The sequence below is a fragment of the Synchiropus splendidus genome, chromosome 6 (assembly GCF_027744825.2).
Source record: "Synchiropus splendidus isolate RoL2022-P1 chromosome 6, RoL_Sspl_1.0, whole genome shotgun sequence".
In the NCBI taxonomy this organism is placed as follows: Eukaryota; Metazoa; Chordata; class Actinopteri; order Syngnathiformes; family Callionymidae; genus Synchiropus; species Synchiropus splendidus.
Window position 1 is genome coordinate 15,770,224 of NC_071339.1, and position 121,896 is coordinate 15,892,119.

Sequence of the window (121,896 nt, forward strand, 5' to 3'; positions counted from 1 at the left end):
AGCACTGAAAGCTGGATGAAGAAGAATCAGGGTTGGAGTGACAACGGAAATGAGGAGGACAGCAGGAGAGAGGGACGGAGGGAGGGAAGGTGAGAGGGAGAGGGAGGCATGCGATTTCCTGTGCGACAGAGCCCCACAGCAGGAGCAGAGGGAATCGCAGGAAGCTCATAGGGAGATCGGCTGTCGTATCACAGCAAAGCACAACTGCGGAGAGGATTCAAACTCATGCCTCAACAGGTAAGAGTGAGATTAAGAGATTTGGATGAGCCTGAGCTCAGGTAGGAAAAATCATCCGCATCAAGGATCTAAACAAACAAAAGAAAAAGGATGGAAATAGTTTCAGTAAATATCCACCAATATTCAGCTCAAATGACAAAATGAAATTTTGTATTTTATCATTTCTGAAAGAAGAGTTGAGTGTGACTGTAAGAAATAAATCCAAACAAACAGGACCTGCCACCACATCACCCTCAGGCAGGAAAACTCTAGTTCTGTGTGTCCCTACACAGCTGGTGACCAGAGGAAATTCAGTGGTCAGTGGAGAGTTTTGTCTTCTGGCTCAGCTCTGTCTTCACCATTGAGTTCTCAGGACTTCAGATGCAGGGATGAAACATGAATATGACTTGAAATTAAATCAAAATATTACTGGAAAATGAAGTCTAGTCAGTGAACAAAAAAATGTGCTTTACAATGTCAAAAAATAGACAAAAAAATAAAAGCATTCACTCATGTCATAAAAATCAGGGCATTAAATAAAATAGAGAAGAAATATTTTTGCACATGAACAAACTAGCTGTTTAAAAAAGCTCGTTCAACGTTAAAAAGAAAATATGTATGTAAACTGCATTGTAAGTAAGAAGTAAAATCGTAGAAATAAATGAATATTAACTATTTATTATTATTATTTATCATTGCATATGTATATTTTTTTTAAAAGCAATTCACTTAACTCGATCAACAGTCAAAAAGATTTCACACTATGTGTCTATGAGCAGCTCCACATGAGCATATTATAACAAATCTCTTCAAAAGAGCTGCTACTTCATCATAAAATAGCTTCACATTGCATCGATTGAAGTTCCAAAACAATTATGTGACAAACCATTTCCATGTGCATGTGAAGAAACTTTGCTGTCACAGTCTTGCTTTTTTCATTCGCAGGGCGCCGGAGTGTTTCTGCATGTGTGATGAATAAAGGAGGGGGAGGGGGTCGAGCTGGAGTGTCTCATTTAATGTCTTTATGAATATTGCATCATGCCAGCGTTTATAATCCCTACAGGTGAATAAAATATTCATCCCTGCATTATGAGAGTGTAAAAGAGCTGTTGGTGGCCGTGAATCTGCATCTGTGACGTCCGCTTTATGAGTTTCAGATGAAAAGCAGTGCAGTGTGTGTGGATGAGGCCTTTTTCCGCTTTCATTGGTGAATAAATTACATTAAAAGGCTCTTAATTGCATTTTAAAGTGTGTAACGATAACCTCAGCCCCCACAGATACACTTTCCTCTGCAGTCATTTTACATAAAGAATTTACACGATTTTTTTCGGGTCAATATTTTGACTTAAAGACGTCATGATCGAATCTAGCAGTTTGCAGTGAGGATCACATTCAGCCTGAGATGTCCTAAGACTTCCTCATGGAACCCTATAGGTGAATCCTGCCCGTCACCAAAGTCCAGGACCACCATGGTTCTCAGTTGCAACGGTGGGTCACAGATGAGCTGGGTGAAGGATGGAGCGTGAGATGGAGTTATGATCATTTTGAAGAAAGAGCTGAGCCATAAGACAAGCTGTCCTTTGGTCATCGGCTCTGCTGTGACTGAGAAACAAAATGTTAGTTTTCCCTGACCTTCTAGGAGATGGATTTATTATTTTATAAAGCTCTTCATGGTCTCAGTCCTGGCTATTTATCTTGGACCCTCCGGTCTCTTGAGTGTTTCATGCATGAGGAGTTGCTGGAGTCAAGGTGGCAAAGCAGAGAGGCAAAACTGCAGCCCATTATCTACTGTAGAAGTAAAGCAACAAAAAGTCTGGACCTGTCATTTGAGGAACTAACTGTTGGGTGAGTGGTGAATGTTACCACAATCAGCTTCACGTCCATTTCAAGTCTTCCATTTCACCAAAATCTGGTTTAGTTAATGTACCGCAATTTGCCACCACCTTCCTGCCAAGACTCTTCTTCTTCTTTAAGTAAAGCACTTTGTACTTGACCATCTTGATGCCTAGGGAGTCGAGGAGGCTCTTGTCAGGATGCCCCTTGGACTGGTGTGGGAAGACCGTGTCCAGAAGAGTTGGAGGACTGGTCACTTCAGCTGTTTGGAACCAACTTTAGATAAGCAGAAGATCTCCGCTTCTCATGTCGCTGAATCCAAAACTAGAGGGTTGTGGTGGGCACTCGGTAGGTGTGGCCTCTCACCCAGAGGTATGATGGGTAGGGTCCTGACCGAGGGTATATATAGAGGCTGTGCGGGGAAACGTGTTTGAGTGTTGTGGCCCGAGAGACAATAAAAAACATCACGTTCTCAACCAGCGACTCCGGACCATTTTGTCCTGCCACATTGGTGACCCCGACGTGATATGAACACGCAACCTTCTGATCTGGAGTCAGAGCCGGCAGCCGAAGACGTTTCTCCAACAGTTGCGCTCCAGGAGAAACGGAGTATTTTCGGCAGATTGTTAAAACCCAATAGTCGTTATGCCGACTTCAAGTAAAAGTTCAAGTTTTTGTTTTGCTGTTTGTACTGGTTAAAAAAAAAAAAAAAAAAAAAAAAACTGTTTAAGGCCCTGAGGCCTTTGTGTTTCCCTCTGGGTGTCCGGGGGGGAGCTGTGTGGTGGGCACTCGGTAGGTGTGGCCTCTCACCCAGAGGTATGATGGGTAGGGTCCTGACCGAGGGTATATATAGAGGCTGTGCGGGGAAACGTGTTTGAGTGTTGTGGCCCGAGAGACAATAAAAAAACATCACGTTCTCAACCATCGACTCCGGACCGTTTTGTCCTGCCACAGGGTTCGCTATTTGGCAGCAGAAGTCAACCGTTTTTCTGCACTGTAGGCGTCGAAAAGGTCAGGATGGTCAGCGACTCACACCGACACGTGGACACGCTCCGTATCTGGGAGGCGAACAACCTTTAAATATGACACATCCGAGGGAAAAGCCGAGGAGACAAGTGTGACCGTCCAGGATTCAGCGCCTCGTCTAAATGTGATGACTACACGCAACGACGCGGCGCGGTCCTAAGTGGCGTAGCCGAATCCAAATAATCAGCCGGGTGAAAGCATTTTTCAGAAACCATTATGCGGATGCTCGTACAATAAACGTAGCCCACAACAAACGCGGCATCTGGAGAAGAGGAGGGGAAGGAGGAAAAAAAAAAAGTTTCTTTCACTGAGCTGGCACGATAAGAGCGTCTGTATTTCCACTCTCTTTATCACTCCCCGTCGCAGACAATGGATTGAATTTCAAAAGCCAATAAACAAGGGAGATGTCCATTCTGCATGGCAGTTATCACAAGCCATGCGTCCCGCTCTCATTTGCACTCCCTCCCTCATTCGCCGTCTTCTAAAAATGAGCTGGGAAAGAGATGGAAAATTAAAAGCAGGGAGGAAGAGAAGAAAAGGAGCAGGAGAGATGAGACGCCTTCATGCTCCGGCTCTCCTTTCATTGGACTGATAAAGGAAAGCATCAAGGCCAGGGGTGGATGTGTTTTTTCTGTTAACTGAATGAGGCTTTTGAGGCTGATAGTGAGGAGCTGCTCCCCTGAGAGATGTTTGCTGGAATAGGGAGTGGTGAGGCAACATAATAAATATTCTTATCTGTTATTGTCATTGTAATGGGACGGGGCAGAGGGAGGGAGGATGCGACAGAGGATAGCTCTGTCTGTGCCAAGGGACCGGCGGTGTTGACATGCAGAGGAGAGGAAAGTGAGAGCCGGTTAAAGCCAAAGGGAGTTTGTGTGTAGTTTATTGATGGCCGGTCCTGGCGGGGAAGAGAGCATCAACAAGGAGAGGTGACAATGAGGCTTTTCTCTCGCTGCCTGAAGCGTCACTGTATCACTCAGAGCCAGGAGTTCTCCGTTCCGACGTGTTGACCCGTCTTCTCACGTCCGGTTGATGGAGGGAAACACCAGCTCTCCGAATACGGCTGTAGCTAGTCACATGTCAGCGGGGTGGTGGGGGTTGAAGGCAGGTTCGGGGCTCAGTCGCACCAGGGATTCCCAAACCCTCATTTTCAAGCCGAGAACTCAGCACCGCCATTGAAGATGGATTGGCGCAGGGTTCTCCGGGGCTCCTCAGGCCAGCTAGTTTGTGTGAGTGTGAGCAGATGAAAGTGTGAAGCCAACATCAAAATGGCGAGATGCTCACCAGAACATGGAGACTGCAATTGAGTTGCAGATAAATGTTGTTCACTTCCTCGTCCCTGTGAAGCCCCAGCTGGTCGCCCCCTAATGGACAGTCAATTTGCAGATCTCCTCCCCGTCATATATTATCAGCCTAGATATTGATCCATCATCAGTAGACCTCCCGCTCAGAGACTGCCTTCCACCTTGTCCTGTTAAGCGGTCAGCTGTGGACAGTTAGTTTGAGTTATCTCCGCAGGGTTGCACCTTCCGGCTCCACAGTCCGCGCTCTGCAAAGCCCAGCGGACAATTACCGGGTCCACCGTGCAACATTGTGTTTCCAGCTAAATGGACTGGCTGTAACGGATCACCTCAGCCCTGGGACTTGTATGTACATTCTCCTAACAAGTTCTTGATGTATTTGATGTATATACCATTTAATGCACGCCCTAACTCTTCTCTGTATAGACGAGGCGTCGCATGGAGGTTTTAAAACATGAAATAGTCGTGTTGAGCTGCTTTCGCAGTCGCAGGAGGATCGTCCTCTTTTTACTGTCGGGCGCGGTGAAGGGGAATAGTTCATCTGACTGGTCAGCAACAGCAGTCAACAGGAAGCAGCTTTAGTAGAAGCCATAACTCAATCACTGCATAAACTGGGTAGAAATATAACCTACATATGTTTCATTTTTATCAGGGAAAGTTACTGAAACTGTATTCACCTTTTTGCGACTAAACAATTTTACATTGTGATGTATTTTTTTTGGATTGTATTTACATATTTAAACTCATGCTCTTTCTTAATAGATATTCAATATTGTATGAATTATATTTGGGGATGCTTCATTTTTTTTTCTGAAGTTGGTAAATGTATAAAGTATAATCTTCACCATGTCAATCAAGTATAATAGAAATATTTTCTGGTTTAATTTGACTGCCTTTAGTGCCTTTTCATATTTTAGTATTTTAGCTCAAGTAGTTTGATATTTTTCTTCCTGTTTGTTCAGTTGCACTGCATTAATATTTTGCGATGAAACACTATATTCTTGAGAGTCATTAGTTAATATAGATGCATAAAGCTTTTAATGTCATACGCGATGAATTCATTAATTTAATTGATCTGGATGTATTTTCATAGTCCAGTGTAGATATTTAATAGTTGCTACAATATATGTTTCAAAATATATAAATATAAAATATATAAATACTTATATTTCGTAAAAAAACCATTATTCAATAGAAAATAATATTTCTTTCTTTCATAAGTTGGTTTTGCGATGTTGGCAAACTGAACAAGGACCACTTTCTGTTTCCTTCACTGTTTTCCCTGTGTGATCTCCCTTCCTCAGGATCTTTGACTCTGAATACTTGTAAGATGGTCAGTGGTGTGACTAGTGGAAGAGTTTTGGTAATCTGTCTCAACCGTGAGTGAAGGAGTAAGACTAGTTTTCGCTGCTCCAATTCTGAGCTTTTCACTTTTCACTTTTCACAAAATCCCTGACTGACATCAGAAAGCGCCTTTTTTTAGGGCTGAAGACTCACCAGAGGGAAGTATCCTGGACCACCAGTAATTTGTTTTGCAGACCACAAGCCAAACCTCATAAAAGATTCATATCTGTGGAGAGAAAAGCTGGTGTGCCCTCGCATGTTCGTGCTAATTGTCTCGCTGTTCACGCGTGCTGCTTAGTGAGTGTTGATGCATGTGTGCAGTGTTTACTTCGGCAGCCTGCAGCGGTAATGAACGGGGCCTGGGGACAGCCGCGAAGACGGCAGGCGGCGGATCATAAATAATCATTTATCCCAACGTTTCACTGTCTTCTCGCCCGATGGACCACCGGGGTGCAGAGGCACAGCTGCTCTGTCCACGTCACGCACGCCATGCTCCGAGGCCATGGCGTCTCTGCAGCGGGAGCATGGAGCTGGAATATCTCGAAGGCGACAGAGTGGTTCCTATCTCTGAGCCCAAGTAGCCGGGATAGGCCCGAAGAACCGGAAGGGACGGTGATGAAGGAAGTATCCATATACCATGGGGCAATCCAAAGCTGGAAACTGGAATCACCATTACGAAAACGCATCAGCGTAAAGCGGAAGTTGGGCATGTTACGGTGACAAAACACATCCTGCGATCCAGACATTAGATTCCCATGTATATCAAGAGTGCACAAATGAACTCAACCCATTTGGTTCTAGAATTCTGATGTCAGTTTTGTGATTGTATTTCTGGTTTTGTGGTCTAGTTTTACAGTTTCCCCCTTTCTTTTATGATTATGGTTAAAGAGAATCAAACGTTCTCAACGGATGATGCATTCGAGTGCGGCTCAGACACCTAGTCGCAGATTTCCGATGACTTCTCCACAGCCATTCACTCAAAAGCTCATAGTGAAATAACTTGTGACAAAATGTCATTTTTATGCTCATATTTTTTATTTAACATAAGAAATGTTTGAGTGACATAATGCTGTTCATCTCAGATTGGTCTAGAGCTGACACTCGTGGAGACCAGAGCACTAGTCTCATGTTCTTTGAGACTTGGGTTGGGTCAGGCATGACCGCCAAAAAGGGATCTGGAAGCTCTTCATCTTCGACCATCGATCATAAGTCCTCCACTGTCACCATCTTCCACCATTCACCTCATCACCTCACTGGTTCTCCTCCTCTCCTTCATCTTGGTCCCCATCTGTCCAAACTCCAGACGTCTCCACATGATGCGTCCCAAGAGGAGCAGATCGTCTCTTGATCTTCACACCACTTTTAAAGTCATCGTTTTCAGTTTCTCTAGAAACACCAGAGTGCCAGCAGAAAATAAACCAGATTTAAGGGGTTGAAATGAAGAGCAGGACCCACAGCCATGATGCGTACCTAATTATCGTGCTCCCTAACTAAAGTGCTATTCATGTGCTTCACCTTTTTCACCTTTAAATTGAGCTGCCAAGACTAGTTTGGTGAGATCATCATCAATTGTTGTGCTGGTTATTCATCTTTAAATCAATAGTCATCCTACCAATGAACTTTTAATGGGCACTTCCAATTGGAGCCTGAAATTTAACAGTGCTAGAGGGAACCGGGGGCCCATAATGGCCGGACCCCTGGGGAAGCTGGAGAACAGGGTCGCGTCTCCGTGAAGTATGACACTGTGAAGAGCCGCGTCGGCCGCTGTGCAGCATGAGAAAGACATGTCAAGACGAAGGAAAGAAGTGTCTAAATAAAAAGTGATTCAACTGATCTGTAATAGTGTCTGAAATAAGGATGTGAAGAAGCTAGTGCAGTAATGTCTCCTGTCTGGATCACAGTAGGGGGGGGATGAGAAGGGAGTTTGGGTTGTTGCTTCATAATATGAGCTGATGCTGTTTCAAATATACTTTGGGAACTTTTTGGAATGTTTAAGAGAAGCGTCATCATGTGACCAGGCCCCACATGAACCAGTGACGTGGACCTGGGATCTAAACGCGACTGGGTTTGTGTGTGAAACCATCCAAGCACGTCTGACTTCATATGAACCGTCATGAAGCGGCGACAACAGCGGCTTAAGCAGAACCAAGTTGGACAGCGAGAAAAGAGGGAAAGGCTTTGACTGAATTTATCGTCTTGGCTTTCATGTCGCCTCACGCCTGACTAAGAGTCAAAGTGGCATTTATGATGTATGAAATTAAATTAGAGAGGAACAGAGCCACACACAACACAACACACCTGCAGTGGGTTTTTCACCTCAGTGCTTTCGCTGAACAGTTGGCTCATATTCCTTCTAGGTGCTCCTCATTCCCTTCTCTCATCCCTCTATATTGATCAGCTGGAGTTTGAACTACATATAAATAAATAAAACATATGACTTTTTTTCCATTCTCCTTGGATTGTTAGGTTCCTGGTTGTCTTCAGGTACATTCACACCAAACGCACCTTGGCGACTAGTCCCCCGACTCACCTCTGTAATCCCTGGCTTCAAGGCACCAAAGTGACTCCCACCCCTCTTTTCTCAAGTCGCCTTGAAATAGGCGGTCAGTCTGCTGCGGGTCGTTTACAGCTAGTGGACAGACAACATGGCAACTCAGTGACGCAGAATTGTAGCCCTTTATCGTCAGTAGAAATCTATTAAAGGAGCTAAAGACTTGGACCAGCCGTCTCGGTTTCCCTCTGATCCTTCAGCAGAGCTTTCAGCAGGGTGAGTTGTGAGGACTCTTTCCTCAGATTTTCCAGCTTCAGCCTTTTGACGCAACAAGCTTTTCCCCAAATGTGTCAAACCCAGGGTATGTCACATGCAGGAATTTCTTTACGTTTACGTTTATGTATTTTCCTTCTGTGTTGCCAGTTGGGCAGACGTGAGGACCCTGTACAACTCAAGAGCAACTCTGAGACTTGATGACTGCACAGCAATTTTTGACAAATAACCTGCTTCAAATGGCAAATGCCACCATAAAGGGCCACTCTCTCACCTTCTGAATGGAGGTGGGGCCGACACTCCGCTGTGGTTGTCGACACATCGTCGGCCATGCTCATGCTTCTGCTCCTCTGTGAGACGCTTTAAGGTGCCACACTTTCTTCTCTGTTTTTCAAGAGCTTTACAGCGCGACCTACAAGCCTGGCATGTAAACTACATTCGTTCCATTACATTTATTAAAATTTTAATTTTTACAGTATGTGTTCTGAGAGACAACCCCCAGTTCTGTTGAACAGACAAACCACTTATCAAGACAAGAGTTTGAAATGTGCGCCAACTGAAACAGTTACTAACAGTTCCCAAGGGAAACATCGGAGCACAGGCGTTTTTGAAGATCCCCTGGACAGAAGGGCGACTGCGGCTGATTATATGGAGGTGTCCCTCTGTTTCACACGCTCCACTCAGTTTGGGATTGTCCACCTGAAAACATCTTACACTATTTGCTTGCATTGTTTTGACCGCTGACCACATGTGGCAGCAGACAAATAAACAACCTGTGGACAATTTTGCCGCGATATCAGTGGTAAACTGTAGCTGACCTCCAGGCGGCTGGAAGGAGAGAATGAAGAGTATTTTTCACTCAGGATCCATAAAGTGCCACTACAGTGTGTGAGAGAACTTGTTGTATAGCAGGGCTTTTTGTTCACGGCTGAGGTGAAACTGCTCTTTCTTCGCTGATGATCTTTGTGTGGTAAGTTGCACCTAGATTATTAACTCATGTGCCTCAAGAGTCGCTGTTGTGTCGCCCTAAAACGCACAAGCTACAACTCACCTCAGCCTTCACGGTAATTTACACGAATGCCGCACCATTATTGCACCTCTTTTATGAAATCTTTACGACAACACAACACATCTGCATCCATCTTCCGTGTTTACGCTGCCTTAAGCGCTTGAAAGCGCGGCCGCTCGTAATTATGACTTCTAAAACGTCAAGTTTACGACGAGCTCGCGGAGGTGCGACCCGCCTTCCGGTGGCGGCGCCGACATTGACGGAGTGCTCCTGCCGCCAGGAAACAACAACAAGTCCGATTAACATATTAAACTTTACACTCTGGGCTGTAAGCAATGTGGCTTTTATTGGACATCGGGTCAATTCGAAGGACTCGACAAGCCCGAAGTAAGTTGTGATTAAATCGTTATTCTGAATGTACTGGACTGTGCTACAGGACGGTAATTTACGGGTGCCGTATATTTTCTGATGTGATCAGCAAGTCTCAGTTTAGAACGATGGTGGGTTTAAAATTCACCTTGAAGCAACAAGGAGGTTTTTTTGTACATCAATAACAGCAAACCAAAGAGAAAATTCAACTTGTGAATCAGTCGCTCAAATCATGCGTAGCACATGCTGTTTGTCCTCCTCAAGATTCCACGCAGGTCCACGCAGGCCACATTGGAAATGGACTTGGCACATAGAAATTCAGAATTAACTTGAAAAACTTGCAAGTCTGAAAACATCTTGTGGAAGTAGAAAGTCTAAAATATAACTCAATGATACAGAAGAGTAAAATGTACTTGGTAACATTCGAAGTAGGGACTAAAATTGGTGAACTGGCAAGTCAAAACGAGACAAAGTGACAATGCAAGTCAGAAATAGACTTGGTATACCTGCAAGTGGATAATAGAATTGTTACCGGAAGGAAGACATGAACATCCAAAACAGACTTGGTGATGGAGAAAATTTGAGGTGTAAAATTGTGTCTGTAAACCTGGACGTCCATAATAAATACAAGGTCAACAAGGCAGCAGGAAAGGACTTGGTCAAATAGAAGGTCCAGAAAAGTACATTTGGATGTTGGAAATGGACTTAGCTAAGTTGAAGATCCAAAATAAATGGAAGTCAGACGTCCGTATTGTAAATCAGGAAGTATGAACGGCTTACATCAGTCAAAAATACAATTTTGTGTTGCTGGTGAAAAATGGAACTTGTAATCCGACACAGACTTCGCAGAAGTTGGTAAACTCAGATTGGTAAACCGGCTAGCTCGAAACAGACTTGGTAAATTAGTCCAGCATTAGTAGGAGTTGGACATTGACTTGGTGATGTGGCAAGTCAAATAGAGACTTGGTAAAATGCGGCGTCAAGCGGTGAAGGGGGCCTGGGGTTGTCAGAAGACAGAGCCAGACTTGGTGAACGACACAGTCCCACAGTAGACTTGGTTAACTAGAGCAGGAAGGAAAACGGAAAGTCTGAAATATCAATAGAGCTCAACTTCATAAAGCATAAGCAGATTTACACACATCTTCCAGTCTTCCTAACACAAGTGGTGGTCAAGTCCAAACCAAACTCCAGGCTCTGAAGTTTAGCCTTCCAGGCCCCGTAAGATTAATCATGAAGTTTGAAAAGCCCCTCAGGTCTCACCTCCCCCCCACCTGCCAAACCCTCTCCACCTCCCCACTTCCCCCTCAGCCACTGACCCAAATCTTTATTCATCTTATTCCCGCTCCAGAATCTGCTGAGTAACTTCTCCCCTCCACTCTCCCCCTGGGCGCCCAGAGAAAGTGATGGGTGAAGGGATGGAGGTGAAGAGGTGGGTGGGGAGGGGAGGGGCGGGGGGCGCACTGCTGTTGACATTACGCAGCTCACAGGACTCGCCGTAAATGAACTCATTTTTCATCCTGCCTCTGTTCCTCCTGCTCTCCTTAATGACTGGCACTTTCCTCATACGGAGCACCGTCCCTCTGAAGAGCCCACGACTGACAGAGCACCATTCATCTCCTCATGACGAAGGACAGGAGAAGGGATGGAGGGGAGGGGAGGGGAGCAGACGGACCTGTGGAAAACAGCGAGTAGAAGACTGAGCTAAAAGAGAGGACCATTTGGATCCGGAATAGATGGATTATATTGTATAATTTTAAATAAATCTGGAATATTGGCATTTCCTCATGAAACCTCATTGTCCTCCTCTCCTCTCTTGGTCCAAGTCTGTTTCTCCTTCCCACAAACCATCTGTCATCTTTTGTCTCCAAACTTCTCATGTCCCTCCGATAGACTCATTTCTGATCTGTTCCTCCTCTGACTGTGACTCCTGAGTCTCTGAAATACATCATGGCAGTGACTGTATTCCTCCCATTATTCTTACATTCCTTCATTCATCTTCTTCCGACTCTCGCTACAAATCACCATCTCATCAGCAAACATCATGGCCCACAGAGACGTCCACTCACTTTTCAATGATTGACTACTCTGTTGTGTAAATATACACGAAATACATAGCTCATGTGTATAATGTACCGCCTCTGAAATTATTTGTCTAATCAAACATATCTTTTTATAAATGTTATTATTGTCAGTTGCTCTCGATTAATAACCAGATAAATAAGAGATGACTGGACCGTCTTATTTCAGACTCAATCAGGAAAATAGATGGGAAAATGGAAACACATTTATGTGACAATAAATATTTGTGCTATTCATTTTTCCTCATCTATGGAACTGCCATAATTCCACACATGAATTCAACACTGAGAGGTAAAACACACTTTCTTTATGTGTGAAACACACACATTTAGGTCAAATGTATTCTTCCGTGAAAAGTGAAAAAAAGTAATTCCAGAATATTCAAAGCAGAATATTGTTATTTTATAATCTACAACAGACTGAAGAAAGTAAACCCTCCAACATGTTTCATTAAACCAGTCTGTGAGTCACTGCAAGCTGCAAGATTTTTTTTTCTTTTTTTTTTTACTCTGAGTGACAAACTGCAGGAAATAGAGATGAATCCCATCCTCAGAGATTCTCGTCATTTTTTTAAGCAACCATTCCTCTATGTCACATTAGTGAGAGACATAGAATCATTCCTGGATTTGTCTAAAGATTGTGATTCGAAACGTGTCCTAAAATAAATCATGTTGATCCTAAAAGACATCACCTTGTAGAATGCTACTTCATTTCATGGAATTGTGTCTCATCCAGAAGTGTGGAGCTGGAGACTGGGGACACCCTGGACAGGGCTCCGTCCCAACGATACAGACAAGCACTCACACACATTCACACCTATGATCCAGTCATCAATTGACCTCTGTGTGAGTTGGGAATGTGGGAGGAAAGCAGAGTGGCTGACGGAAACCTACGCAAATCCAAATGTTAATAATAATTATTTTTTAATTTTCTGCCCACTAAAGCATTGGGGACCCTCATGAACTGACAAATTGTTACTCTTTCGAAAGAGTTGGAGGATGACAGACAAGTCTTGCACCGAGTCTCATTACCCTCCAGCCCATTTACAAAATACCCAATTACCATAAACACTTGTGAAAATAATCCCCAAAGCGTTTGATTAAGAGCAGCGCCCCCATCACAAACACCCTCTCATTACATATCATCAAATAAGGCATAAATATGGATGAATCTCCGTCGAGCATCTCCGCCGCCTAATCGCGTCTGCGGCTCGACCTCTGCCGCTCTCTCAGACGCCGCCGTGGTGGGTGTTTTCCAAAATAGAGCGAGCGTAATTAAACATGCGAGCAGCAGAACGCCCCACTGTTTCACCCAAATGTAATTGCGCCGCCTGTTTCCTTAACGATCGTGTTACCTGTTGGTGGGATAACGCATCGTCATTAAAGCACTGTGACTCCCAGGCGGGGTTGCAGGTGAACAATGGTCATTCAACCATCTGAATCCGAATTGTAGGATTTCAGTCACATGAAAGACTGAAATGGACGGTTGAACATGAATTGAAATATGAATTAATCTCCATCAGACATCAGTGTCTTATGAAGCGATTTGTTTGAAATCTGAATGGATTTTTCCCATTACAATGAATGGAAAAAGAAAGAATGCGTTCCAAGCCTTAAAATAGTCTTTTGTAGGAGTGAATGTAGAGTGTCTGCTGCAGGTGCGCTGTTCCTCTATGTGTGTGGCCGCTGCATGTGGGAGGGGTTGCCGAGTGAGTGACGTCTCTCCAGAAGTGAAGAGGTGCCCGGTGCGTGTCCAGCTCTGAATGTGCGCTTCTGTGCAGTTTGGCTGTGACAAAGTCATAAACCAAGTCACGCTCTGTCCCAGACTCGCCTCATCCCTGTCCCAGCTCCAGCCCACAACAGGACATCAAACCCTGGAGTGTGCGCTCCAGCACCTCCCCTGTGACACTCTACCACGGTCCAGTGCGGAGACAGGAAAGGTTTTACACCTCAATATGAAGAAAAAACAGTCAGTAAATGTAGCTCACGGGACACGTCTGCATACAGAGGCTGCGCTATACACAATAACAAAGTGCGTTGTGGGTCAGCTGATCAGCTTATTTTTTTCTTCCTTTTTTCAGGTACGTTCGAGTTCTGGATTTTCGTTCGAAAATCCGAAGCAAAAAAATCTCTAAATTTTTGTTTGAACTCTGATTTGTTTGAAGTCCGGGATGTTCGAAAACCGAGGCACCACTGTATTGGAGTGTTCTCTCCAAAGAAGAAGAAAAAGCAAGGTCTTGAAACAAGCTGAGCTAGCTGACGGTAACTGACAACGGCGAAGTTGATCAACTCTCCTCACTCATCAGAGATTGATTTTGAGTTTGTTAAATCTTTCAATCAAAACATTTAATCAAAGCTCGGTACGGGCCACCGACCTTATCTTCGGTTTGTTGCATTGATATATTCTTCTCTCGCAGCACTGCATTCAGTAGTGAATGTAAACAAAGACACTCAACCGTAAACATGGCAACAATTTGTGAACATGACGACACAATGCTAAGTCACAGGACCTTCATTCCGTCCGCCATTTTACGGCCCTACTGACGCTTCATGTGCATGTGGCTGGATTGAAATAAAGAAAAACTCCTCCAATGCAAAGCCACAAAACTGCACCTCTCATAGTGCACACTGGTTTTGCGACCTGCAAAGCAACATCCTCCATTCACTAGATGGCAGTGTTTTTGTTCCGTGAGATTTTTCCAATGGATGAAAACAAATCTAAGGATTCCTCTCACTGTGACCAGTGCATTGTGTGTGTGTTTGTGTGTGTACTTGTATTACCATTCTTGAAAGGACCGATCTTTGACAAGACAATAATCTTTTGAGGACATTTTCTCCAGTCCTCATTGGATTTTGAGGATTAAAACTTTGGCGTATCATTCATTATAATTGTCATTTTAATTATAAGTTCATGGTTATGGTCTTGGATGAGATGCTGGGGAAGGCATTGTGTCAATGAGAGGTCCCCACAAAGATCGAGATATAACCGTGTGTGTGTAAGCACGTGTGTGTGGTGTGAAAAACAGTTTGTTTTGATATTTTTTTGCCCGCTGAGCATGGCAGATGGAGTCAGCCTCAAAGTGACACAGCTATAAAGCAACACCTGGTGGAGACGAGCTGGTCACTGCTACATCTGTGGCCATCAGTGTGTGTGTGTGTGTGTGTGTGTGTGTGTGTGTGTGTGTGTGTGTGTGTGTGTGTGTGTGTGTGTCCTGCAGCCAGAAGTGCTGGCACGCTGTGATCAGTGTGGATTCCGGTGCCAACTTGAATTTTCTGTGAGACGCGCCAAAAAAGCTGGAAAACACACCAGCTTGAAGATGCAAAAGAGGAAAAAAAAGATTCTGACAGCTGTGAAAATATTTGCTGTCCAGGCTGCCAAACATAAGCCCTTAAAAGTTTTTTTTTTTTTTTTTTTAAACTCCTTTTTGTTTGCTCAAAGTGCTGCTGGAAATTCAAGATACCCCACTAAGCATGTGAACCAAACTCATGGCCATGGATGGAGAAGTAGTAACTCAGTCCCCTATACACACGATGGCTTGAACTTGTAAACCATCAAGCCCTACATCCAAGTGTATAACAATATGTTGCTCTGGTTCTTTTGTCGAACAGTGCAAGGCTTTTCTATTCTAAAACAGGCATGAGGCGTTCAAGATCCTTGAAGGAAGCTCATAAACATTCATGAATTAGTGTCCTCATTTTTGGTGCTGTTGCGGCGGCGAATACATAAGATATATGTGAATTCTCCCCCGAGTTGAGCGGCAGTTATGTCGGTTCGACCAAAAGTGCCAACGATGCAGCATGTGGGGTCAGAAAGCAAAGTTCCCTCCACTGTGGCAGTGATACCAGAGTGATCTGAGACTCTCCGCTACATTTCCAGCCTCAGGCGTTTTAACGTTCTTCAGGGAGCCGATCCTTGTTATCAGGTGTCACATTCCTCCCCAGTGATTTCACAAGAACTCTCTGAGGACGGAGCAGAAATTCTCTTTCATGGGAAGATATTCTCCGCTGGGGCATTTCTGGTTTGGCAGGATAGGTATCAGAGTGAAGCAGCATATCCGAGTTTCAACTTTTCTCCTCAACTCAATTCATTTTGAACAACTATTTTAATGAAACCTAATGTCATTTATACACCGAGGGAACCACCTATCTGGTGACATCTAGACAGGAAGCGTCACGAACTCATCCCTACTTCTCATACCCAAGGCATCAACAAGCTACTATTTTCAAGTGGATTTTCGCAGTAGTGGCACATAAGTTGACTCTCTCTGCAACCTGCAGCACAGCCGACCGTGGCGTCACTCTTCAATATAAAAGTACACTTGATAAAAGCCGCTGTTTGATGTCTGGGGTATGAGAATGTGTTGGTTATCTAGAAAAAAGGTTGGTGACTAGGACAAGGACTTCAAGAAGCCTTGAAAAACATGCTATGAGTCAAACCCAAAAAGAAGAGAGGCGGGTTAGTTTGCTGTGAGGGAACAACTCTAACACAACAGCGTTAGTTTTACAACTTATCAGCTCTTTATTCAGGCACACTGTTAAATGTCAGTCCACGTTTGTAACGCCCGCGCAAGCGTCCTCATGAGTGAAGTCGAGGCGGGCACAAATGAAAAGTGAGACTTGCTTCGGCTGGTCAGTGGAAAGACTCCTACCTCTGCTCACCTTGCTTCACACTTGGCCACTCACAGCCCTCTCCTGTCCCAGCAAGTCAGAAGTCATTACACTCGCTATTAACTCTGGCTTAGCTTCATTAGGCATGCAAATTGAGGAGGGACAAAGACTTGAAAAACTTTACTCTGTCTGACGTCCTCCTCGCCACATTCTTCCGCTCACTCCCAGACCACAAATCCCATCTGTGCTCAATTAACTTGGGTTTCGTATCGCACCGAACGACCCGGGAAACTCTCTCCCACACACATGACTGTCGCTGTCGACAGTGACCCGAGGCCACTTCACTTATCGTGTCCTGGCTGAGGTTTGGGGTGGTGTTGGGCTGGAAGGTCTGAGCCTTCCGTCTGCCGACCTGAAGCTCCATCATCATCATCATCTCCACCATTGCTGCAGCATATTTGGGATTCAACCCCATTAAATGTTTGTTTCACTAAGACTTTACACATTTAAAAAAGGGAAAGTGTCAATCATTTCAACGATATTCAGACACCTAAGAAAAGGCAGATCTCTGGACTTGAAATACAGCACGACTCTTTCATTTGTTCCGCCGTGATGAAGCATGTCTGACTGAAAGTCTGCCAGTGCTAAATAGTGCCACGACATGGACAGCCTGGGGGCCAAGGGCCAGCCGGAGGACAGGTGGCATGCTAATCATGTGGAAAATGAGAGTCTGGAAGGCGAGTGTAGGGATGGAGAGAGGGGCTGATGAGGGGTGTCCACCTCATGCTCACAGGTCCTGGCCCAGCTGGGAACAAGACCAGCTTCATGGTCTCCCACTGTCTGCCAGCCAGACCTCAATGAACCTGACATTCCCACAAGTCCCCTCTCGGCCTCTGGTGAGGGCCAATCTGCTGCTCCAGTATCTCGCTGTTATACATATTGGACCTGCTCTGAAGACAACGGCGGAGACGACGGAGCTAAGATGACTTCTCTGCATCTGAAGAAACTTTGTAGTGTCCCAGCGATATGACAATTGTGTTTCTGAAGATGTCATCTCACTTTGTGTCTGCAGATGCTCCTTCCAGAAATCGCAGGATTCTTCACGTGTTCACTGAGGGTAAATCCAAAGTTGAAGACTGAAGTCAATGTAGTGTGGTGAGCAACGTTTGACAAGGTTGTAGATGAAGGGCTGTGAAAAGACAGAATAAATGAATACACCTTGATGTTACTTCCAAGCCAAGCTGTTTGCTTGTTTTATTTTTTAGAGCCAAGCTGACCAAGCCCGTGGGCAACACACGACCCAGATATTCGCCTCAGCTAGGGTCGCGCACAGAGGCCACACTTGAAGTCTAGAGGCTCAAGTTGTACGGTCGGTTCCCAAGCCTCAGGTCACCTGAGAGGCATCACTTCTCTCGACTGTGCTGGTCTGCCATAGGGATCCCTGAAGAGCCAGAGTCACTTCTAATGGCTTCTCTTGAATTGGGAGATGTGTGGTTCTCCACTGGATGGCTGAGCTCCTCTCTCTGAGAGACAGAGTCCAGACAGAGAAACTCTTGTTCTTTGGGTCACACCAGGCTGCTGACCACAGCTTAGAGGACAAACCCATTGGTCAGCTTTGCCTTCTGGCGCAGCTCTTTCGTCAGTCCTCGTGTCTGAGGACACTAAACCAATATGTTTATCCATCTGCATCCTTCCCTCACTCGAGAACATGACCACAAGTTCTCCACTTGAAGATGGATCTCATCTCCAACTTAACCATTTGACCCTCTTCCAACTTGATTAAATTAGATATCTTTTATTCGTCCCACAGTGGGGAAATTCCATCAACATGTTTGGACAGCGTGTGGACAGTGGAAGGACGCATCATTCTATAATTTGCATATTACAAACATTGCATTAAGTCTTCACATCATTCCAACCGCATCATCTACAGGGCAAGAGTGACCAGCTACTGTGGTCATCAAAACTGAAGACCTTATGCACTTTGGCTCAAGGAAATTCCAAGTACAAAGATTCTGAACAGACCTGTTGAGAAAAGCAGCACCTGGTTAAGGTCCATTCGTCATTGGAAACATAGACTCTCATACCAGTCCCACCTGGACCAAGTGACCTGTGAACCCCAAATTCTTGTGGCACGTTGAACAGCTTTGCCAAAACCCCATGAAGTTCTTCGGTTCTGTCACCTAACAAATATCCAGATATACCCAGTTATTGTTTCACCATGACGCCATCCGCCACTTCAATGCTGTGACGATAAATCTGTCACCTGTGAGGCAGAATTTGTCCTCACGTTATTTAGCAGTACCATCACCGTCAGGGGCAGAGTGGACATTTGCCACCATGTGAGATACAGCCCTCACAAAGTCAGGGTTTTAAGAAGGCAGGATGAGCTGTATTGTCATCTGACGGGCTCTTAAAAACTAGGGCACCATGACTCACTCAGCCGTGACCACCACCAGGACGGTTTTAGCGGTAAGTGTTAACGTGGACCAGGGGAGTCGTACGCTAGGACCTTATTATTGGAGAGCCTGAGGGCATTTGCAAATTGTGACACGAAGCCATTTGTTGTTGGGATGCTGACTTTTTTCTTACCATGCGGGGCGTCAGATTTTATCTTCCGTGGAAGTGCAGGATGAGTCCAGAATAAATTTCCCTACAGGGACATTAAAGTAAATGTAATCATGCTCCTCTCTCTTCGCTTAACAGCCGTCCATGCGAGGAGAGTGGTGTGTGGCATTGTGGTCCTCGCTGTTTTTTTGCTCTCTACTAACCCTGCAATCTTCACTTTTGGACCTGTTGTTTCTTTTCCACTGCTTCAGTCGCTCATTTGGATTATATTTTCTATCAATAAGTTTTAATAATAGAGTTACCTCTCTCTGAGTGTTCCAGAACCAAAGTGACAGACAACTCCAGCACTGTGTCTCTGGAGTAAGCCCTGACTCACACCAAATCCACTGGTGCTGCAGTGGTGAATTATTTTTGCCGCACTGCAAGTAGAATGAATGCAAGTCAATGAGAGCGCTCACAGCCAATCCAAGCTTTTTTGGGTCGCGGTAGGAGAAGAAAGGTCATTCATGCAGGTCGATAAAAGTAAAGTGCATCTGGGTGCACTTTCAAAATATAGTACTATTTACATTTTGAACCACGTTCTACTCCTGAAATGTCAACATGGCACCATGCCGTCGGATGAGAGATGATCTCACTTCATTCAGTGATACACTGTATGGCCCCCAGTAACTGTCAGTGATTCATGTTTAAATTTTGAAAATAGGTTCCAACATGAGGAACGATTCATTCGGAAATGACCCAAGTACCTTGCTGGGCTGGGAACACACAGGCAGTGGCGATTACAGCGCAGTGAACATGGAGAAATAAACTGTAATCTGGAGAAGACGTTGAATAAAAAACAGAGTTCCCAATCTCACGTCAACTATTTTCCAGTCGACTTTTTCGTCCTATGTTGACAGCACAGTTAGCATAGGTGTTTCAATAGAGTCAAAAGTTTCCCATCTCATGTGACGCTCAAACCAAGGGGGAGGAGTTCTCATCACTAACTGAAGGTATCGTGGCTGTCACATGGTATATCTAGCACTCTATGTGGTTCATTATGAGGCACCATGACTGAAACACCTGGTATACCAAGTGACACAGCGAAGAAAAAGGAACACTTCCCCAACCGCTGACTTTCTGTCTAGTGACTCACTGTCCACAACAAGATATGCCATGCAATGTGCTTCGATTAGATAAGACGCGCAAGGCTTTTGGCGTCCCTCTGCGACACAAAAGTCCTCTTGAAAATACTCAGCATTTGATCAATTTGGAATGAAAAGGGTCTCTTTAGAAGCACCAACAAGCCTCATCAAGGATTGCAACATCAACCAATCGTCCATCAACACTTGTCACTGTGGAGGAAAGTCTTACCTCACCGCTGCTCAGTGCATGACATAATGGAGACGCCCCTCAACTTATGAGCATCATCCACAATGATAGTTGGTCCGAAGCGTGGCTCTCAAACCTGGAGAGACGTTTTTATTGCTGCTCACGCAACAAATCAGCCTCACAAATAGTAGCTGGGTAGTAGTTGGGAGGGACCATTCAAACGTTGTGGTGTCACGACCTGTGGTGTGGGAATCCCGGGGTGTTTCAACAAATCCATATACAACTCAAAAGGCCACGGACACTTTTGTCTCAGATTCTACATGCTACCTAACCTACAGAAGACCTAAAAAAAGGAAACCAAAAAAACGGAAAAGGTCAGTTCTGCATAACATAGGCCTAAATGGGACTTTTTGGGAGAACTCACACACTTGCAATGAAGCAAACTGACTCCCAAAGTTTCACCTGCAACCAGAAGTTGTGTGAGACAAGTGAGACGCGGAGCGGTCGAAGTAAAGTGCGCTTCTGTATCACGGAGCGCCGATTGATGTCAGGTTTTTCAGGTGCCACTAATGTTTCTCTAATGACGAGCAGCATAAAAGCATAAAGGGTGAGTACAAAAGCTCAAGACTGTTTTCAGAAGTGTCTGAATGTCAGCGGCGTGAGTGCAGGTGAGCTCTGAAGCACCGGCTCGATACATTAAAGCCACAAGAGTTTCAGAGAGCCCCGCGACGATGTTTGTCTCCCGGCTTAACCCTTCTGTGAGAAAATAGAAACGGCTGGAGGGCAAGAAAAACAAGTCAATATCGCACTGTTTTTCTGGAAGGAATATTGCTTTATGTGGGTTTGAATAACAACCTGAGGGGCATTATTGATCCGAGTACAACATAAGAGAGAACTCCGAGGCCCAAATTCGTCCCTTCATTTCTGTCAAAATAGTGGCAGTTGCATTAACCCACCAGCGAGGTGAGAGATTTATTGTTTTTCTGTGTTTCTCTTTTCTTTACGTTCTTGTTTTAACCCCCCCCCCCTTTTTTTCCCAGGGTCACATTATCATCTTCAATGAAGTGCTCCACTTCACACTCTTAAGTTTCCTGTGCTCATGCAGACACGAAAACACTCTACTGCCTATTTAGATTCTATTTCTCAGTGGGGCTTGACAGAGAGAAGCATCAGGTCCCGGCTCCTCCAGCTTCTGACATCCTCCATGCTCACATCTCAGAACTTTCTATTCATCTTCTTCTCATTGGGGTCCCTCAAAGGTCTGTGCTTTTGACTGAACAAACCCTCGAGTGGCTTTTCTGTTCAAGTGGATTCATGCCACTCGTCAGCCACTTGTCCATCCTTACTGTAATATTTGTCACTGTGGCAAAATGAGCCTCTCAAGTCGCTTGAAATAATCCATCCGTTGGGTTCGGGTCTAATGTCAGTGGAGAGGCAAGATGGCGAATCAGAGACAGACCTGTAGCCCTTTACGTGCTGTGGAGGTCTATTAAAGCGACAAAAGACTTCGCCTCTGGGCCCAACAGATTCTCAGCTTCTCTTCCTTCCCAGTTTCCTCTCTACATATGTCACTGTAAAATTTGGGCTCTGATTGGCTAACATGCTGTGTCTTGCTGCTTGTGTTCAGATTTTTCAACCATAGTGTGTTTAATGCAACAAACAACACTGAAAATAGAACCACGCTGAAGCTGCAACTGTTCACGTAAATCACTGAAATACTGTACTGCTAGCTGTAGCGCCAGGAGCTCACAGTTTTTTTCGTACACATTATATACAAGTAACATCCGACTTACAACCTGCTCGACTTGCGTCCACCCATACCTACATCCACGGCCAGCAGATGCCAGCAGATGCTTTTTTATTATTATTCAATGTCTGGCACAGCAGCACGTAGCAACCTGGCATCGTGTACAACAGTTACAGTAGCACAGTACCCCAGCATCTCACTCTAACACAGCGACCTACCACTACAGTAGTACCTATAACCCTCGCGTCGGCTAATGGCATTCGACTTACAACCGGGATCGATTCCGAACCGGTCGTAAGTCGGATGTTGCTTGTATATAAATGATGGTGGCAGTTCTAATCCAGTCTCAACTACTGAAACGCCCTTGTGGTCTTTCTTGGCTTTGCGCATAAGAATTTACCTTATTTAATACACTTACTCAAATATATGAATGGGTTTTATTTTGCCATTGAATCTTCTGTCAAACAACTATAAGCATCTAATTCATAAAGGTGCTAACATGTTGTCTCAGTATGACCAATTATTCTGTACTGTTTAATGCTGCTAAATTAACTCTAACGTGTCTCATCATCTCGAGTCTTTTCAACCAATCGAAGAGGATTCTTGCTCCGGAGAAAAGTTAGTGTGATGGCAAGAATTCCAATTTTGAAATAGTTTCAATCCCCAGATGGGAAAAGCACATTAAATCCTGTATTTTTTTTTTTTTTCCTTGGTGCAAGACCCAAATTACAAATGTAGTCTCTCTTCACGGGATACAGACTCATTAATATTTATTGGTACTTTTACTGTGGGGAAACGCTAAAAGTAGAGCCTTGACCCATTTTGGGTTTGGATCTGTCGCTGACCGAAAGCTTCACTTCTGATCAGGAAGAGCAGATGACAGCGACTCGAAAGACTAAAGTCAAAAATCATTGATTCCACTGTAAAAGGAGATTAAATGAAGAGTTGCATTTCATTTTTTTCATTCAATTATTTATCCTTCATTTCTCTGGAAATCTGCTATGGTATTTTGGGTGAGAGGTGGGGGACACCCTGGACAGGACACATGTAGACCAAGGACCCCACACACAAGTTTGTATTTCTATGCCTGTGGGGACCACTCATTGCCATAATGCCATAACCTTTTCTCCGGCCTCTCTCCTTAAACCTGATCCTCCGAAACAAATGACTAAACCTTGCCAGGACTTCAAACGCAGAACCCATAATAATGATGTTTCAGAATTAGTCCTCACAAGGATCCGTGTACAAATACACACACACAATTATGTTTCTATGTTTTGTGGGGACAATCTCTGATGTTCATGCTTTGCCCATCCTCTCACCAGGACTTAAACCAAACTTAAATTCTATTACAATGACTCAATTGTTTCGAATTTTAAAACTTCAAATTGAGTCTGAACCCGGTGCGGTCTGGCAAAAGGTCCCTACAAAGTGGTGAGTTTCCAAGAATTAGTCCCCATAATATAGCTCTAACTATACAAGGACACACACACACACACTCACATTTGCATTGCTACCCCTGTGGGGACATTGTTAGGTTTCTTATTGCTATAACCCTTTCCCCAGCTTCTCACCCTAAACCTAACCTTCCAAAACACATGGCTCACCTTAACCAGGACTCTGAACCAAACTGAAGCTCAGTTATAATGACCTTGTTTATTTTGAAGTCTTCATCCTCAAATTGAGGTTTGGACCTGTGGGGACCAGAAAAAGATCCACACGAAGACATAGGCTCCCCACGTGGATAGTGTTCTGCCAGGAATTGGTCCCCATGAGGCGGTATAAACAAGTCGTCAAGTAACCTCTGTACTTTTTTCATTCACCATAAGAACATTCTTTTGTCAAATTCAATGAATAAAATTCAATTGATAAAATACATCAGCCTTTGTTGCCCCCCTAACAGGATGTAGCCAACTGAAAAGGAAGTAGCTGATGGTTGGCCAACCAGGAAGCATCTGGGTGGATAGAGCAAGTGGTAAAAACAGTGTAATTAGACTGGTGAAATACATTGATTTGATGCTGCATTTAATCGGAACCCTGTGCAGCATGACATCATCAGCCGGCGACCGCTGTGGTCAGTGGCGGGAGCAACGGAATCAGTGACGTGGAATTATGAAATACATGATGAATTCTTTTGAAGAAGTGGAGGTGAGAGCTGAGACAAGTTGTTCTTTAAAATGACATTTCAAGTTCATCTCAGCTGAAAATCGAGCCGGAGCAGATCTCCGTCTGTCTGTCGGAGATCAATCGGCGGACTTGATAAGGAGGAGAAAACCAGCGAGCAGGAAGGGGTGGGGTGGTGGGGGGCAGCCATTTTGCCACTGTCGACCTATTAATGTGAAGGAAACTAGGAAATGCCAGCAGGATTAAATGTGTTACTTCCAGAGCTTTTCCTCCTCTTATCCTCTTTCTCTCTCCCCGAGTTCAAATTAAAGCATGTGGGGCAGGAGAGGAGTGGGGGGGGGGGGGGGGGGGGGTGTTAATTGCTTGCCAATCGATAATTCTATAATTACTTTGTGACAAATGGCTGGCTGGTGGTGCTGGGCTAGGTTCACGGGACGGGTGGGGGGCGGGCGGTGGTTAGAGGGATTTGGCCGTGATCGGAAATATTTGCTTTGCTGCCTCCAAGCCTGACTACCTTTGGGATTTGTGACTGGGAATGTGTGTCGGGTTGAAGCCCTCCCCGGGGGCTTGTCGCATGCGAGCGCGCCTGCTGTTTTCAGGTCTCACAAAAACACGGTTTGAGCACTTTCAAGTCTGCCGCTTTTCATCAACTGGCTGCTTCTTTTTGCTCCTGCTGTCAGTTAAAACCCCAATGTTGGACAAACTATCGGCGACCAGTGATGATTTTACCGAAACAAAAGTTTTGTTGGGCGTCATTTAAGGCCACGTTGTTTGGGTTGTTTATTTCATCTAAATTCCGCAAACAACCATCAGTCAGACTTCCTCAATTCACGATGAATTCTGGCAGCACCTGAACGAACTGGTTGCTACGCTGACAGAGCAATGGTCACGTCACGGTTACACACCGAGACTAGCATCACAGAGAAGTTGTTGTCAAGCTCCTTCTTTCTTCTCAGGTTCCCTGCACAGCACGAGGCCCAACTGAAGACAAAATTCCACTCATGGAGGTGTGAAGTGAGAGGTTTGGCTTCAGGTCTGTCTGTCACTCCTCAGCGTCCTCCTCTCACAGTTTCATTACTCCGACCGAGCATGAGGCCGTGGCAGACTCTTATGATGTTGGCCAGACAGCAGGTGGGCTATCTGGAGACCTGTTGGGGTCAGGGCACCCTGACATCTGGTGCCCCCTAGCTGCCACAGTGAGGTATGGGGGGCCAGTGAGAGATTGATGGGCCACCTTCACTCTTGTCAAATCACCTGTCAGCACGCCCCTGGCATGGATTCGCTTTGTTTCAAGCCACCATTAACCTTGGACCACTTGGATCTTTCCCCTCTCTCTGTAGACCAGACCCTCGTGACCTTTGCTCGCTCCTGCTGCCAAAGTTGGCGCTGAACTTTTACTGAACTTTGATTGACTCAGATGACAGACAGAATTTACCTCCACCGAAATCTTCAACAAAGTCTGCAACTTCACAGTTGCATTGCATTTATATATATATATATATATATATATATATATATATATATATATATATATATATATATATATATATATATATATATATATAAACAAACAATTCCAGCCACTGTTTCTGGTGGAGCGGGTTTGTTGTTTGGTGATGATCATGAACTTTATCTCTTTTAAAAACACATATTTACGACTGGTTTTGCCTCCTCAGTGTTTGACCTTCCTGTTTGGTGATGCAAACCCTCTCCTGATACAGGAGTCTTGTTCTCAGGTGAGGGACAGCTGGGGAGTGAAGAAATTTACCATCTAATGTAGGTTCACCTGTGTGATCACAAACTTTGAATGACCAGCAGAACATCATGCAAATTGGATATATAAAAGAGGGTGGCTCAAGTGGGATGGGAAGAGTCCCGGGGGCGACCCTCGGACCCACTGGAGGGGTGCCAGTCCGTCCAGGAATGCCTCAATTTACCATAATCTAGGGAGGTTTTCATCAAGATCTAAGTCTGGGCCTTCTTGCTCAGGTTGTTTCCCCCTCGACCCGCCGCAATCTCCCACATCATTATTATTACACAGGCTTGTTGCAGCACAACTCAATTTGCAATTGAGCTAACACGAGTTTCATCGTACGTGATCACCACTGGAGGGCGGTGAACAGAGGGCAAAACTTTGAGTCCTGGTCACATGACTGTAAACTTAATTGTTGGGCATTTACACCCACGCACAGCAAGACGACGTCATTATGGCGGCGATGATATCACAATCATCATCATACAGTTTGGGATGCGTGCGGCGCCTCGGCGGTTACGACACACTTGATCATTTCACGGTCCCATAAAAGGACGATTGTGCCGCCTGTGGCCGCTGTAATATTGATAGATGGCGGGCAGGTAGGGGCCGCCGCGCTGCCCTGGTGCTATTTATACAGTCTGCCAACCAGCCGGAGGCTCGCTGAATTCACAGGTGTCAAAAAAACACGCCACAGGACCCTCAGCAGATGCGAAAACATTTCCAATCCATACCCGCGCATAATAATTGTATCGCAGCACATCGAGGCTGGCAACAATCCATTATTTTTTTCGCTGCCTTCCCTGAGGGGCGACATAAATTGGATCCAATAAGGAGAGGCAGTAATGATTGTCTTTGCATATATGGTCTCGATTTTCAATTATACACGGCTGATATTATTGTTGTGTATTCTCAGCGGTATCAAATTGAAACCCTCCCTTAAAAATGCAAGCAGGGGATTTGAATTGTCAACCTTCAGACCGGCTTATTCAAATCTGCCATGAAATCAGCGCAAGCATTGAGCATACATTTGCATTGTCTGCAAGCGGCGAGATGGACTGCGTTTCCTGATCAAATATTGAAACTCACCCGGCGCAAATATAAGCAGAATTTATTCCATTTCTGGATGAATAGCAGAGAGGGAAGATAGTCCTCTCCAGACCATTACTGCTGCTGAATAGTGAAGTCCCTGTTCCATTCCAATTTTCCCAGCTTTGAAGGAGTCGCTGGTGGGACGCGAGGCTGCCTCACAGAGCGTGTCGGCTGTTCCACCGCGCATCAGCTCGCGTCCTGACAGGAATGTGTGCCACTGAGCGTTGGCTTGTCCACTGAGCAGAGCTGCAGGCCTCAGATCAGTGGCGAGCTTGGCCCGACGGCGCCTTCTTTATGGCCGGAGTGTCTGGCTCATGCGCACGCCGGCCCTCCAGATGGATGCTGAGACAGCGGAGGCCACGGGGCTGAAAATCCCATCAAGCTGCAGTTCCAGCCCCTTGCACTGAGAAGATGAAGCACCCCGGCCCGCAAGGGGACTGGGGCCAAAACCTCCTGCGCCATCATCGCACCCCGAACCCAATCCCTTCATGTCCCTCCGCTCCTCGCCCCCTCCCCTTTGCTTTTTTCTCATGAAGGAAGAGTGAAAGCTCAACCAGCCAGAATATGGAGTGCGGCCCCCTCAGGGAACGTGGCCCTCGCTTGTTAAATAAAGGAGCTGACTGGCTGATTGATAGACCCCCAACAGTGCGTGAACCTCGCATGTTGTCCGCTTTGCCCGCCTCACGTGTGAATCCTTTGTTGCCGCGCTCGCGTTAGCTTTTGTTAAATGTAGCGTTTGATGGATGGCACCAATTTTCCTCCAAACCCAGATGAGCAACCTAAGCACCTTCACCCCCCGCCTCTCTACCACTGGTTTGTCCTCAGGTAAACCCCATGAGCATGGAGGGACAGGAGTGTTCTAAAACCGTATCAATCAAACAACCTTGCGTCCGACTGAAGCGGCGACGTAATGTTTCCTCTGTGCCTCGCACTTTACTCGCTCTCGGATCACCAAAGTAGAGCAGGAATCATAAGCTGCTCACCTTTGGAAGCGCACAGGTGGAGGAAATGAAGTTACAAAATGATTGCACTGCTAGTGGATAACATTTAAAGTCTACAGAAAAGACTGCATGTACATTTAGAACAATATTCGAGTGCACCTAAGCAGACTCAAGTTTCTAGAACTTTGTGTCCAAATATTCAAACACTGACTCAAAAAAAGTTGGCATTAGAATTGAGTGCTTGCTTAAAGTGTCTTTTTTAATCCAGTTGATGGTCTCTTTTTAGATTTTTTTCTTTTTTTTTCTTTGGCAAAACACATTGGCAGGAGAAAATGGTAACAAGGCCGCCTTAAGTCCATAAGACATGAGTCCAAAAGTTAGCTAAACCACTGGAAACAGGTCTGGTGACGACTGAACTCCAGACCAAGACCAGACCGGCAAGTACGTCTTTGGTGGAAACAAGGGGTCACTTGGACTTTGGAGATGTGTCGGGACCAAAACCTTGTCCAGCAAATCAAATCTGTATCTGGTCAAGCTCCAATCTGAATATATTCTGCCCTTCTTTTTAATCAACTAATGTACTGTCTGAAAAGATACCAACTGAACCATGGAAAAACTCTTCAGCATCCCACGAAAGTCACATGTCATCATGAACATCATCACTGGAGTGTCAGCTTAAGTGGTAGGAATCACACAAAACTCCACGTTGAAATAGGATTTTGCTGTCGATAAGTATTGAGCAACCTCGTATTGTTATTGCTTGTAGATGAGCTCTGACAGTTAAGTTCAGTATCCTGGTTGCTTACATTACTGTGCCTCTCAGTAGAGGACGACGCTTTGTGGTTAAAGATTTCAAATCCACCCTAATAGTTATAGCAAAGTCCGCTGCGAATCCAATGCAAGGGGACCGAAACTAAATGTAAAAACAGAAGAGAGAAGTGGCCAAACGTCAACAAGGAATTGGATATGTTTTTATGATAAGAAAATGTGTCCAGAGAAGGTTCGGAACCTGACGTTAAAGTTGGCCAACACTCGTCACGCGCCTCTAATGGAGACGCGTTGTGAAATCCACAAAGGCTGCAGACGAGCGTCCGTCTGCTGCAGTGCTGCAAACAGACAGGTGAAAAAGATAAACAGATGCGGGCCCAGTCTCCCGGGTGTTGGGTTCATTTGTTACCGAGCGAGGACAGACACATTCCTGTCAGACAAGCCGTGGCAGCGCCAGATGCGAGGTCGTTTTCGTTACGGAGAGAGAATCTTGGGTTAAGGACAAAGACTTCGCCAGAGACGGCCGTGGGGTTTTATTTCCCCTGTGGTCACCTACAATAAATGTTTGCTCCTCACTTAGCTGCAGAGCTTCGTTTTAATAAAACAGGAGACTCTTTATCTTCGTTTTGCCTCCGTCTTTAGTCGCGCTGCAGAAGACCTGACTGGATCAAAAAACTCTCTTCATCCTTGTTTTTGTTTGTAATGGCTATTTTTGTTAGCAGAGTAAACATGCACCTCTTCATTCAGTAACATATTCACTGTTTTATTTGTTCACAGAGGCACCAATGACTCGCTACAGCCTCGTTTCACCGCCCAAAATGGACCTTCTGCAAGTCTGCACACCATCCTAAACTCTCACAGGACAAGACTGTGGTTCCTCCCAGTGACAGGCTGTGCTAACTTAGACTTCAGTATCACCCTTGATGTCACCCCCTCTCACCCTGCAAGAACCTGACAATACTGCAACTCAAAGGGAAGCACAAGCAGAGCTCCAGGCTCCTGTCGTCCTCTGCTCTCTTCACTGGGTCCCACTCTGTTTCAACAGCCTGGTACAGGCCTACCGGGCCACCGATGGATCTGGCCCAGTCTACATCCAGGACCTGCAGCAGTTAAACCTCAACATGCCCATGCACTCAGCACAAGCTCATCTTATCACCTCACACGAGGAGTGTAGAACTGCTGGCTGTCTTGGCCCCTTGGCTCTCCATCAACATACGGACAACCTTTGGAGAAATGCATAGTGGGACCACCTGCCCGAATAAAGATGGCAAAGTTGTAGCATGTGTCACTGACCGTGGTTAACGAAAAACAAATTATTGCATTAGTCTGACGCAAGTGCAGCAGGGAGAAGACTGAGTGTCAAGGACAACAAAACCAACCGAATACACTCAACTTCTGAACTAGAAGGAGGCAGGAAAACAAAGAATAAATACGCTAGAAGGAGGCAAACTAAGAATACAATACACAAACAGATTTACTCTCTACTTCTACACTAGAAGGCGGCAGGAGAAACATGACGGTACAAAATCTCAACACAAGAGGGGGACAGAGTCTGGAAAAATAAACTCAAACCGTTCAGAAACCAAAGCGAGCGTCCATGAGCGCAAAACAACGGAAGAGAACCAGAGTCCAAGAGACACAGCCAGTCCACAAGATTGGAGGGGAGAGGAACCACAGAGAACGGGCACAGACACACTGGAAAACAAAGGAAATGGATCAGGAAAAACTCACAAACTCAAAGCGTATGGCAAAAATATCCAAAGTCAGGAGAGGAATCATCCACGATATGAATTTGGGCACTGAGGGTCATACCACAGTGAGCACAAGCAACGAACTGACGCCGGTCTTCTGGCTGGCGTTCAAGTAGCGTGGAGGATGATGACATGATTGGGCTGAGGTGTGTGTTTGTGACACCTGTATGGCGGGAAGAAGACCCCCAATCCTGGAAGAGAGGAGGAGAGAAAGGGGGGAGCTGGAAGAAACAAAATGACCAGACGGAGGGTGTTGGTGACATGTAAACAGCTTAGTGTGACAACTGGAGAAAAAATAGAATTTCTCTGCAACGGACTACCTGGATAATGCAGTCAATAGCTGGACTAAGCTAAGCTAGCATGTAGCCCAGTATCTGGAGTATGACCAGACTGGGTGAGGTGCGGCAGTGCAAGCTTCAGCTACACAACAGATCCAATACGCGGTTCAGTGATGTCTAATAACCTTGTTTACAGTCGAAACGTTATGTGTGTAACCTCATGTACAACATATGTGCTCCTTGGTCCTCGCCGACATATGCGCATAACAAACCTGACATCAGATGTGCTTTGTAACTAGCAACGATGATCTGCGCATGTGTACATTTGTCTTCAATTTCCTTCACACACAGGCCGTTTGAGTTCTTAGTTCCCATAACAAGACCTTTGTTGGTATAAGGAGATGACGTTACCTGCACATTAGCAACCGTTTTGCTAAGTTAGTCGAGGCTCATGATGGTGATCAAAACTCTCTTCAGATTTCCACATCTATCATACATCTATAATACATAGACAACACAATCTCAGGAATATTTATTCAGAGTTCAGTATAACAGTCTGATACGGTCTTCTTCTACAGTCAAAAGAACAGGAAGGACTGAAGAGCTCACGGCGCCACCCCTCGTCACGGATGTGCATTACTTAGTAATTCAACTTATACCCACTGCACGTATACCGGGTGAACATGACTACTCTCAGCATGTAACTGTAACATGTAACATGTAACACAGTCACTGACTGATTTGTTAGCGTGTGGCATGAGCACAGAAAGAGCCATTTCCTTTCCTGTCTCCGCACTGGACCGTGGTAGAGTGTCACAGGGGAGGTGCTGGAGCGCTCACTCCAGGGTTTGATGTCCAGTTGTGGGCTGGAGCTGGTACAGGGATGAGGCGAGTCTGGGACAGAGCGTGACTTGGTTTATGACTTTGTCACAGCCAAACTGCACAGAAGCGCACATTCAGAGCTGGACACGCACCGGGCACCTCTTCACTTCTGGAGAGACCTCACTCACTCGGCAACCCCTCCCACATGCAGCGGCCACACACATAGAGGAACAGCGCACCTGCAGCAGACACTCTACATTCACTCCTACAAAAGACTCTTTTAAGGCTTGGAACGCATTGTTTCTTTTTCCATTCATTGTAATGGGAAAAGTCGATTCAGATTTCGAACAATTTGCTTCTCGGACGTCTGGAAAGGATTGTGGTTGAGAACCGAGGTACCACTGTATATAGATTTTAACTAACTAACTAACTTACTCGATTGGTCACCGATTATAAAAGGCAGATCTCGGTGTGGTCGGTCAATGCCGATCACTGCCTGTCTTTGCCGATAACAAAATCCGATCACGTGTGACAGCCGGCGCTCTGATGAAGCACCGCCCGCGGTTTGTGATGCGTCCGCTCCTCCCTCCCTCCCTGCCGACTCACCGTTCGCTTGGCCTCAGCATGTCTACTGCGGAGGTTTCTTTCAGTCTGTCGTGTAAAGTTTGCATCCTGCAGCACACGCACATTAAAAAAAACTATTTCAATACGATATTTAAAACACCACCACTTCACGAAGCACAGAGAGTTTGCCGTGTGCATGTAAGTGAGACTGCAGGAACCAGCGGTCACTCGCGGACACTCGCCGGTCTGAGCGGAACTTTCATGAAAAAGACAGCTGCTTCCGTAGAGTGCCCTCCTTGTCTCTCCGAGCATCCCTAGTTTTTACAATCTAAAGAGCTTCATGCTGGCAAAAATATTGAGCCTCATCACATCAAAACAATGATATCACACCCGTTTTATTTACCCTTAAAGCACTCAGATTGCGCTGTTTTCGCCCGCGTGTCCGCAGCTCTGCCAACAGTGCCGATCTACTGGAGGGTGAAAACAGCGCTTTTTGAACACTTTAAATGTAAATAAGATGTGAGCAGTTCATGATTCAAGTTCAGAACATTGCTGAGATTGTTTCATGATTCATTCTCAATGCTGGGCCCCGTTTTCAAAACTAGATCTAGAGGATTGCTAGAAGTGATCCTCATGCATTTTCTGCGGACAGACAGCAACAGTGCACCCGTGACTTATAGACCGGTCCGGCTTGTGTATGAAAAAAATCTATTTTCCTTCTTCATGGGTGCAGCTAATATTCCGGTGCGCTCTCTCCGGTATATGCTTTTTTGCCCTGACATGAGACAGCTACACGAACTCAGACAACATATCACATCGACAAAACATGTCACCTATAGTGTAGACACACACTTGTTGCATGCCAGAAACAGCAAACCTCATCACCATGAGTCGTTGCATAATTGAATGTTGGAGGAAAACAAATAAACCCAGTAAAGCAAAATATCAGAGTGACTTGTCATTTCACCGATGGTTGCCTGAGTGACACTCTTTAGCCCCACCCACCTTAGTCCTGCCAAATGTCGCATGAGCGACCGAGGTTCTGAGAATCCGGAATGGCACTGGATCTAGAACAATGTTGGTGTAAAAGCAACATCACAACATTTGTTTTGTTGTTGGCTAAATTAGACTTTTAGAATCAAGATAAGTGTGACTTAAAACTTCGACACAAAGTAAGTGCAGATTATCGCAGACAATAACAAACAGTCCTCAACAACGACAGCAGAATCAGACCCGGCCCCTCAACGTGAAGGCCACCACAGTTGCCATGAGAAGGTCTCCAGGAACCCCATTGGAATGAGGCCCGAACATGTATACAGGGTTGGGATTTGTCCTCTCTACAGAGGACGTTCGCCTGACAGAGCTTCATTGTCCCAGTGTTTGGACCAGCAGTCCAACAGTAACACATTTGTATGCCATTGGATTACCTTCAAAATGGCGGCTTGAATCTGTGCCACAGCCATGGCACAGCCAGACCCTGCAGGAAGGTGGTCACTCTTCCCAGCCCTGGAATCTTTGGGTCAAAGGAGTTGAGTCCGGCCACAGTGAAATGAGACACAAACCCTTGAGAGGAGAGGAGTCGGTGGCACCCAAATGAAGTAGAAATATCTGTTGCGTCTTAAAAGAAAGAAGCTGTGCATGTGTCAAACAACATGTAACCTGTAAAATTTTCCGTCAATCGTCCGTGAAACTTGTCAAGTAGCAACGTTTTCAGTCTGGCATACAGTGAAGAGGGAAGCTGAAAAGTTAAAACTGAATGGGATTGCTGTCGGTGAGGTAACAGAGTCACCAGACTGAGGAATATTTGAATCTTGCGAATCTCCTCTAGATGCTTGTCCTCCTAATATTTCACACGTGAACGAGCCATACTGCGGACGACAGGCAGCATGGCGGCTCATGAAAAGAAGTTATGTGAAGGTACTTGAGACACACTGGCTCCTCACCAGAACAACTGGCGTCTCTGCGCCACAGATGGACACACAGGTGGGCTCACAGGTGGAGAACTAAGGGGGAAGTGTTCTGACAGGTTGGTGTGTGTGTGTGCGTCTACAGGAGAGACACAGATAACATCTGGCCCAGGGTCCACTATAGCTGGCGTTTGTACCAGTCATCCACAAGGCAACACCGCGCCCTTGTGGACGAGGGCGGAACAACGTCACTCAAATGTAGCAATTCAATAAAAATGCATCCAAAAATATGCTGTTTCCAAATTTACAGCGCTGGATCCTGCGAGTCAATGTCTTTATTTAGTGAGTGTTTTATTACGCATGTAGATGGAAGTAAATCAAAGAATCAACAAACTCCATATGAATGTTCATGAGAACATGGAAACTCAGAAATGGACTCGCCTTTGTGTAGCTTATGAGAGAGAGAGAGATGAAAGTCTTCCCTGCATGGTAGCAAAGAAATGCTGTGTGCATAGTTTCCTGCCAAGGTTTTCAAGTCCAACTTCAAAGACGACCTGAATTGGACTGCAATATCGCATTGAAATAACTTCCTCAGACTGAATTCCATTCACGAGTATTAAAGGTGGAGTATTAAAGATGTTTCTCTTTTTCTTCTTCAGCGGTCCAGTTGTTGTTTTTGGTCTTTTTTTTTTTCGTCATTTGTGCGACCGTAGATCATTTTCAGATCAAAGTTTTCACTCCGCAGACAAGATCATGTCTCTCTAAGGAGGAGCTGGAGGAGGCTTCAGGAGCGAGGGAAGTCAGGGCCTCTTCACGTCGCCTGCTGCCCCCAAGCTGAGACATTGAGGAATGAGGAAGCTGTGGAGCTACTGTACACCTGTTTGTGCCGTTGAACTGCGTTCTATCTCAGTACAGTCTCCACCAACCCTCTGCTTTGATCACCCCGGTCCAAGTCGTCCATCTCACTGGGCCATCTCCACGCCGGAGCACCCACGTACGTTTCTCAGCCCAGAGACGGACAAACCGCCGATAAATCTCATCTTGCGGCGGGGAGGGGAAAGATGGGCAGAAACAAACAATATGATTGCAGAAAGCAAAACAACAAATACTATTGATCCACGGCAGCACGGTGACAGCAAATCAATGAGCGCGTGTCCTCTCTGCACCGGCCGCGGCCCGGATCAATTCTGAAGAAAGATGAGGCGGTGGCGAACGAAGTGAGGCACTTCGGAAGCATATTTGAATGAAATAAACTTCCAGTTTGGTCGAGCCAGGATGTGACTCTCCTCAAGTCCAAACATCTGCTCCTGTCTGAAGTCAAAGCAGCGCGTGAGTTGATCTCTGGCCTCACATTTGGAGCCGGCAGATGATTTATTGATCTGATCGCAGCCTCCAAATAACCCGCGCAATTGTTTCATCACATGGTCATTACTGCCCCGCGATGAGTCGGCCCCACAAAGTTGAATAAGTCCCTCAAGGGCGGCTTCCAATTGATGCACATGAGTTTTCATATATTGCAGACTCATAAAAGGTTACAGGTTTTATTGGAGCACTGATTGCTCGGTCAACTCGCTGACCTCATGTCGCCTCCTTGTTTCGGCTTTCAGGCTCCTGATGCGTTTAAATGGAAAGAAATTACGCAGCTGTTGACAGTTGGTGTTGCGGTAAAGTATGTGGTTAGTTATATTAGTCATTTAAACCCAGCTTTCATGACTGCCTCAAAGACGCCTGAATTGACCTGTTAAAATCTGATGGATTATTTCTTAAGTCTGGTCAAGTTCTAGTCTTTTTCAAAGCTTTAGTGTACATGTGACTGTTTTCCCATTGTCTTTCCTACAATCCACATTCATGTATTTTTATTGATAGTGTGAAACTGCAGGGATTTCTGTTTTCTAACATTCAATTTGTCCGTTTTTGTATAGCTTTTCACTCTTCAACTTTCATGTGTCTTGTCAACTCATATCCCACCACCATCTTTAGACTTCCATGTGTTTTGGTCTTCTTGTCGACTGTTCAGTTGCTCTTCAACTTTGACAGTACTGTGTACATGGAATACATTGTGTTACATGACTGCAATGTAGAATGTGCAGAAATCCTTTTTTAAACATGATTTTTCAGTAGGACTGTGTCACATTTTTTTCTTTATTTGTATTATTTATTTATTTATCGTTAACATTCCCAGTGTGTTTTATTTTACTATTGAGTTTTTATTCCTAATGTTGACATTAGTGACACATATCCAGTCACTTTTATGACATGTTTAATGACACATGTTTACTTCAGGTGTATTTTCTAAAATAATTATCTAAGAATGTTGACTTTTGTTCAGAGCTGTTTTGCATTTGTAAAATCCGACCGACTGTACTCCATTGAAGAACACAGGGAGTCAGATGGCTTTATTTAGATCTTCAAACACATCAAGAACAGTAAGAAGTCACAGTGCTGGCAAACCTTGTGCAAAAGCTGGAGAAACAATGAGGCCAATAAGTAACAACACGCAGCAACATTCAAGGTTCAGTTGGCCATTAGGAGGTCAGCGACAGAAATAGCTGGTGAGGCTCAGCCCGCGGCGGCGAGAGAGCGTCTATGAATAGTCATGACAAGGAAGCAATTTAGAAGGCACAAAGAGAAGCCACTGGCTTCATGTTCCGGCACTTGGTCAACACATAAGTGAGAGCAAAACAAATATAGCAACGTTCATTACCAAAATGACCGAAGCTAACACAGAGGCCAGAGGCAGCGACGCGGGCACCTCCTGATACATACTGACGTGACGACATAAGGCATGTTCTGGAAATAAATACGCTCCCATTTGATATTTTTAACAGCCCTGGACTGACGTGCGAGACTGTTCCCTCCGCCTGCAGGTAGCTCTGACTCATGCAGGAGGGAATAGAGCTCAGCCTGAAGTCTGGCAGGAGAGAAATGAGGAGGGAACCGTGACAAACCGGAGGAGTTGCTGTGAGATCTAAACATCTGTGAACCCCAGAAGGACTAAATAGAATAGAGAGACGGATGGTGTCTCGCTGGGTGAGAGGGCCGGGAAGGGAGAAATGTCTTCAGAGACAGGGATGGAGGGAGTTAGCTTAGCTCGCTATCAACTGCAAGTTTTTCACCAGCATTCACCAGCGACGTGGTGAGAGGCTCTTTCAGGTTGGTAGATCGTACTTCAACATTACAACATTACAACTGTTGTAATGTTGTGATGTATATTTGTTACCAAGTACCAAAGGCAAAACAATAAGGCTGCATTTTTGACGGTAGCCAATAGGGCCACAATGCTAATACGCTAAATGCTAACCACAGGTTCTCTGGTGATGAATCAGACCCCACCAAAGGTGGATCGACAGAATAGACATCCAACTGTACTTGGCTAGTCACGTTGTTCTGAACACATGAATCGACTTTAAATGACATGATTCACACACAGTTTGGGTCAAACTAGGAACACTCCAGAATCAAATGAACAATTCACATTCAAAAGGCACTTGAGAATCAATTCTAGATTTTGGCAATGCACACTGTCACCGCGGTTGTACACTGTGTTTATAACCTAGTGGACAGTAATCCCTTGTAAGTTCACTGTTCACCTTTCACAGAAACAGTTTAGGACCTTTTTAAGAGATAAATTAGCATTGCCTTCTTCCATCCATCTTCCACTGCTTAGTCAAGGTCAGTGTGAGGCAGCAGCAAAACCTCCTCCAGCTCCTCTGGTGGGGTACAGAGGTGTTCCCAGGCCCACCAAGAGAAACAGCCTCTCCAACGTGTCCTGGGTTTGCCCACAGGCCTCCTCCCAGACTGACATGTCCGGAGCACTTCAACAGGGCGGCCACTAGGAGGCACCCTAAAAGGCTACTTGAGCCCCCGGAAGTCTCTGCCGTGACCTTGTGTTTCCGCTCCCCACCCAAAGGTCATGGACTCAAATGAGCGTTGCAGCATTAAAAAAAAATAAATAAAACATAGCAGACGGAATCTGTGTGTAAAGCAACTAGCTTTTGGATTCTACGGCGTTTGGATTAAATGTTTGTTAAAACATTGAAAAAAGGTCTGAAACGTGTTTATAAAGAAACGGTTTGAGTTCAAACAACTTCTGTGAGCGTCTGGATTATAATCCGAGGGATGACTTCACATCCTTCATGACTCATGATACGGCCTCAAAAAATTGCCAAAACAGGTGGCAAGACAGACTTGTGTAATCGCTCAACAATCTCATACAGGCACACAAAAGTTAGATCCTACTATCGACATAGGTTCCGAACACATTAACCTTTTCTCATTAACCTGTCGACTAACTCAGAGGACAGAATTGCACAGAGGTGTGTAGCATAATCCACAGCAATTATTAGCTCTTTCGGAGGTGAGATTCCCATTTCTTCGAGACATCAAACATGTCGACACAAAACGACACAAATAAAGCTGCCAGGCATTAGCTGTCAAGGTTAAAAATGATTCACACAGCAATAGCAACAAAATCAAAGACACAAACACAATCACTTGTTCGCTTAGATCCCACTTTTGGTTGATTCACAGCTCTGTCCGCAAAAAACAGACCAATAACAGCGGCGACAAGGCTTCATAGGATGCCAACGTTCACACAGACCACAGGCAGAAGCAGCTCAAAAATGGAACGAAAGGTCATCATTTGGCAAGAAACACATCTGCTATGGTGCGAACACAGGCAGTTGTGTTGAGAGATATTTGGGACTGAGGGGGTAAAAATGTCAACAAGAGTGGGAAGGATCTCCTGCAAGCTCTGGACGGGAGTTAGGAGGATCAGGACTTTCGGTCTGTCCAACTGTGATCTAAACCGTAGAAGGCCACCTTGTTCATTTTGCAGCCTTAAACTGCTCTTATTCATAATTAAAGAAGAATTAAGCTTATAACTGAGAACTTGAGATACATCTGAGAAAACCTGAGTTAGTCGTCCTTGACTCTTGAGTCACAACACGGTTATTTTGATTAGTGAAGCGTTAAGCTGCCCAGTACGTGCCATGAAGCAGATGAGAGGACGCAGAGTCGACTGATCAGAGTGGGCATCAAAATACATTCACAGTGTGTGTACTCCATTTTCGCCATGTGCACAACGCGCGGTATTTCCACATCATCAACAGAACAATTGAGAATAACTTCCAAGCCTCTCTGTGCGAGAGTAGCTCGTACATCAGGTAAAAATGTGCTTGTTTTGTTACAAAACAATTAGAAACAAGTTCAGTGAAGCTCATGAGCGTGTGGAGGACGGTTCAGGCAGCCGGGGCTCTTTCTACACCCAAAGGAAGTAAGCTATTTCGTCCAAATCGACGGGATAGTCTGTGAGGTGCAGTGGCTCTTTGATATCGAATCTCTCCCCTTTATAGCTCCACCAGCGACCGGCCGGGAGGTAGATATCCCGCTCCTGCTTTCCTGGCTCCAAGACCGGAGCAACCATCAGGTCGTCCCCAATCAGAAACTGGGAGTCAATTTTGTACGCAGTCTCATCACCGGTGGCGATCCACCACAGCGGGCGAATGATTGGGTCTCCGGTGCCCAGCACCTCGCCAGCTAGCTCCAAAACCCGCGGCGCCACCAGGCTCTGGTGGAGGGCGGTGTACTTTCGAGCGATCTCAACCACTTCATTGTCATACTCCCAGGGAGGGATGGAAAACTGCATGGACGGCATGAAGGCCGACAGCTCCAGCCAGCGAATGTATAGCTCTCGATCAGGCAATGGCCCATTACCCTCCGTACGGTTGGGATAGGCGTTTCCTCCGATCATGTCGGGAAGAATGAACTGATAGCCCAGGATGCTGATAGTGAGCACAGTGGGGATTAGAGACTTGAGGCCCAACTCGTACCCCCACACAGAGTCTCTGTCGATGGGTCTAAAGAAGCAGGAAATGTTCTGAGATTGGTAGCCGCTACGAAGCTCGGCTCTGTCGTTGTAGGGAATTGCCATCTCTGTGTATCGTCGGGTGAAAAAGCTCGGGTCCCGGATGGGAGTTCTGGTACTGAATTTCCAAGGTAAGTAGTTGGTCTCCCCTGCATCAAATTTAAAAGACGTCACCCCATACTTGGAGCGAAGGGAACGTAGCTGGGAAGCGAACCAATCACGAGCTTCTGGATTGGTGAAGTCCAATATACCGCCTATACCGTTCCACCACCGCACCAGGGCCGGCAACTGGCCGGTGGGCTCTCGGACAAACAGCCCTCGCTTCACACAAGAGTGAAAATTTTCCGAGTCGTAGTTCACAAATGGGTGAATCCAGAGAGACACCAGAAAGCCATCGGACTTCAACTTCTGGAACATGGCTGACGCGTTGGAAAACTTTGTTGGGTCAAATTCAAACTCTCCGTATCTTCTGGTGTAGCGGTCGTCGATCTCCAAGTGACTGCAGTTGAAGTTGTACTTCCGTATGTTCGCGGCGTACTCTAAAACTTTCTCCTGATCAATGTCAGTCTTGTGTAAAGCCCAGGTGGACCAGATGGGATGGCTGAACATGACTTGGGAGGGAACCTTATTGGGCTTGTTGAAGTATCTGCGCACCATGTACTTATGAATGGACGTCACATCCAGTCCAACACACACTCTGTAGCTCAGCTCAGCGCACGGCGCCTCGTTCGGCTCTGCTTTGAATGGACTGTCGTTGTAACGAGCCTGAAAGTACATGGTCTTCTCTGTGTCATTCCAGCCCAGATGGAAGGGCACTGAATTATTGATCTTAATAGCCGTGGCATTGGACGACAGCCAGTAGCTCTCCAAAATCCCCCCAAATTCATTGCGATTGGAGTAGATGTCACTGGTGACAAATGGTTTGGGGGCCTGTTGCCCGGAGATGGAAATGGGCCAGTGCTGAATCGCAGACACAGCTCCACCGTACCAGTGGGCAAACTTGTACGTCATGGCATGCTCCACAGCGATATCAGGAACCAGCTCCTCCCAGCGAACGCGGTAGCACTGCACCGTGTCTTTGGGCCGCACCGTCTCAATAAAAAAGTTGAGCTTCCTGTCGGTGGTCTTGCTACAGCTGAGAAGTTCACCTTCTTTAGTGCAAGAGTCCAGATCCAGCGTTCCTGACCTGGCAAGATCCAAACAAAACATTCTTCAACCTCTTGAACAGAACTACGGATTTGACCATGCAAGGCATCACCCGCCTCACATGTGAGACAGGTGTGACATGGAGCAGCACTTTTTACATCGATACATAAACAACATGACCAGAACTGACCTGAAATCCATCCTGAAAACGATTGATCCCCCCTGGTTTCGGATAATGTAGCCATCTTTGTTGAGGTCCAGCAGCTGGGTTTTCAGCAGCTCAGCTTTTCGCAGTGATGCAATGTAATAACACCACGCAGTCACCGCCGCAATCACCAGCACCAGTCCGATCACTCCAGCGCCCACCAGTGGCCGGGTGTCTTTGCTGCGTTTCTGTTTGGGGATGACATCAGTAATGGTGCCTCCTGCTCCCCCAGGTACCACCTGGTACATGGTTTAAACTGGATTACACCCAAGTGTTTTGGGGGTTATTTTACAGCTCATGTGGGTTATTGACCAGGGACAGTCTCCGGAGCTTTTCAAAGAGCTTCTGCAACAAAACAGAGAAAGAGAAGTACAGTGAATTAGCAGGACTATACAAAAGAATGATCAATACTATCTGCTTTTAGCTTTTAAACCTGATACATACACACTTTCCAACTGTGTTCAAACATTAACACTGGAGGATCTGGCTGATGATGACCTGGCATGAGGCTACCATGCATGCCATGATGTGTAAGAATCAAATCAAGTAATGGAGGACAAGGAAGTTTCTTTTCAGTGTTCTGTCATTTTAAAAATGGACTGGACAAACTAGTTGGATGAAGTGTTATACAGCAATATATTTTGGATAGCTTGTTATGTGGCTAGATTTTTGTAAGTGCTCTGTATTTGATAAATAAACACTTGGATATATCTGTGTTCTTGAGCAGTATTAATCCATCTCCCACGCATTGGCAATGAACACTGAAATATACAAAGAGAGTTTGTTCGACTTCCAGCATGGTGTAAACTTCTGAAACATCAACAAAGGATCTTGTAAATAACACGTCACTGCTTGCTTTTAATTCATCCTGTGAGTCTCAAAATGTTTTCTCTCACTAGACATATTTATTTCGTGTAGTATTAACATCAATTGAGCTTGACGTTTGAAGTCGTGTGATGTCATCACAAAGGAGTGCTACTGGACTGAGTGGCTGCTGTTGAGAAGGGGGCGTGGCCAGCCCCTCAGAGCAACAACCATGTGGAAATAAGAAAAAAAAGTCATAATGGGGTCTTGTTCGTGAGTGAGGGAAGAGACAAGCATCATTAGTGAGTGACATCTGTTGTAGAGAGAGTCACAAGACGATTTGTTCCCTGTGGTCAGGTGTGTCAAGTAGCAAACTAATGATTTCACTCTCTCTGAAAATGTCTGAGCAGGTCAGCCATCCTCTTCTAGTATCCTTTTCCAGGGTACTTCCTGGAATAGGGAGGTGTTTTGCTGTAGTTCCATAGCAGCACCATGGTGTCACCAAAATAGGCATTAGCCAGTTGTCCATCAGATAATGCAGGAATCATACTGCAACCCAAGGTGGAAGAAACCCTTCATCTGCTCTCGCAAACAGATGGCAGCCTGGACTGAGTGATGGGGTGAGTCTACCCGCACCAGGGTGGTCGAGCGAGACATTCCCATGATACAGTTCCAAACACCGCAGCTGGGCAGACAAAGCCTTCGCCCAACAGGTGCCAAGACCCCACAGCACACAACCTTTATCTCACTGGGGACCAGCTCACGGCTGCTGCCCAACAAACCACCTCTGGAAAAACAAATGTGTTTTTCTTAATCTTGCCTCAAAGAAAAAAAAAAGTGATTTATTCTTCCATGAATGAGTTGCTGTACTTCTTCAAGCCTCCATTAAGTTCGGCTGTGGACTGAGGCACAAATTGATTTCTGGGCACTTAAAGGTTTTAAAACTGTCAGGACGTAAACTTAAAAGATGTGTTGGAGATTTAACAAAACAAATCTACTGCCAATTACCTGTAAGAGGATGAAGTGGATGTTCCCTGCAGTGATTCAAGTTCCACTGATCGAACTCATCTGTATGTGAGGGGGCGAAGCGGCGGCAGAGAGGGATTTTTGGCTTTAGAGCTTTGCCAAAATAAGGAGGGAGAGAGACAGACGCATGCTAAACTTTCTGCTCCATTGAGCCAGTCTAACTGAAAGCAGCCATTCAGCGCTGGCAACAAATTAAACATTAACCGGAGGACACATGTCCGTGGACTTTAAAACCTCCCTCTGCAAGGATCCTGATGTTTGTAATTATGGATTGAGCGAATCTGAATAGATTAGATTAGCAGGCAGCCGAGCGGTCTTTTCTGGCGGCACACTTTGCTGACTGGTTCTAAATGAACTGACCCCGGCGTCTGCGCTGGCAGCCCAGGTCCATGGTCACAAAAAAAAAAAAAAAAGCTTGCTATTAATTAGCCATCTGATGGACTAATTCTGTGTTCAACCAGGCTTGCTATCGATTTCCCCCAACAACAGAAGTGATAACACAAACCCGCCATTCATTAACAGGAAGTAGCAGCTCTTTGCTGGAGTTTGTCTCTGGGTGAGGGGAAATGGATCCGCGCATTGAAAACAGTTACTGTATCTGAGGCCGGGAGGGAGCAATGAGAGGCAGAGAGGAGCTTCTGACTCTGGTGTAAACCTACACATGATACTGATGCAAACCTGTGTAGACACCAATGTCCATACTCCTACTTAAGCAATCTCTGGTCAACAAAAAAAAAGTTATGGACTCCCAAAGAAAGCGTCTCTACTATCTCTTGCAGCTGGGTGGTAGAGTGGTTTTGTACCAAAGACATGCGTGGCTCAAAAGGTGTTTTCTGAACAGCGCACTGACAGAACGGTGAGTAACCTCACAAGACAATGACCACGAAATACTCACAAAATGACACTTGGTTGTGTTCTATCCAGAAAATAATGAAAAAAGGAAACCAAATATGGTTAAGAAAGCTCAGAGGTAATTTTTTTTTTTTTTTATTTGCAATTGCAAAATGGACCTAAAAACTCACAGTTAACAAAATTTACTACGATAACAATCATCATTTGGCCCATGTTGGGGGAAGTGTGGTGTACTTGTGTAGTCATTGAAAGTCCCCAAGTGAGTTGGTGGCAATAAAGTCAGAGCTCCTACCCAGGTCAATTGCTAAAAATTAAAATCTATCTCAACCGTTTTCAAAAACGGCCGTGGGAGAGAGAAAGAACCAGCTATTAGAGAATCATCAGCATAATTATTAGGGATTATTAGGGGTTAGGGAGGAATATATTCAGCCAAACAGTGGCAAAAAAGCAACAGTTATCACCAAAGCAGACGTGAAAGGAACTGTACAAGACGCAGACAAAATTCTGGCAACCCACTCCACCATTCTAAAAGTGCCATGAAAATCTGGCAACACATACCTCCACTTTCAGCGGTGACGGCACCGACTCCGAGGCTCACTGCCCAGTCGCCTGGTGACAGTTTGCGATGAGTGTTCACCCAAACTATCTAAGAGCCTTCTGTTTACACCATCAGCCTATTAAATAATGGGAAATTGTCATGTGTTTTTTAAATTATCTTTTATTATTACAGTGGCACCTCGGTTTTCAAACGTCTCGGACTTCGAACAAATCGGAATTCAAACAAAAATTTCGAGATTTTTTTGCTTCGGATTTCCAGAACTCGAACGCTCCCGAAAAAAGCCGGAAAAAACATAACGTGCGTGGACTGATCAGCTGACCTACGAAGCGCTTTGTTATTGTGTATAACGCAGCCTCTGTATGCAGACGTGTCCCGTTAGCTACATTTACTGACTGTTTCTTCTTCATATTGAGGTGTAAAACCTTCCCTGTCTCCGCACTGGACCGTGGTAGAGTGTCACAGGGGAGGTGCTCTCTCTCCACACCTCTCCTCCAGGGTTTGATGTCCTGTTGTGGGCTGGAGCTGGGACAGGGATGAGGCGAGTCTGGACAGAGCCTTGGTTTATGACTTTGTCACAGCCAAACTGCACAGAAGCGCACATTCAGAGCTGGACACGCACCGGGCACCTCTTCACTTCTGGAGAGACGTCACTCACTCGGCAACCCCTCCCACATGCAGCGGCCACACACATAGAGGAACAGCGCACCTGCAGCAGACACTCTACATTCACTCCTACAAAAGACTATTTTAAGGCTTGGAACGCATTCTTTCTTTTTCCATTCATTGTGATGGGAAAAATCGATTCAGATTTCAAACAATTCGCTTCTTGAACGGCCGTCTGGAACGGATTGTGGTCGAGAACCGAGGTTCCACTGTATTAGAAAGTGACATATGTCCAGAACAGTCCTTCTTAACAGCCTACTGACAAGGTAGCTCAGTCATTGTGAGACAAACTTCATGACATATTGATAAAAAGTGAATCCCTGTAAAACATTTCGGATTTAACACAAATCTCTCTTTTTCTGAGGCCAGAATCAGAATCAGAATTCAGTATTATAACCCAAAAGTAAAATGAGCTACATTGCTGTGTCATTTTGGAAACATAGTCACTCCGATGTGCCGCCCACATTAGACGTGTGTGTGTGTGTGTGTGTGTGTGTGTGTGTGTGTGTGTGTGTGTGTGTGTGTGTGTGTATGTGTGTGATCGGTTGTCTGTGGTGGACTGGAGACCTGTCCAGGGTGTCCAGTAGCAGAGCAGGGCTCCAGCCCCAGTCGTCCAGTGGAGAGAGACAGTGACTGTATGAAGTGAAGTCAGAGGTGAGTCAGAGGTGGACTCAATAAGAGTTGTGGACAGTGCAACTGGGACAGCATGACTCGACAGAAACAAGCGTAAACAGTCCAGTTTGACTGGAGCATGCAGATAAAGAAGACCTTTAAGGGCCAACAGAGTGAAGTCAACTCCGAGAACTACACCGCGTTTCTTTGTTTATGGCGCGTTCAGGGGACTGCTAGGCGCCGTCTCAGCCGATTTACTATCTTTCTGTCAAAGAAAACTGCTGACCGAGGTCTGAGAAACCTTCTCACCGTGTTTTCTGCAGAGCTCAGGTGATTTTATCGTCGAGAAGCGCACAAGTGTCGAGTTGATGGAGGTGCAGCAGCCCGTCGCAACCGTTAAAACACAACAGAATCCGTCTGTAAATCTAAATAAAACACGTCGAAGGAACGAGTCGAATCACGTGTCCTGACGAGGACGGACTCTTCAGTGACAGCTACGACCGACGAAGCCTTTTGAGCCGGAGTTGAACCGTTACTACTTCAGAGTCGCGAGAAAGTTGAAGAAAGCCTCAACGATCAGGTCCAGATTTTACATGTAAAACCGCAGGCAGCCGCAGTAATGTTCAGTAATACAATGTACACATTTACATACCGGTGAGAATAGGAGCCCTCGGGTCCAGTGATCGTCAGCTCCAGACACAAACTTGTTTGCCTGAGTCCATTGGAAAAAAAAAACACGTTGCAGCGCAATGACGTCATCCCTCCCTTTGCATTCTGGGTATCGTAGTTCTGGTGTTCGTTTTGAAACAAATTATTCACAATTACAATTATCCAATGCTACTATTATTTGCTTTGCTTTTCTATTTTTTTGTTTGTTTTTATTCTTACATCTAAACACGTAACTAAAAGAGGTGGCTTGAGAATCAAAACTTGCATTCAAGTGAAAGTACTATCACTTTAAATGTGAATGACAGAAGCAAAAGTCAGTGTACAAAATTCATTCCTGTTAACTCGAGTAAGAGCAACAAAACTTGAATGAAAACTGTTCAAGTACCACTTCTTTTTATCATTAGCATTATACTCGAGTAAAGTCACTGTGAAGTATGATTCATAGTATAGTACTTGTACAGTGGAGTTTTGGTCTGAGGGAGTACATAAGTGCAGGCCTTTATTTCAGCCAAGAGAAACATGAACTTGAGGTGAGTCTCCTTAGACCCTGAGGAAACCATCATTCATCCAGTGACAATGGAGACACCATCGCGGTGCTAAGCGAGTGAAGTTAACTAGTTACTACTCGCCTCAGGTTACTAACTCGTCTTGTGCATCTCCTACACTGTCCTTCCAGTGTGTGAGGCAACTTGACTCCTCAGTTTTGTTGAAGAAGGATCAAGTAAATCATTGTTTTTAAAAAAAAAATCATGATAAAAAATATAGTGCTTCAGATGTGGGTTCTTTTATTACAACATTGGGACAGTGGGGATAGAAAGGAGATGCCATGGACCATGATGACTGCGGATGATATAGTGATTTGCAGTGAATGAGAGATGAAGGAGGTGAAGAGGCGAGTGCAGGCAGGGTGGAGTGGTCGTAAGGCATCATACAGGACGGTTTTAGCGAGAGAATTCAGACACAAACTCGGGGTGGATGATGTAATGTCCAGCCTGGTAACGGTTCACCACCTGGAAGCAGCTGTAGCAGCCGCTGAGGTGGGAAAGCAAAAGTCAGACTCTGAGAATGTGAGACTTTTGGAAGTGAGCTCACCTTCTGAGTGGCGCCGCGGTGAGGCGACGCTGCAGCGTCGTTTGTGGTCTGGTTAGTCTGCGGCCTGCTCCGTTCAGCCTGTGGAGACCCAAAGATGTGTGTCATCAAAAGCAACGCCAGGGGGAGCCATCGTTTACGCTGCATCTCACTTTATCTGCTGCTGCGACGGCAGGGAGTGAGAAAGATGATCGACTCTTCTGCAGACAAACACAAATCAGGGTCACAATCATCTGAGTCCTGGACAATGAGAGACGAACCTCGGCGGCTTCCAGCTCAGCTCAGATGCAGGAGGCTCAGTGAACTGCAGTTTCTTGTGTCCACCCACAGAGGGCAGCGTCTCAACAGAGGACGGAGGTTTGTCCTTTTCTGAGGAGCTGAGAGGTCCACTTTGGTCTGGTCCCGTCCGTGGACCGTGGAGGGACAGACGTTTGACCGGGGGAAAGAGTGGCCCTCTGGTGTCCACCGGGGGCTGGAGGTGTGGGGGACAACGTGTATGCCTGCAGCTGGACTTCATGTTACGAGGAAACAAGAAATCCTGACAACACAAAAATACTACAGTAAAATCTAGACATTAAGACACTTATAAGGATGTTACTTTCATGAACCTACTACATATGTTAAACTGTTTTATTTTTAGAGGTAAGGGGATGAAATGACGCTGCTAAACTTTATTACAGAACCCAACACATTTGTAAATAGACTGTGCTGTAATACTCGTTTATGTACTTTCCTCACTTTATACTGCACAATGTCAGGGGTGCAATAATTCAGAAGTTAATTTGGTGCTGTACTACACTGTAGTATACTATCCTATACTGCATAGTACTATAGAGTCCTATACTATACTACACTGCTCTATACAATACCATTGTGTATAGTTGTGCAGTATGTTTGTATAGTGTTGCTGTAATGTGCTGCACTATACTGTGTACTATACTTTGTACTAGACTACATGATCCCACACTATATTACACTGAACACTGCACAAACTATACCACTTAATAACACACTCCACAGCCTGCTAAACTAATAGTTAAGCAAACTCTAATAGTTCACTGCAGTCTATTATTTTATACGCTACCATTCTGAACTTGCTGTACGACCGGAACACACTGCTGTCAGACAGTGTCAGTTTGTACTACTCCAAGCTCCAATAACAAAACTTTTTTTTCTGTACATGGCTGTGCTCCAGAGATTAACTAAGAGGCTTCAGTAATTTCCAGAGAATTTTTACCAGGGAAGAGACTATTTAAAACCATCTGGGCAGAGAGCGCCACCTGGTGGTGAGTTTAGTGTGCAACCCTTGAGTAGCTGTGGCTGAAGAGGTAATTACATTAAATAAACGACAGACTGAAGATGAAAACGTGCGGCACCCAGCGGTGATGACCATAAGCGGTCATGTGGTGGAGTTGTGTCTTACCGGCGGAGGCTGGGGGTTGTTCCTGCGGTGGGCAGAGGTTGGTCGAAGCTGGACTCTCTTGACTTTCCCCGGAGACGCAAACTGCTCGTTGTAGACGGTGAGATAAAGCTGAGGAGCCATGCTGACCTGCCTGCAGATGAGCACTGTCCAGACTTGTGTCCAGTGGTGCTCCTGTGTCACCTGCAGGCTCCTCCCTGGTCATTAGTGAGGAGGCCCTTTGTGCTGTGCCCCTGAGCGTCACACACTGGTGGGGCTTGAGCTGTTTTCATGGCTGCACGACGTCTGTTTAGTTCCAATGATCACAACAGATGACAACGTCTTACTGCTGTTGTTCTCATGAGAGCTGGGATTGAAGAGTCGGGAACATCTCTGCTGACACCACCACGCAGCTAATCCAGTTAAATCTCTGACCCCCTGCTGAGACACTCCTACCTGGGGTCAGATTCATGACCTACTTCCCCCCCACAGGTCTGATGAGCGACAAGCACTCCGTTTGCTCTGCTTCCTGGGTGAGCCAACCCCGATGCGTTTATCTGTTTGTCTTGGTAACTAGTGAGCTGTGCAAACAACCATAGACAAGTTGGAAAAACATATATACATCTGAAAAAAGGAGTTTAAAAAGCTTAAAAACCACAGCATGGTTATGTTCATGAAGTTCATTGAAACACCCCAGTTACGTGCATCTCCATTACGTTACAAGCTTCAATCGTCCAGTGCAGTACTGACCTTTACATGAAAATATGCAAGGACCGAAAGAAAAAAGAGCCTCTCAAAGGTAGAAATAAAAAGTCAAGAAAAGCTTGAAAGATTAAAGATTTACTCAGTGACATTTTAATATTGAAACAAACAACTACATAAAAAAAACTAAGGAAAGAAAGTGAATAATAATAACAAATAAATAAAATGAATAATTATACAAGTGTATTGTATTAAAGAAAACTAATTTCTATTTGAAAAAAACAGCAAAATGTGTAATAAAATGAGATCAAAAACAAAGCTCAACAGTAGACACTGTCAACCGTATAAAAGATTTAAAATATAATAATAGTAGTAATAATAATAATCATTTTCAAACGCAAAAACTAACTAGACTAAAAGTAAAGGAACAATATTGTTAAAAATGTGATGGTATAAAAAGAACTTTACATTCCATTCAATAATGCTCTACCGTACGAATTGCTGTCAACAAGACATGTGGAGCCTGAACCTGGCAGATAAGTGGCATGTCACTTTCCAAACACAGGAGCGCGGCATCATCATGAGGCGTCTCGTGTGATCGTGTATATGCTGATTCTCAGCCCCAGTCGAAGTTCCTGACATGGCCCGTCAGGAGAACTGCCAGCTCTCCCGCTCCGAGGTCACCACAGTCCACGTGTGACATGGGTATCAATAATTCAGGTCTCCGCGGGGGACCGCCGAGTCTCCACGGCTTCACAGACTTGTCAGTGACAGGAACTCTGGCTGCTGGACTCCAGTCTGACAGAAAAATCAAAATCTACAGATGATGGAATGCTGAGGAGGAGGAGGGAGCCGGTGCCACCTCCACAACCCTTGTTCCAGTAATTCTAAAGTTACATTTGTGACTTAAGTTATGATATATAATATCCCCTCTCCGGGGTGTGTCCCTGTATTCCACCCATTAGGAGTCGCCCCGACAAGATGTTTGGGTCACGTTGAAGCTGGTGACCACAGGTGAGAGCCACCAGTCAGTGGAGAGCTTCAACCTCTGGCTCTGCTCTTTCTTCACCTCTACAGAGTCCTCATGACTGATGACTGAGCCTCTGTTCACCCGCATCTTTCCCTCACTCATGAACACGACCCCAAATACTGGAACCCCCGACGCCTTCTTTTTGAAAGAGAGACTGACATCAAACCTAGGAGCAGAAACTGAAGATCGGAATCAACGAGAGTGACAGAAGACAGTTCCGGTCCACTACATGTTTGTTCTTCTCAATAACCGCCTGGTGGAGAAACACGAGTCCCGCCGTCTCATTTACAGGCTTTTGTCTTCACTGCAGCTTTGACTTTTGTGTACACGAAACCAAAGTTCTGCAAAAGAGTGCGAGTGTCACTTGAGTTTCCTCGGCCGAGACGTTGCTTACACGCAGGAACGAACCTCAATGGCGTAGTAAACGATCCCCAGATACGCTGCGATGCAACCACCGAGGAAGAGGTCGAAGGCTGCTGGCTTCACCCTAGGAAGTAGAGCATCAGCGCCCCCTCTTGACAATGATCGCACACCTGACCTCACCTGTACATCACGATGGGCTGGTTCATCTGGTCGAAGAAGGTGATGTCCGGGTCTCTGTGAGGGGAACATGTGTTCACGTCAGGACAGATGGAGTCTCACCTCAGCCCAGAGCAGACCTCACCTCTTGTCCTGTCTGAAGGTGTGTCTGTGGACCTGCTGCAGGTAATGCCGGAACTCCTGCTCCAGCGTGTTGACCAGCGTCACCTGACCCGGCTCCTTGTCCAGCAGCTGAGTGGCCCGAGGGAGAGAGGTCAGGGTGGACATCAGGCTGGACACTCGGCTGTCATGGAAGTCCTGGAGCAAGGAATGCACAGTCTGGTGAACAGCGAAGATCAGACTGCAGCCTCATAATTTTACACTCCATTACAACTGTCTGCTGGACATCTGCTGTACCAAAAAAAAAAAAAAAAAAAAAAAGCACTTTCCTAGTTGGTGGGATCCCCACTGACCATAGCAATAAATTTTATTCTGATTCTGATTCAGCACATTTTTTTAATTATAAAAGAACTGTAAAATAAATTATAAAATACTAATTTAAAAATACCTTTATTTGACTTGTAAATTTTCTGCATGAAGAAAGATTTAAATGTTTAATTTTGAAATAAAATAATATTTGAAATAATAAAAAATAAAAGTACATATCTTACATATCAAAATAATTGAATTAATTTTGAGAATGCTTTTTGTCATAAATAATGTATTACAACTATGAAGAAGAAGGCTCTCTTATGTGAAACGTGACGTCAGCGATGCGATTCCTGTTTCTTTGCAGAAGCAAGAGCGCCGTCTGCTGGTGGTTAAGAGACATTGACGATCTCACCATTTGGCCTTTGAAAAGCTGCAGATCTTTGGGAGAGCCCTTTAGAAGTGAAGAGAGAAAAGACGAATGTTGTCAAAAGTGTACAAAACAATAATTTTATCACCCTTTGCTTTCAAAACGTATTTCATGACACAAAAATTCATTTTATTTCCCATGGATTGATGTGAAGTGATCACACATTTCAAATCACGTCGGTGAGGCAGTGAAAGTCTCACCTTGTCTGAGAGATTGAACATGAACCGAGCCAGCGTTTCTGCGATGATGATGCCGTTACGCTTCAGCTTCCTCAAGTCCACTTGAGACCTGTGAAAGGGAACTTTAGCTTTTTATCAAATGTGGTTGGTCTGAGACCTCCAGACTCACAAGTCGTCCAGTATGGAGCCCCGCAGCTCAGACTTGGGGTCCTCCAGGTGAGACAGCGTGAAGCCAGGGATCCTGCGCAGGCTGTAACGCTCATGTTCCCAGGCCACTGTGGACTCCACCAGATTGATTTTCTTATGGACCAACCCGGTTTTCACCCAGGAGAACCTGGAGGAGACCACCTGTGGACCATTCAACAACACAAGAGGTGAAGTCCATAGCTCAGATCGAGGAGACGTTGGTCACCTCCTGCAGCTGCTGGACGAAGGAGTAAAGCGGGGTGTCCGCTTTGGGCGGACGGGACACGTGGACGTGCAACTCATCCCCATTGGCCAGAGTGTCCAAGCACAAAACGAAGGCCACGTTGTCGTGGAGCAAGCTGGACTCTGGTGAGAGAGAGGAAGAATCAGCTGACCCACTCCAAACTTGGACACCAGGACTCACCGGCGTGGTCGAGATTCTCCTCGATCCACCTCTTCGTGCCAAGGAAGTTGTGCTTCCCTCCTCCAGTGAGGGAAAACAGGAGGTGAAACCTGCAAGAGGAACCTCTTAACCTCACAGTCGCCGTGGCTCAAATGGACCTGTGGAACTCACGGGGGTCTGGTGCTGGAGCTGCTGTAGAGTTTCTGGAAGAGTCGCACCAGCTCCAACAAGATGACGACCCCACTGCCGTTGGAGTCGGCGCCGTAAGACAGCCACTGAAACCAGGGCGTAATGTCTCACTAAAGTGGCCAGCAAGTGGACTTGTCCGACGGACTCACCGGGGCCAGTCCGTACGAGTCGTAGTGAGCCGTGATCACGATGGTGGGCACGTCGTCGCCTGCTCCAGGTAGGACGCCCTGAAACACCAGCGTTAGCTTTTGCGCCGTAGCAACAATGATGGCCGCTCTTTACCTCCAGCGTGACGAAGGTGGTGTCACTGACGGCTTTGATCGGTGCATTGTTGCTCACCAAGATCTGGAAGGCTGTCGCTGTGATCATACTGCGAAGGACTGGCGGAAAACAAGTACATAAGCTTGGCACTGGACTCAAAGAGTCATGAAAGGAAAGACTATCCGTCCATTCAGACTTTCACTTTCTTGCTAGTTTGACAACAGAGCAAGCACCTCTGGCCTTCACCCAAGTGGAGGACCAGGTTGTTTTCCTCAGTACCTCCTGTTCCTGTTCTCAAGTGAATCATTTGCAAATGTTGGTTTTTAAGAGGCGTAGCAGTCTTGAGGTAGACGATGAAACGTAATGCACCATGAGTCACAGCTCTTGACTCTCACCTTCCTTGTTAACTTGTCGCTTCATCTTTTTGTTCACCTGGTTCAAGGGAGTCATAGCGTGAGTTGGTCATTTTCTTGCATTTTTGCGTCGTAGTTCTGCTGGTGTTTGCCTTCCCTGCCCTTCCTTTTGTCGCAGGATTGGATACAGAGTCTCACTGGGCTGTTCTGTTGTTGTGTTCTTTTGCATTCGTCCAAGGTCACTTTATCCTGGTTATTTTTCCCCACGTTCCTCTGCTGTTACTGACACTTCTCTTTTTTTTGTTCTTCCATTGCTTCCATTCCTGGGTCTCTGTTGCCGACATCAACTGGGGAACCCTCCAAGTTTAGAGTTTGCCATTCTGTATTTTCTAATTCCCAGCCATGAGACAGACCCAGTAGCTCAGTGCTGAGCTGGTTCTGCTTTTGCCAGATGATGTGTTTATGTTATCGTCCTCGAGATCAGGAGAAACAGAGAGCTCGGCCTGTGAGCATCAAGCTCAACACCGTGTGAAACAGGGGTCCCCCTCCATCCATTTCTGAACAGAATCACTCTGAAGTGGATGAATTAAAATTGCCAGAGCTACTGTTTAATGGATTTAGATGGGATTTGACTAAGACGGTGGTCTGGAGGTTCGTTTGTATTTGCGATGGCAAATGAACCAATGAGGTCTTGCTATGGGGAAAGTCTTGAGCTTGACCCAGTTCTGCTCAGTTCTGGTCTCGGGCTACAACACAAACAGAAGCTCCTGGATATGGAGGGATATCTCTGCCATCAGGATTTGAATACAAAAAAACAAATTGAAAAAAAAAAAACACGATGACAAAATGATGTTTTGATGCCCTGTTTTTAAGGTTCGAATACGAAAAAAATACTTTTACATGGTATTTTTTTAAGTTGTTTTTTTCGCTTTCAAATTGTATTTATGAATTCAAAAGTTTTTTTCAGATTCAAAACTTTTTGTACGATTACGAATCTTTTTTTACAAGTTCAAAACTGATGGTACAGAAATGGCGTCGGGGGCGTGTCCTTGCTCTATGGGCGGAGCCGAATCAAGACTGACAGCACACAGAGGTGTGATGTTTACAGATATTGTGATGCTGTAAAAACACATGAATATGTGGATCAGTCACGTGGATGTGGGAGAAAAAGTGCAGACACTGGTTCAGTCTACACGCTATTTAGGGTGCAACTTGCCATCAAACACCATATAAAAGAAGTAAATAATGCCACGCTGTATGATTCTGTGATGACATTTCAAATGCCCAATTTCCTCCATCCCTGGACACCTACGTGGGGAGATGTTCTAACCAAGGTCACACACAACTGAAGCCATGTTTGGGTCAAGTTTCCAGCTGGCTCTCTGTAAAGAGGACGTAAAGCCTGGATCTCTTCTGCAGGATCTGTACTGCAGATGAGGAGGAGGATGGTTCCACCCTCTGAAAGGACGCCATACTCTTCACCAGAACAACCACAGAGGGTTTGACTTCAGTATTCTCTTCCACTTGCCTCGGATGAATATGGACGAGGTTCTGATGGAGGCCGTCTGCTTGACCTCGTCGTACATGTAGAGGAGCTGCTCATCTTCCAGTGCCACGTAGACGGGGATGGGAGACTCCATCAGCAAGGCGTCCCTCTCACTGATCATGAAGGACTGAGGGTTGAGATGGTGTTAGCACGTCACCGCGGATGGGGCTGAGGATGGCGGTACCTGGGTGGTTTCTGGAGGGATTCCAGACGTGTTCTTTGGCAGCAGGATCAGAATGGCTGCAGCGTTTTGTCTCTGGGCCTGGAGGTACTTCTCTGTGCTGAAGTCTGACACCTTCATGACCACACATCGACGGGTCAGCACCGGCTCGTCGGAGGAGCGAGCCTCTGCCACTACAATGGCTCCTCGACAACCTGATGGAGCGAGAAGAGTGTTGATTCTGTCAACACTGATTCAGCTGATGGCGCTCCACTGACCATGCTTTCGCTGAGCCATGTTGAACTGCTGCATCCTGTAGGCTGTGAACTCATAGGAGGACGCGGCCGTGAGAGCCGACCCCTGCAGGTTCTGGACCAAGACCAGCAGCAGGAGAGCAGTGAAGCTGAGCAGCTTCAGGAACATGGTGATGCTACCAGAGTGGGGCATGAAACAAGTACTTCAGACAGAAGTCATTCTTGGTACAAGTACTTCTCTATGTACTCTTTTTCACCAGCATCAAAGTGGTATCAATAGTGAGCAGTATAAGTATTTAGTATTTAGTACAAGTAAGGAACAGAGTGTGGCAAGAACATAGGTAGTAGTAAGTGGTAGTAGTAGCTTCACATGTTAACCAGTACAACCATCATTTGTGTGCATACTAGAAGTGGCTATAACAGTAGCACTGAACTACAGTTGAAGTGGTATTGAAGATAGGTGACAATAATAGTTGCAGAGTTGTTTAGACAAAGTGAAGTACGAAGAGAAGGAAAAATAGAAGTACACAAAAGTATCAACATGTTACTTACAGCAGTAACAGAACTAGTTCTAGACAGAGTAGTAACAGAATTGTACAGAAGTACAATATAGTAAAATAGTAATGGCAGAGTTAGATGTATTTCAACTGGCGGAGGTACTGATAGTGGCACTTGTAGTAATGGAATAGTAATACCACCACTATTATGAGCAGTAGCAGCTGTACAAGTAGAAATGGTATTTGTAAGATTTGTGGTTGTAACTGGAGAAATAGCATTGATAAGAAGCGGAAGAATTAGTTGTGGTCACAGTAGAAGTAGATGATGTACTGTAATGTATGATGTAGTTATTGGGGCAAAGTTTTAGTGGTAAAACCTAAATCATGAAGGAGCAATAGTTGTATGTCAACATCAGTTGTATGAGAAGTACTGCACTAGCAAATGTGGTTACACTTTATATATATATATATATATATATATATATATATATATATATATATATATATATATATATATATATATATATATATATATAGTATATATATATATAGTCAGTTTAGTCATTCAGTTTACTTGAAATCGTAGCAGAGGTAGAAACAGTATACCACGAAGTAAAAGTAAAAAAAAAATAGCAGTCGAATATGTCCAAGTAAGAAGCGTCCGTGATGTTCATGCAGGTAGTGTATCTGGAGAGGAAAAGGTTTCTCACCTGTTGGCTGGCGGTGCGGCCTCATCAGTCCCCTGACAGTGCAGTCAGATGAGAACTGCTGTCCAGGACCAGGGGAGTGGAGGTAAGCCAGGATCCACCATCTGCTGCAGAGGATCAGGTCGGCTAATTCCCAGACCTCCACCCCCACACCTCCGTCTCTGCCTCCACGCTTTGATTTGGAAGAGACAAATGCAACATGCGCATTAACACGGATGACCACCTGCTAAAAAGTCTTTTTGGACTCAGAAGGAAAGGACTCGTCCTGAAGACCTGCCATACAGGGAACTAAAGCACTAGATGTAGTAACTTGATTTAAGTAGCCACAGCTATAAGCAGCAGTGGAATAAAGAGTACTAGGGGTATTAGTAAAAGTACAGATGAAAGTATGATTCTACATTATAGGTAGTATCCGCAGAGAGAGGTTGTAGTAGAAATAGGAAACATTTAGGAAACTAGTGGTAAGTTGCATGTTGAACTGCTAATGGCTGGAATAATACAATGTGGTCATGATATTACCGTAGTTCTAGCAATGCTTCTAGGGGATGAAGTATTTTTGTAAAAGAGTTTGATAGAGTTATAGTAGATATAGTAGTTATCGCCATAACAAACAGTCTAGCAGTAGCAGTTGTAACAACACTGTTGAATTGATAAAAATACAATTAGTAGAAGTGGTAGAAGTACAACAACATTGTCTGTTTGTAGCAGTAGTTGGCAAAGAAGTAGTGCTGCAGAACGATACAGTAGAGTACAAGATACAGTCCAAGAGACAGTTGGACGCAGGTCGTAGTGTAGAGGGAGAGAGTATGAATGATAATAATCATCATCATCAACATCATCAGTCGCAGTTGTAGTAGTGGTGGAGATAGATTTGGTCGTACAGAAAGCAGGACACAAGTAGTAACACAGTAATAGTACCAGCAGGAATACTGACAGGAGAAGACAGGAACATGTTGAGATATCTAATATTTATTATTGTCTGGACAGGTCTCACTATACACACAACTTCACACTGTTAGAATCTAAATGGAACCAGTACACAATCGCCATCATAAGCATCTGACAGACTCAGAAAAAGAATTGTGACTGAAGCCTGAAAACACACAGCTGTAAATAAATACATTGTGTTACGTCAAATTACTTGGTAGTATAAATCCGTGCAGTTCAGTCCGTCATTTCCGACGAGTCGACATCCCAAGGTTCACTCTGGTCAGTGTGTCATGGCCACTGAGCTTATTGCAAAACTTCAACTTCCCTTTCAGTCTCATGTATTTCAGCTGTATTGTCTTCACCAAGATTCTTCAACGGCACACATGAATAAAACAAGTTCCTCAGCAGAACACACAGCGCCACCTAGTGTATTCAAACAAATCCTTGAGTCAGCAGAATTTAAACACGCTGAAAACAAATCCCTTTTCATGCACAGCAGCTGTGTTGTCAGGAGACATATGGGACATCGAGCCTGCCCTCAAGAACAAGGACTTGAAACCAATTCATCCCTTTTTTCCAATGAGCAAAAGTCACGTCTTGGGGCGTGGTGTCCTGCGTCTGCCCCGGGGCCTCCTCCTTGGTCAAAGATGTCAAACTTAATAATGCAAGGGGCCAAAACTTCAAACAAATTCGACATGTGTTGAGTCTCCCAAGACACAGCGTCCTTCACCCCCAGCTTTTCTCCTTTAATAAGGAAGTGCCAAGCCACACCACATTTTTTGGAAACGCCCATGTTTATCGTTGGCATTAAACAGCAGCATAGTGTAAACTGTGATACCGTATGTCGACACGTACGGGTGGTGAGTTAGAGCACGACAGACTTTAATAGCGAATGCTGTTCAGGGCCACATGAAAGAAGTTGTCTGGCTAGATTTGGTCCCGGGACCTTTAGTTTGACACTCACATCAGACCAGACCAAGTCCAGGCTGCTTGAACTGTCTCATGCTGATGTGGAGAAGCAGCCGCTCTAGTCTCTCCCAGCTCCTCCGTCTTGAAACTGGTCTCATTTAGGTTGCTAGTTCTTTGTTGTTTGTCTAGACTGGATTCATTTTAGTGAATAAATAATGTTCAAGTAAAAGAAACGTAGCGAAAAGGTTTTTTTCTTTCATTTGCATGAGAGATAAGTCATGTCTCAGTTACCTACAGTTACACTTCCCTCGGATATTTTTTAATTTTGGCATTTAACTACCTTGTTAGCATCAGTGTTGGCATCATGGTTCGCGCCAAGAGCAGCAAAAGCATTTCAAAGTCAAAGCAAACTAAATAGAAAAACACAAATATTAACAACGAAAGATAAAATCCCACCATAAAAGAAAAAGTGTGCTTGCCATTTTTACATTCTCTATACACTCACGCAACTTTCCGTCACTTCAGTCAGCGAATTAAAACACTTTGATGTCACAATAAATCTGTCATCTGAGCAGATCTTGCTTTCCGCATCACTCGCTCCGTCTGTGCACACTGGGCACAGCCGGAGATCAGCCATGATGCGTTCAGGTGCTGTCAAAACTGAAGGAAATCCCAGTGTTTCTAAATTGTTTTGCTATATAATAATAATGCCATTACGTGACGCAGAAGTTAAAACTGAGATCAACTATTCTGGGAGCACCTGAACGCATCATGCCTGATCAGTTTTAAATGAGCACACAACACAAAGCTCTGTCCAGTCACTGCAACACAAGATGGAGGGCAAGAACTGAGGGGTGAAGGCCAAGATAGAAAACACAGAACATTTTTAGGTTGTGCTCACAATGTGGTTTGGGACTGCTGGGTGAGTGATTCCTTCAAAGAACAGAAAAATAAACTTCACACCCACTGAGGGTGTCAGGCTGAGGTGGGTGAACCTGACTGCATCCGAACGCCTCACTGGGAGAATAAAAGTGAGCAGGCTGGCCACTAGGGTGCAGTGTTAACAGGCAACATGCAAAACAGTTTCTTCTCACCCGCAGTCAGCAACTGCTCACAGAGACTGGAGGAGGGAAATCTAGCTCTACGTTCGTGACTGTGACGCTACGTTCATGTTGGACACACGCAGACGAGGCAGACGGACTTGACAGACAAATAAATAAAAACAACACTGTGAGGCTCGCCTTCTTGACCATGCGCATCAGGTCTGCAGAAGTAAGAACACGGGTTCCTATTGGTTCATCAATCGACGTCACATGATACTTGTCCTTGTAAACATCCACAACAGTGCGATGGCAGTCAAGCGGAAGGGAAGCAAGATAACAAAGGTCCTGATGCCGACCAATCAACGATGCACAGATCCAGCCATAGGAGGAACGTGCGCAGAGTGTTCGTCCTCCATCCAGGCTTGACGCGCGTCCTGCCGAATCCTTCAGTGGCACAGCAAGCCGTTCGCCCCTCATCCTCTCGCTGCGTGAAGTTTCCCTCGGTGCTACTGGATTTGACATGCTGTGGAGGAGGCAGCCTGGCAGCACATGCAGGTGGGGTTCACCGCTTTGGGCGGGATCAGATCCAGGTCCTCGTCGTCGGGGATCTCGTCCAGCCGGTACCCGTCCTTCAGGAGCTGGATGTTGAGGTCCTGATTGATCTGCTGTGGAGACACACCAGGAACATTTCAACACAAAGACAGGCGAGCCTGTGACTCACAAAAAAAAACAAAAAAAAAACTTGGGATTTAAAAGGATTAAAAACAAAGTGAATAGTTGTGTTGAACTTTGTGCTATGACAGTGTAATTACATATGTAATAAAATAACGGTTCTTCGGGATGGACTCTACTATCAAATATTTTTCAAATATTTCTAGTTTGTGTTGTCATTACAAAATGCAGTGGCCCTCACTGAGAGGTACTCAACTGCAATAACATTTAGCACATTGTAATGACTCCGGCAGTTAAATTAAAAATATTAAATGTTATTTGTTATGACATTGTGCAACAACAATGTCATAACATGATACATTGTGTAATAAGCAAATACACTGGGACCTGGAAACTTGGAACACGACAACATTGTGGAGCAGTTCACTGTATAATTATATTATATTATATCATATAATATCATATTATATTATATATTTTTATGTTTTATATTTTGTCTTCGAATAAAGAACCTCCTCCCCAAAGTGGCCCTCAACAGAAACAGACCTGTGACACTGTGATCAGCACACGGCCGACGCTTCATTTTCCATTTCGATTGATGATGCCTGATCTTAACAGGGATTTACACAGAACCACGAACACAGTGACTGTGATGGGCTAAAGCAGAGGTGTCCAAGCCGGTCCTCTGTCCAAGTCAGGACTGGAATCACTTGATGATCAGTCAGGTGCCGCTTGTTTCAGCTGACACCTGAACTGTGTGGGCTGGTTTGGCGGGAACAGAGCCCAGCACCAGCCCGGCCCTTTAGCGACCTGGTCGGACACCCCCGGACTACCGGGCCAGACTAATGATCATGATCCACCCTGTAAGTGTGAGCCACTGAGTGGAAGAGAAGGACAAGATGACATCGTCGATGGGTGCACAGGTACCTGGAGTGGGAGGGTGCGATGGCGGACTGGATGAGGTGACGGTAAATAAACTCAAATATAATGTATATAGATACCTGGTCCCTCAGACATCTCACCTCGGCTGAGGAGTATCCTGACGAGGAGTATCTGGACATGTCAAAGTCATCATCACTGCAAGATAGGACCAGATAAACCTTAGGCTCACAAGAGACACCGGGCAAAACAAATGAAAACATAAAAACCCTCGCTCGAGAAAAACTAGAACAGACAATCATAGTAAATAATAATAATGACAATAATAATAATAACGTTTTCCAGACATCTGGAACGTTCCAGAAAAAGACTCTTTCACCCCAAAATTTCAGAAATTGTTGCAAACCGGTCACTGTGATGACTTTGGTTCTCATGACGTCGTCAAATTGTTGAAACATATTTTCCACGGGTTTGAACTGTTTTGCTGCCGGACACTTCCACAGAATTGTTTACTCATAATTAAGGCAATGAATTAGTTGCCGTGTGAAGTGTTGGCTGTGTGTTCCCACAAGCAAAGTGTTTCATGAATCACACTTGTCCTTCAAAGCCTTTCCAGCACAGCCACACTTGGCGTCAGCGTTAGCTGCTACCAGAACTCACATTGTGTGGAAGAGCAAAACAAACAGTGGCACTGCGACATAAACATTCTAGAAAGATTTGGAAGCCACGGCTCCCCCACCCGAGCAGCTCTTCCCCTCTCAAATCCATCACCCCACTATCCGCTAATCCGTGTCCTGGGAGAGGCTTTGGCCCTTTTTAGGCTCCCTTCTGTTGCGGATTCTGTCAAGTTGCTTCACGGATTAATGTGACACGACAGAGTGGGAGAAACTAAAACTGCGAGTTATGCAAAATATAAAAGCACTGAGTGGGAGGACGAGAAGATCTGAGGGTGCTTTCTTCACGTCCTCAAATGATACAAGCATTAAAGTTAGAGGAGGCCTCGTTCATGTCGTGTTCATACCTGTCTGTGTCCAGGGCCACGAGCGGCTTCTCATCTGGGCTTTGATCCAGAGAAGAGTAGCCTTTATTTGGCACCACCAGCCTGGAAGAGGACAGAAGATGAGATCATTTGACACAAGCTTGAGCTTACTTCATTCTTAGACTTCATCTTTAGACATCCAGCAGATTTAAGGAAACAAAAAGAAAAGGGACACAATAGCTTCTGCATGTCCTGGGTCTGTCCTGAGGCCTCTCCCAAGCTAGTGGGGACGTGTCTAGACCAGACACCTGAGACACCTCGACCATCATCTCTTGGTGGAGCAGACATTCTACTCTGAGTCTCTCCTGGAGTTTCTCCCTCTAAAGGGGGCCACACACAACAAAGTACAAAATCCTGAGAGATATTTTTTCATCTCTATTCTCAACACAACACGTCACCAAGATAAAGATTCTGTCCCAGCACCGATCCAGAGGCTCATCCTCCAAGTCAGAAAGTGCATTGGTTGATGGTGATTATGCGTTTTTTTCAAGGAAAGAACTAAATGACAGGAACACATCCCCTGGTTGCGAAACCAAAGTACTATTATTGGACGGGAAGGAGCCAAATCGGGACAAAAACAGCCCAATTAAAGTCGTGTGTGGTCCCCTAAAGTCACAGGCCAAATAGAGAAAACTCTTTAGGTCTCTACAGCAGGTGAGAGGAGAAATCCACCTGTCACAGGAGAACTTGACTTAGCTCTTCTTCACCATTGATACAGAGTCCTCATGACTGACAACATCTGTCCATCTCCATCCTTCCTTCACTTGCGAACAAGAGCCAACATATCTCTTCACTTGGAGAAAATCTCATCTCCAACTACAGGTCTTCCCAAATGGGAGGCACCTGAAAACTTTGTCCAGTGAACAACAGAGAAGACAAGGTTTAATATAAAACTCTCTAATGACAGTACAATACAGTATGTGCTGCATTAAAAGCAGAAGAAATGACAGTGAGATCAAAGGACGGGGAAACTTTAGTAGGATTATATCACAGTGCAAGTCTCCTTTAAGGCCAGGGTGTCAGTAAAGTGGGACAGATCCATGGCCTCGGTCTGCAGGAGTCCTGGATTATTCTGCTTCAGAGACTGTGGGTTCAGACCCTCCCGCTGCCTTTCATGTTTCCCACTAATCCACCAGGGACGGGGATTAGACAGATGAGCCTGTTGTCAATACTCTGCACTGCTCCGAGGTTAACGCTGCACGCTTGTTAAATGTTATCATCGTTCACACAGAACACAACTAATTCTAATGTTTTAACTGTGCGATTGATCGTCATGTTTCCAGGACATATTGATTTGAACTTTGTTTCCCTGTGGAAGAGCCCCTCAATCTTGAATGCAGATATTTGTGACATTTGAAACCTGACTGTACTGACAGGAAAGTTCAAAATGGGCTTCAAACATCCTGTTTTTGTTTTCTTTGACATCCAAGGGACGAAGTCAGGCCACAGAGGTCAAGTTCAGGACAGTTTCATTTTTTGATGTGAATATTTCTGCCAAAGGTTGACATACTTTTTTTAAATATTGACAACTTTGTTGATAAAATATGCTCAGTAATAGTACAAAAACAGCACTCCATCTGTCACACTTAAAAGGTACACCAAAACAAAAAGAATTCACACAAACAACACTCAACTCAGGATCTCAGGTTCACTTTCACTTTCCACTCCTGCTTTCCTGCACCTTATTCCCCCCATACACAGTCCCCTATGATCAGCTATCAGCCAGTTGGAACATTCATTGGAACATTCCTATTCATGATAGGATTTCCAACAACACAGGGCAGCCCTGACAGGAAACAAATTTGTCTGAGGTTCGGAAGAAGCCAGGTGTGTTACCTCGTCCGGGCGTTCTTCTTAGGTTGCTGATTGACAGGACTACCCACGGTGCCGTTCTTCACCGATCCCTTCCTGGCAAGGTCTCTTTGTTTCTCTGGACAACCACAGAAAGTGAGGTCATCATTATCTGGGTGAATCTCATGACCATGTTTGTCAATAACGTTTAGGACACGTCTGTTACGTGGGTGCTGGTACCTATTTGGACCTGCAGCGGTGAGGGCTTGTAGTTCAAAGCCACAGTCTCTCCTTTGGTGGCAGATTCTACGTCTGTAGTGGCGGACGCAGCCGGATCCTGGAGACAGACAAATTATTGTGTTACTTTACAGCCGAAGTGTTTGAAAAGAAGCTCAGAATTCAATATTTTGCCAAGATTCCGGCGTCTGCTGTCGACAGTACTGCGGCTGGCTGCTTCCCGGCATCAAACGCAGAGTGTTCTGGCAGTGCTGCCGCCTCACTTCCTTTCATGTGACGGCATGGAGTGGAGGCTGCAGGAGAACAGAGCTAGCTGCTGTGGGAGCCAAGCGAGAGCCAGGCTTTTCACAGAGATGCACATTATAGTCCCACGACAGGCCTCCGCTTGTTGAACCCCCAAGGACTCCAGGGGCCGCCTGGAACGGCCCTCGAGACCAAAGCCTGGCTATGAAATCAGCTAGACATCTTTCCAGTGGCCACAATGTTCACATTGTCAATTCACTATCATTAATGACTTTTCCAGGAGAACCTGACCAGGACATCAGAGGTGACCCGTCCAGGGCGACCACTGCCTCTCGCCCATTGTAGCAGGGATCGGCAGCAGCAATTCACAACAAGGTTAAGAGAAAGAGAAAGCAAATTCATGGCTGACTTATATGGAGCACATTTCTCTTCTGTCTAAAACAATGGATGTTTATAGTCACTTTTTCTTAGTAAAATGTTGTCCCTACTGCCCACTTCTTAATCACATTTGTCATACAGCCAAATACTTAAGAGCAACCCTTCATTTTCATTCAACAACTACTGAGGAATTACATATTTCTACTTTCCCTCCTCTACTTTTTTTTATAATTTTGTACTCCAGGTCCTTTTCTAGTGTCATTAGTTTACTGTAACATTCATATTCCAGTGTCAAGTGTCAAGACTTGAGTAGTTTCACTTCTGTTCTCAACACATGCCCACAATTTTCAAGTCAACTTTTTTTTCCTCCCACTGATTTATTGTTGACCGTCCACTTCTCTTCTAGTTTCTGTTCATTTTAGTGTGTAAGAGCATTATAAATTCATTTATTTGTAAAAGTAAACTCGATTTAATGGGCCATAAAAACTAGTAAAAATAAAAAAAAGAAGCTAGATGCTAAACAAAAACAGATGACTTGATATATTTAAATTTATGTTCTTAAGTAGAAGTTCTTCAGGATGTAGTGCTACGTGACTGAAAATTTAATTCAGCTTTATTAAAAGGACTAAAACTGAAAGTTGTGCAAAATGGTGACAATTCACACAACATTTTTGGCTTTATAAAGCATCAGGAATGATGTACTCATGAGTTTAAAGAATTTATACAACCAGTGGACACTATGAAGTGACCCCATTCACAGCCTTCATTTTGATGATAGAGACGCACAACAACAACAAAACACATTTGTGGTTTCATCTCCACCTAGAGTCCTATCCAAGTCCATGAAACAGTAAATTGAAAAATATATTGAATTTCAGAACAGACACCACAGTGGAGGCCAGATAAAGGTTCCCTGCTATGCTGTGAAAACACTTCCTATGCTACATTACTAGACTTTCCTGTGGGGTCGGTATTTCTTGGCGTTTTTTTTCTCTTGTTATTGGGCCACACTCTGTCAGAAAACATCCCTTTGAAATGTTGGGCAGGAGCTGCCAGAATAATGAGGAACCTGCTTTGCTCAGGGAATAAATCTCAGCCACTTTTTCAGAACATTGGAAGATTACAGCGCTTGTACTTGGGTGCATTCAGACTTTTATTAGATGTCAGAGAGTTTTAGTGGCTGGTGGAGACACGTCAGTTGGCTTAGAAGATGCTCATTAAGAACCTGGCATCGAAAGCTCCTTGCAGAGTGCATCATTTTATGAAGCTTTGTAATATAATGAAAAGAAATCGGACAAATATTAAAATTTCATTCAGATTGGACACGCTATTCGCGTAAGACTGTCTTTATCAGAGGCGGACAAACAGCAGTTTGAGGGCCACATGCATCCCTCTACCTGCATTTATGCGGCCCTCATAAGCAATACAACAGAATGTATATAACGTTTGTCATCATTCACATTAATAGATTCATACTGAATAGACTCTTATCAGTGGTTTTGGAGGTTTTTTTCCCCCTTTTTAAAATAATTAAATAAAATAGAATTTTTTGTTCCCCAAATTTCCTTTTTTTTAAGAACCTTGAAGTGCATTCATACCATATCATTTTACATGGTATCCACCAAAATATCCACTTCATGATTTATATTGAGTCTTGTATCATTTCTGAGCGTATCATGTCATGGAGTTATTACCCGTTCCTATTTCATAACATTGAAAAAATAGCTAAAATTCTCCTGTGCTTCTGTCTTGAGTCTTGACAGGCCCCTCACAAGTCTCAGTACATAATCTATCCCTTATCCCTTTGAACGACCCATGATCAACTTTATCAACTGGAAGTGCCAGTTGAATTCATTTTGCACTTTGCTATTAATTGTGATTCAAGGTAAGCTGTATGATTTAACTCATCGCAGTAGCACAGACTCATCATGGGGGTCGACGAGTCTGTAACTGAAAGGGGGACTGTTTTAGCCCCACGTGTTTGAGGGATGAGATAAATTACAATCCCCTACCACCTATATTCCCACGCTCAATTTAACAATAACTCACACCCAAAATAAACCTCCCCTCTCCCCCCGCCGTCCCTGCTGCTGCAACTTTGCCGCCTCTGATGATGAAGAGCCACAAGTTGCTGACACAGCATAGACACCAGGCTACAGCTCGGATTATACATCACAACATCCCGCTGACCAATAGCAGCCAGGACAAGGCAAATCAGGTGACCGTGAGAGCACAAGCGCACCCGTCCTGCGCACGGCCACGGCGATTTGTCTATATAATATGATCACGTCCAGTAAGGCACTCCGTTATAATTAGATCAAGTCCGGGTCATTTATCTGATCACTGCGCCTCTTTCAGGGTATAATGAGATACTTAGTAATAGTCAGACAAAATACCAGCTTTCTGAAATGGCCATTAAAATGCACAGCCAAGCAGAAAATTATTCAGCTCAAAGCAAATGCAGAAGTTAAAATGGAATAAGGAAAGAGTTTAGGGGCAATGGTGAGCATTTATTATGAAGAGTTAACATCCTGCTCAGAAGATATTATATTTAAATTTAATCTAAATAAATACTGCAGCATAATGATGAGAAAACTACTTTTATTTTTTTCTTTCTGACAGGGTGGGACGATGCATGCACTCGATATGGAGTGGAGTGGGGCCTCTTGGGGCACATTTAAAAAGCAGCAGCTGTTTGATTCAGATGTGCTTGACGTGGTGCCTCTAAAAGGCAGGTCTCTTGTACTCACACACTGCAGGGCTGATAGGAAAGTTCAGATGAGAGTGGGGCTTCTGAGGCTGAGGGATTGAGAGAGTCATGACTATTGGACTTCTAAAAGCCATTACAACCGGTCGGTTGACTGGCGATGTAAGGAGCGATACATCACTGTCTGGAGGCCAGTGGACAGACACCCTATTCAAGTGACCCGAATTACACGCCACTCAACGATGAGCTGTGTCAACACCGGGGCAGGGCACCTATAAATGATGCCATGGAGTCGCGCATTGTTAGATGGAGCTGTGGACTGCCTCACACACACAGTGGATTATTTAAAATGCAATAAATCCATGCGTTATTCATGTGACCAGACTGAGTGGGGAGGGGATAACACCAGCGGCTCTCCTTCATTCAGTCATTTTTACCCCCAAATGTATCACGCAAACTCAGTGTTTTCATCTAGAAACGACTGCACAAATGTGCAAAGCGAAACAACCCGCTGCACGATGGTGAAGACGTGTTTGTGTTGCTCTCTTACCAAAGGCTGCGTCTCTCCGTTCACCGGAGGGACTTGGAACCTGTCGATTTCCTCCATCATTTTGGCGAGACGTTACGGCGAGGCTCGATGGGTAAGAGAGTAAACGTTTGTATTAGTCCAGTTCAGATGCCTTGAAGGGTCCGGCTCTGCCGTTGTAACGCATTATTGCGGCTCTGATTCCTCCATCCTAGCAGAGGTGACTCGACAGCAAAACAGCAGCAGCACCCCACTTCCGGGTCTGTGGTCGCTTCATGACACATCTGACCAATCCGCGCAGAGATGGCGTGAAACTGCGCAGAGGGAAACGCCTGTCGTTTAAACATCTCATTTAAATACAACGACAACTACGGTTTGTGTTTAAAAAACACTAAAGCTTCATTGTATCCCAAAAATGCGTATATACTTACCTTTCAGAAATACGTGTTGTTTTGCCAAAAATTATGGCGTATGAATTAGATGACAATATCAAGTGAGAAAGACAAAAAGAGTGGCGATGCAAAACGACACCGCAGCGCTGACGGGGGGTTGCAATCTTGAGCCAATAGACTCTTTGTCCTGGTGCAAGCCCGCCCTGCACAGCTAGTTACCTTAGCAACCATATACAGACGTTAGCATCCGAACAACTACGTTTGTATTCTTTAATATTGCAATTCAATACAGTATTCAATACAGAATTTTTATTTTTTTTGCAATGGCTCTTTCGAACAAGAAGTTTGCAACAGTTGGGCGAAAGGTAATACTTTTTTTTTATTTGCCGTCGTATTACCACTAAACTAAGTTTGCTTTTTTCTTTTTTTTTCTCCTCACAAATACATATAGAAGGCACCAGAGACAAAAACACAGAAGGCTGTATCTCTTAAAAAGGTGAGTCTGGAGTCAGCACATGTTAACTAACATTCTGATTCGTGTAATAAGGAATGTGCTGTTAAAACAAAATGGAATGTTTTCATCCAGGATGAGGATGACAGTGCAGAAAGGACGGACGGATGGAAGATTACAAAGTTGACGGATCCACTCGAGATCAAGGAGAAGGCGAGTGTAACTGACCTGATTTTAATACCAGTCAGGGGGGACCATTTTTGGCCCTTGATCTGGCCCCTAACAAATACACAACATCAAGAAAATGCAGCATCAGCTGTTTGTCCTGTCTGTGTTTTTGACGTGGTTAAGCTCTGTGTAATTTATTCAGTTCATGGAAGGTCAGTGAAACAGCTGGCCGCCCTGAGAAACGTCTGGGGACCTCAGACTTAAACCATTGATCTCTGACCATTTTTCACCTCTCCCAGAGCAAAGCTGAACTGATGTGTTTCGTTTCTGTCCTCTCGATGGGAAACAGGAACAGAAGGAGGAGATAACACGGATCTTGACGACAAAAAACCCCCATGCACCCGACAATATTGTCCACTACAGCTTCAAGGTACAAATGTTTCACATCTGCTCTGTTTAATCGAAACATGTTGACAAAACTTAAGGGAAACGCTTCACTTCAGCTCTCATTAACAATGCATTATCAGTGCATTCATAAGACGTCTTTATAACGCTTTATAACCAATGTTTTGAATGTTGTGCTGATGTATGGTATCTAGTAATGCCGAGGTCTGTAATGTGATATAAATTGTTGATTTGACTTGATCTGGATGTCATGACACACAAACTGCAGCCCTTAACATAACAACATTGTATCATGATATTACAGTGAAATTGGGCACTTTGCAATACTTGAGAAACCTCACTATTAGTTGTCATATATGATTATAAATATTCATAACAACGTCGGTTAAGTTAAATGCACAATGATGTCTTATGAAAATACGAACAAATGCTTCATGGATTAGATTAGACTGCCTTTATGAGACCTTTATATGAAATGTAACCATCTCAAAATTGTAGTTAGCTATAACCACAATCTTACCGATTAGATTTAACATAATCAGAGTTTATGCACTTGTACAGTTTATTGGCCCCTTAAAAAATTAAAATGGCCTTGCAACACAGAACAGAAGTGTTTGGGTGAGTGCAGGTAAGCTGTCTGTCTCTGCTCAGGTCTCTGCAGAACACGTGTTCGAGACGGCCTGATCCGTTTATGAGGCGCTCTAGAACCCAAATATCTACCTCAACTACACATTTTATAGTAATTTAAACAGCACCAACATTAGCATGTGAATAGAATGGTTAACTGCTGATGGATGGATGTGTGTAGAATGGCCAACAAAGATTACAGTGTTTCAGGTTTCTCGCTGTTTTGTATGTTATGTCAACAACCCATTCACTTCAACGATGTTGATACATCACTGGTGTTTGTGTGAATTGCATTGTGCTGGTTCTGTAAATAAACACAGCCAGATTTGTTGTTATTTATTCTACACAACCTCTCGTTCCTCAGGAAGGAGCCTTCAAGCCTGTTACTGTGGATCACATGGCCCTGCACTTTGTCATGGAAGGCAATTTGGTGGACAAGAACTGGGAGAGTGAAGCTCAGAGACGGACGTTTCTACCTGCAGGTTGTTATTATTGACTCTGCTTCGTGTGATCGAGGAGTTATTGATTCTCTGCAGTTCAGCCATTACGCCACAGGATGTCGCTACAGCAGCTACAATTGCTGCGTTGGTGCTTTATTACTGTTGATGTCTCCAGAGAGTGAGTCAACTGATGAAGAGGACGATGAAGAGAAAGCCAAAACACCAGTAAGACAATTTTACAAAACAAAAGAGTATTTTAAATATAAATCTGTGTATGAGGTTGATTCAGACTGATAATGTTTCAGCTGCTTCTAACCTTTACGTACAAATTCAATTTATAAAGAAGTAAAACCTGATTATTTTCTTCTGCAAAATAATTAAATTATATTGTCTCTGCTGATTATACCTCTGAAATATTAAATCCATTTGTTTATACAGCCCATTTTCTTAACCTAAGTTTAAGAGTCTGAGTTGCCACGTTGCTCGCTCTGAATAGTGTACGCACATGAAACCAGCGTGCAGGGCCTTCACTTCCAGGAAGTGTGCTCATCCAAACCACAGCTCAATTGCTGCTCCTTGTTGCGCTCAATGAGGCCGGCAAACAGTTTTCAAAGTAGGAAAAAGAAGAAACAGCTTGATCAATGAGATCGCAGGTGGTAAATCCACCCTGAATACACCAACCTGCATCTTCATTGCGGTCAAAAGTACCAAACGCAGCACACACCAATCTGCCCACTGAGGGATGTTCACCATTGTGCTGACTTGAAAAATCCTGCTTTTTACCTCGAGGTGTATTAGTATCTGCACAGCTCTGGCAAATCTGTCCCGACGAGTCAGCGCTGAAGTTAGTCATCTAATGAGAGGAACATCTGCTTCTCCGCATTGATTTCACGCATCATCATATCATCTCTTGCTCAACACGAATAAGTCCATGTTTTCCAGGCGACTCCTGAGGATGGTGATGAGGCAGAGGAAGGAGGAGAAGAGGAGCGACCGGACAGTGTGGACTCGAAATCGGTCAAAGGGCCTAAACTCAAAATAACTCTCATTGAAAGAGCTACTCAAGTCCAGCATTACCCTCTGAGAGTCAGTGGCAATATCTTTGTGGCTCATTTCCCCCAGTGAGACAGTGGCAACAGCAATGTTCTTGTCTGCTCAGGACAAGAGCTGCCAGAAAGAGCCTCCTCTCTTCTGCAACTTCTCTGCGACAGCCAATCAGGTGCTTACATCGTTGCAAATCCACTTTGGACTGAAAAGTGGGCGGGTTTCATATTCGCGTCTCCTGCAGTGGGAGATTCACGATGCCTATACAGAGGAGCTGCAGAAGCTGGAGAAAAACAAACACCGAGCAGTTTCAGGGGCCAAAGACGGTGACAGCACAGCGAAAAAGGTGAGGAGAAGTGTACTGAGATACACAGAGCACAGATGCTAAAATGGAGTTGGAGACTTTCGCTGCACGTTTCACTGGACAATCCTCACCTTCTTTCTGTTTTCCACACCACTAAGCACAGCAGTCTTGTCCTTTTAGGGAAATGACATCAGCAGAGTGGCCAGGGTCGCTAAGATCATCGAGCGCATGCTTCATCAGAACATGTTTGATGACATCGCTCAAGGTTTCAGCATCATCATCAGTCCATTTCCCACGGGAACTTTACTCAACAATGTTTGTGTGTTTTAGATTTCAAATACTTTGAGGATGCCTCGGACGAGTTCAGGGGTCAGGAGGGAACTCTGCTCCCCTTGTGGAAGTTCCATTACAGTAAAGCGAAACGACTGTCTGTCACCGCCCTCTGCTGGTGGGTCGCTTTATTCACACGTCCAGAAACGGAGAAACAGAAACTTATTTTCAGCCAAACAAAAAAAATATTGTTGTGTTTATTATTGACAGGAATAAGAAATATCAAGACCTCTTCGGGGTAGGGATGGGACCAGGTGCGACAATTCTACACATTTAGTTAGTGGCAAAAAGATACATTAAAATGTTTGTATTTTTTTTAAGTAGATGACTTAAGTAAACAGCAGAATGGCATGATGGTCTTCTACACCCTGAAGAACTCAACCTTCCCCGAGTATATCTACCCAACCCGTTCAAGTGTCCTGTGCCTGGACATCCACGCGCAGCAGTCTCACCTGGTGGTGGTGGGTCTGTACGACGGCTGCGTGGCCGTCTATAACCTGAGGAAGAAGGGACTGGAGCCAGTGTATGAGAGCACTGCTGAGACAGGCAAGCACACGGATCCAGTGTGGCAGGTGAGAGGAGCCAGCGTAGATCAGGCAGATATGAGTTCAGAAGTACAGTCCATCGTGGAGATTCAGTGCAGCCACATGGTCTTCCTAATCTCTTTTGTGGTGGATTCAGGTCCGCTGGCAGGATGACGACATGGCGCACAACCCGAACTTCTGTTCCTTATCAGCTGATGGCAGAGTCGTGTCCTGGACCCTCGTGAAAGTAGGTGGAAATGCTGCATATTTGCGCTCACTGATTCTAACTGTGTCGTCGTGCTTCCCAGAACGAGCTGGTCCACAGGGACATTATTCTTCTGTCAGTCAACGGCGCTTTTGCGAAAGGGCCAGAGGAAGCTCAGCAGCTCAGCCATGGTGGTTTGGAGAGCACCTTCATCTTGTGATATGACCTGATCTGAGTGACTTATGTCTTTCTTTAGTTTGCGGTACATCGTTTGACTTTCATAAACAAACTCAGTATCTCTACCTTGTTGGGACTGAGGAGGGAAAGATACACAAGGTAATTATGAATCATCTGTTGACTTCTTTGTCCACTTCCATGAACCTCATTCTTCATCTCCAACATGCTTAGTCTAATGCTGTGTATCTTTTCCACAAACATCTTCCTCCACATGTCCCTCTGATCATTTCTGCTCTTTCTTCCAATGACCACCTCCATCATGGTCTCAGTCACTGCCATTCATCAGGTCATTGGCCATGACTGCACTCTCTTCTTCTCCTTCTTCATCTGCATTTCAAATGCCCAATATAGACTGTTATTTGGAATTTGCTTTTTGCCCGTGGAACTATAGTGCATGGATTTTACAATTATAATAGTCATAGTTTTGTATGAAGAGCCTTTAAGCATTACCGTTGTAGTATTGTTCATGAGGGTTTGCAGGGATTCTCAAGCAAATGAATTCAGAGGAGGAGATGTAAATTTGAAGATTTTCCTTTTAAGCTGGGTTTACAGACAGCACATTTGAAGTGGAAGTAGAAAAAAATATGATGCAGCTGTTGACATGATCCTCTTCCTTCCTTCGTAATGGATCTGGTAGCTTCACAGAAAGGCCTAACAAATGCATGGCTGCACACATTTGACTGTGAATCCTGTCACTGTGGTCCTCCAGTGCTCCAAGATGTATTCAAGCCAGTTCCTGGAGACGTATAACGCCCACAGTATGCCGGTTGAAGCAGTGAAGTGGAACTACTTCCACCTAAAGATTTTCATCTCCTGCAGTTCGGACTGGACTGTCAAGATCTGGGACCACAGTATCACGTAAGACATGGAGAGCTGACTCAGTTGTGTGTTGTGCACGATAACAACATGGTTCCAAGGAGTGGAGCTGGAGTTAAAGTCGATTAAAGCTGGAGACACAGCAGGGATGGCTGTGCTTTATATGTAAATGTTTTATTCTTTTTCCAGCGTAGGAAGAAGAAGCAAATAATCGCAAGTACAAATGACGTCTGTCAACGCGGGCCAATTAATTCACTGTGTTTATGTTTGCTGCCTTGTTATTGTCCTGATGGGCTCACATCGCCTCCCACTTGTTGTCAGCACATCTTGACTGAGTAATGATCATAATCTTCTGTCGACGACTGAAGTTTTTAGAATAAATCTTCCACTCCACACATGTGGAAATCGCAGGCTTTATTTAAGTGTTCCACATTTGTTTTTTGTTTTTTTGTTCTTTTTGCGAGTATGTTTGTTGTTTCTTCAGCAGCACTTTTTTTTACATTTTACACAGCTAGATTATGTACTCAGTACATATTTTATTCCTTTCCTCAGTGCATAAGTCGTGCACTTTATATGGGTGTGTTACTTCTTCCGGGCATTTTTAGTTGTGTTTCTTGGACGCAGTTGTCCGGTACATTCTTCATTTTTATTGGATGATCATTCACTTCAAAGATTTAATAATCCCAAAAGGCTTTGGGATATATTGAACTGGTCTGGAACCGTATCCAATCTGATAAATCTTTGTGTAGGAAAAGGCAGGACACAATCCAAATAACTGCATACAGAATGGTGCATTCTGACAACTTCCTGGATAAATATTTGACCAGCTTGTTTTTCCAGATCTCCAATGTTCACCTATGACCTCGGCACAGCTGTGTCAGATGTTGCCTGGGCTCCATACTCGTCCACTGTCTTTGCTGCCATCACAGTAGATGGAAAGGTAAGTAGGCCGCTCCTCTGCAGACTTTTCTTCTGCTTCAAAGCACTACATTGTTCCAAGCATTGAAAACCAGGAGTGATTTTAAGATAACTGATACTGAAGTGGTGGAAGTAGCAGCCGTGTCAGCAAATAGTGAGTAGTTGAGGAAGAAGAGCGGGTTCAATGGACTTCTTTTCATTTGAACCACGTTGTTGTTAGGTGACTGTTGTGAGAGGATTGTATCAGAGACAGATGATAGTGCTGAACGCTAATGTAAAACTCCCTTTTAGGGCCAGTAGCACAAAGCGTATGACAAAGTAACCTCAGAAGCTCACTGCCACCTGGAGCACATGCACCAGTGGGGCATATCTCCTCTGATACTGACGCTGAAGAACTTTTTGTATGTATTTAGGAAAGATTAGATAAGGCTGCCTTTGTTCTTCCCACAAAAGGGAAATTTTAGTGTTTAGTTTTGATATATAATTATTCCATACTGCATATTTTCACATTGTTCCAGATGTGTGTCGGTGACACTTAAAATAACATATTTCCAACATGGATTATTAGAAATCCTTTTTTTTAAATTTTACTATATTAAAAGTACATATTGGTCTTGAGATATAATACCAAACTCATGCACCAGTCATGAAGACTTTGTAGTTGCAGAGAAGACACAGAAATATCCACCATTTAAACTACTGTGGTACAAAAAAAGGAATGTCAGCAGGAGATGTTTTCATTCCATTAAAAAAAAACAATTTTCAAAATTTGGGATCTAAAACAACTGGGTGAAGATGCAGCGAACGGACTTGTGCTGGACAAACCTGTTCGTATTGATGATGTCAAAAGCAATTTTGGGCAACATGTTTCTTATGTCCCCTATTATTTTTGGAGATTCCTTCAAGCAGACCCATCTGCCTTCTGAGCAGCCCAGACGGTTGTGTCTGGCACTTGTGATGACAGAGAGAGAATGAAACTGACACCTACAAAGACAACTGCTGTGCAGAGGTGTTTGTGTGTGTGCGCGCGCGCAAACTTTTATAGCTGTACTTGTGGGGACCAATTCTTGGAAATGCACCTCCGTATGGGGACTTCAGCTACTTGGGGCTATGTGTGGGGACACATAGGATTAAAACATCAAAAATACCTGGGTCAGTAGAGTTATGTTTCAGTTTGGTTGAGTCCTGGTCAATGTTAGCCATGTGTTTTGGTTGGTTAGGTTTAGGGAGAGAGTGTGGGGAAAGCATGAAAGTCACTGAAATGTCTCCACACAACATGAAAATATAACATGTGCATGAGTATGGTGTGCGTATGTGTGTGTTGTATGTTTATCCAGACTTGAGAGTACCAAGTCTCCCCCGTCTTGTGAGGACCTCACAAGGTTTAGTGGGTTAAGACCTCAGTTAAAGTGGTTTATTATAATTTGGTGCAAGTTTGGTTCAGGGTACGTTAGCCAGTGAGAGGCTGGGTGTGTGTGTGTTCTTGAGAACCTGTATGAGTTTTAATCAACAGAGTGAGGACGTTTTTGCTAAATGAGGATTGTGGCCGGTCCTCACTTTGTCAAGCCTCATTTTGAATGTTGAAACTACAAAATAGCTGGGTTATTATGATTGGGTTTTAGTTGGGTTAAGCGTAATGGTTACGTTTTGCCACTTCTTTTAGATGGTTGGGTTTAGCGGGAGAGGCTGGGGAAAGGGTTATATTAATGTAAGTCTGAGTTGGTCCTCATAAGATAGGAAGACTTCATTATGATTAGGTTTCAGTTTGGTTCAGAGTTCTGGTTAAGGTCAGCCATTTGTTTTGGATGGTTGGGTTTAGGGGGAGAGGCTGTGGAAAGTACAATGGCAATGAGCGGCCCCCACAAAGATGGAGACACACACGAGTGTGTGTGTTCATTTCATCCAGAAAAGGTCCTGGTCCTTTCTCCCAATGACAACCTCACCTCAGTGTTGTCATCTCTGACTCTTCTGACTCTGACTCCAACATGGATCCAGGCAGTAACCTCCATCTCTTTGGCTCTCGCTGCTGCTCTTCTCTCACCCAGACTGTCCCGTTGAGAACAATTCCACCCAAACGTCTGCACAAAATGAGGCTGCGCGGATTAAACTGTGTGTGTCAGAGGTTTGAGCTGCAGTGATTTATGTGCTGAAGGAGCAATGATGGGATAAAGAATGAATTTGGCTCCAAGTCTCTGGAAATGGATGGCAGCCCTTTTTTCTGCAGCTGTTAAACACCCATTAAAAACTCATTAGCGTGCAGATCCCCAACCCTTCCCTCTCATCGCGGTGGTTCTCAGGAAGTGCTTATTAAACGCAAGCCCCAATTTAACGTTTCGCCCTCTGCCAGTGAATTGTTTTTCGCAGGTAGTTGGAAACTCATTAACTTTTTTATGACTAATCTTCACACATCAGCCTGCTGGAGGTTCCAAACTGCTCATTACATGTTCCCAAAACCCATGACATTTCAGCTAAACTCTTTAGGAACTGCATGGTCTTCTTATATCCTGCAACATTTTAAGTGTCATGCCTCATCACAGACTGTTTTTCTGTCACTTGGTGCGTAAGTATGGATCATTATTTATGATCAGGACGATGGGCAGAGATGAAGGCTGAGTGCAGACGTCTGGGTCTGAATAAGGGGAAGCAGTGTAGCTGCCACTGCCATGATGTGCGGTTCAAATACACGAGCTGTGACACCAGGACAGGAAGCCGTGTTTAAGGTGAAGATACTGAGAAGGAGAGGAGGAAGGCAGTCATTGAGGTTACAGAGTGTGAGGGCGGAGTCTGTCTGGGCGGTGGTGCCTGAAGATTCTCTGTATACCAGGCTCCTCTGGGAGGATTCAGTGATGCATCCATCAGCTGCGTTCGTGCCCTCAGTCACTATCCGCTTCAACACTTCACTCCCACTGGGTGTGGCTCCTGAACGCTGAATCTTTAGATTGATATTTTACATTTTATCCTAAGGAAATTGAGCACCTGGCGAGGTCTGTGCATTCTATTTCTAATGCATTTCACTCTTCCTCCTTCCAAGGTTCATGTCTTCGACCTCAACGTCAATAAATACGAGCCAATCTGCCAGCAACAAGTGGTGGCCAAAAGGACCAAGCTGACCCGCGTCGAGTTCAATCCCATAGAGCCCATCCTCATCGTCGGAGATGACCGAGGCTTCGTGACCAGCCTCAAACTGTCTCCGAATCTACGCAAGGCCACAAAGGTGACACTTATCTTTGTTATGCTCAAGCAGATTCTCCTCAAAATATGTTCCTTTAAAACTTCATTTAACTTGAGTTTCATGATGAATCTTGTTGATGTAACTGCTCCATCAGCTCTTCATGGTTGTTGTTGTTGTGTGTCCAGGGAGAAAAGGGCCAAGAGTTGCCCAAAGGCCCGGAGGCAGAGGTGGCCAAGCTGGAGAAGTTGCTCAGCTCCCTGAGGGATCACGCCAGCAAAGCCACTGAATGGTAGTGTTTTCCTGTCACTACTCCTCAACAGCTGAAGTTCGGCCTCAAACACTGTGTCGGGCGACGGCAAACAATTTGTTGACGTTCATTATTCATGGCCCTCTGACTTTTAATACATAATTCACCAGCACAGCATCTTGTTTTATTCAAGCTCGACACACTTATGACAGGGTCGAGCGATAGTGGTGAATATTTAGAGTCCGGACTAGAAAAGAAACTGGCCTGATAAATCTAAAAATCAATGGAACAAGCCCAGACCACTCTTCCTGGCTGACGCTCAGACAGTCCTGGGCAGACATCCATCCCTGAGCCATTTCATTTCCCACCTCTGCCGTGATTCATGCTGTTATTTCCTGCTTCTGCCCTTCTCTCATCCGTCATAATGATCTTGTCCTTCACTCAATGCACTCTGGCGCTGGAGAGGAATCAAATGTTCTCAGGCCAGACTTGTTGTTTTTATTTCCGCTTGTGCCGTTGACATTTTTGTGGAGACACCGTCTCCTCCACACGGCTCTCGACGCCAGAGAGCCGTGTGGAGGAGACGGCCAGCTGAGGACAAGTGTTTGCTGTTTCAAATGGTGCCACAAGTGGGATGGCCAAGGTCTGGTCTTCCATGACTGCGTCTCCAGAAGGCATCATGCATGAGTCCAGTGCCGTGCTCGAGGGAGCAGCAAATAAAAACACTTTTTTTAACTTTATTGTAAAACCCAATAAAACAAATTGTAAACCAAGGATTCGTACCTGGCTCCACATAGATTCGAATTGCATTCAGCCTCCCTCTACTATCCAAGATGGAGCTGCTCAGTAACATCCCTCTGAGGTTGTGGGGAAAGTGTGGCCCGTGGGCCATATGCGGCCCGATGCCTGTGTTTTCGTGGCCCGTTGACGTCAGACTAAAACTATAAGTAATATGTCTTAATTTGTCTGCCTTTTTTTGTTCTTTCTCTTTCGGTCACCACCACCTCAGCAGATTTTGTGTTTTTCTTGTTCCTAAAAATACAGTGAAGGAATACTGAAAATATGTTTTTATCTTGAACGTCTGGTCCATAGTTGATTTATATTCAAATGTAGTGCATATAAAATAATTTTTTTCAAGAGCTATCATGGCATATTGACACTTCTTAATATTCTTACTTACATTTAATCTTCTTGTGTTCTTTTTGTTCTTGTTACTTAAGTGTATATGTTGTTTACGTCTCCATCATGTTTTGCAGTCATCGCTGTCTTTCATTTGATGGTGGCCCCTCACAACCGTGACAGTTTCTAATGTGGCCCTTTAGGACATTTAATTGCCCACCTCTGTTGTCGACGCTGCATTAGCACCATCAGTGTGATCGAGGGTCGTCCTGGGGTGTGGAGCTGGGAAGATGAGTTGGATGTCAGGGATTTCATCTGGATCCAGCTGCACTTTCTTCTGCTGCGTCTGTGAGCGGAGGTCTCTATGTGATGCAGGCTAGCAATTTAGATCCATTTGTTTCCTGAGAGAAGGTGTGCTTGTTATGTGTATTTATGAGGAAGCAATGCTCTTTTACATGTATAAATATTTAGAGAACCAGCCTCGATGAGATGAGGATAGTGGCTCCAGAGGCCTATGAAAGGCAGGAAGTCACAAATTATTCAGACATTTTGACATTTGAAGAAAACGAGTGGGGTTCTACTCCTCATAAAATTGTAAATGTACCGCTTGTATCTACGTATTACACTGATGGGTTTGGTCTTTTCAGACAAAAAAAAGGGGAGTAGCTTTGGAACTGTGGGGAACTCAGAGTAGAAAAACAGTTTCAAGACTACAATGTGGTATTTTTCAAAGGTGCTTTGTCCTCATTCTTCACAAACAGAAGTACATTTTTTTCCTTTAGTAAATTTGGTGAATATGACTTGCAACTGGTTCTGCTGCTGGTTGGACTTTTCAACGACAAATAAATATCTTTGCGATGATCACACAGTTTCATGTCATTTCACAAGTAGATTAAATATGGTTATTGATCGCAAATGAAGTCAAGAGTCCCCATTTGTTTGGGGAAAGGTGGGCCCCCAGATCAGGCTTTAACTGCTCATCTTCACAGCCAAGGTTCTGCAGCACGTGTTTCTCTCACCACTGAACGACAGTAAAGGCTCATGTCGCCCTGCAGATGAACAATGAGTGCGTTCTTCATGTGATTCCAGACTGAGCAGAGGCCGGCAGATGTGTGAGGGCCGCGATGAAGAGGAGACAAATCTCAGCGTAAGCCTCTACAGCTCTTATGTAACTTCGGTCTTCAGCACCACGCCTGACAGAGCGCGCCTGTGTGTGAGTGACAGTGGCACGCACACACGCACGGGTGACTCAGGCTCAAGTGTCAGCTGCTCTTTCTTCCTTCAGTCAAACAAAACGACGAAATGAGAAGATATATTTAGAAAAATCCAACAATAGATTCTGCATCGGCGCAGAAGCTGTCGTCAGTCAGTGGACGCTCTGGATCGACGTGACTGTAAACTGCAACTGTTAATATGTAAATGAGGAGTAAATGAATCATGAAATGAAATGAGATAATAAATAATGAGATGAGCTTTTCTGCCACGCCCCCTCTACCTCAGAACCAGAAGATTTTACATTCCATTTCAACTGTCATTGAGGGTTCCAATGAGGAAATATGAAAAATCCACTTCCATAGATTGTCATTCATCCTGGTCGAGCACAATTATAATAAATATTAATAGTAAAATTTGCACCTTAGTGTGGAAAGCTAGGAGTGAAAAAATTGGAACTAAATGTGTAAATGAAGAAGGAAAAATGAAAGAATGCAGACACCCAATTTGTCAATAAATATGGACAAATAAATGTGGTGAAATATAAATCTGAATAAATATATCCACTTTTATTTCCACTTATTTTATGTATTTATTTCATTCAGGCCAAAAAAATAAATCCCCATGCACACTCTTGAATTACGATGAGAAAAACAAACTCACAATTACAAAACATCAACACAAACAGGAAGCGAGGAGAGGACATTGTTGCTGGTCAGACTGCTAATCTTGTCTGAGCCAACCACAGGCTACAAGACAAATTCTGTCTGATGTCATGTAAAACCGTGTCGTGCAATTGAACTCACTCCCTTCGTTTTTTTAAATGTGACTCGGCTTTTGTGGGAGCAATATTGGTTTTGCGGTTGTCGTCGAGCTCCAGATCGGCTCCCAACTCGTGCCCCTTCACACCCATGGCGAGAATTCATATGAGAAACTTTGATTTTCCGTGAGGCCAGGGTTTGAGTCTGGATTAAACCATCTTCAGCAGCATAGCAAGTTAGAAATAGAGCTTCTGAGGATTGCTGCACGTCAGGGTGGATATTGGACATTAGTCAGGGATAAAAAAAAAAAAGAGTTCTAGACGGATGACACTGCACTGCTGCAGCTACTTTTATTAATGTTTGCCTGCGCATGCTATTTTTAGAGAGCTGAAGCAGGTAGGACAGGGTATTTCTGCAGGAGGTTGAGAGGGTTTGAACGTGGGAGATCACTTTCAGACGTTCTCCACTCTCTCTCTGATTATCGCTGCGAGTCAGTCCTCGCTGGTGGAAGAGTCTCAGCTACATCTGACCAGGCGCTGTGGACGTCAACAGCTACTGCGCTCGCTCAGCTGCTGGGTTTCTGCTTGGGCCAGAACCAGCATCCTCTCTGGACTTGAGGGAACCCTGCAGGCCCGGTAGATCACGAAACACAGGAAGAACAGAAGGACGGCGACCACCGCGTTGCAGACGATGGCCACCAACGCAGCGGTGGACAGCTCTGTCATGCTCCCGGCAGATTCCATCCCGAGCTTTCAGGGCTTTTTTCCACTGCGTCGCTCGAGTCCCGTGAGCTGCCTCAGCTCAACTGTGAGCTTGAATTGACTCGGCGAGTGGCGGCAGAGGCATAGATCTTGTGGGGACGCCAAGCTCTTGGCGGAAAGCATTTTGCAGCTTTAGATCCAACAGTGTCAGTCAGCTTTCGTCTTTGGAGGATCCAAGCTATCGTCCTGCCGTCCCTTGGTTGGCAAAGGTCTCCTGAGGAAAGAGGAAGCTCACACTTGATTTGTTGTGTCAAAACACTGCTTTAGACGCCCGGCAGGGTCTGCGGAAGAGAACACAGAATAATTAGGCATCTGAAGTGGTGTCTGGAGCAGCCGTGTCTCAGCCAGAGGGGAAGCATGACACCACGACAGGGCATCAATTGAAGAGGCGCGTACGACGCCGCACGTTTGTCTGTCAGCCGGTGAGGAGCTCTGAAAGTCCAGTCTGAGTCCAACAGCTCAGTCAGCACTGGTCGTGGTGAGCGATCGCACAGTCAATTCAGTCAGCACAGCAGAGCCCTCCATCTCTCAGCTCCACCACTGCAACCGCAACAAGATATTATTTGCTGCTAATCGCCTTCTCTCACTCTTTCGGGGAGAAGAGTCCCGCCAAGACTCGGCCTCAAGACTCCAGATGAAAGAAGCAATTTGTCCTGTTGTGTCTGTACTTTTAACCAGTTCCCAAATGTAAACAGACAGCAGGAAGTCTAGTTCTGAAAAGGGGGTGTTTGTTTGTTTGTTTTATGTAATTTGTATTTTACGGAAGATCATTCCCAGCAAGTCAAAAAGAAAAAGTCACTGTTTAAGTGAGTCCTCAATGCTGTTCCTCATCTTATCAGTGACTTTTTTTCTCTCCCAGTGATTTTAGTTTTTACCTGGCAAGAATGAATGGGCTTCCATAGTATTTTAAATCGTTGTAGTGGTTGTGTTCAAGTGTTGTTGTGTCAGAAACCCCGGTTGTGTTGCTGAGGGTTGGAACTGTTAATGCTGAAAGCTGCTTGTGTAGCAGAGGGGCTTCCATGGGCGCAGAGTTTTGATCTTGGCAGTGATTTTATGTCATACAAGCTTGTGTGAGGTGGGTCAGACACAAATTTGTTACGATCGCAAAACACACAACCTTCCATCTGTCTGGATGTCAGATCCTAGAGGACCATCGTGGTGAATAAGAGCTGAGCCAAAAGACGAAATTCTCTATTGACTTGTCAATCTAGGTCCCGACTCTCACCTGGGTAGTGACCAAATGAACAAGAACACACACAACTGCAGGGTGTCTTGTCTGTCTATAAAGGAGGAGCTCAGTCGAAGAGACTCAAAGCTTCTCCACAAGGAGTGGAGCCAGTTGAGAAGGCCTTGGCATCTTTTGGGAGGAGCTTTCTGAAGAGAAGAAAGTCTTGGTCTCTTTGCTCTGGCTGCTGCCCCCACGCCCCAACCACAGCTAACCTTGTTGGAAGATGGACAGGCTCCCATTCAAAAATGTTGTTTTGAAAAATGTCATCTGCCCAAACTTCCGTCCCTCATCACCCAGAGTGCTGGTCAGAGTATCCTGCCATTTGGATTGAATAGCACTTTCTCTCAAAGTAAACTCAGTTCTGCAAAACAGCACACTCATCCGGCGTCCTGTGTCTCTGGGAGTTTGGCAATGTACACAGCCAGGAGCAACAGTGAAGTGCAGCCGCAGGTTGAAACGGCGAGATGTGACCTGATTCCACAGCAGCAACCTGCTGGTGATGGCAACGATTAGTTCTCACGCTCGGTCGTCTCTTTCCCAGCTCCAGTTGATCTATTAGGCACTTTCTGGTGTGGGAAAATAGATGTAAGGAGTCACATTACATGGTGTGACAAATGTGAGGACCGTTTGTTATTTCATTTTAGATGATTTACATTTTGTTGAAAGGTTCTCGAGTTGAATCACAGATCTTCTGAAGTGGAGATTATGATAAGCTTGTGATAAGTGTCTGTGATTTTATTTTATTTTCCGAGGGCCAAGAAATACTAAGAAGAATTTTAAAAGAATAAAAGAGAGTGGCGGGCTGTCATGGCCAGCAAACAACATAACCAGAAATCATGAGCATATTTAGGACTTTGAATGTATTTTTCCCAAAAATCCGTCTGGTTGGGGTCTTTCTGATACGGTACTGAGACTGTGCAAAAATCATTTAATTGAAATGTCAGTATGTAATGAAACCAATATTTTTTTAAATTGCGGGAGGAAACCAGAGTTCTTGGAGAAAACCCAATCAGACGTACAAACGCAAACGCTCCTGGTCTGATCCTGACCACAAAACAAAACTTCCTAAATCCAGAAGCATCTGATGTTCTAGTATTTCAACAGGTGTTTTTCGACAGACTGCCGTCATATTGTCATAGTTTTGGGACCATGTCCTAATCTGAAACGGTTTGAGACTCTCCGCTCCTGAAGCCCTTGAGCAAGGACCCTCACACAGACCTGCTGAAGCACTTTACAATTCCTCTGTTGACTCAGCTCCCACACATCAGCACGTCCACTCCATCACGCCTGTGTTGCTCTTCAACCATTCGTCAGTTCATGCTGGTCATGTAACTGCAGTTATATGTGCTCTCAGTGTGTGGCGGCAGGTTCAAGTCCCCGCAGCTTTGGTGCAGTGAGTCTTGATCAGAAAGACTCTTGTGATCATTCACAGTTCAATGATTAAAGCTTGCTAACTTTGCATCAACAACTCCATCCTTCTGATCCCTCGCATGCAAATCCCAAACACAAGACTTACCAGACATCAATTCCCCACCGGCTATTTACTTTCTACTGCCGCAACTTGCTCCTGCTGGCGCCTCATCGCCGTCCACTCCCTCGACTTTGCTACACACAACTGAAGACGGGCGAGAGTCTGACAGCTAGCAGCATCGAGCGAGTGAGGGAGGGAGGGAGGGGGAGAGTGGAGGGGGGAGGAGCCCTGTTGGGATGTCAGGAGTGATATGAAGCTGGTTTGGATGTAATTACCTTCTGCTGCAGACTGAAGTGAGCGGGGGGGAGTGAGGGAGAGCTTCCTGTCAGCCCATAAACAATGGCTAACGCCTCACGTCTGGACTGCTCGTGGAGAGATGTGCGAAGGGAATGGACCTCCAAAGGCTCGCAGCAGAAGTCTGCATCCCAAAATAGTTCACTAGGAGATCAGGAAAGTCCTTATCGATTCAGGTGGGGCCCTCAGGAAGGAGGATCCACCGAGCCCTAGGGACAACAAATACCCATTACACCTCTCTGTGACTCACCCCAGATGGGAGTCAAACCCACAAACCCTGGCTTAGGAGGCCAGTGCCTTATTCATTAGGCCACCAGGGCTTGAACAAGTAAGGGACCGATGGAATAGAGAACTGTCCTGTATTTGATCACATTGGTGAATTCAATTTGTTATGTTTGTGAGGTGTCCTGAACGCACCACGGTGCCTCAACTCTTAGTTAGCAAAGAACAGCATCCGCTGTCACTCATGTTAGTGGTCAGGCTGGAAGTGTTGCCTGGCAGTGAGAAACAAATGTGAGCTTGTGTGTTGGCCTCTGTCTGCATGTCTGTCAGCAGCATAAGAGGAAAGGTTCTGAACATGTTTCACTAAATGCATCTGTTGACAGTGGGCCAGGTGCTCTGGAGTTCCATCTGGATCCAGGAGGTTTTGAGGTTATCAGGAAACCGTACTCTCAGCCACACAGCCGATTCATATATACTGTATATATACAGTGGTACCTCGGTTTTCGAACGTCCTGGAATTCAAACAAATCGGAGTTCGAACAAAAATTTCAAGATTTTTTTTTGCTTCGGATTTCGAACGAAAATCCAGAATTCGAACGCCCCCAAAAAAAGCTGGAAAAAACATAACATACGTGGACCGCTCAGCTGACCTACGCCACGCTTTGTTATTGTGCATAGCGCAGCCTCTGTATGCAGACGTGTCCTGTTAGCTACATTTACTGACTGTTGTTTCTTCATATTGAGGTGTAAAACCTTTCCTGTCTCCGCACTGGACCGTGGTAGAGTGTCACAGGGGAGGTGCTCGCTCTCCACATCTCCGAGGCTGGAGCGCTCACTCCAGGGTTTGATGTCCTGTTGTGGGCTGGAGCTGGGACAGGGATGAGGCGAGTCTGGGACAGAGCGTGACTTGGTTTATGACTTTGTCACAGCCAAACTGCACAGAAGCGCACATTCAGAGCTGGACACGCACCGGGCACCTCTTCACTTCTGGAGAGCTGTCACTCACTCGGCCACCCCTCCCACATGCTGCGGCCACACACATAGAGGAACAGCGCACCTGCAGCAGACACTCTACATTCACTCCTACAAAAGCCTATTTTAAGGCTTGGAACGCATTCTTTCTTTTTCCATTCATTGTTATGGGAAAAATCGATTCAGATTTCGAACAATTCGCTTCTCGAACGGCCGTCTGGAACGGATTGTGGTCGAGAACCGAGGTTCCACTGTATATGTATGTAATAGTCCATGGATGTTCCCATACCTGGGGAAGGTCCTCCCACTGGGTCCCGCAGCACATTGTAGACAGCGCTTGACTCCACCATGTAAGAACTCAGCGTTCCTGGGAAGGAACACGCAGGAGCAGCGGATGGCTGTCAGTCCAAGTGGCACGCTGAGGCTTCCTGGGGAGTTCAGCTCTCACCGTGCCAGGTGTGACAGGAGCAGCTACGAAGGGAGCCACCGCAGACCCCACTCATTAGGCAGGTTGATGAACGTACTGCTGCGCCAACAACGCTCAGATCGACAAATGTTCTGCTGCTAATGCTCTGCTGCGGGTTTGAGTGGCCTACTTATCCTCACTTCACAAGTGAGTCATGGAGGGCCACCGGGCGTCTGTTGAGGCCATTAACTCCAGCAGAGCGACGTGACTCATTACCTCTGCGGGGACACGCAGGTTTGTTGTTCAGAGCGTCACGTCGCACAACAGGACACGAAAACAACATGGGCTTCATCAAACCAGGATGTTCTCCTTGATGTTGGACTCTAATCCTGCTAGCTTGATTTCTCTCTTTGGAGTGACATCAAAGCCTGCAAACCAGGAGCCAACCTTTTAAGTGAGGAGGAGATAAGTGCTGCAGATTAGCGCTGCGAGCCGGCAGATTGACTTCCTCACTTCAGGCTCACGTGAGACTCACACACGTGTTAAACGGCGCCTTTGTTCTCTCCAACCAACGCCAGCTGCAATGGAACAATGTTACGCAAACTGTTGTCATGGCATTGTGCTTTTTGTACATCTGACTTCAATGGCAAAACAACTGAATGTTGTGACTGTGGAAGATGGACTCAATAGACGGTGAAGAGTAGGGATTCTTTTCCATGGATCCTGTTGTAACGTCCAAGTTCGCTGAAGAAAATGAACTGCTGGACTTGGTGAGGGGCCTTTCTTCAAGCTGGACTGTGCATCCACCTCCTCAGTATGGAATATGGATGCCCGTAAAATGCCAGTTTGGGGTTCTTTTTTTAATATATTTTGGCTGCAGCACGGCTCCTTCAATGAAGAATGTTGTTGCTCTGGGAAATTTATGGAACAATTTTCTGTATTTTTCAAGCACTTTGGCGGGTTGTGGTTCAGAAAGAGCACCTCAAACTCGAGGGACATTTTTCTGAGAGCTGCCACACCATCGGAAAACTGATATATATGCATAAAAGTTATGTTTACAATTAGAAGTGAATGACGAATAACAAAATGAAAGCAGAAAGTCATCTGCACCTGCCTTTGATGTTTCATTTGGGCGCTGTGCACACAATGTGCTGAACTTTTGTTCCACGTCAGGCATTTCAGAAAGACAGAGGAATGGCAGACGATCAGAGTTGAAAGTGCAGTGGAGCGTTCGTCCCTCAAAAACAGAACAAATTGCGTCCAGTCATCGAAGTGGCGCTTCATTTGTGGATCAAAAGAAGTCTCCTGTCAAGCCCCAGTGGCCTAATGGATAAGGCACTGGCCTCCTAAGCCAGGGATTGTGGGTTCGAGTCCCATCTGGGGTGTGTGCTGTTAGCAGCCAGCCTTTTCTTCATAAGCACAGGAACTTGAGAAAGACTTGTCAGAACTGTACCGTTTTTCCAAGTGCACATTGCACGTGACCTCTCTGACAATTCACTTAGTAGAGGGTGGTTTTGCTTTGATGCTACAGTCTTAAATCCCCTTCCAGGGTCTTCTAACCTCACACAATCACACAGCGCATCCTTAATGGGTTCATGGTGGGCCACTTGGGTTGAGTGCCAGGGGACACCCTGGACAGGCCACCATCCATCACATAACACAGATAAATAACTTCACCGGTCTGAGTCTGGGAGCTGTGGGAGGGAACCAAAGTGCTAAGGGGAAATCCACTTCAACACAGGGAGAACATTTGAACCCAGACTTGCTTCTGCGATGCCCACTGACCCACTCTACTGACCCATCTGTGGTCCCAACAGGGTGAGCTCAACCTTGACAGGTGAGTAGTAAGTCAGGGATGTGTGATGATTTTCAAGTGTTTTCAGTTTAATTTCCTCCCGCAGAAGGTCTTTCATTTGCACTACACCACCACAGTCAGCCGCCGTGAGACCTGGTGACACACACACACACATCAGTCATCAGCTATATTTAGAGCACTACATAACATATCGAAATACAGAAATGTTGCAGAATGTTTCTCACACAGGTCGACTTTCTGTCCACACAAGATGACACAGTTATTTACACATCTTGACTCACATTCCAACTGAATCCAGTTTATTTGTCACAGCAACTTTAAAACCCTCGTTCTTCAACCGCGTATAAAAATGTTCTTTTGTCTCTTTTTGTCGGAGTGAATGCAGGGACCCAACACAGTGGATTATTTACATGAATGACCCGCCTCAGGTCTTCGTCTTCGCCCTGCAGCACTACACTCCCACCTGCAACACAAACAGGATGTTCTCAGTCAGAACCTTACTGTGTTGTCCACCACCTTGTAAACAAACGTTGGCAATGGTTACCACACAATCAGAACCCAGGTGCTTAAGTATTCTGGTGTTAACTGTGTTTTACACAGGGCAGAACTTCACAGAGGGAGGGGGTAGAAGTGACATGACATCGTCCTCGAGAAACCCACCAACTTCCTGAATAATTTTTCATCATTTCGGCTTCTTATTCCTCATATCTAAGACACAAGAACATTGTGAATGAGAGAGAGGAGTGAAGCTGAGGGAGTAACAGTACTGAGGAGTATCTGGTGTCCATCATCAGACTGATGGACAGAAGAGAAGGAGGTGAAGAAGAGAGTGCAGCGGGGTGGAGATGACCATCAGAGCAGCAGCTTCACACGACAGTAGAGGTCACTGTCATGATGTTCAGAGATGAGTCAGAGTCAGGGGAGTCAGAGATGAAAATACTGAGGTTGTCATTGGGAGAAAGGAGAAGATCAGAAATGAGTCTTTGAACTTAAGGAGGACAAGATGGTTTGGACATGTGGAGAAGAGAGACAGATTTGGACCATGGATGATGGAGTTGACATCAGTGAGGTTCATGGATGTGGAGAGTGAGGCAGATGATCCTTCTCATCTGAAGCTGGCCCTGTTGTCTCTGCTTTTCAACGATGTGGGTCTACTGGCTCCATCGGAGTGAGACCTTCTGCTCTCACTGGGCTCACTACGGATGTGAAAGCCGCCAGGATGAGGATCTGCTCCTCTCTGCCCCGTCCACACAGAGACGAAATCGGTGGTATCCACACAAGATCTGTATTGAACAGGCCTTCTGTCCACACAAGTCCAGCAGTGAATAATCCCATACAGAAACCCTTGTCCCTGTGCACAGTGGATCCAGATAGTTTTCAAAACAATGACGTCACAGTCTGCTTCAGCTCTCTCCCCGAAAGCCGCCTCCTCACACCCATACCAGCGAACAAGAGAGCGACATGCACTCAGCAACAAGGTGACTGTCAACATTAACAGGAAATCTTCAACTACCCTGTCTGTAAGTCTGTGACCATGATCCTCAATGACGGGACCCGGATGGAGATGAGGTCCTCTCACATTTCTTGTTCTCAAGTGAGGTTCCCTTTGGAACACAGCCCAGAACATTCTGGAGGGATCATATCTCTAGTTGGCCTGGAAACACTTCAGTACACAACTTCAGATATCAGAACATGAATGGAGCAATATTCAACAGTTCTGGTTAAATGGTGATATTTCACAAGGAAGAGAAAGCATGGCTACGTGTTTCGGGACCAATTTGAACATGAAGTGGTTGTTTTAAATCTTGAAAACCGAACCTGGCACCATGTAAGCCCTGGATCTCTGGGAATGCATGAAGCATGTTGTGTCTGTTGGTATTAAGTGGCAGAGACGACCTGGGACTGGAGGGAAGGAGTGGAGGGTTTGCTGTTGGGGAACTGGTCACGAGTGAGACTTTTTTCTCTTTGGTTAATCTGCCATTTGAGGCTCTTCGACCTCTTTTAAGAATATTGCTGGTTCTGTGTATGTAGGAGAGTATGTCTGTCACTCACTGTGGAGAAGTGGACGATGCAGGAGAGCGCGATGACCAGCAGGCCGATGATGATGGAGGCCACGGCCACATAGAGGGCGTTCTTGCCGAGCCGCCTGGATCCGTCGTAGTCGCCGTTGTCGTAGCTCCTCCTGGACTGAGCGACGACACCACCAACTTTAATATGAGTCTCAGACGATCATCGCATCACCGAGTTACCATGACGGAGAAGACCAGCGCGACGATGTTGACGGGGTAAGCCGGGCAGAAGCAGCTGAGGACGCTGAAGAAGAGGTGGCTCCGGAGCAGAGGCTTGTGCCGCTCCTCTGAGGCGTTTTCAAAATGCTCGTAATGCAGTTTGTGTGAGTCCACAGCTTCTGAAGCCATCGTTGAGACGGCGACGGCTCCTGAGGTTTGAAGATGATGTTGATCTGAAGAGCCCTGACCTCACACTTGGTTTAGCCTGCTGGCGCCAGTCGGCCACACGTATAAAGTGACCACAAACATTCCAACATGTCTCACCACACCTCGCCACGATCTGTGATTCCAGCTTCACTTGAAGTCTCTCAAAGAATGAGGTTTCTCTTTACAACCACATCATCACTAAGTCAGATTAATTCCATGATTCATCTAAATTCATCACTTTTAATAGGACAGATTGTGTGACCGTCCAGCGGAGCGTTTTGATTTCATCCTCTATTTTTAGCTGTAGTGAGGTGGAACGCCATTTGTTGGGGATCCTGACTCATGTGTCCTTGTGAGATCAGATTCAATGCTTCCGTCCATCCATTTTTTTCTGAGTCCTGGTATGAGGGCCCTGACTGCCCGCTCTCTTCAAACTTGCCTTCCCCTCTGAGTCTCTTCACGATGACTGAGCTAGAAGAGTCCAGTCAGAGAAACTCCTGTCTTGTCTCCTCAAAGCTGGTGACCACAGGTGAGAGGAGAAATCTGCAGGTCAGATTGAGGCGCTGCCTTCTTCGTCTTCGAAAACTGACCCCATCCACTTGGGCAACTTCCCAAACTCTCACTCACACATCTTCACTCAATCAGTTGCAATGTGTTAGAACAGGGAAGGGGAATTCAATCTCTGATTGTGCCACATAATATACTGCCTCTGTTGTGAGGGGTCATCATGGCAAATGACAAAAGACTCTTTTTACAGATTTTACAGAAAATGTCAATTTTCTGACAAGACAAAATATTCTAAAAGAAGTCGAGGATCTGAGAAAACATTTAGATTATACGTTTGTATTCATACATCTTATTTTCAATACGGACCATAAATATTATTAATATATTATTAAAGATATTTTTGGGGTGTGAATATTTTTGGTAACCAAACACCAGGTACAACATGAAAAAAATGGGGGAAACATTTTTCTCTTTTCTCTAACAGACAAAAAAAATCTTGTTTTATATCCAACTAATTTCATTTTTGAGGGAAAAGAATGAGGCTTGTTAAAATAAGCTGAATTCATTTCATGCTTTAATACAGGTACTAATAGCTTTGAAGGAGGAAAAAACAAATGATTATTTTAGGTTCTTACTTTCCAACTTACAAATAACATTTAAAATTCATTTAGTAGTGAATAATAGACAAAAAATCTTTGCTCTAACTTCATGAGTGTAGGATAAGGGTCTCACATGGCCCCTGGGCTGCACTTTGCTCACATCTGTGTTAAATGAACAACACCAGAGTTGGTCGCTGTAGAATAATTTATTAGGATTTTAAAATCAAAATCATCAGAAATAAAACAAGAAAATAAGAAAGCGTCGCTGTAAAGCTTGGCAGGGACGTTCCAGGTTTCTTCTCCAGTCAGTGTTGGCCCTTCTTCTCGCGTCAGCACAAATAAAGATGTTGTCAAAGTCCACATAGACGAACAGAACAAAAAAAAAAATTTTTTTCCTTTTTTTTTACTGAAAATAATGCCACAGAATCCTCCACCGCCGCCTGCTCTCGCTGATAAAAGTTTCTATTTGTCAGGTACAAAATAACTTATTGCTTCTCTTGTCAGATAAAAAGTTACAGTGTTGGTGTCCAGCAGTAGTTTTACAGCGAGTCGAGTTTCAGCACAAGTCCATCCAGCTTGTGGTCCGATGTGGGATCCGCTCGGGGAGCAGAGACCCTGTTACATTCTGGGCTCCTGAGCGCCCCCCGCCCACCTCCGTTCACAGCTACGACACAAACGTCTTTAAAGGGGAGCAGATGAACCCAACATGAAACGGTTCAGTACCAAAACAAAGGCGATCGAAATACTCTCCACAAGTAGTTCCACGGTGACTCCACACACACGCTCACACACACACACACACAGTCACTCACTCAAAAGCGTTAGTGTGACATTGTCTGTCCTTCATTTAGAAGTTGTTTAAAAAAAAAAAAAAAAAAGAAAAAAAGAAAAGAAAAACTTCACAAAAATATATTTATATAGAACATTTCCAAAAAAGAGAACGTGGAACCCCTGATTTCTCCTGGTGGAAGTGAAACAGAGTCGGCGCCACACTGGAAGAATTGAGTCTGATAAAAACAAGTCCGATAACAGAGAAGAACAGATGACATCCCATAATGCTCAACCCCAAAACCAACCAATGGCATGCCAGCTGGTTCAGTAGCCCCGCCCCATCGCCCATATGTACACTATCTTACAGGAAGACATAAAAACTTCTTTTTAAAACCAATTACAGAATAAAATACCTCACAGATTATCATGTCGATATTAATAATATTACAAAGCTTGTTTGTGTTTTTACCAAAATATACATTTTTGCACTTAAAAAAACCTTGTTGGATTTGTTCTCTTGGTTTTTTTAGACGACAAAAGTGAGCGCGTGTTCACATCAGTAATGGCCTTCCAGGATTTCATGTTAAAAAACACATTAAAATATAATAATAAAAATAAAAAATAGTTGCTTTGTCAGTTTTCTCAGCTTCAGAGAGGGGAGGGGGAGGAGGGGGAGAGGAGGAGGGTGAGGTTGGGGGGGGGTGTTGAAGTGAGATTAGTACAGCAAAACAGTTTTCAAAGATATTCAGTCGGTGGGTGGCGCCACAGAGGAGCTTGTGGCGGTCGGCCAATCAGAACCTGCCCTCGGTGGGCAACCTGTTCCCTGATTGGCTGGTCAGCAGAGGAGACGCACTGGTGTTTGCGACTGGAGTCCTCTCAGTGGTAGCCGTTAGTGAACGCAGTAGCAATAAGTGGACCCTAGAGGGGGCGAGAGAGAGAGAGAGAGAGAGAGAGAGAGAGAGAGAGACAGAGAGAGAGAGAGAGAGAGAGAGAGAGAGAATGAACTCACACACTTTGCGACATCTGTTCAATGGTGCAAGGGTGTGTGTGTGCGTGCGTGTGGGGAGGGGTCAGCCAGAGGGCGTGTGACCTACCCCGAGACCGTGGCCGAATCCTGTGCTGGGGGCGGGGCTCGCAGCGCTGATGTAGCTGCTCACTCCTGAGTCCTGATTGGCCGCGGCGTAGATGTCGGCCATTGGTCCAGGGCTGCTGGTGCCCAGGAAACCAGCTGTGCGTGAAGGGGTGGAGCCTGTGACACACACAAACGCGTCAGGCTTTTACCGCCAGAGGGCTCTACACACACACACACGACTAAAAATAGCCCTTTATTTATCACAGCAGGCTATTTTGAACCCATTTCACCTGAGGCTACCACACTGGCTCCCGCTGACACACACACACACAAGTACGCACCTCGAACCACTGCTGCTGCGGCTGCTGCCATTGGTCCGTACGCGGTCAGAGGGATGGCTGCAACATAAACACAGACGTCAAACGTGATGCTGCGCCACATCTGCTCAGGACATCAGCGTCACTGCTGTGATCAGTGGCACACAACTGTATCCAAGTCACGTTCAGGAAGTGCCACTCGGAAATAACAACTAATGTGCGTGGTACCACTTCAACCGGGAGTTCCATAAAAACAAGCGCCAGAAGTTTTAAAACTGGGATAAGAACTAGAGACATAGTGACCAAGTTATTTAGAAATATAAATGGTTAAAAAAAAAGTCAATTGAGAAAAAAACACCACATACAATAACATCTTCATAATTGAAATTGAATGAAGATTAAAATGTATATTTTATTTTAATGCACTATGATAAATAAAAAAACATTTTTGAATACACCTACAGAGTTCAGAAGGTGGACAGCAAGTGGACACGCAGTGGCAGAGGGAATGAACTCAGTGAACTTATGGGTTTGTTTTGCACATTATTTAGACATCAAACTGTATCTGTGTCTGTGTCCAACCCAGTCTCCTTCTGATTGGTGGTCTCCACAGCAAGTCCTACTTCCCCCTCTCCATCTCCAACATCCTTGGTCCAACTCTGTCTCTCCTCTCCACCTGCCCAAACATCTGTCCCCTGAACTTTGCCTCCAAACTTCGCCACCTGCCCACTGACAACCTTAGTATCATAGTCTCTTTACCATCTCTTGCTTCTGCGTGTTCTTCCTCACCTCCCTCATCCCTGCAAGTTATACTCATTTATATTTGCAGGTCACAATCCCATCGCAATTTGATGAGTCTTAAAAGCACTTAATATTTGCGTAACATTATTGGAGAACACCCAACGGCTCCTTTGGTTCTCGCTTCACTCTTGAAGACGAAGATTCGGTGGCGTGTGGGGAGGCTGCAGAGGAGGAGGAGGGAGGCACTGACCTGCCAGCTCAGCGGGGTGGGATGATGTCAGGAGGGGGGTCCTCTCTAAGTGGAATTCTAGAAACAGAGGAGGTCAAGAGAGAGCGCTCTGTAAATACATTCACCAGTGAGACGGCTAAGACGAGGCAGGGAGGGGAACATTAACACAACAGAGTCTAGCCCAGGGAGGGGCGGAGATGAGGGATTGTGTGGGGGGGGGTTAGATCGCCGTACTGCAATAACGTTAATAAGCATCCAACAGTTCGCACAGTCATCTGGCGACCTTCGTGCACGCACACAGCTGAACACACCACAGAGCGGACTCCCCTCAGAGTCCCACACAGCTGCACACAGAACGGGGTGCACATGCTCGCACTGACCTGGGAACTGGTACGTGTATCCAGGCGCGATTCCAGAATAGCTGCGGCTGGTGTATGTGGTGGTCTGGAAGCCTGGGTAGCCTGCGAGGTACAGCTGGGTTAAAGTCAGCGCAACAACAAGCTCTCAACGACTATTGAGTCGTGACCGCAGCTGTCCACTAGAGGGGGCACAACAACCACATATGCGACTCTCCACGAGTTTCATCCAAATAATCAAGTGGATTAGTCATGAAAAACCTAGTCACATTTTGAGATTATAGCATACTATCATAACAATAAAGAACGACTTGGAAGAGTAAAACTGGGGCATCAGATAAGTGGGATTTTGATTCGTTGAGCTTTGTATCCGAGGCGTCGGTACACGTATATATGCTTATTAAAAATGTGATTTCCGCACTCTATTCTGTCGTGTGAACGTGTGGCGACGTACCGAGCATGCCAATACCCAGCATGAAGGCATCCATTCCATAGGGCATCACTCTGGAGCGCCCCCGTGCAGAGGCCGTCGGCGTCATCACCTCCTTGGGCTGCGCTTTCTTGCACTCCACCTGAAATTCAACATCACAGCGTCACTGAGCTCTTTGTGAAGACGCCTCGGGCTGACACAACTGCACTTACACAACAGACAAATAAGCATTCGCCGTATCAACACAAAGATATTTTCCTTGGACCGTAAGCAACCGGACACAGCGTGGTGCCAGTTGTTGAACAAATCCAGCGTTTAATAAGTGTGGGAAACATTTTCACATCCTCATCTTCATCTCTGTAGTCCAGGACTTCAGACGATGCGTTTAGAGTCTCTGATTATTGTACTGGGAACTAGAGTCAACTTCTGATACTGGACTCATGTTGCTACATGCGCTAGCATTCAGTGGCCGAGTCATACTTGTGTTGTTTCCTGCGTCCCTGAACGTCACATCCTCCCGCCTTCAGACGACACAGAGTCTGTGTAGCTGTGTTCCTTTTTTAGTTCAAACATATGATCATGTATTCAGTGCCCCAACTAACTCGCCATATCTGTATGTGGTGCGTGGTCTGTGTGTCCGTATAGAGTTGACAAGAACAGAGTTCACGGTATCAAACAAACACAACAGACACACTCCAATTTGTCACTTTTACAATAGTTTAGAAATTATACGTTTGTGTATCATGTTTTTAATAAATTCAGAGGGTTTCCTGTTCCTTCAAACTTCAAAAGTGACTCAAACTTTCTCAGATTCTCTCCCAACTTCTCAGTAACTTTTCTCTTTCATTGATAATAACTGCTTTATTACGGTCAATCTTTATGCTATCATCACGACACAACAGAGTTAATGCAACAATAGTTAATATCAAGTTGATAATAAAATCTCTAGAGAATTCGACACAATGTTTAACAGAATATTTCGCGACATTGGCAAATATCAATATTAGCATACATGCTAACTAAGCGGCGGGCAACACAATGTGTGCTACTTTCACTTAAGGAAGGGAGATTCTGAACACTTTTAAACCATTTAAAGTCATGACTGTATTTCTGGGGTGTATATTCACTTATTTATGTTCTGTCTTTTAATGAAGTCAATATTTGAAAGTCAGCATGTGTCACTGCGAGTGTGTTTCTCAGTTCAAGTCTTTTGGATTTGGATTTAGTAGGAGAGAACGTTCCTCAGAAGATATCTCATCGGGCTCTCACCATTTTGTTGTTGATCTCATGGAAGTGGATCTCGCACACTTTCTCCACGACGTCCTCGTTCTCGAACGTGACGAACCCAAAACCTGTCAGACACAAACGCGTCCTTTTAGCAGCCACAAGAACGGCCCGGCGACATTTAATATTCCCGAAACTCTGAGCCGACCTCCAGGTCTGGAGATGTAAAAAAGTCGCTGACGGAAATGAGATTAAAGCTCACAGGGAGTCCATTAAAGGTTAATTACATGGACAGGAATAGAGCCGCGCCTGAGCTTCCACCTCTTCCTTCATCGCAGGTCCTTTCTGACACTAGTGAACTTCATCGGCATGACCAGACCCGTCTGAGCTTTTATTTCAAGTCACAAGATGGCCACTGAGAATTACAGAAACACTTCTGCTTTTAAGAATTTGGTCCTGCAGAACCAACCTGCTTCTGCTGGGTCATGGGGCAGCTGCCCTTCCCAGGACCCTCCACCAGGCCTTCTGTTTGAACCATTCAACTGAGAAATACCATCTTTCCAGAGTGAACACCTCACTGCTCAAGGACACCTCCGGAACAAGAGCTCTACTCTGAGTCTCCCCTGGACGTCTGCGCTTCGCCAGCAGAGTGAGGCATTTATAATGACCAGCTGAAGTGTTCTCAGGCTCATCTCTCATAAAAAAGTCCAAAACCAACTGAGGGTGTTGGAGAGCATCAGTTACCATAGGATCATCTAAGTTTAGCATATAGGAGGCTCAGCACCTGTAAACGTAGACGCTGCCTGCCATGGTCTTTTTAGCAGCTCAGGTTACAAACATGAACATTTGAGTATCTGAAACTGAAAATGTAGTGCAGGTTTTCTGGACATGGTCTCCACTGGTGCGCTCTGTTATTATAAATAGAATAATTCATAATCAACCTTTGCTCTTGAATAATTGAATACGCAATCTGGGCAAAGGCTAAAACATCACTCACAACACAAGTTTTGAAACGCAATTTAAACCCTGTTGTATGTGTGTGTTTTCTTACCTCTGTGTCTGTTGGTTGTTTTGTCGAACATGAGCATGGCATCATCAACCTGTGAGGACAGAATAAATGAGCTTGGACACATTAACACTCGCACACACTCTCACACAAACACACACACATCGTTACACAGCATGGGGTGCCATTGTCCCTCTGTAGCTCCGGAGCACGAGGGCAAAACAGATGGAGAGGCTGGAAGAAAGAGGGAGGGCTGACAGGTGACAAAGGAGCCCAGGAAAAAAAAGAAAGGAAATGGGGATGGGGGTGTGTGAAAAGATGAAATACAATCTATCAACGAGAAAAAGAGTTCCCAGTTGACGACAGCGCTAGAGGAAAACTTCCTCTATTCTTTGCCGCGTCGCCGTCCCGCTCGCTTCCCTCTTTCGTTCGCTCAGTCTCACCCTTTATTTTCCCTCCCTGCAAAGTTTACAATTCCCACAGAGACCCTGCAAAGAATTTCAATTAGGAGAAGTTGCCATCCTTGCAAGTCGTTCCATTGAAAGGGAGAAAGCAAGAGTGTGTAACGGAGAGGTGGAAAGAGAAGAGTGAGGTAATAAAATATACATATTCACGCAAGCGCTGGAGTCTGCAGGTGAAAGTTTTGGATCGCACTGTGAGAACAAACAGTTTTTCCTTTCATGCTTCACGCCTTCTCCGCGACCCCTCCCCTGCCCCTCTTGGATGGTGCGTTCAAGTGCGCCACTCATGATGCTGCTGCTGCTCAAACGTCTCTCGTAAAATTAAAGCAATAAGTAGCTTTAAAAAAAAAAGATTTCTGTAATGAATTAAACCTTGAAAGACTTAAAAAGACTAAAGGAGAGCTGAGTCCGATGTCTCATGAAGTCCAGCAGAAGGTATGATCTACTTGAGAGTGGTGCCTCTGGTCCAAAGCTTTCAGGAGAGCATGAACATTCATCCTACTCCTGCTGAGGTTTTCACACATCAAGTCAAGAATAGTACAAGAACTCAGGTCTGTCTATATGTGATGGAGTAATACTACCACATAACAACTACAGTCATGTGACCAAGAGAACTGTATCATCAGAGAAGTGGACTGTAGAAAACGCTACGGTCCATCCTCTGTCCAGCCGGTAGTCGGAGAAGAAATGACACTAATGGGATGGAAAATTGACATTTATACAGATGAATGTGCTTCTGTAAGGTGCTCAAGTCTGAAGGTGAAGGAGGTGAAGAAAAGAGTGCAGCAGAGTGGAGACAACTGTGACGTCAGAGTTTCACAGACAGAAGTGGTCACTGCCATGGCTCCAGACTCAGAGATGAAGAAGTTGGCAGAGAAAGAAAGAACAAGTTCAGAAATTCGTCGATCAGAGGTACATGTGGAGAAGTTTGGAGATAAAGCTAGGGAGGGCAGATGGTTTGGACACGTAGACAGGAGATGCAGAGTTGGACCAAGGTTGGTGGAGATAACAGAGAGAGAAGAGAAAGAATGTGGGTCATGGTGGATGATGTAGGTGGAGGTCTTGCTCTGACTATAACAGAGTCATAAGCCATAACCTGTCAGCTTTGACTCAATTTAATTCACATCCATTTAAATTCAGTATGTTTACAGGACTTCACTGGACCTCTCTAGCTGACTTGTTCATATTCATGTTCAGCATCTCAAAACAGAACGTCTCAGAACAGGACGTGATCCTGATGAACCACCATCCCGTCGGCCAGGACCAGAATGAAGATGCCATTTCTAACACAGGTGAAGTAAGTGCAGCATTTCCACGCCTGGTGGGTGCGTTTCAGCCATTGTGGTCACATGACCTTTGTGGGTGGTTGTTTGGCCTCCTCAATGAAGGTCACTAGCATGTTCAGAGTCAAATACTATTCTTTCTAAACTCATTCTATATTAAAACATCGAAAACATTCCGCAGGGTCAAAATGGCTGTTGCGCTCCATGTTTATTAATCCAATGTCATGTGTGAGAACGGAGCCCAATACTGGTCTTATGACATTAATGAGCTAACAACAGTGACACTGCCCCTTTACCTCCCAGACACTCACCTCCAGACACGCCACGACCGAGAAGACAACAGGTGTATAGGAGGACAGTAAAACTGAAAATCTGAGGTGAAGGGTCTCCTACACTGCAGGATGGACAAAGAAGCTTATTAAACTATCATAACGGCCATTGTGGAGAGTCACAGTAGTCACAGCAAAGAACCAAATTATGTCGCACATGAAGGGCTAATGCTAATATTTTATGGTTTCTTCATCCATGATATTCATCCCACTGACTGACATCTGCTCAATCAGAATTAAGCTTGATATATTTCCATGAATCTGAAATAGAGATTAGCCTTGAATGTGTAGCAGCTGTATTTCAATGACCTAGAGCAGGGGTGGCCAACCACAAAGGACAGAAGAAACGTGTCCGAAATGTGGCTTTATACAGCAAGTATAATGATATTCCTCGAAGCTCGTAGATTACATTTTACCCACGTTTTAGGTCCCTACATTTAAATGATTGTGTTTCAGCAACAGGAAAGACTGTAAAAATGCCATCGGCTGACAAAAGATTGGATTCAAGTCAACATTTCAATATGACTAATAATAGCAATGGCGGAAGAGAAACTGACATAAAACGCCATATTTATTGTCCTCACAGCATGTGTGACCTTGACAGAAGTATTTATCGGGTAAGTAGCACCTCATGTTGGCGGGTAATGGGGCCGCTAGTGTTGGACGGCTAACAAGGCGACATCATTGACACTTAGAACATTGCAACAAAAGTCCCATCTGAGTCACGTCCATTAAGTCTGTTGGTAACTTGCTAGTCTAATACTTGAGATTTCTCTCCCAACTTTCCATTATATAAGTGAAAATGCCTGAGCAGCGTCAGGACTGACCCGTCTCACCCTCATCCTTATCAGCGAACAACACGCTCCGCTCACTGTCCTTCATTCAGTTTTGGCCCTCCGCCCCTCCCACTCTCCCAAACCCAATGACACAGCAGTAAACAGACAGCTGCACGCCAACGTGTTTTCTGAAGAGTAGAGTTACACGCACAGACGGAAGTGCAGCGGCACATGCAGCCTGCAAACAACACGCCGCCATCCCGCACCAGCCAGCGCCCCGAAAGCAATAAGAAGACGATCTCTGGTGTCCGCTGCCCGGGGTGCTGTAAGACAATCTGATTGGATAACTGTGGGGGTCTGAGATTGGCTTAGCGGCAGCTCAGTGGCGACGACTCAGCACTCGCACAGGGAAACTTAAGGTCACACTCCCATGGAGGTTTTGAGCCGAAATGAGGTCGACTGCATAAAAAACAAGCAGAGAATACGCAGCTGCAGGTTTTTTTCTGACCGTATTGTCAGAACCTGAAAGGTGGTATTCACATTTCTTTCCCGGCTGTCTCCTCACATCTCGCTCTCTCGTTCTCACTCTCCGCGGCCATCTCTCCAAACAGGCCCACAGACAAAGTGTTCAGTCAAGCCTCCTAATTGCCGACTCACATGGGTGAGTGGAGTCTCAACTTTTCCCGTCTGTGCCGTCCATGCTGCATTTTTCTCCGACGCTTTCTTCCGCTTACTGCACACGCTTATTCCCAGCGACAAGCAGAAATGAGGTGATAGGAGGGTTTTTGTTTTCCCCGAGTCATGAGGCAGGACCATCTATAGTTTACCGAGTGTGTGACAGGAATGGAAGGAGATGACTCACTCTGACGGAATATTCTTCTGAGGGAGGTTTCTGGCATCAACCTGACATCACAGGCAAACTAATTGGCTCTTGTATTGACTCATTGAAGTATTAAATTATGGAGTTAATAGATACACTATCAGACCTGCACAGCGCATTCTAACACACTCAGCCGTCAGTCAATCAATAAGTGAAATAATCCGGGTTTTTCTTTACCTCCACCACTCATGCAGTCGGAAGTACTTTGATTGCGTTTTTAGTTCATTTGGATTCACCTAAGCGCTAAAAATTCCCTCAATGTTTGGCACAAGCAGTCACATGACCAGCTCTGGTTAAAAAAAACAACGAAATTCTTGCTTTAAAAAAACACAACCGAATGACTTAAGCAAAAGTCACTGAAGTAAAGGTCACGTGAAAATGTGAAAAAACCTGACATCACTTTCAAACACAAGTCAAATAAGTCCCAACAGCAATGCACCAGTGTGGCTCTTTGCGCACCTCAGTATAGACTCCATGGATGTGGTATGAAGAATCTTTATACATTTTGAGTCTGAGTCAACATGATTCTTACATTCCCAACGTTGATCTACTCATTTGATTGTACAACATCTTTATTAAGACACATGACCTGGTGGAGGTGAGCGCTGTCTCTGTGCTTTCCTAGTTTAATATCCACGAATATACTTTATACTACCGTTTAAGGAACACCTTTTATTGTCCTCTTCTTACTACCAATAACCCAAAAAGTGAAATGCTGTCATTAGAACAAACCAGTGCTTAATCTTAATCCACTCGGTCTCAGTCTTGGTCTCACCCCCCTCCAGTGGTCTTGGTCTCCCTACGGTCTGAGCTCAACTGCAACTCTAATAAAAGACCTCCACCACTGTGCAGACGACCTTCATGGAGCCGCGTCTATACCGCTGTCCTATATTTTCCTCAGAGATGGGTCTGTGACCAAGAGGTGTGAGATGTGGGGGATGTGTTTCTTTCTGCCGAACAGCCTGCTATGAAGGCTCAGTAATGAGGTCCGTTCTTTATGTTGTGTATGTACTTTTGACCTGTTAAAACCACCTCAGTGCGTCAGCCATATGTGTGGTCCCATGAAAAAGCGCTTCGAGCGAGCCAGCCTTTTTGTAATCATAAACTAAATGTAATTTGATAAATACATTTACAATTGTATTGTGATGTGAAGCTGCTCAGTGACTGTGGGACTTGATAACTGTAGAAAAGAAAACACACAACACGGTCCCTTTAAATGAGCAATATTCACCGTGACAGGGAGCGATTTCACATCTATATCACGACCTCCCTCCTCGACGGTCTCTGATCACTCCGGCTCCACATTAAGCCTCTGCCCAAATGAAGTGGGCCGGTCTCCACTCTGGTCCAGGTTAAGAGGGATTACCAGGCCCTCACCTCATGATGCAGACTTGCTTCTCATGGAAGCAGCTGTGGTTTAATCAACAGAGGCTCACACCTAACCTTGGTTCGGACACCTGACGTGTCGCTTCTATTAACCTCCGCTGCACAGACAGCGAAACGCACTCCGGCATCAAAGCAGGAAAACTGTGCTTTCTTTCCAAGGTGGTGCCGAACATAAAAATAAACAGGACACTCAGTCCTTCCCATCTCAACCTGCACCTTGTGGCCGGGCTCACACAATAAACAAAAAATACCTCCCGCTCAGCAGGAATGCTCAGCGGGATTGGCGCTATCCATGATACAAGCTTTTAGTCTCACGTGTCCAAATACAGCTCACGCTGAAGGTCTACAGCGGCTGACTTCCCACCACCAAAACATCTCTGAATAACCAGACGGAAACAGCACTCGTGCTAGGTGGCGTTCTACATCTCACATTCGAGACACTTTGGTTCTATTCCCTCCAGTCACCGAAGCGGGACCGGCACCTGCTAAAACAAAAACTTGGGGAACATCTGGATGGCTGGCTGTGAAGCTGGCCATCTGCATCTGCCCAAATGTAAAACACAATGCAGAAGCAGGTCGCCACGGCAACCGGCTGAATGGGACCGGAGCAGGGTGTGTGAGTCTGAAGTACAGGAGCAGCTGTTGCATCTGATTAGTTAATATTAAGAAGGCCGGACTCTCCCTGAACGCACCCCTCCACCCCAGGTCTCCACTCAACTTTTTTTCAAGCCCGATAAACACTGCTGCCTTTGTGACCCGTCAGATAGCTGTTCTCCCTCTTTTCATATTCAATTTTTCTCCTCACTATCTCAACATTCCTGCTATTCTCTGCCCTTCAACCCTTCTGAGTTCCCCTCCCACCCACTCCATGGGGGGCTACTTCTTCCCTTTCAGTCCCCCGCCATTACCCTCTTCCCTTCCCTGCTCTGTCGGCCACCCCCCTCCCACACACACAGACACACACACACACACACACATATCCCGGCCACTCATCTGTCTCCACAGCATGTGTTTGCCTTTCACCAAATTTCATTCAAAAGAGCCGAGCAGGACACACTCGAGTGTGGAGGCTGCCAACACAAGAAAACACCACAAGAACAGACTGATGAAGGAACAAATGCGAGTGGAGCCAAGACCGGGCCTGGAACTGGAACCCGGTCTCAAGAGGTTTTAGAATCAGTTTGAGTTTTTCACTGCTCACTGCAGCTTAAAGACAAACTCAGCTGTACGTTCATCTTATGTTAGAGCTTTTGTGATCCGTGAGCTAATGGTTATATTCAAGAAGTGTTCATTAATGACAATTATTGAACAGCAGAGACCAGGGTAGTTCCATCTTTTGCAGCTTGACAGGTCGTGGGGGCAGCAGTCGAGCAAAGAGGCCCACACCTCTGTTCTCAAGCTCCTTTAGCACTTCTGGGGAAATATTGAGGTCACAAACCAACATCATCTCGCCAACATGTGCTGGGCTGGTCGGGGGGCCTCCACCCCCTCGGACACACCCAGAGTTCCTCACCAGAGAGGATGCTAATAAGATGTCAAATGACTTCAACTGATGCAGTACAGAAGTGGTTTTACAATGCTATAATAATGAAATGCTACCATTAAAACAAAAAAATCAATTAAATTTAAAAACTGGTTAGGAAGCATTTCTATCATCACTAGAAGATAATTTTGTTAAAATAATAAGATTATGGAGATTTAAAATACATAAACTTGACACCTATTTTAATCCAAACAAACTACAAAACACATAGAAACAAATTAGATTTTTTTTTTTTACATTTAGAATGTCTATGTCGCGCATATCATAAACATGGAAAAAATATTTTTATAGATTTTATTTACCTAAAATTAAGCAAAACATTTTGTGTAATTCTGACTCAACCACATCATCAAACGTTGTGTTATTGTTTTAGATTTCCAGAATGGTCATCACAAATGCACTATAACATGAAGTGGTTGTGTGAGATTGAATCAGATGTCGTTTCAACTTTTAAACATTTTCAACGTCAACTGTCAGACCTGATGTAAGATTGATTGTATCTTTGATCCCTGGAGATCAGCTGGTTTCACTTAATGATTTCTGCGGGGTTATAATGGACTAGTTGACCGGGTCACGCCGCCTGGGCTTCACAGACATGCTGGAACGCGGGGCGACAGGAAAATGTCCTCGCGATGTTTTTGTTGTCAGTGTTGCCTTTACTAGTTTTCATGATAATTTCCTTCTCACAACTTTGTCAGGATTGGCTTTTGCGATTGTTTGCGTTTTCTGTTAGAATCCAATGATTCATCCCGTTTGCTTTTTCTTTGTCACTACTTTTGTAAATTTCTTCAAAAATGAATATAAAATAATACATTTTGAATGCATGTTCAGTGATAGACAATCCTAAAACTCAATGAGATATTAAATTGCCCCCCTTAAAAGACCCGGGACAGTGGGGTCCTTGAGATATTAAGGACTCAATGTCAGCAGTAGTAAATAACATTTATTCAAAGGTCCTTCACTTATAGGGGAAACAGAAAATAACATGTAGAATAGAACCCACATACACAATACAAGATGTGAAAGCACACCAACACGCGCGACTGGCGGTAAATGAAGTAGACTCCCATATCAGCGATGGCAGAAGCATAATGACACATGAAACTAAGTGTTTTTAGATTGTCAGTTGTTGGAAATGGCTCTGTCATGTGTCCAAAGACCCAGTTATAGCCCACAGGTGGACCTCAGAGTCACAGATCACTTCTAATAAACACTCGTGGGCCACACGAAACAACATGGCGGGTAGGTTTGGCCCCTGGGCCTCAAGTTTAATGCACATGCAATAGACCCCCCCAGCCACACATGGAACAATGACACAAGAAAGTGTGAGGCTTCACACCAATAGATTTCACATTAGCTTACCTTCCCAAACTGGTCGAAGTATTGCTTGACGTCTTCGATGGTGGTATTGACTGACAGCCCTCCTACAAAGATCTTCTTTGTCCTGGTCACCAACTAGTGTAGAAAGAGAGGAGAATCGTTTACCACTAATCACATTAGGTAACGCTGAGATGGGGCTGATAGAGAGGCGTTTTGTTTGTGGCTGTTTATCTGATTGCTGCGGGTTTTTCAAGAAGGCTCTTGTGGCTGCTGGGTTCACCTTTAAGATCTGCTGAGTCTCAGGAGAGTGAGTGTGTGCGTGTGTGTGTGTGTGTGTATGTGTGTGTGTGTGTGTGTGTGTGTGTGTGTGTGTGTGCTTACTCTCAGGGTCAGAGCACAGGTCACCGTGTCAGGCTAAACAAGTGGATTGCGGCCCATCTTTGGGTCACGTGCTGAACTCTAATCCCAACCATTCAGGGTGCTTATGTGTCACATCACTGCTGCTTCTCCTTGTGACTCACCTTAGGTTGAGCCCGGCGAGGAAACGCCACCTTTGGGTCGATCTGGAGACACAGAGCAGAGTGTCATCAAGGTGCGAATGATGCAACCACAAAACATGCCCTATGACTTTATATTCTACATGCAATGAGTGTATTAAAATAAACTTTAACTCTTTCAAACGCCCTTTACTGATCATCATTCCTCAGTCCTCACAGTGACTTAAGGAGATTTACATGAGCAACATTTGTCATTCATTTCATCAACATCATTGTTTCATCAACATAGTCTTGTCTGAGCCATTTGTTTCTTTAATAATAATCAATTATTCCAACATCCAGCTATACTGCAGCAACACAGCAGCAGGCTGAAGATCAAATTATTGGGGCAATGTGCAGGCGCAAACTGTGCAAGTCTGTAAATCAGCACGAGTGAGTTCATAAAAAAATAAATCAAAACAAACCAGGGATGAACAATATGGACAATATTGTCAATATTCATGTCATTCATGACACGATACTATGACTACGGGATTAGTGAAAATCCTTTTTTTTTTAATCAAAACGTTATGAAACATAAGGATGTCAAAAGTCACTGGCTGGCTTTAGCTGTCAATCAACAGCAAGCAGGAAATGACCTTGGTTGGTTGCTCTTAGCTGTTCATTGAAAGGCAAGCGCAAAATTGACATTTGCAACCTCCATAGCTTCACATGAAGGACGAGCAGGGGAAAATCGAGATGATTGATTTAGCAATAATTTATTTGACAAAATCTTGGATGTTCTTGTTTTGATGCAGGCGCAATAAAACAACTGTAACAATGTTTCTTTGCTATGTAGCAAACGTTTGGCTGTTTCTGACCACATAAATCATACGCAGTTTCACGGTAGATGAACTTGTGAATGAATCTGGCCATGAAAATATGTAACTTGTTGATGACATCGCGTGATGTGGTCGTTCTGGGATTCCTTTGACTTATCAACGGTAAATAAAACTTGAAAAGTTTTGAAAGCATCAACAAATGGCAAAAGTGAATGCAACGAAAAACTTTCTTTGGGTCAATTTCAAATGTCATCTATGTTTGAAAGAGTAACATTGCATGACATCAACAGGACTGGCTCCGTACCCACACTGGGACTAAATCGGAACAAATGTCTGGAGGCAAAGTCCAGTTCGTTTGTGGTCAGACTTTTGAGTAAAACAGACTCCCGCCGGAGTCCACAGGGTGAGCGCCCCCCCCGGAGTCATCAATTAACCTCTGTTTGTTTTTGGACTGTGGGAGGAAACCAGAGAGAGAGCAAGCTGACACCACACAGAACTGAGTCAGGTCATCTCCAAACCCAAAATGAAGTGAAACCTGCGACATGCTCGCTGCAGTGCCAACCACCACACACCGTGCTAATAGTAAAGCTAGCAAACTGTACACACACACACACACTCATTACAAATGAACAAGAAGGGTCTGTCGGCGGTAATCGCCACAGATGCTGAACTCTCCCTCCAACCAGTGTCCGAGTGTGAGCCAATCTAAAGGTCAACAAACCCCCGGAATAGAAAGTACACAAATCTGCAAGTATGTATAGAAGAGCGTTGTTGACGCTAGCGCCGAAATAAAAACACCCAGGAAGACATGAATACGCAGTCTGTGAATCACTTTCCAAAAGCAGCATGTGATATGTGTTTTAAACAGTGGTCCATCTATATATAGAATCAGATCATTATATATACACACTCACAAATCCATTCCCCCTTCATTCTGGATTAGGCAGATTTGGCTGCTTCCTCCCCAGTGGAATGTCTCAGCAGTGGTCAAGGTTGAGGACTAAATTAGAAGCAAATGAGTTTTGAATGAGCTGCCCTTTAATAATGCTAAATATGCAAAGCCTGGCCTGACATTTTGAATTTGTGCGGAAGTTGTTTTATTCACACTCAAGCCAACATGAGAGATGATTTTAGGTCACAGGACCTCGCAGCGTCTTATGTTCTCAGCGTTCCATCTTTGTTCTAATAACTGGGTGTGATATTGAATTGATATCGGCGCGCCAACCGAGCCAATCGGAGGCAGAGACGCACCTTGTTAACATGTGAACAATACACACAATACCGGCGAGCGCTTCGACTCTATATCCAAAACAATCCTTTCATCCCGCTCCGGTGATAATTCCCTGCTCAGGATGAAGAATCTGCAGACGAAAATATCCTTCGAGGACCTTTAAGTGCCTGAGATTTAGCGCCGCCTCAAGAGCACAGCGCTGTGTAACTAATGATGCAGCTGCATCGCCCTTGGAGGGGATTGCAGAGGGACTTTGCACCTTTAAGTGGGACAAAAACAAGGAGAGTCATGTCACCTCCAGCTGGTCTCAGCGCAAATATGAAGGTGACAAGGGCACGCAAAGGCAACAACAGTGCCGTCCCCTGCGCAGAGACACACTCGGCCCTCGTCCACAGGAAAGTCATCCTTTCTTCCCCCATCTTTTCACTGCCCTCTAAAACCGGCACCACTTAAGGATGTAGGAAAATCAGCATCCAAAACAAATTCCTTCATGTTAATGGTAAATATTGCAGTATAAATAAAAAACCTATTTCAGTGTTAAAGAGGTGATTCTTACCCCAACACTGACCGCTCCGTCATCAATGAAGTACACATGCCAGGCCAGTGTGCACTGCTGTAGTGCTCTCACAAAAAAAGAGAAGGCGTGGCACAGAAAAGAAGGGCAATGCAACACAAGCACGGCAAGCAAAATGAAGCATTTATGTTCATACTCCCAACAAATTTTGGGTGAAGTTAGAGAGGTGCGGTTATGACATCATCATTTGCAAAATGTTACAGTTTGGGTGGTCAGACGAAGACAGGCAAAAATATATAATGACTAAAGGGGAAAAAAAACTTTAAAGGGAACCTTGTTTGTTACAGTACACAACAAAATCAAAGTTTTAGGACAAGATGCCTTCTTCACCAAATGAGGTGTTCAACTGAGAAGAGGCCCTATGGCAGAGCTAGGACTCTCCGGAGAGATCATGTCTCTTTCGGCAGAGGAGCTAGAAGTTTCGTAGAGAAGGCAATGTGGACCTCTTCCAACATTGGATGAATGGAACAAAACGGATGGAGGCTTACAGCATTTGTATCTTCTTTGTGAATTATGAAAAGGGGAAAGAAGAAAAATGAACAATATGATAATGTAAAAAGTCAAAAAATTCTGATTTCTAAAAATAGTTGAGAACCGTCAGCGGCATGCTGTGAGAAGACATTTCCCGAAGCCCACCCCCCGCCAGCGCAACACACATTTAAAAGCCCTCAGACTATACATATTGTCATCATTAGTCATCTTCAAAGTTCTGACTCATCGATCACCAAAACCTCACTGGATCCACACTACTTCCCCTCATCCAGAGCTAAGCTCCAGAACTCTCTCCTCTTTTTGTAGCACAGATTTTAGCGCCACAATTTTCTGTTCGAAAGGAATCTCAACAAAGGTTAACAAGTCCTCATACCAAGTGATATTAAGTTGAAGACCTTGAATTTCCAGTTTGTTGGCTTCAATAAAAAAAACTGCTATAAATCATTATCTAATAAAATGAATGAACACAATATGAACACGTGTTGACAGTAAGCCACATTTGTAAGTGACAGGTATTCCACTTGTCTACTTTCACCTATGTTTAAAGCAACTCAATAAAGCCTCACTAATTCCTACAGCACAAAAAAAGCATCCCACCCCCAAGAGTGGCTCGGGGCGACCGCTGATGACGACATTGGATTATATGGATTGGTCATATGTCAGTATGCACCAATATTTTACATTTTATTTTGTACCCATTTGTTTTTAATAAATACAATATTTACAGCCGGTTATACGGTATTCCAGTTATATTTTGCTAAGGTTTTGAACATTGTTAATGTAGCTATTGTCTTCACCGGCTTAATGGACACATTTTGCCCCATCATGTGTTTTGGGGCTTAGCAATTTTGTTTGTAACTTAACCATGCGTCAAACACAATAGACGTATTGAGACGCAAGTATACAAATATGGCAGCACGTTAGCACACAGATTAAACAAGGCGATGTTCAATTACTATCAACTAGGCAACTATAATACACAAATGAAATATCAATGTAACTATTTGCAAAGCTGTGCTATCATGTTAAACCAAGTGTTTGGGGCGTCACTGATTTACAGTTCTCCATGCTGAATAGATGAGCAAACCTGTGTACAGTTTCACATGTCTACAACAATCCGTTGATGGACATCTGAAAAGCTGCTAGGAAATGCAGCCTTGAAGGTTGGCATCTCAGCCACATTGTTCTTATGGTAGGAATGGAATTGTAGTACTCATGCTGGAGGGCCGATCAGAGCATATTTCAAGTCCTTCAGTGTGCACAACAATAACAATGGTTATCAGACACACATAGAAGCTAGCATGGCGGTCACAATATGGTACTTTAAAAAGACTGGAAAAAAGTCATGGAAGGGCACTCAAGAAAGGGAGGGTAGGAATCACGCTAATGTTAGTGAGGAGCCGGTTGGTGGTCAGCTGCTGCTCTTCTGAGCGCCAATTCACTTCAGCTGGACGCATAGAAGAGAAAAGACTGTCGTTCACAACAAAAATTGGAAAACATACTGCGACAAGTGCTCTCGTTGCAACCACTGTTTTTTTAAGGGCTTTTGTCCAGTACATCATAACATGTAAAAGGCTACAAAGCTGTTTGGACAGTTTTTCTTCTTGTACTTGTCCAGTAAATTGTAGTTGTTTATTGGAATTTATTAAATACAAAAACTATTCAAACAAGCCCTAAACACTGGTGATGTATCCCCCATCAGGTATTTCAGAATAAACAAAAAAGAAAGCAAAAAGATTGACCAGACAGTCACTGCACACCAAATAAATGCACCTGCTGAGAGGTACCAACTAGACTATGTTAGACGATAAAAATGCCACTACTGTCATGCCATGCTGTTACATGTATCCAGTGACAAGAAAACCTTCAGTAACAAGCCACATCTACATCAACAGAGCTTGACGAAGAAGCGCCTACCACACTTGAGGGAGACAGATTAGCCACAAAGCAAAAGTAAAACTGCGCAGCCAGGTTACAACATTCAGAAATAGCTCTTCATGTCTCCAACAGAGAGGCTTGACATTCGAGAAGTGACTCGACGACTTCTTCCAAACCTGTTAAAGAGCTGTGACTGACTGTTGATGAAGGGGCCTGACTGCGTCCCGCTTCATGACACCCAACCTCCCCTCCATCTACTGCAGAGCCTAGCCCACGCTTTAGTTGTTTAAGGCTACTCTACGACAAATAGTCACCTCACGTGGCCGAGTGCGTCCACGACTCTTACAAACTGAAAAATAAAAGGATAACGTCAGGCAAGAAAAGTGCAACAACAAAACCTCCCTCACGGGTGAGATAGATGCAGGAAGGAGGATGGAAAAGAATAAGTGCACAGCGAGAGAGGGGGCATTCATTTGGAAAACGGGAGCCGGCCCATGAGAAAGTGGGCCTGTCCAGTGTAGCGGTGCAGTGTGGTCGTCCCAGCAGGCAGCCCCTCTGATTTCATTAATTAACAGGACAAAGACTACAAAACAGATGGGCCCGTAGAGGAACTGGGGCTCCCGTGCTACCCCCACAGACACGCATCGACATACACACACATGCAAGGGAGCACACACTCGGGGTTCTTCCTCACACACTCGCTGTAAATCCTAGCGTCAGCACTGGCACTGGATTATCAATCTCTCCGTCGAGCTTCTGCGACGCAGCGATTGACCAAACCAGTTCCAGTGACTAGAATCAATAGGAACCAAACAACAAAAAGCAGTACACACAAGACAAAAAGGCTTGTCAATGCGTTCACAGTAAGAGGGAGACTTAAGTTTGGGTCTGGGCCAGCCGGGTCAATCTGTGCTGCCGAACAATAGCACAGTAATTAGTTAATGAAGCTCACTAATGAGAACCCCCGTCCAACATAACCCCGGCCCAACCCGGGACGGTCTGCCACGGCGCCTCTTCTGCCACACCAGTTTGTAGGTTTGGTGTAGAAGCAAGGCGGGGGCAGGGCTCTGTCCTGGTCCTGGATTTATCCCGAGATCTGGAGCCGTGCGTGGATCTCGGAAGCCCAATCCAGTTTGTTTCCCTCAATCCGATTAGTTGCTTTTCAGATCTATACTAATTACAGCCCAGAGCCCACCTCCGCTCCCCCACCCCCCTCTTCCTTCAGTCTTGACCACGTCAGCATGAACAGCTAATCTCCAGTAAGCAGCTGGATGCTATCGCTACGGCCGGCGCTACCCTGGGACCAGGTGAAGCACCAGCCACAGGCCAAACTCACTCTAGTCAGTTAAAGACTCAGCATCGATAATCCATTCATAACCCCAGTTCGCACGAAAACTACGCGATGAGACAAAACAAACTGCATCATTCTGAAAGAGTGAAACTAAAACTGATCGTATTGTCTGTTTCTTTAGAACTGGATGAATAGAAGAGAGACTCTACTGGCGACAAATGAGAGGTGCACTTGGGTGTTTGGATTCCTGAGTTGTGAGAAGCAGGGAATGAAGTTTGCAGGCTATAAAGCTGAGATTATGAGTTGGATTGATTCACATTTTGGCTGTGTTACTGGTCCAGACTGAAACAGTAGCTGAAGTTAGAGCGGCAGGAGCCAGGCAGGGGGGTTACGTGCTGCCATGTAATAATCACCATCATCAATGAGACCAATTGTGTTCGCCAATTTCTTTGCCTTTTTGTGGGGTACCCTGGGGTGCATCTTCCTGCCAACACTTGTTCAAATACTGCTTCATTGGTAAAAGTCGACTTTGGTATTCCAACTTGCAAGTTGAAAGACATCAAGTGTAACACTGTTTTTTTTTATCTGCCGTTTTCTAGGATTTGCCTGGATTGGTGCCCTCACAAGTGGATCAGAACTTTGTCTCTTTACATGACACATAACAATTTGAGACCTAGAGCACTGGTAGATATTTCAGGGTTTCCACTACACGTAAACAGCTGCAGCGAATCATTCCAAAACAAAAGCCACCACGCCTTTAGAATGACATTTCTTTTGTTTCTTATGTCACAGATGGAAATCATGCTGAATCAAAACACAATCCACTACAAATCATTTAATTTGAAAAATGCACCATAGTGCTCAACTACCCGTCAGGTTTACTGCATTTCAATTTCAAGAGTGGTGGTGGCAATTTTTAAAATTAATTACTTTTTTTATTCATTCTGTGCCATCACTATGGGAAGCTCCTCTCCCTCCAGAAATCTGACAACTTCACACAGAATGAAGCAAAGTGGAAAACGCAACATGGAAGTGGACATGATGGTTTGGATGGTGGTTTTAGGCTTTTTTTTTTAATACTACGGGAAACCCTGTACTTAGATGTCCAACCTTTCCAGCATTCTGACTTCACCACTTTCTTCAAGCGTGTATAAACACAGTCAAAGATGCAAGTCAAACTAAATGTATGGTGATGGATGGCGCTTCTTTAGCAGGCGATAACACCGTGCAATATCAGTTAGCATGCCTGCTAAAAAAACAACCTGTCACTGAACTTTACACAACTGAAGAGCTCTGCCGGGCCACATAAAGTAACTCAGCAGGCAGTATAAGGCCCCCTGGCATTGACTTTGACACATACAGACCCCAGAGTTCCCCACGCTTTTCTTGCTAGCAAGCAAGTTTGATAACAACGGTGTTACGGTGATCAACCATAGACAGGCTGTTACCCTCTATCCTTAAGCGTGACATGTGACCTTTACTTTTTTGTGTTCTTATCTTTTTTTACATCCACACACAGTTACTACCCAAGTAAAACTCATAATTTCAAATTATCTGCATGACAGACTATTCGTTTACTGCATGAAAGCGCAAGAGCTGCACTGTTAAAATTGGTCCATGAGCACAACAGAACCTACACATAAAAGAAACCACTAACATCTATCTGAGCTTGTTCAGTATTTTCTGTGAATACATCTGCTGCAACACAGACCAACAGTACAAAATGAGAGAGTATAGTGGTACGTGTACTAGTAAGAAACATCACTGATTGACTTATAAACTTCCATCGTCAACGAGGTCCAGCTGCAGTAGAGCTCACCCCAACTCCCACAAATGTCAGACAAAATTAAACCTACTTTTTTAAAAGGCGGGTGGAAGGAAGTAGAAAGCCGATAACGCGAAGATCTCCTGGACATAATCGAAAAGTAGCCCGGTGTCCAGTTTCACTTATAACTTGCAGTGAGGAACCTCTCAGAATGAACAAACAGCAGTTGTGCGCATCTCCTGTCCAGAAAAGCAGCTGAGCCCCGAGGCCGTACGCTGGCCCGACAGGAAATATAACAACCCCAACAATCCTGGGCCGACAGACACAATATATAAACCACGCTGCCCGTTGCGTTGCATACATTTTTTCTGCGCTTGTTCAGTCAGGACAGAAACAACACTAGTCTTTATTTGATAATACAAGACGTGAACTGTCAATGTTTAATATCCCGGGCGGCCTGGCGATCGGACCTTGCTCCGGTTCACTTCTCATCCTGCACTGTCCTAACACGGCTCGCTGTCCGTCTGTTGTGCTCTTTTCATTCACCCACTCTCTTGTGACAGATAAAAAGATTTCACTTTGTGGTTAATAAATACGTAATTGTTATTCCTCCTTGCCCTCGATACAAACAGTCACCATGGCTAGACAGGACACATCGCACTGTCAGAGTCAACAACCTGTTTAAAAATATAAAGGACACCACATTCTTGAAAATATTTGCTCCAACTACAGCCTGACAGAGCTTTAGGTTCTTAAGAATTCTGTTCACTAACATTTTATATATAAGCTCTAGCCTTGTGTTGATTTAAAGCTTCTGTACAAGTTGTAAGACTAACAACACGAAATAGATTTGGAGTTGTAGCACTGATACAACTAAACAGTTGACCTGCATGAGACAGAGGGCTGAAATTCTTGGCTAAAAACACTTGAAAGTAGACTTAAAATCTCTTCAGCAGTTTATACAAAGACGAATGAATGTTTATTTTAATCTTCTCCAATACATTGCAAACGTTATATGAAAAGTTATGACAATTTTATGGCTATTATAACACATCTTCCTTCGTCAACATTTCTTCTTACTTGATAAAGACATTGAAAAGGAGCAGAGTGAAGAGCAGTTCTTATAATTTCTGCCCCGTATTCAGATTTTCCCAAATAAATGTAGTACAAAGGCAACAGAGAGAAATAGTATTATCAGATTGTTGCACATCTGTATGTAAGAAATGGTTTTTAAACATAAGCAAGAATTTAAAGTTTGATCACTCAGTCCTTGGTGGTCATTTACCTTTCTGTTTGCTCTTATAATAAATAAGCTGAACAATCTAAACCGCATGTATTTATTTATTTTGGAAGGCTTCTATTGAGCTTTTGAACCTCATAAAATTAGAGAAATACATCTCCTAAGGGGCCACATAATGTACTGTGACTGCTGTAAGGGACAAGCCAAAATATTGACGGGATATAAAAGACTCTTAAATGTAACGTGGCTAAATATAATAAAACAAAGACAAATTAGGGAAAGGTGTATGGCAATGTATGTGTCAAATATGTCATTTCATTTGTTATAATTTAATTTCATGTATGTGACATAAATAATAGTTCTGGTGAGGGGAGAATATCATGGAAAAATTTATTTATCTTGGTTCAGTAGCTCTCTTCATGAACACCAGTGTACAAGTCCTGTTGCATTTTGCCATGATAAAACACCAGACATTGAACTAAGTGATGCAAGCAAACAAGCAGAATCAGCAGTACCAAATACACATACGGCATGGCTAGAGGAAGAACAAGCATCATTCAGATCCCTCACAACAAATCAGAATGAATAAACAACGCAACAACACATTACAATCTTGACAAAATCCTGCTCTACACCTGCGATTGGTTATGAATGGGAAATGGGCACTATCAGACAAGGCCTCAACGCTCCAGTGAAAACTCAAAATCAGGGAAAGATTTTTCCAAAATCACTTCCCTAAAGCATGATTTTTTTTTAGTATATACTTTAGAAGTTAGTTTGAAAAAAGTCTCTTGAAGGTAATGTGCCATCATGAACCATTTCACAGCAGCACGGCAAGAGTTTAACGGTCAGGTAAACCAATCAAGATGCAAACGTTTGTACCAGTATTCACGGTCTTTGGCTCACACAAGATAAAAATCAACTGCACTTGAAAACAATGAAGGGTTATGAATCACCTTTATAAATGAACACAAACAAATTCCCTCAAAAAAGCAAGTCAAATACAATCAAACTCTGCTTTGCATTGTCTTTTTTGCATACATTTTCAGCCGCCTGCTGCCAAAACAAGCGCTGACCCAGAGAGTTCTTTTGATTGCTCTTATCATTTTGGCAGTCCGAGGAAGCTTATTTCGATCGCCGACATGACTTCATCTGGCCGCCTGCGGTGAGTCCGACTCACACAGGGCAACGTCTAACCTCACCAGAGCTGGCCTGGTCACGGCTCTTCTTCTTCTTCACACTCCCGATAATAACTCTGTACCAAGCAAAACATCCAACAAGCAAGGCAACAAGAAGCCTTTGGCTCTGGCATGTAGGTGCCCGAGCCTGAAAGAGTCTTAAGTTCATGCAAAATAGCAGAGAAGTTGTTATGGAGACGTAAATCCCATCGGGCCGGGCAGTTACAGCACCGTCTCCTGTGGCTGGCGTCACCCCCGGCAACCGGCTTGCTTCAACAACCAACACACTATACCTTGGTCCACCCCTGGGCCCTGCTACCTTTCCTGCACCACCAATTTTCACTCTCAAATGATCACAGTGTGCGTCCGTGTGGTTAGCTGACGACACTGTTCCGCTCCCAGACCAGCAGCAGCCTTCACACTCGTGTCAGAATATAAATCAGTCATAGGCAGAGTCAAAGCATCTGTGAAACCACTGATATCTAACAATAATGACAGGCATTTGTCAAGACTTTGTTTGAATCTGGACGTTCATATTTTTCTCAACTCAAAACAGGCAAACCAAGAACGTCACCGTTCACATACAACAAGTATCTATGAGTAGAAATCTCATTAAACAGCAACCTTTAAAGGATTCCACACCCGCTCACATGTGCAAGTTATGTGCACCAAAATCAGGCAAAAGCACTTGCGACACTGTGACAAAATAGTGTGTGTACTAATAAAAATGTAAATTACAGGGCAAAGTAAACAGCTGAAGCGCTGAATCTTAACTGTCAACCCGTACTCCAACATGGTTATATTTGACTTTATTTGGAAGGCTATTTAATAACACAGTGACGAAAAAGTTAATTGTGATTATTATCATCATTAAGAGAAAACAAATACAATGTTCCGTGTGTACACAAAATGATGTACAAGTGAAACAATGTTACGTGGTCCACCATATGTTATTGTTATATTTTGAAAATGGTTGCAAACACTACAACAAAAGTTAAGGTCATTAAAAGGTCAAGAAATATTTGCAGTATTTTAAATGTCTATTTTGGGGGATATAATTTAGTCATTTGTGCGTTTAACTACTTCACTGAGGCAGAGGAAAACCTGGAGGCATATTTGCATCGTTGAGATGTTAATATTATTTAATTTGTTTAAGAGAAAGATGACAGGGTTACAGTATTTAAACTGCTCTCTTAGCATGCTACTTGTCATGCAGTTGTTTTTGCTAGCTCATGGCTCTTTCATGCTCACGTCAGAAGACAAAATAAAACATGTTTAAAGGGCAGTTTATGTAAACACCGGCGTTGCAAATCCAACCCTGACGACTGATGAATGCAGAAAACTGATTGGCCGGTGGTTAGCAACCCAAGTTTCAAATTACTAGCATGTTGCTACATTAGCATTAGCTTTACATCATATATTGAATCACACAAACATAACTGCATGCAAACACCAGTGGCCCAGTCACAGCCAAACATATAATTCCAGTTAGGGCTGCGACGACTAGTCAGTATAATCCACTATAATTCATTATTAAGCTAGCCATCGACAGGTCCATTAGGCAACTGGTTGCGCCGTGGCATCATATTTTGGAGGGAAGTGTCTTCACCTCAGCTTTATGTCCAACGGAAACTTGATAGATACAAAGACCAATGACAAGTATGGGACCGTTTCACAAAGGACATACGCTTTAGCAGCACAGTCTGAGCAGTTGTCAATGATTCAAACCAAGATTTAATGCGATAAGTGTTTACTATAACTTACATATTTTAAATGTATATTCTATTCACCACTCCACAATCCGACTTGTTGGCGTGTTCGACAGCCTTTACACGTCGACTAGTCACGATCAAAAATGAGCTGCAGCCTGAATTCGAATACAATCCGACACACAGACAACCTATTACACACAACTTTGAGTTTGTACATTTACACAACACGACAACCTTCTTTCCACAAATGTTTTCTAACTTTGGGGGTGGGGGGGTCTTAAGTGAGAAAAGGTTTTGCAGGGGCTTCAACCCATTCAGGTCCCCAGGTAACCATGGCGATGAAGAGCAAGAAAGAACGCTTTCATGTTGTGGCCACCAGGATTTTGGAGGGGAAATGAACAGAGAGAGAAGGAGGAGGAAAAGAGGAGGGGGCTTCTTAAAAAAAAACTTTACAAGGTGGAGGGCAAAATGCAGCAAAGGGGGGGAACACGCTGCAGAAGTTGGGAGCTCACCGTTTTCGAGTCCAGCTCGTGTCTGTTTTGCGCCAGAACTTTCTCCACACCGGCCTGCTCTGCGTACGTCACAAACCCGAACCCCCTGTGAAGGCAGCAGCAGCGGGTTGAAGGATAAAAACAAGCATCAGTGAGCGAGGAACACGCCTCCTTCTTACCTCGACCTCTTGGTAACGGGATCCCTCATCACCATACACTCCTTCACCTCCCCGAATTTGCAGAAATACTCCTTCAGTCCCTCTGAAAAGACATCGGATGTTGTGTTTACACGCCCGGGGCTGATCTTCGGTGGGATGGTCCGCTGCCTGACAGACAATGGGGTCGGAACTGACCACGTTGTGTCCCTCCAGTGGTCGGACTATCTATATCTGTCCATTTGAATGGGCCGTGTGCAGAGCCACAACAAAGCTCGCGCGTGATGGTGATGAGGATGATGGTGGTGGTGGTGAAGAGGAGGAGGAGAACAGCACAAGTTCTCCAGTAAACGACCGAAACAAGTGCGAGAGATCCGGCGCGGGCTCGAGCCGCCGAAGCAGCGGCTCCGAGTGGAAGAGTGTGGTGAGTGTGTGGCGAGTCTTTCATTCACACTGGTGTAAGTAGCGTGCGGGACAGCTCACCTTGCGTCGTCTGCCAACTCAGACCCCCGATGAACATTTTGCTGAATGGGAGAGACACACAAACGGTCAAAACACACAAGCACAACGCACTGGCCGCGCGCGTCTCACAGCACACGCGATGTTTGAAAAGCATCGATAAAGTGAGGAGAAAAGCATCGGCCATGTTTGGAGTCACCGAGTCGGCCGTTCTAATCCCCCCGGAGGAGGAGAAGCAGCGGAGGATGGTGAAGTTGCGATGTGGCCTTGTGGCGGAAAAACACAAGGTGAACAACACAACTGCGTCTCCATCCCACACGCACACCAGCGTGCTCGTCTTTTGTCTCGGCGCGGCTCCGCTAAACTCAACTAAAGTCCAAGGTGAACTCGAACCGGGCCGACGAGGAGGCGGCGGCGGCGCGGGCCGCCGGTGGTTTACCAGGGGTCGTGGGGGGAGTTGTCCGTGCCCGGGGACAGGCTGCTCTGGCTCCCTTCCGTGTCCATGCTGCTCACCGCTGCTATATTCCCGCACTGTGAGGCTCCAGAGTCGCGGCAGCTCCAGACTCAGGGGCGGGCAGCTGAAGGGGGAGGAGAGAGGGGGGAGGGGGGGTGGCTTAATAAGAGGAGGAGAAGAAGCGCACCAACACACACACACACATGCGCGCTCGCTCAGGCTCCGCCTCCCCCAAGCTTCCCGGAGCCTCCCCCGGCCACGGACCGCCCTCCCTCTCTCACGTTATTCATGGCTGTCTCTCTCTTTCTGCCCCCTTCTCCCCCCTCTCCGTGTCATTGGCTGATGTCAACCGAGTGGCCCATTAAAGAGCTTTTGAATGTTTCCTGGAGCTTTTGTGAGACCAAGTGTTTTATGATCATCCATGTTTTATAGTATGATTTGAGCTTTGACTTTCCTGGTGGGTCTTTGTCCATCATTTTCGTCGACAGTTTTGATTTTTTATTTTCCTATGCTGTATTCTTTGGTCAAATCGCTGTTGGAGTACGGAGCGCCCGATGATCCACAGCACATCAAACACGAGGCCTGGGGGCCCAATGTGGCCTACTGATTCATTCAATGTGGACCAAGACCCAATCCACACGGAGATGAAGTCAGTCCGCTTTCCGTTCACACAAATCCAGCGTTTTCAGTCACCGTATATAGAGTCAAGAAATTTGAAAACGTCGGATCCTTAGTGTACACCCGATTAGATTCATTGAAGCAGTGGACGATGGCGACGTTGAGATGTGACACGCATAGTGTTGACACTCCTTTCATCCACATGGATCTGGTGTTTCACTCACCATATCCGATACGTCTTGAATCCGGGTTCTAGAGTGAATAAATTGGAAAATTTTATTCAATCTCCATATGAACAGCTGAGACCATTTATTTTTTTAAACGATGGTGTGACAGCCCATTTGCTTTGGTTTTCTCCCCGAACACCAGCGCACCACAAATTAACATACATTTGGTAACAGTTGTTCACCGTATTATTAATATTAAAAATCTTCAGACACTCTGTCATTAAAATGAGCAGCAAACGATTGTTATGAACAAAGACGTGTTATGGACCTTATTCAAGAGAGAAGCTGGAAACAAAGCACAAGTATAATGTTTTCGCAAGCCATAATCAAACAATAATTGTTG

The 121,896-nt window shown here is 44.9% G+C and overlaps 7 protein-coding genes and 1 non-coding gene across 19 annotated transcripts; 2 read left to right on the top strand and 6 right to left on the bottom strand.

Moving 5' to 3' along the window:
- Nucleotides 1–36,538: 36,538 nt before the first annotated feature.
- myorg (myogenesis regulating glycosidase (putative)) lies at nucleotides 36,539–46,624 on the bottom strand. Of its 4 annotated transcripts, none has more exons than XM_053869044.1 (4): nucleotides 46,560–46,610; nucleotides 44,632–44,682; nucleotides 41,377–41,736; nucleotides 36,539–41,226 (listed from the first exon to the last, which is right to left on the bottom strand). In XM_053869044.1, the coding sequence occupies exons 3-4, from the start codon at nucleotides 41,637–41,639 to the stop codon at nucleotides 39,435–39,437; spliced, it is 2,055 nt and encodes a 684-aa protein (XP_053725019.1). In that variant the 5' UTR covers nucleotides 41,640–41,736; nucleotides 44,632–44,682; nucleotides 46,560–46,610; the 3' UTR covers nucleotides 36,539–39,434. The 4 variants fall into 4 exon arrangements, with proteins under 4 accessions (XP_053725019.1, XP_053725018.1, XP_053725017.1 ...); XM_053869043.1 differs by having other exon boundaries at nucleotides 44,632–44,747; nucleotides 46,560–46,580; XM_053869042.1 differs by lacking the exon at nucleotides 44,632–44,682 and having other exon boundaries at nucleotides 46,560–46,624.
- A 725-nt stretch (nucleotides 46,625–47,349) lies between these two features.
- LOC128760996 (uncharacterized) lies at nucleotides 47,350–49,428 on the bottom strand. 2 transcript variants are annotated; one of them, XM_053868814.1, is made up of 5 exons: nucleotides 49,089–49,428; nucleotides 47,926–48,137; nucleotides 47,818–47,865; nucleotides 47,669–47,746; nucleotides 47,350–47,608 (listed from the first exon to the last, which is right to left on the bottom strand). In XM_053868814.1, the coding sequence occupies exons 1-5, from the start codon at nucleotides 49,206–49,208 to the stop codon at nucleotides 47,518–47,520; spliced, it is 549 nt and encodes a 182-aa protein (XP_053724789.1). In that variant the 5' UTR covers nucleotides 49,209–49,428; the 3' UTR covers nucleotides 47,350–47,517. The 2 variants fall into 2 exon arrangements, with proteins under 2 accessions (XP_053724789.1, XP_053724788.1); XM_053868813.1 differs by having other exon boundaries at nucleotides 47,926–48,203.
- Nucleotides 49,429–49,918: 490 nt separating this feature from the next.
- Nucleotides 49,919–57,011, bottom strand: zgc:109965 (Nicalin-1-like). The gene is made up of 16 exons (XM_053868287.1): nucleotides 56,913–57,011; nucleotides 55,730–55,881; nucleotides 55,476–55,666; nucleotides 55,274–55,418; nucleotides 53,414–53,511; nucleotides 53,281–53,358; nucleotides 53,114–53,217; nucleotides 52,964–53,052; nucleotides 52,766–52,905; nucleotides 52,523–52,701; nucleotides 52,375–52,462; nucleotides 52,160–52,198; nucleotides 51,461–51,633; nucleotides 51,340–51,393; nucleotides 51,205–51,283; nucleotides 49,919–51,137 (listed from the first exon to the last, which is right to left on the bottom strand). Exons 2-16 carry the CDS (start codon nucleotides 55,872–55,874, stop codon nucleotides 51,078–51,080), a joined length of 1,662 nt encoding a protein of 553 aa, XP_053724262.1. The 5' UTR covers nucleotides 55,875–55,881; nucleotides 56,913–57,011; the 3' UTR covers nucleotides 49,919–51,077.
- Nucleotides 57,012–57,860: 849 nt separating this feature from the next.
- fam219aa (family with sequence similarity 219 member Aa) lies at nucleotides 57,861–68,533 on the bottom strand. 2 transcript variants are annotated; one of them, XM_053868700.1, is made up of 6 exons: nucleotides 68,288–68,533; nucleotides 64,413–64,509; nucleotides 64,218–64,311; nucleotides 62,364–62,444; nucleotides 61,465–61,540; nucleotides 57,861–60,456 (listed from the first exon to the last, which is right to left on the bottom strand). In XM_053868700.1, exons 1-6 carry the CDS (start codon nucleotides 68,345–68,347, stop codon nucleotides 60,298–60,300), a joined length of 567 nt encoding a protein of 188 aa, XP_053724675.1. In that variant the 5' UTR covers nucleotides 68,348–68,533; the 3' UTR covers nucleotides 57,861–60,297. The 2 variants fall into 2 exon arrangements, with proteins under 2 accessions (XP_053724675.1, XP_053724676.1); XM_053868701.1 differs by having other exon boundaries at nucleotides 61,486–61,540; nucleotides 68,288–68,531.
- A 352-nt stretch (nucleotides 68,534–68,885) lies between these two features.
- LOC128760936 (dynein axonemal intermediate chain 1-like) lies at nucleotides 68,886–80,987 on the top strand. Of its 3 annotated transcripts, none has more exons than XM_053868699.1 (21): nucleotides 68,886–69,020; nucleotides 69,107–69,151; nucleotides 69,242–69,319; nucleotides 69,624–69,704; nucleotides 70,671–70,788; nucleotides 70,922–70,971; nucleotides 71,689–71,832; nucleotides 71,906–71,965; nucleotides 72,035–72,136; nucleotides 72,275–72,359; nucleotides 72,425–72,542; nucleotides 72,635–72,678; nucleotides 72,749–72,996; nucleotides 73,106–73,195; nucleotides 73,257–73,344; nucleotides 73,410–73,489; nucleotides 74,100–74,248; nucleotides 75,047–75,146; nucleotides 78,156–78,338; nucleotides 78,482–78,585; nucleotides 80,752–80,987. In XM_053868699.1, coding segments are annotated over exons 1-21 (2,010 nt in total). In that variant the 5' UTR covers nucleotides 68,886–68,978; the 3' UTR covers nucleotides 80,753–80,987. The 3 variants fall into 3 exon arrangements, 2 of the variants coding, with proteins under 2 accessions (XP_053724674.1, XP_053724673.1); XM_053868698.1 differs by lacking the exon at nucleotides 80,752–80,987 and adding an exon at nucleotides 79,800–80,347; XR_008414886.1 differs by lacking the exons at nucleotides 78,482–78,585; nucleotides 80,752–80,987 and adding an exon at nucleotides 76,020–76,133 and having other exon boundaries at nucleotides 78,156–78,294.
- A 7,314-nt stretch (nucleotides 80,988–88,301) lies between these two features.
- Nucleotides 88,302–88,374, top strand: trnar-ccu (transfer RNA arginine (anticodon CCU)). Its single transcript has one exon. It is a non-coding gene; the product is annotated as a tRNA-Arg (tRNA).
- Nucleotides 88,375–89,087: 713 nt separating this feature from the next.
- On the bottom strand, nucleotides 89,088–91,285 carry LOC128760938 (transmembrane protein 233). The gene is made up of 3 exons (XM_053868702.1): nucleotides 91,055–91,285; nucleotides 90,858–90,992; nucleotides 89,088–89,268 (listed from the first exon to the last, which is right to left on the bottom strand). The coding sequence occupies exons 1-3, from the start codon at nucleotides 91,220–91,222 to the stop codon at nucleotides 89,257–89,259; spliced, it is 315 nt and encodes a 104-aa protein (XP_053724677.1). The 5' UTR covers nucleotides 91,223–91,285; the 3' UTR covers nucleotides 89,088–89,256.
- Nucleotides 91,286–92,520: 1,235 nt separating this feature from the next.
- Nucleotides 92,521–120,832, bottom strand: LOC128760275 (RNA-binding protein Musashi homolog 1). 5 transcript variants are annotated; one of them, XM_053867523.1, is made up of 14 exons: nucleotides 120,694–120,832; nucleotides 120,279–120,319; nucleotides 119,820–119,901; nucleotides 119,662–119,746; nucleotides 106,992–107,033; nucleotides 106,513–106,605; nucleotides 98,538–98,586; nucleotides 97,532–97,614; nucleotides 96,287–96,404; nucleotides 95,857–95,937; nucleotides 95,498–95,554; nucleotides 94,531–94,587; nucleotides 94,212–94,366; nucleotides 92,521–94,035 (listed from the first exon to the last, which is right to left on the bottom strand). In XM_053867523.1, the coding sequence occupies exons 1-14, from the start codon at nucleotides 120,756–120,758 to the stop codon at nucleotides 93,994–93,996; spliced, it is 1,050 nt and encodes a 349-aa protein (XP_053723498.1). In that variant the 5' UTR covers nucleotides 120,759–120,832; the 3' UTR covers nucleotides 92,521–93,993. The 5 variants fall into 5 exon arrangements, with proteins under 5 accessions (XP_053723498.1, XP_053723497.1, XP_053723500.1 ...); XM_053867522.1 differs by lacking the exon at nucleotides 120,694–120,832 and adding an exon at nucleotides 120,454–120,687; XM_053867525.1 differs by lacking the exon at nucleotides 95,498–95,554.
- Nucleotides 120,833–121,896: the final 1,064 nt, after the last annotated feature.

Coding starts and splice junctions, on each gene's coding strand:
- LOC128760938 (XM_053868702.1), bottom strand. CDS start 91,222: ATGGCTTCAGAAGCTGTGGACTCACACAAACTGCATTACGAGCATTTT. Junction 90,993..91,054: donor CGCTGGTCTTCTCCGTCATG/GTAACTCGGTGA, acceptor GTCGTCGCTCAG/TCCAGGAGGAGCTACGACAA.
- zgc:109965 (XM_053868287.1), bottom strand. CDS start 55,874: ATGTTCCTGAAGCTGCTCAGCTTCACTGCTCTCCTGCTGCTGGTCTTG. Junction 53,053..53,113: donor AGCTCCAGCACCAGACCCCC/GTGAGTTCCACA, acceptor TTCCTCTTGCAG/GTTTCACCTCCTGTTTTCCC. Junction 51,284..51,339: donor CAGCCCATCGTGATGTACAG/GTGAGGTCAGGT, acceptor TCTACTTCCTAG/GGTGAAGCCAGCAGCCTTCG.
- LOC128760996 (XM_053868813.1), bottom strand. CDS start 49,208: ATGGCTCCTCAGCTTTATCTCACCGTCTACAACGAGCAGTTTGCGTCT. Junction 47,866..47,925: donor CTGAGCTGGAAGCCGCCGAG/GTTCGTCTCTCA, acceptor GTTTGTCTGCAG/AAGAGTCGATCATCTTTCTC. Junction 47,609..47,668: donor ACCGCGGCGCCACTCAGAAG/GTGAGCTCACTT, acceptor TTCCCACCTCAG/CGGCTGCTACAGCTGCTTCC.
- fam219aa (XM_053868700.1), bottom strand. CDS start 68,347: ATGATGGAGGAAATCGACAGGTTCCAAGTCCCTCCGGTGAACGGAGAG. Junction 64,510..68,287: donor ACGGAGAGACGCAGCCTTTG/GTAAGAGAGCAA, acceptor GTCTGTCTCCAG/GATCCGGCTGCGTCCGCCAC. Junction 60,457..61,464: donor TGAGATGTCTGAGGGACCAG/GTATCTATATAC, acceptor GTGTCTCCACAG/CAGATCAATCAGGACCTCAA.
- LOC128760936 (XM_053868698.1), top strand. CDS start 68,979: ATGGCTCTTTCGAACAAGAAGTTTGCAACAGTTGGGCGAAAG. Junction 73,490..74,099: donor AGGAGGGAAAGATACACAAG/GTAATTATGAAT, acceptor GTGGTCCTCCAG/TGCTCCAAGATGTATTCAAG. Junction 74,249..75,046: donor ATCTGGGACCACAGTATCAC/GTAAGACATGGA, acceptor TTGTTTTTCCAG/ATCTCCAATGTTCACCTATG.
- LOC128760275 (XM_053867526.1), bottom strand. CDS start 120,441: ATGGCCGATGCTTTTCTCCTCACTTTATCGATGCTTTTCAAACATCGC. Junction 98,587..106,512: donor ACTTCGACCAGTTTGGGAAG/GTAAGCTAATGT, acceptor CTGTCCTCACAG/GTTGATGATGCCATGCTCAT. Junction 94,588..95,497: donor CCACCCCGCTGAGCTGGCAG/GTCAGTGCCTCC, acceptor TTTATGTTGCAG/CCATCCCTCTGACCGCGTAC.
- myorg (XM_053869042.1), bottom strand. CDS start 41,639: ATGTACCAGGTGGTACCTGGGGGAGCAGGAGGCACCATTACTGATGTC. Junction 41,227..41,376: donor GTTTTCAGGATGGATTTCAG/GTCAGTTCTGGT, acceptor GGATCTTGCCAG/GTCAGGAACGCTGGATCTGG.